This window comes from Strix uralensis, chromosome 1, assembly GCF_047716275.1.
Source record: "Strix uralensis isolate ZFMK-TIS-50842 chromosome 1, bStrUra1, whole genome shotgun sequence".
Taxonomy (NCBI): Eukaryota; Metazoa; Chordata; class Aves; order Strigiformes; family Strigidae; genus Strix; species Strix uralensis.
This window is the reverse complement of record NC_133972.1, coordinates 43133480-43277658: the sequence shown is the minus strand read 5'-3', so window position 1 is coordinate 43277658 and position 144179 is coordinate 43133480. Positions and strand designations below refer to the sequence as shown.

Sequence of the window (144179 nt, the reverse complement as noted above, 5' to 3'; positions counted from 1 at the left end):
TTGTCTCCATCAGAGAGATCTGCCCCCTGAAGGGCTTTGCAAAAGTGCTGGCAAGGAGGAGGAAAGGAGCAGGAAGGTCCCACCTAAAAGGTCTACACATCGGCTAGTAGCTGAAATACATATCCCACAGTTTGCATGACAAACCAGTGCCAGCCACATGAAGTCCAGTTTAGGCATGAGCCGCAGTATCCGTGGGGACTGCAAGCTCAGGGTACACAAAGTGTGTCTTCTTCAGGGATGTGTCAGCAGACCAGAGCGTGGGACAGGTAGGTCAGATCCCATCACTGGTAAGAGTAAGATGACTTGTCTTTTCTGTGTTACTTCCAAAGGCACTTTGGGCCCACGGGGGTTCACCTCTTACTGAGCCACATCCCTCTGGAACACATGGTGCTGTAGTCGAGGAGACGAGCGGTGCTGTCAGTCTGCTAATGTGCATCTCTAGACCCTTAGCTCCACTCAACTCCTCAAGCAAAAATTGGCTTGACTCAGTGATGTGTTACAGAAGCAGTGAAGGCACACCAGCCATGGGATCTGTTTGCATCCTGAGCCCCCAAGGCATTGTTCTCCTAGATGTGTCACCCGCTCAGCAGAGCTGAGACTTTCAATCTCCCAAAGAACATCACAGCATTTCTTAGTCCTGCACTCCACAGCTTGTTTTTAAAAGACATTTCACTTAAAGGAAGATGGCCTAATACAGATAGATATTGCAAAGCACTTTTCTACTATTCACCCAGCCTGTAGCACAGCTGATTTTGGTTTGTGTTTTTATAGCTCAGAGAAAAAGGCAAGTTTGTCTACAAACCTCCTTGGAGATAAAGGATGTGTATTTAAATAAAAGCTGGGGGGCAGGGGGCATGGGCAGGGAGCAAGATTAACAAGTTGTCCTTGACCCCAAGTTTTGGAAAGGCCCCATTCCTTTGAAGATGATATATGCTACCAGAGGGGATCCCGAATTAATTTGCTTAGGTACCATCACAAGTAGTGACATGCCTGTGCAAGGCTGTAGGCTTCTGGGAGAACAGGTATGGCTCCACCCCCTCCCTCACCTCACATCCATCCAAAAAGCATCCAGACTTTTGCTCTCATGATACCCACCTCATAACTGCACACTCCCAACCTATACTCCAACCAGTCGTCGTCTTCTTCTTTCCCCAAAACTGGGACCTACAAGCCCTCACTCACCTGATAAACACCGTAGCAGCGTTTTTTCCCTTGACTTCCCTGGTCCAGCCAAATCCTGAGGTGGAAGCCCTGGCTGGGTTCCCACAGGCACTGACACAGTGGCATGTTTGGTGACACCCAGATGCAACTGGGCATCAAATACCATTCAACAGGGACACAGATATTGAGTAGCACCTTCTGACATACAGTAAAGTACGGGCTCACTCAATTTACATGGTCAGCTGTAGAGTGACACTCAAGAGAGATGGGAAGCCCATCTCATCCCTAAATGATGATGTTGAAGCCCCCAGATCCCCTTGCTTTTTTCCTGCAGGGGAGAAGAAAGTCCACTTTCCCACTCAAAATTCCAAGATGAGGTTATTTCATCAGTAGTTGGGAGATCTGCCACAAAAATTGACCAAAACAAAAGCAACCACGTAGGAAGCCTTGCTAAGTGAGTGGTAGATGAAACCCTCTAGGCCTGCATGCTCTGGAGAGTGCAAAGAAGACCCCATGCAGTCAGAAATGAAGAAACTCTGAACCCTCCTGGTCATTCCTCAGCTTACCTTCACAGCATCCTTCTGAGAGTGGGAAATGCCTGTACTGGAGGGGGCAGAGATGCTTAAGTGCTTCCTCCTGCTCACTAAGGAAGTTTTCATTGTAGTGAGGGGTCAATCTCAAGTTTTCTATCTTCTTAGAAATCTGAAGATGGCTCAAAGGATGTGCTGGGAGTGGCATTTAACTGTGCCTCACAATATGACATAAAATATGTTATTTCAGAAAACAGAGCTGTCATCACTGTACATGTACACATATCCCCATTCTTACTGGCCTTTCAGTTGTTAAAGCATCTTTTCCATGAATAAATTATCTACTGCAAAGAGCAGGCTGTCACACCAGGTTTCTTCCTACACCACACTGGAGCATGGTGGCAGGGATGGGGAACAGGCTGTATGACATGATGACAGACACAGCTGAGAACTATGCGAGTCTAGATAGGGAGTTTGAGGGTACACATGCCCCACGATGGTCATATCCTTGACCTCAGTATGATTCCTAACCCTGCCGATACTGATACTTTTTCTGTAGAGGAGGCAAGAAGGATTTTCCAGGGTGGAGAACCACAGACAGCAAAAGCTCCTGATTGCTAAGAAAACAAAAATCTCAGCAAGAGAGTTATTAACAGAGATATAACAGCCTGTCATACAGGAGAGCATGGCAGGGGTGTCACAACAGCTGTCTCACCTTAACCTGGGAGGCTGTCGCTCTTGTTTTGAAAGTAACCGATGACACCTGATTTATGGACCTCTCTGCTACGCAGTGAGAGTGTTGCCAAGGGACAGCAACCCTCTGATGGACGCCTCTGCCATCTCCTACACCAGCTTCTGCATGAAAAATTCATAGCGACTTAGGGTCCATAAAGCTAAAAATTTCCAGACACCTGCTCTGTGCAGAGTCACTGTGCAGTGCAGGGCTACCAGCAGTGAAAATTTTTATAACTCAGTGAATTTTAAGGCAGTGAATTTTTACAATTCACAAGAGATATCATAGCTCTTTCGTGAGACCTAAGCATTTGCAGTTTGGATTCCCATGGTGCCAACTCAACCCAAGCAAATCCTGTGCTGTGCAGGCATGAGCGGGACCAGCCCAGGGCACCAGCAAACCTCACCAGAGTCACACATGGGCAGAAGTCAGCACTTCAGAACATATTCTTGAAATATAAAGAATTCTGATGTCCACAGATAGCAACCTGTTTATCCACAGCACATGCTTTCTTGCCAAGCCGATTTCAGCTTGAGGAAACTATCAAACCTTCCTGCCCTGCCCTCCCAGGCTGCCAAAGGAGTTCCAGTTAGTGTCAATTTGGATAACAACTCTATTTGCATTTTTAAGCTATTATTAGCAAGTTGTCAGTCACCCAGTAATTTGTATCAGTTTGGTATAATGAGTATTTAAATATTTAAAAAGGGAACATTCCTTTCTACCATACCACCCTCTTCCTTTTTTTGCTAAAATAATGGTTTTAATCAGAAGTAATTTGTATTAATATACATTTTGCCCCAGGTGTTAAGAGCAGTCCTCAAGAGCAGTGGTGAGAGATGTTAAGTAATACAGTTTATTAATATAGACAACTACCTCTATCCTCAATAGTAGCAGAAATGGAGGCTTGCTTTTGCAACCAAATCATTCTGACTCTCCTCTTGGCCTCTGCCAGATGATTATGGTGTAGGAATTGAGGTCAGTTTCAATAATTTTATGTACCTGGAATTATAATTCTCTAAAGAACTATTTTAGACCCAATTACTCTATCTTCTCCTTAGTGAAAATTCTTCAATTAAGCATCCTGTACCACAAAAAACAAAAACAGAAACAAGGCAGAAGACCTCTCTCTGGAGTGAGCCTGGAGCAGGTGAAATGTTGTGTTTATCAAATCAGACAGCCAGCGATACATTGCCATTATACCACCGATGGTCACGGGGGGATGTTGTTTCCTGATGGGGTCAGAGTCCAGATGCTCTTGTATATGCAGTCTGCTGCTGTTCAACATCACACAGAAACAACTGGATTGACTATTTACACAAATAGGAAAGATTTCCAAATTTATATGACATACTGCATTTTATAATGCATGTATATATATATATATATTTAAATTCTTTTGAGAGAAAAAGCAGAGGTACGGCCCTAAGCCTTTCTGATGTGCATTTGTAAAACTTCCTAGTATGATTTATAGTGTTCTCTGTATGGCTATCTGAAATCCTGCGATCCACATGCTCGTCATGACAAAAATAGGAAAAAAAACCCTAACAACTTGAGTTAAAATTAACATTCCTCATTCCCTAGCCCTGTATTATCTTCCATCTTCCCTAGAATTAGCATTGTATACCTGTTCTAACTCACATTTCTAATTTTTAATATCATAAATGGCTTTTAATTATATTTGAATTAAATATTGAATGCCTTCAATACTAATGTATTCAACTCTTAGCTGCATTCTCACCTGCAGCACCAGCATGAGAAGCTCTGCACAGTATCTTGTGAGCAAGATAATTTAACAACATTTTTCTTTTCTGCTTGGCTTTACCCCTATTCTAATCTAGTATTTATTACATTCTCTTCCACGAAGCTCACGCACAAATCCCACTGACAAGCACAGGGAGAGCAGGATGGAGAGCAGTCTTCCCCAGGGGTAAAGAGCTCGCATGCATGGACACGCTAACAGCGGGTGCCATCTGCCGGCTAGGAAAAAAAAAAATTAAAAAAATCATCCCTTGAAGCAACCTCTCGATTCGAATTCCAACTTTGACATACTCTTTTTGGCCTGCTGGAGGAAACGTGCTTGCCCCTTGGCTTCCTCAGACACAGCGCAAGGGGCAAAGCTGAGAGGCTGCAGAGCCGAGCCAGCCCCGACCCGCTGGCGTGGGACAAACACGAACATTGCGTGGGCTCTTGGCTACTGTCGACACCTTCTGTTGTAGCTCATACACATTTGAAAGATCCAAACCTGAACATATGACGCAGAACTCTTCCTCTTATTGGAAGAGGTTCCAGGCAACTAAAAGATTGAAAGTGGCACTACAGAGAGGGGTGGGTGAAATACCACGAACAGATCTTGGAAAGCAGGGGTGCACAAACCCTCTTTATCTATTACCTCCCTGAGCAACTACCCCTTGCAAGATACTACAGCAGCATAAACCACCTCTGCTTCGTCCTCCTCAGTACCTTCTCTCCTTCCTCAAGCTTTGTAAATAGAAATAAACTTACTAATTTAAATTATTAAGTTTAAATTAAATATTTTTGCACTACCTGTACCCAGAGGCAGTCTCGTTCAAAACTAAGACTTTCCTAATCGCAGTCTTCATGTCAACTACAATGTCTATGTAGATACGTAAGTATATCTCATATGTAAAGAAAAAACAATAGGCCCTGAAATTCCAAAATGAGGAACCACGACAGGCATGGTGCAGGTGATTTACGTGCTTTGGCTATCCCTAGGAAAGTCACTGAGGAACACACAGCTTACCTCTCTACAGAAATAAAGAGCATCTCCCACACTCCAGCCCCACTCTCCCTTGGGGAGACTGTTCAACAGCCAGCTCAAACACAGGCTTACCTTGTATTAAATCCTCCTTAGACAACTTCTCTCTCTCTTATCTAATGGCAATGAGACATTAGGTCTGTGTCAGAACAAAAAGCTAAGTCCATGCCTCCAGAGTCTCAGTGCAATTTTTGGATATTTTACTTTGAACCAGAGTTTACCATATTTTGCCTCAGTTCTGAGTGGAGAAACTCAACAACCTTGAGTAATATTAACTCTGAATCTGAATAAAATTATAACACTCATCAAGGAATTAGCTTTCACAACAAAGCAAACACTGGTTCCTGCAACTTCGTTTTCCAGAAGCTTTTTTTTATTCTTGGTGAAGACTGTTAAATATGCATAACCTTGTAGATGTTTATCAAGTGACATTCCCACACCAAAGGTCTTTCACAAAGAGACTCTTCATATTAAGTAAAATAAGCTGCTTTTACACTTGACTGATTTTAAACACAGTTTCAAATATTTTACATTTCAAACCATCCCACATAGAACTCTCTGCCCAGTGGACCAAAGGTCCCCAAAGCCCTGTCAAGTGTTTCCTGGCTCTTACATGCTGGTTTGTACTGGAGAGCTTCTCTAGAGAGCCACTGTCAGGGACACTTGGATGTGGACACAGTCAGTGAAGCTCCACACAAGCCAATTAACTGGAGGTTAAAAATAGCAGATAGGCTTTATTTAAAAGATGAATGGCGTGGGGTCACTGTGCAACCTTAAGCAACTGGTAGGTCCCATACACTGCAGCGCCCTCTTTGGAAGATACACTATTTCTCCTTCCTCAAAAGAGGGAGAGAGTGCAGTAAAAACATTATTTAATAATTTAATCATTCCAAAGCAAAAAAGTCAAATAAAAAAACCCCAACAACCCACACTATTTTATCCACTTGGGGAGAACCTCTAGGGTTCTTGCCCAGCCCTAAGCAGTCCTGCAAGCCAAGGAGTTACCCATCTCCTCCCTCCCAGGTGGACACTGATTTTAATTCCCCATCCCCACCTGTGACACACTACTCAAATCAACTTACTCAAGCTGTCACAAGAGTCCAGCTTAATTTTCTCCAAAAGAAATGGAGAAAGAAAGCAATCACAGCAGTAAGATAGATAAAAAGTAAAACTGGACAAGACAGCACTGTGCACTGGACCTGCATCCCATTCCCTCCTGTGACAAACTACAAACAAGTCTGCAGCTAGCAGATGATCCAGAGTAGCTGTTGTCTTAAGGAAAGAAAAGTACAGTGTCACAGAAACCAAAAAGGCTGTAGAATTCAAGTCTATACATGGAGAAGGAATGAACAGGTTTTCACTCCTGAGACTCCTAGCATTTAACAAGAATAAGGCAGCAAATACTGTGTTTTTCCTCTACACATGAGTAAAAAGGTAAAATAATTAGGATCACTAGCCTAGGATCTTGCCTTACTACGGAAATACCCAACGTATTAAGAATTTAAAAAGTTAAAGTGGATTTCCTTGAATACTCAACAATGTTGCAGCAGAAAGTGCATTTGAGTAACTACCACAAATTGTGTTGAACCTATTTTTACTTCGGGCAAATGCTATTTTCTTATCAGCTCAGCCTTGAGAAGTTTACAGTGAATAGTAAATCTTATCTTTACACATCAGTACCTAATCAGCATACTCTATATTTCTCTCCAAAGTCAAAATATGCTTTACTGCTTCAAAGAAATCCAAAAAGACAAGCATACGGCCTTTAGCTAAATAAGGCTGCAGGAACATATTACCTTACTCATCATATATTTATAAATAACTAGTATGTGCAAGTTTATGTCACAATATGGCTACTACTGGCCACAGCTGGACAATTCATGGGGTTCATAATACCACCTAGAGGTCTCAGTAAGGTTTCTGGAACAGATCAAACACAGGATGAAGGGGGAGTAATAAACAGACAATCAGTCATTTTATGAAGATTTTAAATAGGAATTGCTTATATTTTATCTTTTAAATAACAATGAGCTTTGGTCTCCTAGTCAAGAGGGACAATAAACAACTCCTGTCTTCATAAAGAGCATAATGCTGATCAAGTCAATCTGCAGCACACACCTATGTTTCTTGACCACCCTTATGTTTAAGTTACCTTTAAAAAAGCAGCCCCCACACCTAAGTAGTTAATAAAAAGTTGTCCTGGGTAAAAAAGTCATGTGTTTTTCAGTAGGGTATTAGAAGTTCTTGCGGTTTCTGAAGAAGTTTTTTCTTCCATTTTTCCAAGCAAGGTGTCTGATCCCCTTGTCTTCAGTGATGCTTTGTGTGACTAAAGTCTATGGTCAGCAGAGTTGGTTCACCACACAGTTGGTCACATGCAGTTGAGCAGCAACACGATCTACCTTTTCATCATACAGGTTGGAAAGACTCTTGCAATCAGGGAAAAATTTCTTAAAATCCTTACTTAAGCCATGCAACTTCCATCAGACTGATACAAGTCACCCAGTTAACACTCTATTTTCAAGACTAATAAATACATTTTAAAATTGAAGCCCTCAAATTAGAAACAAAGACATAACTCGGCTTCTCTTGTCTTTCTGCTCTTTGGTAACAGTCACAATATCTTTAGACTGCTGGTATATTTACAAGATTCAAACCAGCCAACTGGTGGCTTTACAGTAACGAATCAGATTCCCATTCATTTAGTTAAGTAACACCCAGCACCACCACTATTATAAACTCTAGGAAGCATCTCTGCATAGCTATGAATATCTAAATACCTTTTGAAAACTAGACCAAGGTTCTCAGGAATGCTTAGAAAGACATTCAGAATAGCAAAATGTACACAGACCATCCAAATCCCACAGCCTGGAACACAAATCTCTAAATCGGTAGGGTCAACTTCCCCTTTGCTCAGGGGGCCTGCAGCACTTTGCATCACTTAGCCTTATTCAAGTCCTCAAAACAGAGCTCACATTAAAATACATTAAATGACTGCAAGGCAAATGAATACAATCGAGGTCACATAAGGAACAGAGCTGCCAAATAAGGTAGCTCCTTGTCCATGAAGTATTTTCCCATGAATCACAAAGTTTTGGTACAGCAGGGTGAACTTTTAATAGTACACTAACCACAGAAAGCTCTTATTCCCAATTGCATTGTCAAAATGCATCTTAAAGACCATTTAAGCTTTAGGTTTGCATAATTTGTTTGTTTTTAAAGGACAGTGCATGCAAATTGCTTGCAGCACTTCTATTTGGGGAATTATTTCGACAGCCTATTCTTGGGTAGCCGACTTGTAATGTTTCAACGTGCGAGCAGAAGGATCAGTAGCTTTAACCCATCTTGGCATCCAGTAGTGGGGCAGCCAGTTGCTTTGTCCTGAGTAGTGCTTTTCAAAGATCTGGCGGTAGTAGTAACTTTCTTTTGTTTTAGGAGGATTGAAAGGATATTTCTCCGCTGCCTTTTCCAGCAGAAGGTCATCAACCTATAGACACAAGCAAGCCTCAAGTTAAGCTGCAAATACATTTAACATTTACAAATAAATTTGCTGAAAGTTAAAGACATACAAGGATTCACCAACCACTGAATGCCCATAGGTTTAAAAAAAACCCCAGTCTATTCTAGAAGCAGAGGTTTCTGACAGGTGAAATTTGGGCATAGGTTCCCTTGATCTTTATGAATACATAAGTGTATTTCCAGTGCTGTTAATATTTCTCTCTGCATTATGTGTGAAGCCTATTTTTCTCTGGGTTACAATCACCTTTGTTAGTAAGCTCAAAAAAACTTCTTTCCTATCATTCTCTTTGCTGTGAATCAACCGGAACAACTTAAAGCAGTCTTTTTGCCATGTAAGTGGCTTCCTGTTTGGCTTGGGTTGTTTTTGGTTTTTTGTTTGTTTTTTTTTTTTTTTCCCCCAACTCAGAGAGCTGTTGACTCTGCTTGTATAATCAAGCTCTTAGCCACAAAAGCTCTGAGATGCAGAGGCAAAGACTCCTGCAGTTGCTAAGTTGGCTAAGGAGGGGAGGATGAATAGTTGCACCAGTTGAGGCAATTTCTAAAGGATCTTCCACTGCCAACATGCTGTCTAACTCCTCACAGCCATTAAATAAATTTGCTGCTAACTACACAAATACAGGCTCAGTAAAGGCAGCACAACACTGTTGCCTGACCCAACTATTTTCTTGCCTGTAGATACAGAGAAAGAAAATGGGAAACAAGTAGTTGGTGGTAGGACAAGCACCCGTCCACAGGCTCGACTACACATATTTCTGTATAACAGAGCTCTGGTGTAAATTGGGTGTTATTCCTTCCTCTCAGTGATTAAACTACTTCTGTACACCAGAGATGATTATCCTTCATCCAAAGCCAAAATGCTGTAAGTCTTCATTGGTTAGCAATGCAAAAGAGGCTTTAAAAAGTAAAAGAGCATAGCTAGGCATGGCTGGGAAAAATGAATGACATAAACAAGAAAGGACATTATAAAGTCATTATGCTGTTACTCAGCTGCAAAGTAAGTTCACGCATGTGCCTTCAGCTAAAGCAGCTGCTTTGCGTGTAACCTAGAAATTGTGTTTGCCGACACACAATCTAATTTGCAATCCAGATACTGAAATGATGTTCATTTCCCTACACAGTCATTTCTGTCAGGCTCTAGCATTTCTTTGTATCTAGGATTTCAAATGCCTTTAAACAAACTCAGATAGCTAGAAGGCTGTTGATTAAAGTTTATCTTGCTCCTCCACCATGAAGCTCAACTTACTGTCATACCCAGATTTATTCTCCCAACTAAGCATGTGAGCTGCCTCCCCTTGGCAGCCACATCTAATACACCTAAATGTGAAAGACAAACAAACAAACAAATAAATAGGTATTGCACCTGCTGATCAATATAGTCCTGAAGAATAGAAAACCAGGATTTCTTTACTGATGCTATACCATCACTGAAAGCTTCTTTGGGTCTCCAGAGTATTTCTTTGGGAAGCAAGTTGGAATCTTCAAAGGACTGTCTTAAAAGGTATTTTTCAATTCCATTCTGTTTGCAGAAAAACAATGCCATGAGTCTCAGGAACTACAGTACAAAGATCTGGCTTTACACACTTAAGAAATCATTTTGTTTCAGAAGGTCTGGTCAGAAAAGGGTTCCCAGCAGTCCAACAATCCAGCAAAATATTTAAGAGCATGCTTAACTTTGGGTAGAGAACTTCACCACTAAATTGAGCAATTTTGTTATGCTTAGATCATGTATCAGTGAATCTGTAAGCTTACACTTGGTTCCAACCCTAGTTTTACATACCTTTGGGATTCGCAGTTCTGCTGGTAGAGATAAATAATAAGAAGTAAACCGATGATCCAAAAATGGCACTCTCAATTCAAGACTAAACAGGGGAAATAAATAGAAAAGATATTGAATTAATCCAACAAGTCATCTACTTACAAATTCCGTAACAGTTAAGCTGTCCCTGTCTTTCACATAAACACAAGGTTTTCTGCTTTTACTTAGAAGAAATAAAAGCAGAATATTCACCTGCATATTCATGACTATCTGCATTTAATTCATCAATTCGGGAAGTTAAGGATATGGTCTGCACAGATTAAATAAAGATTTTGATGATGTACGATGCCATCTGCTGGACAGCTTCTATTACAATGAATTTAAAGACCACAGTCCTGCAAGATTTGCAACAGCCTTGGCTCCACGTAAGCAAAAACACATTGAAAAAAAATCTTGTTGCCCCCAGAGAAGCACCAAGTCACAGAACCAAGCATGAATTTCTGCTGTCATGTCCAAACCCCACATTTGTTTCTGTTTTCAAGAAACAACTAAACAAACAAGTCCAAGAAACAGCTTTCATCATTTCCTCTCTCCTCTTAATTCCTTTCCTTTTTCTCCACAAATCTGAACATCTTGAATTCAGTTTTCTAGCAGTGTCACAAAGCTGACCCCAGCTTCTCTTCAACAAATGGCAACTCTCCAAAGAGGAGCAGTCAGTCTTGAATATGTGGCCAACTTTTCAGCACAGAACAAATTACAAGGCAAATGGCAGGCCTCCTGCACCCTGTCCATCTTTTGTATCGGAAAGAGAAACATAAGAAAGTTATAAAAAACTGGGCAAGTCATTTTGTGGCAGGATCAATATACAACGCAAGTTTCCCAATAGGTAAGTTGTTTGCTTTGCCAAAGGTACCATCTTTTTCTCATCTATAGCCAGCCTCCCAACAATATTCTCCTTTTAATTAATGTGTTTCTTCAGTAAAATAATTCTATTTTCTGCAGTGTACAATTTGGTGATTCTTTAAGGTATCAGTCACACAGATTGTATCCTAACATCTCTTTATTACAGTCAGCTGACCCAATGCACATACTTTTCTCTTTCAGTATGTTTTTTTAAATTCTTCATACACATGCTGATTATCACATTCAAGATTCCTCTTTGTCTAAACCTCAAAAAAAACCCGAAGTCAAACACAACTTTGCCTTCCCTCCTTAACTCTGCATATTTATATTTCTAATTTGCTGCTTCTATAAAGACCAGTACAATCCCAGACAAAAGACATTTCCTGCATCAGTCAGCAACACAGTTGGCCCTATAGTCACAGAAGACCAGATTAAACTTTGCAGTGTGGTTTGCTATTGCTCAAATTCCTTCAGGCTAGAACTTCAATTTCATCTTGGCATACGAATCCCCAGCAGTCTTTTGCTTCAGAATCAAGAGCTACTCTAAGCAGATGCAATTAGATTCACAGTTTCATTCCTCCTCTTACTGTTCAGAAACAGCACTCAAATCCATTGTCTTTACTCATCCGCTAAAAATTTCTGTGGTAAAACATTGTCCATAACCATCGTAATAGCAAGTTTGCCTAGTAGTGTGTAGAACAGAAATGTGATGGATGATTACTCTGAAGCCTGCCCTGTAGACTGCTCGCCCTCATGCCATGCTTCCCCCCCATTCGGAGCACAGGAACCCTGAGTGCCTGTGCATACCTGGAACGTTAGCAATGCCTGTTCTGCCAAAGTAGGTGGTGTCTCAAGCTATGTTAAGGTACAGAGCTCAAGCAGAGTATGGAGTGAACCCCATACTACTACTCTGAAGACTGATGATCATCTTAAGAGTAGTTTAGACCCAGATAGTAAGAATGGGATTATCCTGCATCACAAGATTCTGAATCACTTAATAATTCAAACAGTAACAAGTCAACATTTAACTGTTGTCATTTCCTCAACAGCAACAGAACTTTTAAGATCTTCTTAGACTTTTAAATCACAAATCCTCAGCATCCAAGAGACTATGTTTTACCCATGTGCTGCAGTAGTTCTGTCTGCACGAAGTACATCAAACAGGTAGAGCTCCTTCAGAAGCCTCTCGCTCTCTTCTGCAGCTTCTTCGGGAGATGGCGCCTGTAACCAGACACATGCATGTAGCACACAGACATAATACAGGTGCACCGAGGGAACCATTACTTTCTGTCCTGTGTTTGAATTGTAGTGATCACTGAGTGATCTCAGAACTAGCAAAGACTACATACAAGAAAAAACAGTCTCAGGAATTCCTGAAGTTTAAAAAAAATGTTATTTTTTAGGTGATAATTAAACCCGTTGGATTTTATGCCACCTCGGGAGCAAGTCTCAACAAATACACAGCTGTGACAACTCTCAAACATCACACCTTGAAGTCTCAGAGATTTTCTGTTGAAGGGGAGAACAAGCAGTTCAAGGGCTTTTTGTACAGGGAACATATCTACCTTATGGAAATATATATATCCTTGTGTCAGCTCATCTGATCCTTCTCCTGAAAAAATTACCACACTGTCCGTTTTCTTCCGTATGTATTTAGAGACAAGATACATACCTTAAAAAAAAGTACAGTTATTAAAATACAGCTACGTATATGATGCTACATATAACTAGTACAGTTTTAATTTAGCATTTTAGAAGTTTCTTGCCTACACTACTTCCTTCTGTAGCAGACAACTGCAATATGTTAAAATAACATCTCATTGTTATTCAAAACCATCAACAGCCACACTAATTGCTGCAAATACATCTAGACTGTGTACTTACACTTAGCCCTCAATATATCAGAAAGATGTGTCTGCCTGATCCTGGGAATGCTGAATGATTCCCATGGGAATACATAGGAGTTGTTCTGACTCAGTTTGAAATTAAGCCCATGATTAATTCCAGCACAGTCCTGAACAGACCTTCTAGCTTTTTGTTTCACTCTCTGCCACCACGGGTTGAACTGGATGAAGACCTTTTTTCAATTGGCTTTTTTTTTTTTAAAGAATTATTTGTTAATCAGAATTATGCCTTTCCCTCAAGGCATCTTTCCAAACAATATGCTTTTATAACAAAAGTATTAGAGATCTAATGAAAAGGATCTAGCCCATTATTTCTGATTGCTGCTTAGTATGAGAAAGAAAGATGTCAGATGAAAAGTTGGCTTTAATTTTTTAAAGAAACACTTTAAATATTTCACATTGCAAAGTCCTATCTTCATGTACAAAACGCCACGCAGGGACTGGGTTTTCAAAACTGTGTTGCCTATTTGGCTTACTAACTTTACAATGTTTTAGGCTGACATAAGATTAACTGGGTTAAATGTTGTAGATGGCATTACACAGAAGGTCACATTGGATTAGGGTTTTTCATTCTTATCAGGTTGGCAACCTTTTGTAAGAAGCTGCTGGTGACTGACTTCATTTCTCAGAATCAAACATACATTATAAGAAGTCTACTTGACTTGAGTGCACGTTACTAGAGGGTGACAAGAAATACTTCACTGTAGTATGAAAATTATGCAAGGAAAGGGTAACCATAATTGTTTTGCTATCATAACATTCAGTACCTAGGATAACCTGCAAAATTTTCCCCCTTCCTCCAAGGCTCATACTTATCAGAGCAAAAAAGCTAGACCTGTAGGTCTTAACATTTCTTCTTCATGTAACTTCTGTTTTTCATCCCAAAGCTTCAGAAACAGCTCTTGACAACTGTTTTGTACAGTCGGGGACTTTGAAACTAATAACTGTTTTTGCCTCAGCGTGGTATCACAGACAACACTGGGGAACAGAACCGGGAAGTCCCAGTTCCCACATTTTGTGACAGCTAAAGGATCTAGTAGATGACTACATGATTTTGCATAAAATGTTATTTGGGCAATATAAACCGAAGATTGCTATTAAAAAAAATCTTACCAATTGAAGCTCTTATTGTTGTTATATCATAGGTTTCTAAGGAGAAGATAACCTCCTCTATGGCCTGAATTCCCTCTTCAGAATTAAATATTACTTCATGATGTTCACTGCCTATATGTGCTGCCACCTGTTTGTAAAGAGTCACAATAACGTATTGCTTTTCAATTAAAACACTTTTTAAACATACATTGCGTTTAAAACACACACACACAGACACACTGAGTGAAAGCACCAGCTCCCTTCTGCCACAGTGAGAATTATATGAATATGACATTAGGCCAAGAAAAGATGGTACTGTAGCAGCCCCTCTGACTTGCAGTGGTACATTCACCAGAGGGGAAAAAGCATAGCGGAATCTCTAAAGGCTCCAAATACTCCAGATATTTGCCCCGACATGAAAAAGCAGCTCAAAAGCCATGACAGCCTGGATACCTAAAGGTACCCAGATGCCAAAGAGTTAGTACAAGGCTATTAATTCAGTAAACTGACAACTAACTTACAATATTTAACATTTATACAAATACCATGGCATAGGAACCATAGCATGGAGATTTACCCTAGAACCCAAAGGCAGAACTGAGACAACTCCCAAGCACCATCCTTTCCATAGCGATGCAATGGGAGTCTGTCATGAAAGTCTTCCAAATGCAAGAGAAAGCTGGTAAGGCTCAATTATCTCTTTCATAAGATTTAACTAAGCACCAAACGTTGTACTAAATTATTTACTGCAAACTGATTTACATCATAGCAATACATGAATATTCAGTGTTACTATTAATACCATACCATGAAGTTAGCACCATTAATATACCCTGTTTAACATTCAGCAGCTCAGAACAAACTGAAAGCAATACTTAACTATACCTTTCTGGCAGCCAGTAAGTCGGGACTGTTTTCCATTCCAATTGCAAAGGTTTGTAATGGATAATTGATGTTGATTTCTTTCATCAGTTTCAGAAGAACAGCTGCAACCAAGCTGGAATCTAAGCCCCCTGCCAACAAACCGAATTATTCAGTTAGGTGTTTGACTTGTTTTTTTCTTTCCCCTTAAGGACACTGAATCTAGATAATGGAGTCTCATGAGCGGGCTTAATTTTTAAGCCATGTGAATGCAAGGTACTTCTTGTACAAGTGCACAATTACCTCTGCTTAACAAGAGAATTGGGCAACTTTAGTGGAACATCTTCAGTAACAGTTGTTAGTACGTTTGGTGTCAGAAGCATTAGTGGAAATCCTTCCTTAAGATACACAAAGTATTATTGTACTACTACAGAACATGCCCCTTCTCAACTCTGCTATAATGGGATTTATGCTCCATTTCAAAACTGCTCTCTATCCTTTTCTTACCTACACATTTGATACTTTTTGACAGAGATATGTAAAATTTTTTTGCTTTGTTTGAATTAAAAAAAATTAAGTAAAAGAACAGGACATTTAGTGTAAGGATTCCACTTTCCCAATCATTTTTCAAAAGTGTTTCACACATTTTGAGCAGAATTAATTTTTGAAACATCACTTCAAAGTGGAAAGGTTCACTAGTGACATTCTTTTTTTTTCCTCCTCCTCTTTCTCGGAGGATGACAGTGGAAGGATTTGAACAGTTTGGAAAACAAACAAAAAATAAAACCAAGAGATGCACAAGCTGCCTAGATGTTCTCTAAGGCTCCACCTTCTTATTCTCATGAGCTAGTTCTGCTAGTCCTTGACTAGTTCTACTTGCTGCTCCCCTTTGAAGTACTGAGCAAAACACAGTACCTGTTCTCCCACACTTCCCTGCAGTTCTGACAAGCATGAGGCAAAATCCTCTGTTTCCTACAGTCTGCACGTGGTTTTCCAGCCAAGTGCATTAGCATCCGTTCCCACCCTGATCTCCTTTGTGGGTATGCTACCTTGTAAAATAAAAAAACCTCCTTCTGTAGAAACTACACGCAGAGTCTGAGAAAAGGTGAGCACAGAAATCAAACTGAGTGCTCAATGCGGAAATGAGGGAAATCAAAATCTGAGTGAATCAAGATCACTGTGAAGTTGCAGAACTCCATCCGTGATTGAAAACAAAAGCACTTCTCCAACCGTGATGCTCCAAGCATACTCAAAATTGTGAAGCATTGAGATACTCCAGTGTTATACCAGCATGAGCGCTTAGTTTTGCTAATACATTCTGCATGCACATCCGAGGAGCTGCTTACTGCCTTCTAATTTGATAGCTGAAATTTGAGGTTTGAACAGGCTTTTTACTGAGGCTGGGATCTTCCAATTCTGTGTATCTCCCTGTTTCATTTACCTCCCTCCTACTTTTTATGATGCCACAGTAACGAAATGGTTCAACAGTATCTCCTACTCAGTTCTCTCTCATTCAAACGCACATTTAATAGGGTTCATGATAAATGACTGTAATTACCAATGTTCAGTGAATGCATGAACAGCACATCAGAACTCTACCCACAAGTACAAAGTGCTACAGAAACACAGTAAATAAGATGCCAGTCCCATGGCTACAAAGCCTCACCTCTGTGAAGTACCTTTGTAACACTGAACCGCCAGATCACAACACTGATCAGCTACGTCAGCGAACAACTTCCTGTACCACAAACAACTACCTCATCTGAAAAAAGAGTGTAGCAAATCATTTTGGTCCAGACGGTCCCCTGTAATTTGGTAAATCAAAGGCAGTCTAGGATGGAGGCTAAAGCAAAGAAGGTGACAAGTAAGAACTTCACTTCCTCCTGCTATCTGAAACATGCCAAGGCTTTTTTTCTATGCTCAATCTGTGCAAAGTCAATGTAATAATTACATTTTCTTTTTAGACACCAAGCCTAAGCATAATTAAGAATATATTGGGTGATTTTTCAATCAGAATATTTCTTTCCTCTTAGTTAAAAATGGTGAGTGTCCCCACAAGCCAACATCCTGGTCCAGAGTAAACTTTAAAAACCTAAGACTTTCAAGATAATTGTAAACTGGAAAACTTTATCACAAACTAACACGTTTTCTGTTGTCTGTTGTAAAAAGCAAATTAAGATGCAGATCACTTCAGGTACATCACAGAACAGGCAGTATGCTTTCCTCTAAGTAGTAGAGGATGGGTGAGAGAGAAGATACAGAATCACTATGATTCTTGCTACTTACCTGACAGAAGACAACCAATCCTCCTGTGAGCCATCAAGCGTTTTCTAACAGCATTTTCAAACAGAATACGGATGTTGCTTTTCACTGTTTCAAGATCAAAGCCTGTCCAGAAAAGAGGAGGAAAAAAAAACCAACCCAGGAAGAGTTACTTAGACTTTGCTGGATTATGCTGTTAGGAAACTAAGATATTTGTCTGAATGTCCTTTGATAACGAGGGCATGCAAGTTCATCTTTGTACATAACTGCCTACAAGAACAATTCTTAAGTCCCTACACTATAAAGGTTCTTCCAGTTTGGTTTTTTTTTTTAAATGGTACTTTTTAAAACCAATCAATGTAAATTTTATATTCAAAGATTGTAATTTTTTCACTTTTTAATCGGAAGAAGTAGCAAATGCTTTGCTGTACTACCTGAAGGCAGAGTTTCCACCGTATCACATGCAACATGGAGTGGTTCATCTTTATAACTATGAAATTTTACTAATTCCACTGATGCAACTTTGCCAGAGGGCTTTAAATCCAACACTTCATAATGACCTGGGAGAAACGGTTCCACTTTCGGACATAAGGATGTTGAATGCTTTAAGTTGATAAGTCCTACAGAATAAATGGGGGGGAAAAAAAAAAAAGTCAGAGTTTTTGACCCAGGAAGTATACCTCACTTAACAGCCTCTGTACTAAAACTAGATACAAATATTTTCTCCAGATCCTAAATTTGGTATAAAAAGTATCATTTTGAGTTGGAGTCTGGTCTGTCTAGAGCATGATTCTGCTTCCTGCACGTTGTACACACAGATATGAGCCATCTCAAACTGAGGCAGATAGCAGAGAAAGGAAGCCAGCAAGTTTTACTAATTGGTAAGTAGCAATTTATCCCTGTGAGCATTATGAAGAGCACTTTTCTAACTGACTACATGATGTCCAGGTCAAGGTGTAATATGCTTATGAAAATTGAGATTACAATTAGTAACTGATTTTGTGTTTAAAATTAAGTGTAGTCAAGCTAATAAGGGGTTTGCAATAAAACTACATCACTGAAGTGATTGCTTAATTGACATCTAGTGATTTTGTAACTCAGTTCCAGACTGATCTACACCACTGCAAATGAATGCCAAGAATCAGACTTGAAGCCAAACCTCATTTCCACTCCTCTTGTGAAAGAGGATGTTTTGCACCTGCTGGTCGCCTGGATGCCCCCTAAGGAACTCCACAAGAGACAGTGAATTGCTTTTGGACAGGGACCAGTAATTCTCTGTGATGGTTATAGGACACAGTCCCTACAATATTCACTTCCCTTCTTCCTTCCCAAGAAGCAGGGATGGTACAGCTTGGTACTAGTACGTAGTACTAATAGAGGAGTCAACCTATATGGAGTCTGCTAATAAAACTGATATACAGTAAATGGGAGAGACACAAGTAATTGTGAAAATCAATTTTAGCCAAAGTGCATTTTAGGCAATAAAATCCCTTTTGGCACTGTTTGGATTTGTTTATGCAAGTGTCAAGACTAGAGATAATTACTTAACGAAAAAAAAATAAAAAGCAGCGGACGTGTCATCTCAGAGGAAAAAATTGTCATCAAATAAAATAAGCGTCACTAGATGCTTACCCAATGCTGCAGGAAATTTCAGTATGGTTTTAAAATTCTTGGCTTTTACAGATTAGCAACTCTTGTGGCACTATTTCACAGTTCACCATAGAACACTAGAAACAAATTCTAGTATCATTTATTGTAGCACAAATCTAGCCTAACTCTATAGACTTCATTTAACTTTGGGGTAACATAAAACATCTTGGGCTCAATACTGCTATGGCTCCAGAACAAAATGAATTATGAAATTAAATAACCACGGTGTTTTACAGATATTAAGGACAATTAAACACCTTAGGGGTTTACTCTCAGTAGTTTTTGTTTTAATGATGTGTAGTTCTTATACTACTAAATATAGTTAATTTATTACTGAACTTACAGTTCACTTTCTCTTCACACTTAGAAGAAAAGCCTGACAAAGAAGTTTGTCTCCAACAACAATACCTAAGATTATTTAGGCACTAAACACAACTGGTTTTACCTTTTGCCTCAGAACAGACACCTAAAAATCCATCATCAGTCAGCACCTTAAACAGTGGTCTGACTCCATAGGTATCTCTCGCCAGAAACACTTTTCTGTTTGCAGTGTCCAGAAGGATGAAAGCAAATACACCATCTAGCATGGATGCTGTTTGTTCTATTCCTCCTCTGTTGTAAAGATGAAGGATAACCTCACCATCCACTAGCGTTTGATATTCAAATCCAAACTGCTTCTGCAACTAAGGAAAAAAAAAAAAAAAGAAAAACATGAATAAGCACTTGCAAACATTGACTGCTTATTAATGAAAAAAACCACACCACCATTCATGTAATTGTTTAGTAAGAAAACTTTTTTTTTAAAAAAATCACAGTTCAAAAGTTATATAAGTATTTCCACCAAAGGAGAAAATTATACTTTTGGGTTCAAAATATTATCCAGAATCAGACATGTAGATTGACTCTGCAGTTTTACGCAATTCACATTATGGCAAGTTTTCAGGGATACTTCTCCATCTGAGGATGTCAAACTGCAGACCCACGACCCTGGTCTTCAGAAGCACTAGCCTTCCCATCTCCCACAGACAAATGGGAGAAGCAGGCAGCCACTGCTTCTAAAAAGCCAACTCAAAACAGTACCAGAAACAAAGACATCATTTATTGTAGTCTCAAATCACTCAGTGCCACTTTTTCATCAGATAATAGTGACATTTACATAAGCTCCCCCTGCCCCAAAACACATGGACACTGGTAACATCTCTGCAAAGTACTTCAGAAATAAACTGGTTTACTTCTGCAGTCACTGCAATTCCTCAGTGGTTTTTTTTTATACACAGAGAATTTCCTTCTGCTTGATCTTCCCCCATTCCTCAAACTAACCTTTTCACTCTGCCTGTGCAGATGGAGTGGGGGTGGAAGAAATTAGTTGTCAGACTAAATATTCTTCATGTTCTTGTGGTGCTACTCTTTCCAACTGTCTGGTAGATATTGAAAGAGCTTTAAAAGGGGGGTTTCGATAAAACACTAACAAGCCAAGAAACCTCACAACACCAATGCTTTAGCATTTTAACTTAAGTTCTTTGGTTTTAATTGTTATTTATGGAGCAAAGCCTTGGATCAAATGGAGTCAATATTAAAATAATTAACTCATTGCCCTAAACAAGATGCCTATTTCACCACTGATGCTTTTCTAGGTAGGTTTCAGCCACAAGCCTGAAAGAAAAATCTCTTCATAAAGAGGGTACATAATGTAATGAGAACAATCAAATTCCTGCAGATGGCAATGCAAGTTTTCCATAATTAAAGTCCCCTCCGGATTGTGTGTGTAGCATGATTGAGAGTAATTCTTACTGCTTTCAACAGCAGAAAAACCACAATGCAAAACACAGCAAGTATTACAGACTGTTGGTACAATACGTTTCACATATACTTTGCTCTGCAGTACATTTCACCTTTCAAACAACCAGATACTTGGAGATTGGAGGGGGGGGAAATCTCTTGCCTATTTAGTCAAATTCCCAATGACTTTACTGATGTCACTGACATCAGTGACAGCAGCCTGACTTTGACTTCAAAAATGTGATGTCAGAAGTACTAAGACATCTCAGATTATTCATATCTTTTTGATACTATCACGCTCAGTTTATGATTCATTTTAAGCATTCAGTTTCAGCATGATTCAGAAAGTCACAACTGTAAGCTGCTTTATATGCCAAATTTGGATGATCTGAATCACCTCCCTTTACAAGTAACATAGACAGCATGGACATCTCAGCACAGGGACCGAGGCACACAGATGATGTTCAGCAGCATTATCACACCCATCAGTGACATTCAGACACTTTAGCAACAGAGTTGCTGCTTGTTTTGTGCCCAAGAGACTTAGGCAGCTCTCACCAACCCGACAAAGCCTTCAACTGCAGATACCTAAGGACTTTGCTGGCATACTGTAAACATCTCCCTAGTGCTTGTTGCTTTTACATAAATACATAAGCATGAATGCTATATATTAATGTATTATAAGTGACATAGCCCATCTAGATTGATATGTGGAAATAAAAACGCAATACCTAACAGCTTGGAGAATGACCCAAAATAACTGAAGAGCAAGACAGCCTAAGAGCACTTTCATTATAAAGAGAAGGGGAGAACGAGGCTCGAAATTTCCCTCCCCAAAAGGTTAGGAAGAATGCATCTTTATTTTAAATTGATCAAACCTAAAGATACAAATACTTATTGCTCTTCTCGTCAATTAAAAAGTGATTTTTCAGTATTAAAGACTAAGTATGTTACTAAGCCACCACAGATTCACAGCTCAGCGAGATAATTTACTTCCTTTTAAATACTAGTCATCTGATAACTTTTTAAATTTTTTCTATGTTCTAGTCCACCATGTTTTAACTTTCTGAATATCCACTAGTTTTGAAATTAAAAAAAAAAAAAAAAGGAAGATGCTGTATGACCCAACACCTACCTGTTTGAAATTGTAGATTTCTCCATTGTAACACAGCCACAGATACGGGAATTTCTTCACCCGGATAGGCTGCATACCATATAACTGATCAACAACCGCAAGGCGGTGGAAGCCAAAACAGCAGTTGGTGAATCCATTGACATTCTCAAAACGAAATGCATCAGGACCTCTGTGTGCTATCTTCATGGCACTTAAACACTGGACAGAAAGGCACTCATCACTCCCAAACAGGGCCCAGATACCACACATTGTGAGGCTGTTGATCTGCCTGAAAGTGGAGAAGCTGTTCAATAAAGACATGAACATTATAAACAAGAACTGACACCCAGAAAACACAGATAACAAACATAGGCTATTAAATGCTTAACTGTCAAGAGGACTGATCAAGAGAATAGCTGACTTTACTAACAAGAGGTAAAACCCAGTTTGCCCAGAATATGATAAGCAACCTTTGGCCAGCAAGAAGTTAGGCTTCAGTTTACCTTTAGGTACACCAAGGTTGTCTATGATTTTTATATAGAGCATAAAAAGAAAAAATAATTACTGGGCACTGGATATGATCTGCTGAAGTTGCATCATCTCAGCAGAAACGTTAACAGTCCTTTCAGTATATAAAGGGGGCTTGTAAGAAAGACAGGGAGAGGCTTTTTACCAAGGCTTGTAGTGACAGGACAAGGGGCAACGATTTCAAACTGAATGAGGGAAGGTTTAGACTGGACTTGCCCAGCACCACGGGTGGCCCAGATGAGAAAGGTGTGGAGGGTGCACTTGGTGCGGTGCCGTGCTCCCCTTGGCACGCCTTTGGCAGCCCCTGTGTCCCTGGGGCGGTTGAACATGGCTCTCTAATGGCAGAGGTGGGATGAGGCTGGAGACCTACAGGTCAAGTGATGGCGCTGGGGACCTCAGCCTCAGCCCCAGGCCGCCGTTAGGGGGCTCAGGGAGCCACCAAGCCCACCGCTCCGGGGACAGCGGGGCTGCCAGCTGCCCGCCGAGGGGAGCACGGCCCGGCGCCGAGGGCGCTCCCGCCACGCCCCTCTCAGCCGGCCGAGCGATGGCGCTGGGGAGCGCAGCCTCAGCACATGGCGCTGGGCTCTCCCACCCGCTGCGGCGGCTTCCGGGCGCCCCCCGCTCTCCGCCGCTCTTCTAACAGCCGGCCGCAGGCACCCGGGCCGGGGCACGTTCCCTCCGCGCACGCCCGCTGCCCCCCAGCCCCTCCGCAGGGCCGCCCCTCCCTCCGGCGGCTGCCGCGCACCCCGGGCCCGCTGGCCCCTCACTCACAAGCCGGGGCAAGGCGCGGAGGGGCCGCACGGCGGTGGGGCGGGGGCGTCGGCGAAAGGCCGGGTACTGCGGCCGCCCCCAAAGGCCGCCCGGCGTGGCCACGCTCGGCCCGCGACCCAGCCCGGCGCGGCCCATAAGCCAGTGGCTTACCCGGTGCCGGCGCAGGGTAAGCCGCCGTCCTCGCCGCGGCGGGGGATGAAGAAGGCGGCTCCCGCCGGTGCTGGCCCCGCCCCCGCCCCCTGCGGCTGTTGAAACCCGCCGCGAAGTTTCATCATGCGCTGCCCCGCCCCGCCCCACCCTGCCGGCCGGGCCCTGTCCGCGCACGCTGAGCTGGCCCGGCCCGGCCCGGCCCGGCCCCGGCCCGGGGAGCCCCACGGCCGGGCAGGAGCCCCCCTGGCAGGCCGAGCAGTGTGGGGTGTGCCGGCCCGCCGGGCCGCTGTGCAGGGAGGCATGCACCGCCAGGCGCTGCCGGGCTCCCTCGGCTTCTGAGGGCACCTCCCAGCCATCGGAAATCCTGTCCCTGCAAAGCTGCCCTGAGTTACACCTTGGGTTGCATAAAGCAAAAAGAGCTCAGGCACCTGTATGTGGCTGCCTTAAAACTGCTTTATTTGGTTTGGGAGAGAGAGCGCTTGCAAAGCTTACACCTTTGGAAGCATTTACTGAGGATTTAGGATTTTGCTGTGCAAAACTCGGTCTTGATGCTATGGGTAAAAAGGGATTTTGATGCCTATCTGAACTCCATTGTTGGACAGTTTTGCCTTTTTGCCTTCGAGAGTGCTAAAGTAAATGAAATTCAACTCAAGACTCGGGTGTGAAGTGCTAAATATAAACCTTAATTGTCCACACATAGAGCCATCAGTAGTAATGAGCACGCAGTGTACTTCCATAGCTGGCTTTAGTGAACTTCGTGTAAAAACTCCAGTGCTGTGTGTAAAGTTCTTCAGGTTATGCAGACCATCACCAGTAAGTGTGGCCTGTATGTAGAATTTTAAAAGGACTTTTAAGAAGCCGTTAAAAGCATATTTTTAGGCTTTAGAAAGAAAAATGTGTCGAAGCATCCTATGCATGAGAAGTAGACTCCAGCACTCATCAGGAATCGATGTGGGAGGTTTCTGTTCATGGCTTCACCTGAACACAGGAGTGGCCTTGGCAGAGGCCAGGCTTTGGGCAGCCCGCAGAGGCCGTGTGTCCAGTCCCCAGAGCTGTGCACTGCTTGGAAGAGCAGAATGGGAGTGTGTGCAACGGCACACCGAGTCACCGCTCACAGAAGAGTAGTGGTGGTGCTGGGGAATGCCAGTGGTTTTTTGCAGAGGTCTAAAGGTCACAAACTCTGCATTTTGAAAAACTACAAGAATCACAGAATCATTCAGGTTGGAAAAGACCCTTGGGATCATCGAGTCCAAGTAACAAACATTGTATTAACATAGGTTGTTTTGTTTTGTTGGGTTTTTTTTGTCAGAGACTTTTGTAAACAGCTTTTCTTTGCATCTTTACTTCTTTTCTCCACACAGAGAAAAGATTTTTGGATGAGTCTGCTTAGGCTGAAGTTGTCTGCACATTTTCATTTTATGAGCAATTCCTGGTTCATAACTAGATCTCACACAGTGCTTTACGATAGTAAGTTACAAACCATTTGGTAAAGTGAGTATGTTTTCAAGGAGGAACTGAAGCAGGGAGGGTGAGAAGCAACTTGCAGAAAGTGGCCTGGGCAAGCACAGCCAGGAAGAGCAAAACCTCCTAAGTCCTCATTAATGAGGACTCATCCTTAGAGCACATTGGGTAACAGCCACATATTTATCCTCCACTTTACTACCACTTTTAAAAACTGGGAATAACTGCTGCATTTTACAATGTCTTACATGTTTAATGCCCTATTTTAATGGAGCTGATGGTGTTACATATGGGACTAATGGCAGAAATACAACACACAATCTATTTTTAAACATTGGCGATGTTACTGTTTGGTAGTTACAATAGTGCAGGTAATAACTGATATGTCCCTGTCCTTTTCTAGCCTTTACTATTGCCATGTAGCCTGTTACAGTCCCTTTACATTGTCGTTCTTCAATATCCAATCTTTCAGCATATCTGCAGACAGCACTAGATGTAATTACACCTCAGTCTCACAGCTCTGTTCTGAGTCACATCTTCCCTCTTGGTTTTCTCCTTCCTGCAGACATTACCATGTGTAATTGTTTCTCCAAATCATTTTCTTCTCCACTATACTTCTTTAAAGCTGGTATTTCCCTCCATTTTTGCTGAGAAGAATTTAAGATGATGCTATCTGGGTGGAGAGAACAGATTTGAATGTAACTATCAGGTGCCATAAGTAGCTAAGAGACTGTTTACTTTGGTGTATCATCTGTTTAGTACCTGAGAGTAACCATCTGGCCACAGGCTAAAACTATTTAAGAATGGCTGAAAAACACAGTAAGAAAGTTTCTGATTAATTAATTAAGAAGTACATGAATTAGTTTTGTTTCTAACCAGCTGTAATGAAAGGCTGAAAGGTTTTTCTGAAGGCAAGGGGTAGATGAGTATAACGTAGAATGAACTGTTGCAGCTCCATGACTGTTACACTGAGCTGGCCACTGTCAGCTCAACTCTCAGTTGAGCATTGCTCGTAACTGAAGTCTCTGCTCCTCATTTTTTCCCACTACAGATTAATACCATTTCTGCATCCATCAGATGTGGTGCCACCAGCATGCCTGGATGACCGGAAACGTGTGACTTCTGTGAGATCCATGAAATCCATTTGGAGAGTAGGCAGAACTGAGGGGAAAGTGGAGAAGTCAGAGGCTGTGATTAAGAGAGACATACAGTGGAGGTCTTTTGCTTTCACAGCAATGACTAACAAGTTAAGAACCTATAGTAGCTGTGGGTTTTACAGGGAGTAGCCTCCTGAAGGTATCCCTTGTGATTTCTGGCTTTTTGAATGAGAGAACGCATTTCAGCTGGTTTTGTGATGGTGGCTTTCCCAGATCTCTGTTCCCATCCTTTCCTCTCACCGGAGCTGTTCAAGAAAAGATCTGACGTAGAAAACAGTGGCCAGACTCAAATATTAGAGAAAGACTTTCCTTTTTCTGTTGGCATCATATGCATGTACTCTGCAGTTTCTCAGACAGATGCTGAACACCCTTTGTTGACAGTGAAGATTGCCAGGAGTGGATTCATAGGACAGGTTGTTACGATGGGCAGGAATGTAAAAAGTCAGAAATTCTGTTGATGCGCCTCAGCTCAGCCTTACACCAGCCCTTTGCACAGCAATTGCTAGTGAGTAGCTCTGGAACACAGGCATTCTGCACCCCACCAGACCATCTACATAGTCATGGACTCTTAAAGATACTTCACCAACAATTCAAGGGATAAGTGCTGAAACACTTTCTATTTTTGAAACATGAGAGATTTTGGCTGTGGGAAGGAGAGGAATGTATCTTGTCTACACTCTCATGACTCCCTTTGCATCCAGTACCCATTTTTAGCTTGGGCCAACTACTCTCCATCTGGCCTGGAACACATCCTGAATTCCAGTAGTAATACTTTGTTTTTTTTTTTCTTTTCCAATCCTAATTGTGTAGTAATAGAATCACGGGAATAGGCAATTTCAAGTTTCCAAATGCCTCAAACTAGCCTTTTCTCATCTCCCAGTGACTGAATGTTCATAATGTAAGCTGGGCACAGATCACCAAGAATCCTATATTTTCCAGCTTGAATTTTTTCCGTGATGTATTTGCTACTCAACACTTTGCCACACATCACCACAGGCCCAGCTGAACGGGATATGCTACTGTGGATTTGTTTCTGTTTGTCAGCATCTACAAATTACTTTGGTGTTGAAGTCTGTGTACTATATGAGTTTACATCTTCTGGTCCTGAATACACACTAGTAAGAATCTAATGCCATTCTTGGGGCAGCGAGTTAGTGTATGGCTTCATTTTTGCCAGGAAAGAGTGATTTTAGACAGACATTGCTCTATTATCCAGCATTGTAGAGGTAGCAGAAACAGCAAATGCTCTTTCTGTCAGCAACCTAGTATATTTTCGAGGACAAGGACTGAGCTTGAAAGCCAAAGGTCCTCATGGAGCCACACAGAAACATCCATGTACCATGGTGTCATTGGCAGCCCATTATAGACTAGGAGAGATCAGTGGTGGGCAGGACTCAGAGGAAGGTGGAGATCAGTTCCTCCTCCCCAGTTGCATGGGTTGACATATGTGGCTATTTTTACAAATATAAAGGCATGTTGGATACATGTACATTCACCAGGCAATAGCTGTAGTGTGAGGTGTTCTGGTAACACATCTGACATCTGAAATGTATGGTTATATGTCAGGGACACATGTAGGCAGAGACCAGAGGCCTTTTCCTATTTTGGTTTTCCTTCCCCAGGAGAACAGTAACTCAATGTGCTGTTGAAGTTTGCACGCTTGCACTCAAGAGCTCAGGCAGAACTATACTTTAATCCCCATATCTGACTGGGGAAAAAAAAGTGAAAAGAGAAACTGTCAAATTCAAAAGCTCTTTGGAGATCTGTAGCTTGAAGCAAGGTAGGCTCCCATTTGTATCATGTAGTCCGCCTTTTACCCAGCGGGACTGCACCACATGCCACCGAGCTTTGAGGTTGCAACTTTTAAAGAACTTATCGACCTAGCAGAGCTGTTTGTTCCTATAATTTTGAATATATTTATTTTTCTTTTTTCCCTCTCTGTTCTTTTCCTTTGGAAGACATTTAAAGGACATGCAGACTACTTGTCTCTCCTCCAGACAAAATCCTCTCTCTCATGGTATAAAAAGTAGTTCTCTCCCACTGGGAGTTCCCATTGCTATAGTCTCTCTTATTTAATCCTTTTCTTTCTGCTTAATTATGTTAAGCTTCAAAACAAATAAGACTTGCTCTGACCTCAGAGTTAGAGGTCACAGCACTGAGGTGTTAAAAGAAAATCTTTTCTAGAGCCCAGGCATTCAGAACTTCAGTAAAGTACTAGGAAGGCATGTCTAGTGCAGAAGCAAGGGAGAACACAAAGTAAGGTGATTTGTTATTGCCTGCACAAAAGACTAAGCATTTTGCACTGTTGCTGCATCCTTTTTTTAAGATCCCAGCTCTTCCATTATCCCCCATGTTTCTTAGTGCAGACAAGAAAGGGTTGTTGAAAGAGCTGTTGGCCATACAGTGCACACTGCAGGCACAGCATATGGCATACCAATGGCTCTATTGTCAGTAGGCCCAAGACCACAGAGGAATGAAACATTGCTGACTTTAACTGAATAGTGGTCTTGGCTAATGAGAAGGAATCCAGTGTAATTTATTCTCTCGTCCCGGGGAGGGGGGTTAGGGGTGGGTAACAAACCACAAAACCAAAGAACTATAACATGTTTTTTTAACCACTTGCAGAATAAGAAAGAAAAAATTAGTTGTCAGATATTGATTGTATAACATAAAGCGGAATAATTCTCTAGAGTTTTTAGAGCTATAATGGTAGAACTAATTTAAATTCTGGTTCTTTTTCATGCAGTAATAAAGATTAGGTGTCAGCTGAATTAGCATTTAAACTAACCGTTGTAGTCAATATAGCAGGATTAACTGCAAATTACAATCTTCAGTTCACTTTTTCATTGTAATTTGCCCATTGTGAGATTTTTCCCAGGCCAATAGATATTTTGTTTAATACAAACAAAATCCTTTTCATCTAGAATGCAGCCAAATTCCACTGCAAGAAACATGGTTAGCTGGGTATAAAGCTGTAACAGCTAAATCCATGCTTGAACATATATAACAGAGACTTAAAATACCCTGGAATGTATTTTTCAGCTGGAATAACTGGTCATAATTCTAATAAAGTTATTTTGACACACATCAGTTGTGTTGCTTTAGTCTTTTAAAGCACTGTATTTAATTTTGTGTTTGTGTCATCAAGAGTGTTCAGTAAAATGTGCTTAAATGCACATATATGCTCTCCTAAATACAATTCAGAACAATAGAGGAAGAAAAATAACAATTACTGAACACTTCAAGAGGATTTTTTTTTTTTTTTTAAAGAAGATGGTCTTTGGTTTATAAAACCCAGAAACGATTCTAAAACATGTGACTGCAGCTGCTCTTTCCCATCACTAGGTCGAGCTATTACCTCAAAATGAGAAAGTGTCATCCTGCTAGTATTGTTACCAGAAATAGAGGTGTAGAACAAATACAACAAAGGTCTGCAACGAAATAACTAGACTGGCAAATATAACACTTTGCAGTGTGAAAAATAAACAACTGCACTATCACATACACCAACTATTTTCTGTACAAGAAAAAAATGTAATACTCAAAGTAATTTTTTCCCATTTTCTCACAGAAGTACACACTAAAATAGAATTCACTTCACAGTATATATTGGCATCTCACTAATTTTGTTAAATCGAGCAATACTGAGCCCTTCAAATGATCACCTTCTTTCTTCATTATAGCTACTTATTCTGCTTTTTCCTAGGAATTAATTCTGAATTCTGTACAGAGGTAAACTTCTGTTGTTTTTACTGCTACCGTATAAACAGAAAAATGGAATGTCTCTCCTCCCTATTCTTCTCTAGCTAGAAACTCTAACAACAGACTTCATAAAAATAGCTTTATCTCTTTACGTATAAAGAGAAGAAATAGAATTCTTCCTGATTAGAAAAAGAGAAGAAAAACAAAAAGAGAAGAAAAATAATTCTAAAGGAACTCAAAATGCAGTATCAATTCAAAAGGGTTAAAAGAATTAAACAATTAATGATTGCAAAGTGGAAGAAGAGTTAGCTCTGCATTCTAATTTTTACTGAACAATACCTCATCTCTTATCACAGATGCCAGATAATGTTGGTATTTTTACTATTCTAACAGGATAATTTCCAATATTAATTCCAACATTTTTATTAAGCTTTTTTTTGTTGTTTTTTTTCCAAAGAAACACGAGCCAACTAAAATCTTCTATCAACTCTCACAGAAATACAATTATACAAAAATGACACTTTATAGCAGCATTACTCTGAATCTCATTTCAGCTGACAACTATGCCCTGAACCTCTTTGCTTTTGCCAGGAAGAGGTACAAGACAGGCAAAAAAAAGAATGTGTCTACAAGTGTTGGCTACACCTCAAGCTGTTCTGGAATGCATCTCTTTTATTAGAGACTTTTTTATTAGAGAATTTATTATTTTATTATTATTGTAGGATTTGACAGAGAAAATATTTGCACTTGCACTGGCTAACTTTTAAGTTGCATCCATATGTAAAATAAACAGAAATATACGTATCAATAGAGAAATATATCAGTAACAAGAACAAAGAGAAATGTATTTTTCTTAAGTGCTTAAAGTAGGTTTTGTGAGGCCATTTCTGTAAATAAATCAGGGCCAGAAAGTAAATTCAAGTATGGGAGGCTGATTAATTATTAGCACACTCATCGGTGTGATTTATGTCCATGCCAAGTAGCATTCCTTGAGAAAATCTCTGGGCAAGGTTTAGAGAGTAACACTTGCCAAGAGCTATTTCTAAAGAGCAATATGGACAAGACTGAAGTTTCAGTCCATCCACAGTGCAGCCCTCCAAGGGAGTCCCCAGCAGACTTCCTAACCTGTCAGTGCTCCTGCATGCCCTCCCACCACATCCCACAGCGCTGAAAATGAGTGTCATTTTCTCAGTTTAATTATGGGAAAATCTCATTCTGGTGGGCTGCAACACAGCCCTCAACTTACTTTGAACTGAAAAATTGTAAAATAATTATGTCAAAGAATGGTCCCTGGCACTTTTTCATCCATAGAAATACAGATGTAGTCCAGAGCATTCTGAAGTAGACTTTGGGGCAGGTCTGTAAGCCGGATAGAAACATTGTGGGAAGTGCTCTTCTTGCAGAATTTCCAGAATGATAGTTTATTACAGTTTGTCTGATATTTCCAATCAAAATGCAAAGACATTTAATATTTAATGTTGATAATGAACAAACCCTCTTTATTTCAAATTGGTTTAAAGTGTTCTTTAAAATATTACATTTTTAGCAAGATCCAGTGATTAATTTCTTATTCCACCACTCAAAATGTATCACTAAAGTTTTTGGCACACACTGAATACTAATCTATAAGTTGACAATGGCTTGTTTTAAGTCAAGTATTTGTTGCAAGCAGATCTGGTTAACACAAATAGCAGTGTAGAGATTGTACATTGTTTAAATGCAGACAGTACTTCTAACTTCACAGATCAGTAATGTGTATCATTACATGGCAATTCTACTATTGTTTGTGCAAGAAATATAGTGAGTAAAGATCCGTATTAGAACCGGATGTCAGATTTTCAACCAACTGGTGTTCTTATGGGTAAAAGGAAGGTGGGGTGATACATTTCAGCACAGAGAACCTTCTTTATTATGTTATAATCTGCTTTATCTGATGCAGTAATCAAACAGATTACAGTAAATAAGGTAAATCAGTTTTACAGCTCCAATATGATTCTGACTGTTCTAGGACACCACAGCACCAAACTAGTGCGTCCTGTCCCAAGTCAAGTGGGCAACGGTGCAGTAGGAAATTGAAACTCCGTTCACTTTCCTAAAGGCATTTGTTCTGCTCTAGGAATTAGGGTAGGCATGGATAATACTCGTACTTGATCTGGTCCAGTGTGCCTGCAACTACCATTTGTGGGTTCACAAGTTGACACAGAACAGGTGATATGTTCTTCAGAGAAGAACGGCCTCACTGAATCTGAACGGTCAAGTTAGTAGGATTTTTTATAAATAATATTAAACAAATAAGGCATTACATTTAATCTGGTTGCCTGTTTGACCAAATGGGGGTGAACAGAGAACATAAAAGTAGCATTCAGTCAAATTATATGGAAATTACTCATTAATATATATTTTCATGGTCTTGCTGATGACCCGTAAAAGCAATGGCATAAACAGAGTCAAGATAAGACCATTTATAATGGAAAAAAATATTAAGAGAGCAGAATAGTTATGAATGGAAGCATGTAGAATTTGGTCTGGTAAAGCTGGTTCCTTGTCAGCCATGAGCATGTAGAAAGCTGCTTACAGAAGAAAATCACAGTTTCACTGCAGATATTTATTAGATATCCAATTAAATATTTAAATGTTATGTATGTAGTCAGTGACTTGCTAAATCACACAGCCTCACAACAGCCATAGCATTTTGCCTTCCACCCTAACTTTGTGTCAGCTTTCTTGTTTAGAAAGCTGTTGTCTCAGACTCCTGTGCGTGGAAATGAAGAGAGTTGAGTAGTAGCTGATCTGTGAGTGGGCTTTTATGGTAGGTACATACTTGGGAGTGCTATCCAGAGGGCTTAGGGGTGAAAATGCCCAGTTAAGCAGCTCATGAAGACCTACCTAGTGATGAATAAAGGGATTAAGGGCCTGCTACCCCACTTCTGCCCTGCACATTTTGGAAGCACGCAGGAAACAGTCTTTATGTTGAATATGGCCAGCCCTCCTAGGTAGGGAAAGTTCTCATTCTTTTGTATATACTGACATGAAGACCAAAGTGATTTATTCCCTTTTAAATTAAACTACTAAAGATTTAATTTCCTTCTCATTTGTTTCCAGCTACACATGCCAAAAGGTAAGTGATGTGAATCTCATTGCCATGTTACCATGATACCAGTGTGTCCCCCATGAGTGCTGGGCCTTCTCAGTAGCAGAGGAGAGTCTTCTGTAGAAGTAGCACATAGAAAGGGACTGTGGTCAAGCAGATCTGCACACCCTGCAAGCAAGGAAGAGCACCAGACCTGCTCCCCCATTCCAACTCAGCAAGAGATGGCTTTTCCCTCTACATAGCTACCCAGAGGCAGTTTGTTATGCAAACAGCAGTGCTGCACAGCAGGTGTGGAAGTGTGTTTGCTACCACTGCACGTGCAGGGCAGCCCCTTGGAGGGGCACATTCCCTTACCCTGAACTGCCAGAGATTGCTCATCTATCCCCGAGTTAAAAAAACCCAACTGCATGTATGTGTGGTATGTAAATGTCTCCATAAAATGATACACAGCCATTACAATGTGGCCAAACAAGTCACATTCGTTAAAGCAAACTTTGTGTAAATCAGTATTAGTAGGCAAGCTGTGATTGACTTTTGTTAAATTACAGTACATTCCACCTTTTCTGTCTTTGAAATTTTCCTTTCAAACTAGCCTAACAAAGAGTGAAATGGCTCAATGAACATGTTGGTATGAAAAAGTGTAGCACTTCATGCATACACATACACATATGGAATATACGTGGGCCACAGTCCTTGGCAGTAGAAGTCCCATGATGCAAGACCAGGCTTTAGAGTTTTCCAAGTGAAATGAAGTCTTACATTCAACTCAATCATACTGCATTATCTGTAATGTGAGACATTTTGAAAATCTCACTTAATCTATTTCAGAATTTTAAGGCATGCCCTAGACATGGGTGGACACAACTCCTATCAAAATTTGGTGAGGCATAAAAAAAGGGAAATGAGAAGACAGACACCTCTATTTCTTCAGCACCCTTTGCAATTTCCATTATCTTTGTTATTGTTTATAGTCTAATTTCTTAATGCCACACACCCAAACTTCCCCCTGCAAGCGTACTCACCTCACTTCTGCCCTTTCTTCTATGATGAAACTAGTTCAAGGAGATACCATTCACCAAGTTGCTTGTAATTTTTATATTAAGGGGGGCAGCAAACTGTGGGATGGGGCAGGAATGAGAAACTATGACCTGAAGCCATATGCGACCTGGGAGCTTCTTAAACCAGTACAAAAGCCAGCATCTCCTGAATGACCAATCATCCAGACAAAAAGAACTAAAGGACGAAAGTTTTGGAGAGAGGGGAGGCAGAAAGCAAACACACAGATCTATAGTCACGAAGAGGCAAAGCTATGGTTTGGACTGAACCCCTGGACAGGCTGGAGGAAGGACTGAGAACTATGGGGAGGGAGGAGATACGGTGAGATGTCAAGAGCAGTGTGTGCAGTGACCTCCATTTACAGAAACACTAGTGGCCCTCAGCATGGCCCAGTTCTTGTCTGCACATACCTGCACCCAAGTCCTTTTTAAAAAAACCCCAGACAACAAAACCTCTACCTGTTAAGTGCAGAGCTCCTTTAACTACCCGCTATTTGCAAAATTATATCCTTCGGTTACACTGTAATGTGAACCCCCTTTTAAATCTATAATCCATCTTCATATTTAATAGCTTTTTCCTTAGAAAAGATATCGAGAGAAACGTCACGGATGTTAAAAAGGTAGGCAGCATTAGCACGGGGAGATAAGGCACGATTTCAGAGGGTTCGGTTACCTAGCAACGGCCCTTGCAGTTGCCTAATGGCATTTTGGAAGTGCAGAGGCTCCAGACCACAGAAGTGAAGGGAATGAGGTGCTGGAAAGCCACGGAGCTCCGCAGCCGGGCCTGAGCACACGACACAGCCGCTGCCAGGCACGACCAGAGCAAGGTAACGCGATAAAAGGGTGGGAAGGACCACCCCGCGGGGCATTTCTTCCCTAACGTGTCTGAAGAGGCAGGGGAGGCACCACGGCCAAAACACTTCGCCACCTAGACCTTGAAGCGGTCAAGAGGCGGTGAAGCTCATCGCCCTCCCGTCTCTCCCTTGCCCTCACATGCTCTCCCCTTTCCGCCCTCTGCCATTTTTTTCACCCCCACACCTCACAGCCCTGACCAGGCGGCCAAGAGAGCCGGCCGCCGCCCTCACGCTGCAGCTCCGGCCCGCAGCACCCGCCTTCACCCACCGCCGCCGCGCCGGCGGCCTCCCCACGCGGAACCCGCGGCCTCTACTCGCGGCCTGGCCCAACGCCGTGGCCCCGCTCCCGCCGGACAAGCGTGGGGCGGGGCGGTGTGGGGGAACAGGGCGGGATCCCACCCCCACGCGCGATTCCCGCGCAGCAGGGCAGCGCGGTCAGTGCTCCGGCCGTGTGCGCGCGCTAGTGGGACAGCGCGAGCGAGCTGCCACGCGGCGCTGCTTGCGGGGCGGGCAAGGGTTAAATGCGCGGGCCGCGACCGGCCACGCCCTCGGCGCTCGCCGCCCAATGAGCAGGCGGCGGGGCGGGGCTGGGGGCGGGGCTGGGGGCGGGGACGGCCCCGCCCCTAGCCCCGGCGGTGCGCAGCGCGGGACGGCGGGATGGTGCCGGCGGCAGCGCGGGGCGGCGGGTCTGGCGGCGGCCTCCCCTGCGCGCGGCCAACGGCTGCTTGCGGGCCGCGCGGCTGAGCGCGCGCCGGCCGATGAGGTGAGGGGGCGGGCGGGCCGCGGCGGCGAGCGGCGCTGAGGGTCGGCGGCGGCGGCGGGCCCCGGGCCGGCCCGGCCCGTCGCTGTGGGGAGCCGGCCGGCCCGCCGGCGGGCAGGCCTCTGAAGGCAGCGGCCCGTCTGAGGAGGCGATGTGAAGGAAGGTGCCTCCCTGTGGTGACCGGGTGGGAGGAGGCGGCTGAGGCGGTGCGTGTCACCCCGGCGGCGGCGAGAAGGGCCTGCAGGAGCCGCGGTTGCGGGGACAGCAGGTGCCTGGTTCCCCGCCTGGGGAGGAGAGGCTCTGAAGGAGGGGTCTCCTTGGAAGACAGCGAGTCCTTCGGAGCCCCAACGGAGGGAGCAAGGTGCCTTGTGGAGGGCGGGATTGCTCGCTGCTCCCCACCCCTCCGCCTCTGCTCCTGGGAACGGGGACTTCCTGGACTGACGTCGCAGTTGCCTTTAGTAAGACCTAGGCTGGCAAAGGTCTAGAAAGCCATGCTTTGGACATGGGAACTTGTTGCTAAATGAGGGTGTCAGCTTTTGGAATGAGGAAGGAGATTACAGACATCTTTTTTCCCTCTCACCTGTGCTGTGAATTGTTACATATCTTGTTTCAATGCTGTTATTGGCCACCTGTACCAAAATACCTTATTTTTGTTGTCTGTATTTTTGTATAGAACAACCAAGCATTTTTGATGGAAAAAGTTCCTCTCCAAATAAATGCTTACAACATTAGATATTTTCTAAAAAACTAAAATATTTTTGAAAGTGAAAAATACAGTCTGTGCTTAGTTGATAGGGAACTGCAGCAGTTCACAGTAATCCTCAATGCAGGCAGCATTAGCAAATGTACAACTGTTTTGCATATAGCTTCATTTTAGAAGCATATGGAATATGTACATATAAAGCTTCTAGAAATAACAGGATTTAGCAGAAGACCTTTCCTGGTCATTGCACAGCTAACTACATTTCCTACATCTTGACTTTAATTATTCTGATGTGTTGCTTGACTTGTTAAGGACATGGTAGCAGAGATCAATTTCACTGCTAAGTATGCAGCTCTCAAAGGACATTTACATTCCGTTTTATGCTGGAGTCTCAGAGCTTCCCCCTCACTTCGTAAATAAGGGATACAAGGAAGGGTCAGCTGTGTAGTCTAGCAGTATTTCTTATAGTTAATTTATCAAATCTTAAAGTGATTTTGGAATGGTACTAGGAAAAAATACAGAAAAATACCTAGAGTTATGTCCTGCATGCTGTAAGTTTCCAAATCCCAGATCTGGGGTTTTTTTGTTGAATATGTTTCTTCTTGAAACAAGTTCAAAAAGTTACATGGTCAGAGTTTGCTTAACAGTATTAATTTTAAAGGTGGTTGGTTGCCTTTTTTTTTTTGAGGGGTAGGGATGGGGCAATTTCCAGTATCATATATTCCTAGTGCATAGGGATTCCCTACATTTGCTTTGGTTTAGGAGAGTGACCTTGACCCTCACTGGAACAGCTAGCAGATCGAGAACAGTATTTTAGATTAATGTGTTAAAAAACTCATTGCCAGGATCGCAGCAGCGGGGTGGGGGTGGGACCCCATTAATCTCATCGGAGGAAGCAGCCCCTGGTTCTGTCACTGCAAAGCCATCAGCCCCATTGCCCAGGTGTGACATGCATCAAGATAAGTCAACAGTAAGGCTCTCGAACAGATTACAGGATTGAGGCAGGTAACTGCCAACAGAATATGGGACCTATTATGAGATACAGGAGGAGAGCATCTTGTGACTGTACAAATCTTATTATGGGGTGTTTAGGGGAGGGGCTAAAGGGAGGGAACAAGATGGTTTGAGGACAAGCAAGTATGAGAAAAATAGAAGGATAAGGGGATAAAGGGCCTGGTCAGTTGTAAACGAGCGTCTGGTCAGTATGTCTGGCCACACCTGGGGCCAGATTACCTGCAGCCTGTTCTCTTATTAAGCTTCATTTCTAACTGTATTCCTGGGGGGGCTCTGTGCTATATTCATGAGGTCTTAAATGCCAGCAACCAGAGTGGTACCATAAGTTATAGGACTTCTGTTCCTGGTGTGCAAGAAACTGGAGTGAGTGCAGGTCTGAATGCCAGCAGCCAGAGTGGAGACTGTAAGTCATAGAGGCTTGTGTGTCTGGAGTGCCAGCAACAGCGGAGAGTGGAGTGGACGCGTATTGTTTTGGCAAGTATGCCAGCGCGTGCTTGCTAGTGCATATCATGCAGGGCTAGCCAGGATGAGAGCCGTGGGAGCCAGGTTTTGAGGCAGTGTCCCACACTTCCCACTGGTGAGCATGGGACAGGTAGTAGGGAGATCAGAGGGTCTTCAGTCTGGCAATATGAGAGTCCAGCAGGTCTAGGCCAGCTACTGGGGGGACTGTAAGATCTGTGGGTTGTTTTGGCTCATCTGCATGTATGTCTCTTAGCAAGGCAGCTGGAGATGAAAGGATCCAAGGACCAGTTACTGAGTAGACTGAATGTCTAAGGCCACATACTGGGGGATCATGGTACGCCTGGGGGGAGTTGTGTGGGTGTACCTAGGTGAGGAGGTCTGCACCCCCAACTGGAGTGGGGCTCTGGTGAGGCTGAGGATTCAGAGTTGGTTCCTGGATAGATCAAGTGTCTGAGGCCAGTTACTGGAGGGATCCACATTGTATGTGTATGTATATTCCCCACTAATGGACTTTTGTCCTGGTCAGATAGGGAGAGAAGCAGTATAAGGGCCTGACCACGTTTGTGTTTGCATGAACACAGGTTTTAGCTGTGTTGATCTGTATGGTCAGCCATGCGTATATGCATGTTTGTATGTGCAGCTATGGGAATACATCCCCAGCCTTGTCACTGGCTGGACCTGGGGACAGGGAATTGCAGCAGCCTTGTCTCCATTCAGCTGCTAAGTTCAACAGCCCCTAACACTGGAAAATTACTTTTTCTGTAAGTTTGAAGATGCAGAAATCATTGACTCTCAAAACTTAGATTTGGAACCAGATCTTCAGTGACTGTTAAGTTGTGATAGAATTTTAAAGCATTTGTTGGTCTGGTTGATGTGAATAGGGCTACCTACATGAATAGATAGATATATTTGTTTAAGCTGCCGTGACAGAGCAGTGGAGCATAATTTAAATTTAAATTTAGGCTTTTGTTGTAAGTGGTTTTTTTTTAAAATAGTGTCTGTTTTTTAACTCAAGAGAAGTAAAAATAGAAATAAGAATAAAAATGGGGATCTTTTAGTGGTAGGTCACTTACCTTTTCCCTCTCTATATGTCATAGAATCACAGCATCACACAATGGTTTGGGTTAGAAGGGACCTATAAAGATCATCTAGTCCAACTCCCTGCCATGAGCAGGGGCATCTTTCACTAGATCAAGTTGGATGAAGCTCTGAACAATGTGATCTTGAACAACTAAATGTTTTGCATGTCTTGCCCCTGAATATTTCCCTGTATAGAAAAGAGTGTCAATAGAGTCTGAGTGGGGATGCTTAGCATAATAAGAACCGACCTTCCTTTTAGACATTTTCTGGTTCTAGTCTAATGCTATAGCATTCAGTTGTTTTTGCTGGCAAGTTAAAAGACTCTACTTAGATCAAATATCAAGATAATATAAAAAAATGAAGATTTCTGTCCTGTTTACTGATGGAGTTCATGAACATTTGGATACACACATGTATATAGTGATCCAGTCTGTTCATATAAAATACATAGAATGATGAGCAGATTATTTTACATTGAAAACTGTAACTGGAGGTATTTCATATCAAATATGAAATACAGCTTCAGCATCTGTCCTTACGTGCTTCTAGAAATCCTCTTCGCTTGTGGAATACTGCCAAATCAACTTCTGACTGCCAAATGTGATGAATGCACTTTTTTCTCTTTTAACATTTCCAATACACTTAAAGTTTTTTTTTCCTAAAGAATCTAATTTAACATAACTCCATAGTTTAATAAGCAGCCGTTATTTTCAAGTGATTTTCTCTTTTTCTGTCCAAGCAAGAATAATTTTAACAGCTGGTAGAGCAGATAACTGAAATTGTATGGCAAAGAGACACTACTACTGAAAAGTGGAACAATGGAAATTGTTTCTTCTAGAAAGTTCTGTAGCTATGCTGCTTGCATGCATGGATTTTTATTTTTTCCCCTTTTAATATGCTGACAGAAGGCATTGTTTTATTCTGGCCCTCTCCTTTTGTGTATTACAAATTTTGAGGGGACTTTGTGGTGATAGATGGGGAAAGTGAAAACAAAAAAATAGTAATTTTAGTACAGTGGATACTTTTCAGTGCATGTAGGCTTTTGCTTAAATGTTTTGGTTTTTTCTTTTTTTTTTCTTTGGAAGGCACCCGATCTAAGTGCTCATGTTTTTTTCCCAAGTTAGTGTCATATCAGACAATAGAAATAAAGCTGGAAACCAAGTAATTTTTTCAAGGCCGGGGTCACAAATGGTAATGCAGTTGATTTTATACTTTAAGATGTGATGTCTGAAGGCAATCATTAGTCTCCACTAAGATGTAGTACTGAGAGAAGACAATGTATGATTAAAAAAATTGTATAATGTGTTTTTTCATCTTAAAGAACTATAGCTCCTTGTCAACCACAGTTATAATTATGTGAATTTGATACAACTTTTAGGTTTCTTGATTTTTATTTTGTGCTTCAAGTTGTGTTTCCAGTTTTCTTTTTCTAGCAGTGTGGAAACGCACGCATATCACGTGTTAGAGCTGCTTCCCTTTCTAATGATCTAGACCTGCAAGTGTGCAGTAAATTTGATGATTTCTGAAAGTTCCAACGTAACAATATGTACCTGCTTTCTGTCCTTCCTGTTTGCCGTTCAGGAGAGCGCTCAGACAGACAGAAAGCTGGTATTTGGAGTGTGTTGCTGCGAAGTGATTCATGCACCTTGCTTGGGGACAGTCTTCTTCCAGTAGACTCTGCAGAACCGTTGAGAGAAGTGGGTGCGGCCTAAATGAGTTGTTTTGGTGGCTGCAGCTTTTTTCTGATCCATGGTTTTCATCAAAGCTTTGTACATTCCATTATTTTATTTTTTTGGCTCCCTAGGTAACTAAATTGGGTTCTGCCCATTGACGATCCTAATGGAGGGGAATATCATCAACTTGTTTGTATGGCTCTGGCTTGAATCCAGTATATATTTGACAGTCAGTGTTTTTGTAGTTTAGTCATGAATTATTAAAAAAATATCTGATCCCTTTGCAAAGATGAAAAAGCCTCAAGCCTCAACAGCCTGAAATTGTTTTGCAAGTCTTTAGTATATAAAAATTCTCACTTGTTTTGGATGTATAAAGCTCTCTTTATGCAGGCGTAGATGCTGATTTTGTTTGATTTTATAAAAATGGTCAGCCAAGGCTTTTATTTTTTGAGGAGCAAGGGTGTGGCTGAAGTGAAGGGTTTTTTATTACTGAAATACAAGGTTTTTGATGTGTAGAAGAGGCCTTGAGGCTGGTGCGTTTACTTCTCTTCCTCCAAATGCCTTTTAAAAATGGGTGTTTCTGTTTGAAAATTCAGATGTCTTACTCTTTCTTCTGAAAGTCTATCCTCAGTACTTTTGAAAAGTGGAGGGAAAACTGCCCTACTTTGAGAGTAGATTTGCTTTTATAACTCTTCAAAATCTGTTTGCATTTGACATCTATTAAAGAATTCCTCTAATATACTTACTCCTGGAGTTTAAGTACATCTCATGACCATATGGTATTTTGACCTGTAGATTGCCTTGATCATCATCTTTTAGCTTTAGTAAAAAACTTAGGTATTACATTTTAAAGTGCAGATTTCTTGGGACGAAGAGAATGAAGAAGTGAATATATATTACAATTTTATAATTAAGATACTACACTTCAAATGTATACATTCTTGCTTAAATATAATGAATGGTTTTTTGTACAGTCACTATTGTGATTTATGACTGTCCTTTATAATTTTAAGCTAGAGAATATATGATAGACCCTTGGCACTAAATTTATCAACGGTTATACAATTTTATATGAATATTTGCATTACTCTTGCACTTAAACGTCCATGCAAGCCCAGGGGAGCTGGATCTGAGCTAGAACTGAGCTCCCACTTCCAGAGATTTAGTCCTTGATTTCTTCCCATAGTTTTAGATTTTATTTCTGTGGCTTTAAGTGGCTTTAAGCTTAATGTATTTTTCATTTGGTTTTAACAGTGTATTACCTTCAGGAGATGGCCTCTTCTAAGTCTTTGATGAACCTTCTAACCTTCACTTTTGGATCAGCAATAGGATTTTTCGTATGCTATCTTCTGTTTAGCATTATACTAGAAGAGCAGGTTAAGATCCAGCCTCATATTCTTCACAATGATCCACATGGTCAACACTCAGCAGATACCGATAACAATCAGCTGCAAGGACAAATGAATTTCAATGCAGACTCTGGACAGCATAAAGGTATTTTGTTACACCAGACTAATTATATAATATGCTCCCTTTTTATGCATTGCAAAATGTTGCTTTCTTCACTGCCATGAATTTGTATGAATCCTTTTCTTTCACTTTCCCCATGTTCAGGTTACATCTAAATAACTTTGTTCTTGTGAGGTCTACTGAACAAGGTTTTCTTTGTTTACGTTTTTATTAAAAGTGGTGATCTTTTTCCTTAGAGCCCAACCATTTGTCCAGCTTCTGGATCCAGACTTGTTTGGAGCAGGAACTTCTCCAGTGGACTATTGACATCAGATGGTGGTTTTGCTAAGCAGATATATTTGCTAGCATTGTAGATGCGGCTAAATTGCTTTTTAGCTTTAAGAAGCTAATTTTGGACCACTTCTAACTTTTGATCTAGCCTCTTAGATAAAGCTAAAAAAAAAAAAATTCACTTTTTGACACGATTAGTAAAACTTGGAATTGGGCTGAGGGGGTCACTGTAGGCATTGTTTGCGAAGCTGATTACGCAGCAATCGAAACACAGATTGCTCTTCACAGTCAAAAGCAGAAATTTTGTTGCACTGATTTTTATTTTTTTTTTTTTTCCCCAAAGAAGGTAGATCCTTCTAATATTTCAGGCATACTTTTACATTTGACACATCTCATTAAATGAGTTAGTTCTAAATCCTAAATACAGATAATGTCTGAGTTGGGATAGTTTGGATGAGAAAAAATGCACTATAATGCATTTGCCAAAGAAGACGTTAATAAGTAATTTGCTATTTAAATGTATTTAAACTGCAAACTTTGTAAGACAAGTTTATGAGTGTTTCACATGTTAATTGTAGAACACTGTTACAAAGAAATTTGATCTGTCATTGCATGAAGTGTAAGCAGGAATATTTTAGGACCAGTTATGCAGATTTCACTTTCCATGAAATATTCTTTTACATGAGTTAAAATTGGTCTGTATATATCAAGTGAAAATGTTTCTTTGAGGGAAATAAATGCTTTGGTGGCTTGGAAAACATTACACACCGCAGATAATTGTGTCAATTTTGTAGGATTGTCTGCAAATAAAAACATTTTAGCACAACAATAATACTAGTTTCATAGTATCCTAACTTATTTAACCTGATTTTTTACAAAGAACATTTAACTTGATTTGGTGATAAATTCGTTCTTTCTGGCTTACATTCTGCTTTTTCCTTCAAAAATATGTTGCTGTTTTAGAAATATTTATTAGGTTTTGTTAGTTAACATGAATATATGTAAGAGAGCTTATTAGCTTTTTGACCTGTGTTGTAATCATTAAGTTGTGTTCATTGTGAATGGCAAAAATATTCAGCTTTTTAATTTTTATTAGTCCTATGACACCATAAAGAGGTTGCCTCCAAGTAGTTTTTATGTACAAATCCAGGTTTTCTAAAGCTACACTTCCCTGAACAGATACCCATTTTGACATGGCTCTTATGCTCTCCTTTATCCTGTGAAGTTGAAGTAGCTTTAAGCATTTTAGTTTCTTGGTTTGGGGAGTCTTCCTAAATGTAATATTAAGTTCATTAGCTGGTACATTTGGAGGCAAATGCCTCATCTCTCTCTGCATGTCTCTTCTGATGCAGATACAGAATGCCAGCGGGGAGGTTGCTCTTTGTCTGTTTTTCAATCAAGTCTAATATTGTTTTGGAACTTTCCTCTTTTTTTAGATGAGAATAAAAATATTGCAGAGGGACTGTATCAGAAGGTGAAAATACTGTGTTGGGTCATGACTGGACCTCAAAATCTAGAAAAGAAAGCCAAGCATGTTAAGGCCACTTGGGCCCAACGTTGTAATAAAATACTTTTTATGAGCTCTGAGGAAAATAAAGACTTCCCAACTGTGGGCCTAGAAACCAAAGAAGGCAGGGACCAACTGTACTGGAAGACTATTAAAGCTTTTCAATATGTATATGACCATTATTTTGACGATGCTGATTGGTTTATGAAAGCAGATGATGATACATATGTTATATTGGACAATTTGAGATGGCTTCTTTCAAAATACAGTCCTGAACAACCAATATATTTTGGAAGAAGGTTTAAGCCTTATGTGAAACAGGGCTACATGAGTGGAGGAGCAGGATATGTTCTGAGCAAAGAAGCTCTGAAGAGATTCGTTGCTGCATTTAAAATGAACAAATGCTCTCACAGTTCCTCTATTGAAGACCTAGCACTAGGAAAATGCATGGAGATCATTAATGTGGAAGCAGGAGATTCTAGGGACACAAGTGGTAGAGAAACCTTTCATCCCTTCGTTCCAGAACATCATTTAATCAGAGGATACCTACCAAAAACATTCTGGTACTGGAATTATAATTATTATCCTGCTGTAGAGGTAAGTCCTTAGGAACCTGATACCCATTTTGTGAAGTACCTCTTATGATGTGTATGAATGTGTATGATGTGTGAATTCGCAGTTTAATAGCAGCTCAGTATATTTTGGAAAAGAAGATTTTGTTGTGATATCCTGTGATACACCTCTGTGTAGATGTGTTAAATACATTAATCAACTAAAAGTTGCTGCTAAGAACTTAACGTTCCAGAAGAGCTAGCGAATCTTAAATTATTACTGCTATTTTGCTATGTTCTGTGGACAGCAAAAAATGATGAAACCTTTTTGACACATTTGTCTAGTGTCACCACTACCTTCCTTGCAAAGTTACTGTTATGTTTTGTTCCCTCATATCTCACACACAGTGTCCCTAGCTTCTCCAGCCACTCAACTACCAGTGTGCAATGTGAATTTAGACCGGCGTGGTTCATTCCAAGGCGTGTGTGCTTGCTGTACAGAGCCAGGTCAAACAATGGCTGAGTTAAGTTACAGCCTACTGAAGGGAAGGTGTCACTGATACACCTTTATCTTTTACCCAACAGCAAACTTCGCATAAAACCTGTAGAAATACAACTAGTTTTGAGACTTGCTCATGATTGTAGTTGGTTAACAGTGCCCAAGAGATTCCCACCTTACTGGAGGAGCTAACTGGTGGGTAATGGTATGCATGACTGTACTGCCTGCTGATCTTTTTCCCTTCAAATGGAAATGTGCTGCAATATACTTGTCTTACAACTGATAACTGTGCAGTGTTACCTGGCTTGAACACTGGTAGTTGCCCTGCCCTTATTTTTTTTTATTGAAGGTTGTTAAAATGTACGTTTAAGTGAGTTCCATTGGAAAGATTACAGAAGAATGAATGTTGCCTAGATGTGAAATAAAAGCATGACCCAAACAAGGAAATATGATTAGGTTTCTTTGTGTAGTTATACTGGACTCTTGTCTCCCTTCTACAGAAGTGGAGGAAAGCATGAGAGCTGGCAAAGCTATTTTTAAAAAATTCTGTTGTTGTAGCAACAAAAATAGCATTTACAATCTGAAACATTTGTTTTGACCTGGATTGGGAGCCCAGGGAGTCCTAAAGGTCCTCGGGTTAAATTAAGGTGAAATGACACCAAATGACTGGTTGAAATATTTTACTTGCAGTAGAAACAACTTAAACTTGGAAAAGGATTATAAGCAATGTGGTCTCTTATTGATAAATCTATAACAAAGAAAAGAAAGAAAAGAAAAGAAAAAAAAAAGAAAAAAGGAAGGGAGAGAAAGTGAGTTAAAGAATCCGGATCACCACCCCGAGTTTCAGTGTAGTCTCAGGTCTGGTAATCTTGGGTGGTGGGTGCACACCCAGAAATGTTTTCTGTTGCTGTTTTAAGTTGGTTTTATCATCTGATTTGCATACTAGATGAGGAGAGGGGTTTTCCACAAACTCTTTTGCATGAAAGATGAGGAAAAGGTGGAGCATGGGTTCTACACCATGTGTTGAGGGGGGATGGGGTGCATTAACCCTTCCATCCAATTGAGTCTGTGGTCATCATCTCTCCCTACCATCTTTACCTTTTCCTCAGTTTTTTTCTTGGGCAGTTATCCAGCCATTAGCTCCATCTGGTGCTGTGTGGTTTTCTCTTTTATCAATTATTTAGCTCTTCTTCAACAGTATAGTTGTAAATTAAGGTGTAGGCATTAACCCAAACATATGGTTTTATTCAGTCTATGTCTCCCCCCTTTGAGGCTTATCTAAGGAATTTGGCTATACAACTGCAAGGGAGCAGAGCCATGCGCCCTCACAGTCTGTGCTTCCCTAGGCAGATAATTCATTCCTTAGACTAACCACAAAGGCCACAATTTGTCCTTGAGGCTTTCTGTGTTAGTGAATCTTTGAGGCATTAACTCCTTCAGTTCCTCACAACATCCTGAGTGCAAGAATTTCAGATTGTCTTTGTGTTCCACATCTGAAATCTCTGGTTTAAAAAAAAAAAAAGGGGGGGGGGGGGGGAGCAGGGGGCTACTTGAAATTGAAGCAATTTGAAGGTATTCTGCACTGTAAACTTTGATGATCATATAATCTGTGATGTAGCTTCTTTTTTAGGATTATAATCTCAATTTTAAAGGTATTGTTTTTCAGCAAGGTTTGAGATCAGCGTAAGTGGCCAAAATCAAGGATAGGATGTGGGATTTTTTTACACAGTAAAGCTGGGGAAAAAAAAAAATCTAGTTCTTCAGTAGATACTTTTCATTGTAAAGCATCTGTTTTTATGCTTGTATTCAGTGGCTAGGGCATTTCTGTAGCTGAAAACAGCTATGATCCTGTATTTAGTGTGTCAGGATGCAGCAGCTTTAGCTATGATTGCAGTTTACGAGTGGCTGAGCTGTGGACAGTTACATCTGTAACTGATGCAGTGACGGTGGGGATCCATAATGGAAATCACATAGTTGGTCCTGTCCTACCATTTTTGTGTTTGGATAGAGCCTACTTCATCTGGTATCAAAACCAAGCTATATTGATCAACCTTAGTAAGTATTGAAAGAATAGCAATTATGTAACAATTGTTCTCTTCAATGTCTTTAAATCTTAGTTCCTGTTAGAGTTGGAATATTAGCAGGTCTGCAATCAAATCAGATGAAAAAAACCCCACAAAACTGTCTTCCAGAATAGTGTTCTCAAAGCTGAATTTGAGCTAGAAAATACAAGTTATAACAAATATGTTAATAATGATCTTTTAGCTCTTAAAAATGCTTAATAACTTCAATGAAATTAATAAACTTTAAAAAAAAAGGGTAGTTCTAAAATTATTTGTTAGAACTTTCTATATGTAGGAAGTTAGGTACTGACAATTTTGCCAAACTGTATAATGTGTGAACACACACAGAGGTGCCTGCGAACACACGTTTGGCTTATATACTCTGCATGGATGCTGTCAGGAGTAACAAGCATGTATTGTTTCATATAAAAGTGCAATGCATTTAGACCTGCTTGCTGCTGCTTGGTTTTCTTTAAACACCAACATAAAAAAAGAAGTATGGAAAAGCAAAAAATCCTCCAACATTAATGAGAGCAGCTAGTTTTTTCATTGGTTTGATTACAGAAGCAAAAGACTTTGTCCAACTTTATTTTGAAAGGATGCTTTGGCAGGTATGTCTCATATATTTTGCTTGCCTAACATTAAGTTTTGAAGTATATGTATGGCTGACGACAGTGAATTTCTTACCATGAAGTCAATATGTGTTTGAAATCTTCCTGGATCTTTAATCCAGGGCACACTTTGCAGTTCTTGCTGATTATTTTGACTTGTTTTGTATTTTAGGGTCCCGGATGCTGCTCCGATCTAGCAGTTTCATTCCACTACGTTGATTCTGTGACTATGTATCATTTGGAATATTTGATTTATCATCTCCGTCCATATGGGTATTTGTATCGGTACAATCCTGATTTGGCAAAGAATCCAGAAGAGCAGGGCAAAAATGAAGCACTGGAGGATAATCAAAAGCTAAAGCAAAAAATTTCTGAGAATTAATTGGACTTTGAAGAAAACAAAAGAAGCCAGTACAATGAATAAGAGTCTCCTCAAACTCCTGCATGAAGCTTGTGGACTAAAATTACTCGTGGTGATTCTTATTTCAAAAATGATGTTGGCAGTACTTTCTGTCACTGTCTGTGTACAATAGAGTCCGGTGCTGGCTGCGACTGTTTGGAATAGTGTGACCTTGCAGCCCTGCTCATGAAGATTGGGGGCCCTAAAGCTGTGAAATAGGAGGTTGTTCTGGTACACTAGTATCTGGAAGAATTTGTATAGAAACCATAATGGACGGGTGCAAAGATAATCATACAGTATTTCTGTTCCTTTTTCTGTTCTCCGTTTCCTTCTAGATGTTCTGTTAGGTCAGTTCTGATATTAGAAATTGGATGTCGCACAGTCAAATACTTCATGATGGCTTTCTCTAGTATTCTCAGTATCTTGAAGTTACTTTGTGTACCTTGCCCTATAAGGAAGAGGCATGAAAATAGAATCTCAAGTCTGCTTTGCCTTAATGACAGACTGGTTGTTATGAATAGGCAGAGATCACCCAAAAGATTCATCTGAATGGTTTCAGAAATGGAATTGACTGCTATGAATTATTTTAAAAATTTTTACGTCTCTGTTGCACAGAACAATATGAATTTGGATCACTACTGTTTTGCAGAGAAACCCAGAAATAGTTACTTAGTTAATAGTTTAAATAGTTTAAATTGCTGAGGTGATGCGAGCTGCTTACGTATTTGCCTGTGGCTTTTTTTTTGGTATAACTTGCCCTATTGGTTGAATTGATAGAAAAATTAGTCTCAGAATTTCTAAGCATAAGATAAGGTAGATGCTTTTTGAAATAAAGACTCTCTTCCATCACACCATCCATGTAAACAAGAAAGAATAGTATCTTAGCAAAGTTATCGTGGCATTATAATAACTTGGTTTCAGCCAGTATTATAATTAGTTTGTTTCCATTTCAGTTTCACATCACTACTCTCAGATTGTGGAGTTACCTTATTCATTAGAATTTTACAGATACAAACAAGTCCTATTTTAAAACTGCAGCAAAGCTGATTTGACTGCTTCCCTACCCATCTAGTTTATTCGGCTGAAGTACTTTATTTCACTTTTCTGAACGGTTTCCTTTTTCCTCCACTTTTAAAAATTTCTTCTGTATCTGCTTCTTGTTACCTTTTTCAGAACAAAGTGTTAAATGATCCTTACTTCACTCTTTTTGAAGCTAAAGTATATAGTTATTCAGGTGAGCCAGCCTGAATGCAGGAATCTTTCAAAGTGCATTAACTTTCTCCACTACTTTGAGTATCTCTGCCTCTTAACTGCAAACACTTTCTTGGTGTGAGACCAAACAGGTGTTTTAATTACTGAAAAATTTTCAAAGGCCAAGCCTATGTTTTATATGGTTAGTGTAAAACTTTATGTTTTTCTCTTTTTCAGACTGAGTGAATAGTAGTATGGGGGATGGGATTAAGCTTGACATGCAGTGTGTCTTTATTCCACACTTGAACAAAAGTTTCTTCATCTTTATCACTTTTCACCTTCATCATATTGATGAATTTGGACACAACGTAATTACCTCCAGCCATTGTTCTGGAAAGGGCACATACTGGTAGCAGACAGCCTTATTTACTACTGCTGTCCTTCAGGATGTTCCTGGAAGAGGATGTTACCATAAAGTACTGGATTTTTTTTTTTTTTTCCAAAGATAGTTCTTGTACAGATCGGGGTTCTTCTGTTGTGCAACAGTAAAGAATCATGACTTCCTTTCTTGCCATTGCTCTGCAGCATGATGGCAATTACAGAAATATTAGATACATCTTTGCCTGAATATAGGCTGGGTTCATATATCAAGTATTAGTTAAATGAATAGTTCCTGCAGGGTTAAATCTGTTGGTCTTTTATGAGCAAGACTGCCTCTGAAGTACTGAAAGGGACAGAAGCTTTATTTTATGTTAATTGACCGAAGTAGAAAATTATAACTTCATTTGTTTAAAAAAGGAAAAAGTCTCCAGTTTGCTCTAGTCAGAGGGATGCTTGTCCAGAGGAGAATGGATGAGAGGTGCTTCCTTCTGTGAGCTAAACGTTTATCCCACGTGCAGCACAACCCAGTAATATTGTGAAATCCATGTGGTATTGATAACTCCAGTGGCATTGTTCAAACATGCAATTAAAATTTTCTGTAATACTTCAGTTATGAAATTAAATCAAGATCCCAAGTTAATCTCTTTGTAAATTCAGCCCGTGTAGAAGATCTACTGAACTCCTGTACTGTTCCTTTATTACTGCTTTCTTCCTCATTTCATCTGTGGGGATTTAAAGATTTTTGTACCACAACAGGCAGAACTAATCTTGCATATTCTCTGCAGATTTGTGTCCTATGTTTGCCCTGTGCTGCACTGTGAAGTAACATTTCCTCCTCATATTCCTTACTGTCCTGACTGTCTTGTCTTTGGGTTTTCAGTTTCATTATGCATAAATCTCAGGTGGACAGGAGGAAGTGGGTAGTGAAATGTTTAAGCTCTGTACAGGTTGGTTGCTGAGGTGGCAAGTTCACCCAGCCACTGCTGAGCTCATGCTGAAGCCTTTTCTCAGCAGCAGTTCTGATTGTTGTCTGCTGCCCAACTGGGGCTTGTGGGTTTAGCAGAGTGGGGCAGGAATGTCCCTTTTCACAAAACGTGCAGGACCCCAGAGAATGGAGAAATAAAGGAACAGGTTCAATTTCTTGAGGGAATAAGGCTCAGAACATGCTACCTTGTGATAAATAGGTGGCCTGCCTGGAGAAGTAAGAAGAGCCTTTTCTTCAACCGTCCATTCTTGCTTTGTTTTAAAGTGTCCTTGTTCTTAGGCCTCTGAATCTCTTTTGCCTTTCTAACAGCACTGCAAAGAATTTTTTTCTTCCTTCCAGACAAGCTAGAAAAGTATCATTTTTTACATTCTGTGATTATAACAGAGGACTGTTGTTCTCTGTTTAATTGTATTGCCATAGCAGTGAGCTGATACCTCTGAAATAATTGGTTTGTATCTCGCTACCTTCAAAAGCTTCAGTAGTTCAAGGTCGGAATGTGAACAGTTAGTATAATTTTAATGTACAATATCACACTACTGTTAGTAGTTTGTTATTTCACTCTCAGGTCTTTGTGCTTTGAGAAAGTATTTACTGAGTCTGAGTATTTCTGGAGCCCAAAGAGGCTGCTGTATTTCAGGTGGATAGACCTTTCTGAAGCACAGCAACAGAGGCTTGTCTTAGGCTATATCGATTATTGTTCCGTGTCTTTGGGTTTTTTTGCTTCTAAAAGAGGTTTCTTAATTTTATAAAATCTAAAAGCTTCCATTAGCACTGTAGTGATTTAAATGACCCATCTAAAAATTTTGAACTAGTTGTCTTGAAATTACTAGGCAGCGGTTATTTGCACGTGGATGTGAGAATGTCACTTAGTGTAACAGAGTAACGTTTTAACCTTGTGTTGTGTTTTTTAGTTCAGAAAGAATGAGAACGCCAAGAAATTACCTTCAAATCCCTGCTCTTAATCAGAGATAGTATTAATCTTTGCAGAAAAAGACCAATTTTAATCTTTCACTCCCAGTTCATTTTTGCAGTCTATACCGGTCTCATTCAAGAGGTTAAATGCTGGTGATGTTAGCACTGTCTCTCATTTTGCAGATCTCTTTTCTCAGTACTTTCTGCCTTTAAGGCCACTTTCTTTGTTTTGCTTTGGTGGGGGTATATATTAAAAATGACTTTTTCTTCTCATCTTGCCATGTGTTCTATTACACTTCCAGAAGTATAAATTTTAGTGAGTAGCTGATAAACCTCTTACAAACAGTTTGCTATCTGAGCAGGGTGTTTTATCTTTGTATGACAGAAAAGTGCAGGTTATTTCTCCGATGTACCTGCTACTCATGTTGATGGTGCACGCACAGATGAAAATAGATCCCTCAATACAGGACCACTTGGAAAGGCAATTTTGTCCTTTTGCTGTCAAGGAAAGCTTCTGTGGAACTCCAAAAGTGTAATTTGCTTTGTTTTACCATATTGTATTTAAAATACTCCACAAATGTTATTAATGCTCTAAAAGAACTGAAGATTGCTGCTGGACAGTATGCTCCATTTAAAACCTGTGAATGTTTCACTTTGCAGTTATAGGTAGTTGTGTCCCTAATGGCAGATATAAGTTGGTGACTTGTCTGGGATGATCACCATAAGGATTTGTTTCTTAAATATCTTCTTTGAAGTGCCTTTGACCAATTTTTAGCATCAAAATTAAGTTGAGAATTGAATAAATAAAATAAGTTATCTCATACACAGTTCATGTCTGTCTTTATTTCCCCCTCCTGTACGCTAGTAGTGTAGCATTGCAGCACAATTTAGCCTAATAAGAACGTTCCTACTTTTTCTTGGGTGAGTACAGGGGAGTCAAAAAGCTTCTAATTTGCCATGTTTTCTGTTACTATATTTATGCTATTAACAAATAGCAAACTATCTTGAAAACAAAGATGGGGTTTTTTTAAGTGTAAAATTAATGGTGCTAGTACTGAGTCACATAAGCAGGCTGCTGTTTCTGCATTGTCCTCATTTTTCAGTGTCTCCACCTTGTTACAGAGTCCTGAGTGAACTGACTACAGCTGATACCGCTAAGATAAACTGTTCAAAATTAACCAGCTGTTTTTTTAAAGGGATTTATTCTTTCAGTGAACCTCTTCTGCAAAAAAAACCTGTTAAGCTTTAAATGTGCTTTCTAACTTAGCTTTCTGCTATTCATGCAGAAGAATATTCTGCAGTAAAGAATATTCCACTTGTGCAGATGGAAGGTGTCTTTATGTACGAAATGTTGGTTGTTGGACATGGCAGGCACAAGCACGGTACAGCTGTGTTCCATTACCATATGTACTTACTGTACCTTAAGACCCTGCTAGTACTATTAACCTGGGTTAATTAACTATTTCATTTCAAAGTGCAGGAAGTGTGTGACAACCAATTTAACTGTGCTCGAAAGCCAGAATATTTTAGCTAAGGAACAACGGCCAATTGAATAGACGATAAAAGCTCCTCTCTGAAGTGTTGGGCATAGGTTATGCTTTTATGTAATGCCACTATAACTTTCAAATGTCAGGATCAAACTAGAGCCAGCAAATTGGAGGGTGATGGGAGTACTGGAGCAGAAAATTACAGCTACTGCTCTGGAGATAAACTGTTTCATAAGTGTGGGTTTGCTTTGCTTGCTTTTTTTTTTTTTTAAATATGTAACAGACTCTGTGTATTTGATTACCAGAAGTTGTAGACACAAGTGAAATATCTTTAAATGAAGGTAGGCTCTCCTAACCTGCTCACTTAGAGAAAGCTTCATTGTCTCAGGAATTTCCCTAGAGTTCTCTGTGCACTAGTGTGAACTAAAAAGAAATGTAAATAAATATCTTACACCCAGGGACTGGTAAGTTTGTTCTAAGCTGCAGGGAAGATAAGCCTGTGTATTGCTCATTCCAGCTCTCGCTGCAAAATGTTTAGCAGTCTTTCCTCCTTTTTGACAATGTTTCACCTAAATGAGGCCCTTCTCTGGATTCCAGAAATGTGGTGGTGAGGGACTTACTCCTCATACAGTTGTCAGAGTAAGTGAGAAAACCAGAGTCCTGCAGTGAGCGTTTTCATTGTTCCACATGGAAAGTAATTTAACATAGACTTGGGAAAACAGCTGGATCATGGGATCTTACTTCTAGGTGTTAGGGTGGTATTTGGCATTTATAAAGGAAAAGGTTATTTAATTCAGAAATGTAGCCCAAGCTCTCAATTTTTTCATCTTTCTAATATATATTCCTGCAAGACTGCTTGAAATGCCATTAAAAATAAACTGTAGAGATGCTCTCAACACTGGTTAGTCAAACAAAACGTGGCAGGGAGACTACTGAGTACGCTTTCGTTAACACTGGAATTTGGATCTGAGCAGTGACCCACAGGCTTTCCTTTTAGCCCTTCTTTCCAGACTCCCTCAGCCCCTGTTCCGCTGTGTGTACACCCCTCTTTGGCGGTGAAACTACAGCCCCTTCTTTCCTTCCTCCCCCAACAATGGTTTTTCTGTCAGCTTTGTTTTATTCAGGGAGGTTGAAGCCTCAGGTGCTGGAGTCTCCACTGGTACTGACCAAAGCTTCATACCCTGGTGTCCTAGTTCTACTCAGGGCTTTTCGTGTTGGGCAGCTCTGGGGATGAGAAAGTGTCAATTCTTTTACATATTCAAGGTGTTGCCTTCTTTGGAGGTGTGATTCGTCTTTTAAACATTCCCATCTCCTTTTTTTGCCCCTTCTTTTTTCCTTTTCTGTCAATAGTTTCACCCTCTGCTCTGCAAAGTGCTTTTTGAGGAGTACGTGATACCAGATGGATTGCTGTCATTTTCATGCTCCCATGTGGCTGCAGCTCACTTCAGGTCTGTATGTGAAATGGTACGCTGCCTTCAGTAAAGTTACGTGTTTTAAAATCAGTGTAAATGAGCCACTAGCAAAGGAGGAGTTGGAATCATGTTTTATCATTTGATGCTGAAAATACTTCTCAGTTTGGTAGGATGAACAGGTGGACTGGCTCCAAACTCTAGCAGCCAGTTGTGCTAAAGAAGTACAATCTTTTCCTTAGAGAAGAGGGAATGTGAATTTTCCAACTGTCTGCTAAATGTTGCTACAGCCGCTATCTTATTTTTTTACTTTTGCACAAAGAGGTGAACAGTCTTTTGCAAAGCTGAGTGGCAATAGAATTTCAAATTTAGAACTGAATAGAGATGGGAGTTTCGTAAGAATGTTAAATAAAAAGTTGATGTGGGCAGCTTGCTTATTTCTTTTCATTCAAACTCTAAAATTTTACTTGAGTAGGTACGTAAGTTTGCAGTACTATTCTTCAGTTGTACAAAACCAAACTGTGGTGTGTGTGAACCCATCGCTTTGGCATCTTGAAGTCAAAAAGGTTGGTGTGCTTTGAATTTCTACCCCTGCTTTCAGCAACTCCTTGCCCTTTTCTGATTTCTTTCCCCTCCTAGGATAAAATCCCTGCAAGGCAAGGAGCTTTGTCAGTAACTTCAGTCACCTGAAGAACTGGGTCAGCCTCCTGCTGCTGCTGCTTCACCCTGAGTTTCCTTCCAGTGTTCCCCAGCAGCTCTGGATCCTGCATGGTCTCGGGTAGTCAAGGTCTCGACTCTTCCTCCTCTAAGAACCGATCAAAGAGACTTAGAAATTAATGTGCATTAGTACCCTGCACCTTTAAAACCTTGGACTATGATTTTTTTTTTTTTCTTTCACTGTCCCACATGAATTCTTAACTAGCATCACCTGAATGTTGTGCTGTCTTTCTGCTTCCAGCCCCTGGAGTTGGAGAGCATAACATTTAAGAAAAACATTAACTTGGGGCCCAATCCTGAGTACTTTGGTAGAAATCAAAACAAATAGGTATGTCTCTGTAATTATTACTTTTAAAATGTTGTCTTCAATCTCCTAGTTCTACTAAATTTGGGAGTATGGCAACATTGTTAAGTGTCTGTTCTCTGGTTCTCTCTATCTCAAGTGGAGGATGCGGCTGTACGCTGGAGCCCATACCCTTCCTAGATTTGTAGCCCAGGTGAGCACTCTGCAGGGATTAATCATAAATCGTATGAAAATGATGCCTGAGGGTCTGAAATTTTCCCCAGCACAGAAGAGTGCTTCACCAGCACCAGCCGTTCATTTACCACTGAAAACAGCAGGCTTCACATATTACACTGTAGATTCTGTGGAAATTGTAGCTGAACTACGATTAGTGTTTCAAGGACAGGTATGTCTAAAACCAATTTTCAAACACTGTTTAGAAAAGCAAACTCTCCTGTTCAGAAGCTGGCAGTGCTTCAATGTGAACAACGAAGTCTTTGTTCCTATTTATCAATGTTACCCCATTTTTTAGCAGAGAATAGGCGGTGTCTGTTTACCCAGATTAGAACATAATTTGTCAGTCTAATCAACAGCATCCTGCTTTTAAAGTATTCCCTGTCAGCTGTCTTGGGCTTTATGAGCTTTTCCTTTGTCAGCTCCAGAGCTGCATTTCATGCATCTTGTTCAGACTCATTCAACTAAATATTTCTCAAAATGCATTGACTATGTTTTCCTTTTAGGTAAGCTTCATGATCTCTAAATGCAGAAGTTGTCTTATCAAATGTAGATCTGAGTGTTCACAAATTCACACCAGTCCTGGTGGGAGAAGTCTCAGGCATCAGCTGTATCTTGCTTTAAAACCATCATTACAAAAGTAGTATTTGGGTCTTATTAGTCACTGTATAACTACTAATACTTTCTCCAGGAGAATGAGTTAGATTCACAGAGCCTTTATTATTTCATATAATGCTATCATAACTGCAAAAAAATATCCCACTGTAAATGCAGTTATGCCAGTCTATGCTTTGGCCAGCTCCTCCTTCAAGGAGTTTTCAGCAATACCAACTGAAAACCAGTACTGTACGCGTGTGTGGTGGCTCTCTGCTTTGATCTGTTTCTTGCCAAACTGATCAGTCCTGCAGCAAAGAGTTTCAGTATTGCTGAATGGGTTTTTTAGGAGTCAGAGTTGTGGATTTCGTGTATTTTTTCAGCAAAGCTTTTTAAAAGATCCATATGTACTGGTGGCAAGCTGCCACCCTGAATGCTCAGTCCTTGTGAGCCTCAAAGAAGTGGAGGGAGCATGAGTTACTCTTACGTAGAGCATCTAGGAATTTTACTCCTGACATCACTGTAAAATGAGGAAACTGTCTACAAATGTTTAACAGCATGAAAAAAATGAAAGCATGTTGGAAAAAAGGACACATTTGCTGTGTCCTATTAGCCAAATATATTTGTGAGCTAGACGTGGGCCCAGGAGAGAGAGAAAACTCCAAAAATGTTAGGCGGTCCGATGGCTTTTGCAGTTATACAAAGCTGATTACATACATTCAGCTGGACCACCTAGTCTTTTGACTTCTAAACATATAATTATGTATTGTAGAAGCAGCATCTAGGATGTGTAATGAAAGAAAATGCTGGTATGAGGAATGTGAATGTTCCTTGCTAATATATCAAGCAGTAGTAGTAGAGAGATTCTAACATGGCTGAAGAGAGGACAAACCCTTTTGATTTTATACCTCTGTATTATGCTACTGCCTGGCTTGCTGAACTCCAACATCTGTTTCAGCTGGAGCATCTCATCAAGGAAACATCTTCACGATGGGTTTTCAGTGTACAGCTGCAACACTTTGTACTTCTGCTGCTGGGCAGCACCTTCTCTATTTAATGCCTGCCCAGACCTTTCCCACCTGACTGCCCTCAGGAGCCTCGGGCTGTTCACCATGGTCAGGTTTGAGGATGAGGCTCACTTTTCTAGGATATTTGCCTGGATGCAGGAGTGTAGAAGCTTGAGTCACCCAATCTGACCTTTAGCTGACTCTCCTTTGAGCAGGAATCCTGGATGGACTAGATGACTTTTGTGGTCTTTTCCTACCTGAATTATCCTACAATCCTAAATCAGCTTTGCGGGGAGATGTTTTGGCACCTGCATGTTTTTCCTTCAGCTCCTCTGGGTCCTGTTGGTCCCTGCTGCTGCTTTGCAGTCAGCTCCCATCCACAACCCAGAGAGCCCCTGCCTGACCGCCCACAGGGCTGTGTCATGCCCATCTCATCCTTCACAGAATCACAGAATCATCTAGGTTGGAAAAGACCTTGAAGATCATCCAGTCCAACCATTAACCTAACATTGACAGTTCCCAACTACACCATATCCCTCAGCGCTATGTTGGCTCTACTCTGAAACACCTCCAGGGGTGGGGACTCCACCACCTCCCTGGGCAGCCCATTCCAATGCCTAACAACCTGTTCTGTAAAGAAGTACTTCCTAATATCCAGTCTAAACCTTCCCTGGCACAACTTGAGGCCATTACTTCTTGTCCTATCGCTTGTTACTTGGTTAAAGAGACTCATCCCCAGCTCTCTGCAACCTCCTTTCAGGTAGTTGTAGAGGGCGATGAGGTCTCCCCTCAGCCTCCTCTTCTCCAGACTAAACAACCCCAGTTCCCTCAGCCGCTCCTCGTACGACATGTGCTCCAGACCCTTCACCAGCTTCGTTGCCCTTCTCTGGACACGCTCGAGTAATTCAATGTCCTTTTTGTAGTGAGGGGCCCAAAACTGAACACAGTAATCGAGGTGCGGCCTCACCAGTGCCAAGTACAGGGGTAAGATCCCTTCCCTGTCCCTGCTGGTCACGCTATTTCTGATACAAGCCAGGATGCCATTGGCCTTCTTGGCCACCTGGGCACACTGCTGGCTCGTGTTCAGGCAGCTGTCAATCAACACCCCCAGGTCCCTCTCTGACTGGCAGCTCTCCAGCCACTCCTCCCCAAGCCTGTAGCGCTGCTGGGGGTTGTTGTGGCCCAAGTGCAGCACCCGGCATTTGGCCTTATTGAAACTCCTACAGTTGGCCGCAGCCCATCCCTCCAGCCTGTCCAGATCCCTCTGCAGAGCTTCCCTACCCTCGAGCAGATCAACACTCCCACCCAACTTGGTGTCACCTGCAAACTTACTGAGGGTGCACTCGATCCCCTCGTCCAGATCATCAATAAAGATGTCAAACAGGAGTGGCCCCAAACCCGAGCCCTGGGGGACACCACTCGTGACCGGCCGCCAACTGGATTTAACTCCGTTCACCACAACTCTTTGGGCCCGGCCATCCAGCCAGTTTTTTACCCAGCAAAGCGTGTGCCCATCCAAGCCTCGAGCAGCCAGTTTTGCCAGGAGAATGCTGTGGGAAACGGTGTCAAAGGCCTTATTGAAGTCAAGGTAAACTTCATGCGTTTTCAGTTTCTCCCTTTCCTTCCAGAGAAACAGCGGTATTGTGGAACTGCTCATCCTTCTGAATAGTACTACACAAAACATCTCTTTTATTTCTCATTTTATAGAAGAGTAGTTACACTATTCTCTTTTGTCTTAATACTAACATAAGCTGTTTCCATCACATGGGGAAGGGACTGTTCTGCTGCATTGTATAAGCGACTAACTATAGGTTGAGTTTGCCCTCCTTCCAATGTTGTGTCCTGGTTAATGCACACTGGGTGTTATGGGTGTAAACGTTCCCCATCTCTCTGTTCCTGTACAAGAGTGTGCCTATTGCTTGCTGAACTTGGAGATCCCATTTCCTTGGTATGCAGAGCTAGAAGGTTAATTCTGGCACAGTTCCTTTCTCTGTTACAAAAGCTTCTAATCTCTGACAGCCAGCAGGTAGCTGCTATTAAAAATGCCATGAAAAATAATTATAGGCAATGTGAGAACAGGATCCAAAATGTTTTCTCCCACATGGAAGTAATAAAGGGGGGCCTGTGCTGCTTGCAGCACCTGTGCCTAACTTAAGCCTGGTGCTTAAGAATTACTTGTTGTAATTCTTAAAAAGCAAATACATAATGAACAGGAAACAAATGCAACAAGGCAGGAAACACTTTCCCTTGATGTTCAGTTCAGCATTATTCTGATATTTAGCATTTTACTGCTGTTTCACAAATACATCTGTTCCTTGTTAGAAGAGGACGCAGACTGGTTAAAGAAAGTGCAGTTAAAGAAACACAGCCAGTATCCAAAAACTTTACACCAAGACCCACAGAAGGAAATGTCCAAACAAATGCTTGCCACCCTGTGATACCCAGCGGGCAAGTAGAGTGCCTGAGGACAGGTGGAGGTGGAGACCAAGGTGTGCTACTGGTATGTCATGAGTGTGAAAGGTCAACATACATCCGAGAGTGAGAATGATCCTGATACGATGGTTGGAATGAGTTTTATATCACAAATAACTTCTAGATCTGATGTCAGTGCTGCTGTCTCCCATTGCAGCGGTTTGATTAATAGATGCTGCTCTTTTGAAAGCTGGAATGGGCTCTCATTACAGAACAGGATGCTACGGAAAGCAGTGCAAGATACATAAAATTAAAAATATTTCCCTGTGCAAAGTATACCAATTAAAAAAAAAAAAAAAGGAATTTAGTGAATTAGTGTTCTCAAAATGAAGCCTTGTTCTCAGGGCCCTATCATGAGAAAGCTTTACAGAGAAGGGGTGTGATGGGGCATTGCTAGTTTGAGTTTACTGGAGGGTAAGAAGGTAGTTCAGCTTGTACCCCAGGTTGTATCCAGGAGGGCTCATGCTGGGCGCATTGAGGCACAATCTAAGAGACCAAAATCTTTACTCCTGTCTGAGTCGCTGCACCTCCCTGCACAGCAGCTCATGAGCTCTGGAGCCCTTAACCTCAAATCACCGGGATGAGTAATCTAGCTCAGAGTAAAGGCTGCTGCTGCATAATAGCTTCATTGCCAGCATGACACGTTCTCTGCCTGGCTTTGTGCTGTAGATAAAGCTTGGGGCCCTGGACTCTGATTTACTACCTCTGCTATTACACTGAGCAGTGACTTCCCTGGGTGCTTGGGTTTCCAGAAAGCACTCCTAGGCTTGACATTTATTGCTAGATGTACATTTGCTATTCAGCAGCCTTGCAGTGGTTATAGATGAGGTGGGGTGCTGCAAGGGGATGTGATTCCGGGGTTATGTTACTCTTTGGCTTTCATACTGCGGTACAGTGCATAAGGGCCCCTTTACAGCTGTGTTCCTGCTTCAGCGTAAATACCTTGGAAGACTTGTCCCTGCAGTGCTCAATATCTGGTTTGCTGAACATCCTGCTCACACAATGTCCAGTTTAAACATCAGTCCTAAGACAATTTATAAATTTGTCAAACAGACTGAGGAGCATGAAGTAGCTACGGTGGCCAGTAGAAAATGTAATTTAGTGAGATGAATTAAGAGGTGATTTTAAAAGTCCTCAAACACCTACTGCTGCTGAGCTGAGTTTTGGAAGTTGTTACTTCAATATAATTTGTAAACACCTGTTGACGTCTTGCTGTTTGTTTTATAGAAGCATTTTGTTGTTTTCCTCCTGGTGGCACTGTAGGATAAAGCTGTGGTCGGTGGGGCCCTGTACTGCAGCTGCATCATTTAAGATGCAGGGATTTCTTCTCGCTGACATGGCAAGTTCTGTTATGCTTGACTTGAGGACCAGTCTTACTCCATGTTAACCTAAATTACTGATCTGGACTTTAACTTATTTAAGGGAACTTTTGTTGGGTGAATTTCTCCTCTTAAAAAGGAAAGTTCAACCAGCTTATGAATTCTAAACAAATCCAACACATCATGGAACGTGTCAAAAAATCTCAAAAAAAACCTGACATATGACTACTGAATTCTCAAGGATCCTGCTCAAAGGATGGTTTTCACTCACACAAGTTCGCCTGTATGGTCTAGAATATCCAGCGAGTACTGTGACTTTTGGTTGACTATATTGTACAGTTTATCGAGAACGGAAGTCGAAGATTTCTATTTGCAAACATGATATTCCCTTCAGGCAGAGTGCAGTTCTGCCTCCAGCACTGCCCTTGTCAGTATGCTTTCTGCTTATTACAGCAACTTGTGTGTTTTGGCAGCCTGTGCCTCATGTAACTTATGATCTGCACAGTTATGCGGCGTGCAGCCTGATGGAGTCCCAGTCGTAGTTCTCTGAGGGTCATTGCAATGAAAATAGTAATTTTCAAACCAGGATTTTATCTGTGAATCTCATTATGCTTGAATTAATTGGAAAATACAGCCTTTCTGGTCAGCAGAAATATATTTTACCTATTAATGTACAGTGTAGTTAAAACTGATAGAAGCTATCCTTTGAGAAAACATGATGCACTAGGGAGTTGCCCTGAATGAAATAAGGAGTAGCTGAAATTGCCAATTATGTCATGATGGTAATTCAGAAGAACTACTAGCTATTTGCTTTCCATGGAAAAATTGCTACTAGCTGTCCCCAGCCTCCCTTCCCTGCCCCGCTCTCCACACCCATGCCTGCATGCTCAGCGAGCCCAGGACACCCCTGGGCCAGTGGGCAGCAACCAGGCCACAAAACCCCTGAAATCCTTCTCCAAATTGATGCCTTCCACGTGCTGACCCTCCCTCCCCTGAGCTCCTCTTCTCCAGGATATACCCAGGCACGTCCTGGGCCTGGAGGCTTTTTTGTATTGCTGCTCCTTTATTTACTGCTCTGGAAGGTTTTTTAAAGTGTCCTGAAAGCTTTAAGCTGCTGAGAGAGGAGCACCAGCCCAAACACTTTCAGCAGCACCTGGGATTAGCTGAGTTTGCAGCAGTTTTAAAGCTAATCCAAAACTCTTTTTGGGGGTTTACTCACATGTCAAGCCTTGTGGTTGCCAGATTTATTCTTGTCAAAACTCTTTATCTACTGTTAGTTTTACAATAAGAAATGGTTTTCTTTGTGTGCCAAGGTCAACCAGGTCGGATGTTGGAGATCCCTTTTGCCATGCTAATAAAATGCAAAAAATCTCTCTCCCTGTCCGCACTTAGGGAGGTTACAGCTGCTGAAAACAGAGACTGTGCAACAAGGAAGAGAGGCCACATGTTCTTCCTTTTTTCTTAGAAATTGCTCTAAAATAGGTCTTATGTACTGTTAGAAAGCCAAAATAGAAAGTCTTTATGGGTCATGTTTTAGAGCTTTATCCATTTGGTTGAATTTCTAAATACTCCTGCTTAGAAAAAAAAAGTCAAAAAAGTAGAATTTAGCTCAAAATCTAGGTTTTGTTTATCCCTGAAGCTTAGACCTGATTCTGTCCCTACTAAAAGATGCGATAATATTCCTGGAAGACACTTATATTTAAAGCTGTCTCAAGTAAAAATCTAGTAACTAAATATATATTTCTTTGTCTAGCTACCAAGTATGATAGCTGAGATGTCTGCTTACATTTGCCTGTGCAATTTCAAACCCTTGATCTACTGCAGCTTCAGCAGCAGCTGGAATTGCTCTGCAACTGGGAAGGTAAAAAGTAAGTCAGAGGAGACTGAAATGATATTAAAGGATGATTGATAAAAAACGTTGGTAGGAGTAACAGTAGATAATGGGGATGTCGAAGATCTCTGTGCTGGACCTATAGTATCAGGAGACCTTTGCAGGTAGAGCTGGGGTGTCCCAGCCCCACACCTGCCCATGAAGACTTTGGCACTTTCACAGAGGGGTGGAGGAAGAGGAGTTATTTGTTTTGTTTTGAATAAAAGATCTTTTTTAAAAATTCATCAAGTTACATGTGAGAACTTGCTTTAAACTGTGTGCTGTGAGCTGGATGCCTTTGCAAGCTTCGAGAAGGGTGTGCTGTATGTACAGATAGTGCCAAAAGAGCTAAGGTGGCAGCTAAGCAAGAAAAGTGCAGGAATGCTGCAATAAACCTATACTGTCCATAAAATTTTTCTTTAAAAAAGTGGATGCTGTCTCAGCCATGCTATCAGTAAATTATTTTTATTTCTCTTCCTCCCCAAGGAATGTCTGACAGCAACTTCCAAATAAGGAAACATGGTAATTGTTTTTCCAAGGATGTTTGAAACTGCAGTGCAAGAAATGTTGCGTATCTTCAGTCAATTTAGGGTAACAGAGAGGAAATTTGAAGATGTAGAAGAAATGGAGGAGTACAGACAGCAGGACAGCCAATGAACAGACAGTGTTATTAACCAGTCTGAATGGGCCCTAGGGACAGAAGCGACTGAACTGGGTTAAGGCAAAAGATGAATTCAATCTGATAATTGTTAGCAAGGGACTAAGAAGCATTACTCAAAGAGAAAAGCTGCTGCTGTTCTATGATGAGCAGATGAGGTATTATTTTCATGTTAATTTTCTGACTCTTTTTCTGAATTGTTAGAAAAATAATTCACCTTACTATTGGTTCTACAGAAAAGAAAAGCCTCTGTTATTCTCCCATTATTCTCATCGTTTTTAGCTTTTATGGTTTATAGCATTTGGCCTGGTCTAGCAGAAGATTTAAAGATTTCATGATTAAACTATTCTTACTTTTAAAATTTGCCTGTGATGTAAATAAAGTGTTTGTTTGTTTGCCAGTGGAAACTGTAATGCTTTCAGTTAGTAATGATGTTTTATGATTTTATAGAATTTGAGAATAAAGCAGTGGACATTTGGCAAGAGGTGCCCTCTCCTGGTTTATTGATCCATGACACCCTTGAGGATGCAGAGCTGGGTGAGGAGACACCGGAGTCAATGCTGCTAGTCAGTGCTGACAGATTTAGAAGAGTTGTCCTTTCAGCCGGGATTTATGTGCTTTTTCATGGTTTACTAAATATATCAGAGCATACCTTCAAAGTTGGCAGTCTGGGGATTCACAGAAAGACCTGAATAGAAAAGGATGCTTATTTCAGGATAATCTCATTTGAACAGCATACAACTTTTAAAAAACCCTTATAGCCTTCACTTTTGCCTCTCTGCTATAAAAGATTTAGTCAAATCTACATGGAAGTGGAAAAGAAAGCAGTGACCTGCTGGATCACACTGGTTTAATTGCATTAAGAAGATTCCTTGTATGCATGTTATAGAGTAACTGCTGCTTTTCTTTAGCATTGTTACGTAGCAAATGATGTCACTATTTTGTACTTATTAAAGCTTGTCAACTTTACCAGAAACGTTTGCAGTAAACACTATACAAGATATTATTGCAAACCCATAACTTGTATCTGCATGCTTATTCCCAAATTCATTACCTCCAGTATTTCTTACACAAGAATTACCTCAGTTTCCAGATCTGGACCAGAACACAACATCTAACTTTAGAACAGATTTGAAAGATCCTGCAACTTCCTTGCAATTCCAGTGGGCTTTGCTGCCGTGGCTTTCCAGGAGCAGCTAAACCTCAAATATTCCTGACAAGTGTGAAATGATGTGGATCCTGGAACCTGTTACACTCAGAGGTTTTTCTACAGCTATCCATCAGGTAATCTACAGTTGAGTTTGTGCTAATTTTTCACCTTTTCTGGATGAAAAGATCTTTTCTCTCTGTCTTCATCTGGATATGTATCTCTGTCCCTAGATCTATGTACCTATCTCTCTCTCTCTAGTTACCTGTATCTATCTGTGTCTTCAGTTTAAATAATTTCCTGCCTTTATCAGTGCAAGGAATCATTCCTGCCGAAGTGCAGGATGTCACGTGTACTGTTACTGACTCCAGGCTGCTGTGGGGTGAAGGTCCTTTTGGGATGGGGGAGATGCTGGTGGGTTTTTTTCTTCAGATAATTTTTTCTTCTTTTGAGGATCATATTTTGCTAATCTTTGTCTTAAAAATGTCTGTACTGCCTCTTTGTTTTAATATTTCTCACATTGCCCTTGTCATCTAACTGAAATAAATTCTGAATACTTGATTTGAGACCTAGCCTAGAAAAAAAGTTTCTCAATACACCTTGCAAGTTTGACAGTATGTTAACACTGTATTTTAGTGTGTTTTAAGTTTTTAATCTACTGTTTCCAGCCAATTTGAAAGCATCATTGTGTCTATCCCACTTGCTCTTCTTTTTCCCTAAAATTGTGTTTATTCCTCTCTTGTTTTGGACATCTGTTGACTATTAAAAGTCTCCAGCACGACTGATATTCTTGGTATGATGGCATTGGCTTTACTACTGAAAGTAGTTTGATTCTTTCCATGATCTTTTTGCACCATTAGTAGGCAGTTTGTTTGCTTGAAACCTTTTATTTGACCTTTTATTTTATTTACTGCTTATGTCCCAACTTTATATGTGGCTGATTTTATTACAAGAGTCCATCTATATTATTTATTGTATACTTTGAAGCAATTTGTGGTTCTGATGCAAAAAACCCTAACAGACTTATTAAAAGTTGTTTCAAATTTTACTTTCTCTTTATTTTTCTGTGAAATAAAACTAATTATTGATTTCAACAGCTTGACTTCTGTTCTACACCAAGTCCCTTCATTTTCAGGATATCACAGGACACATAGTACAAGGTAATGTCCTCGAGTTCTACTGTTCCATGTCACACAGAAGTTAATTGTGCCCTCTTTTTTTTTTTTTTTTTTTTGAGTGATCACCATGTTAGTTCTGAGTATAATAAGAGCAGGATGTTTTTTTTGGGGCCTGCTGTCAGTTTTTTCTTTTCTAATTTGAAACTCACTAACAAGGCCAGAATTTTGGAAAAAAATAGTTAAAAACTTTTAAACTCTACTTCAAGCACATCTTTCCATAGAATTATGAGTTTCAATAAGGCCAAATGCCGGGTGCTGCACTTGGACCACAACAACCCCCAGCACGCTATAGGCTTGGGGAGGAGTGGCTGGAGAGCTGCCAGTCATAGAGGGACCTGGGGGTGTTGATTGACAGCCGCCTGAACATGAGCCAGCAGTGTGCCCAGGTGGCCAAGATGGCCAATGGCATCCTGGCTTGTATCAGAAATAGCGTGGCCAGCAGGGACAGGGAAGGGATCTTACCCCTGTACTTGGCACTGGTGAGGCCGCACCTCGATTACTGTGTTCAGTTTTGGGCCCCTCACTACAAAAAGGACATTGAATTACTCGAGCGTGTCCAGAGAAGGGCAACGAAGCTGGTGAAGGGTCTGGAGCACATGTCGTACGAGGAGCGGCTGAGGGAACTGGGGTTGTTTAGTCTGGAGAAGAGGAGGCTGAGGGAAGACCTCATCGCCCTCTACAACTACCTGAAAGGAGGTTGCAGAGAGCTGGGGATGAGTCTCTTTAACCAAGTAACAAGCGATAGGACAAGAGGGAATGGCCTCAAGTTGCACCAGGGAAGGTTTAGACTGGATATTAGGAAGCATTTCTTTACAGAACGGGTTGTTAGGCATTGGAATGGGCTGCCCAGGGAGGTGGTGGAGTCCCCACCCCTGGAGGTGTTTCAGAGTAGAGCCAACATAGCGCTGAGGGATATGGTGTAGTTGGGAACTGTCAATGTTAGGTTAATGGTTGGACTGGATGATCTTCAAGGTCTTTTCCAACCTAGATGATTCTGTGATTCTGTAATTAGGTTTGCATCCTATCTGCTGCAAACAAATTCATTTTGCATGGTACATGCTATCATTTGGTTACATGGGGGGGGGGAAATTGTGCAAGCAGTTGTTTAAACATATCAAGAATTGTCCATACTCCTTGGCTCGATACTAGTTTTTTGTTTGCAAAGAAATAACAATGCATGACTCATCAGGTATTGCTTTCCATTTTAATCACATGCTCATCATTTTAAGTTTTAATAATACATTCATATAGGATTATGGTTAAAAGTAGAAAGGATATAAGTAAACATTTATATACATCTTTCAGTGCTTTTCCCATTTTTAATTTAATAGCATATATTAGAGTGAAATAACTTTTTTTTTAACACAGAGGCCCTGAGAAATTAAAATGTACTAACTAGCCTAAAGGACATGTATCCTGTTTTTAATGTAATTCTGAATGAAAGTCCTACCTTTATAACTGAAAAGATTATACTGATGTTAATCCAAATGTGCTCTAACAGGGGAACCACCCCCCCAAATTACTTATAGGTATGGTATTTACATTCCAAAGAGGTACTCTGATTAATGGAAATCTTAATTTATGTCTCTAAATGCTGTTTTAAGAGTGCTAATTTCAGGAACCACTTACTCTTGTTTAAAACTAGAGCATATTTTATTCTTCCACACAACTAAGAGACCTCTGTCATTAAATGCTAAGTGTAAATGCTTTTGACATATTAATCCTAAAAACAGAATCTCATCATTGCCACAGGCAGTAGTAAGAAAATATAAATTTGGAGGGAAAAGGTATGTTCCCATGTGTGTGTATGTGTGATTTTAAGTTATTGGTATGATGTTGCAGATAACATACGTTATACACGAATCTAGTTAATGTGGATATCATAGTGGGGAAAGCAGTAGAGCATGGTAGTAATATATTCATGTTAACACATTATTTTGGATTCTTCTCAGGCAGTTCTTCCTCAATACACATGAACTTCCAGCTTTAAAAACTCCAAACAGCAGGCATTTCTAGAAGAAATAAGGAATTGTTTCATTTTCCTGAAATGTTTAGAAAAACACATGCTACAGCTCCATAGAATTTTCTTGTACTGAAAGATGAAATTGAGTACTTAAGACAATTTATTGGGGATGAGCTATAGGACTTTTGTAAATGAAGTCATGCGTTACTGATAAGCAACCTCTTTGAAGTCCATGCCTCACTCACTAAGCATGTGGACCTAAAGCAGTTAGTACCATCTGCTTGGATTTCCAAAACATAAGGGCCCTCCCCAAAGGAAAGTTACACTGGTTTGAGAGGGACAGTCTTCTAATTTGTAAGTGGTGAAAAGAATAAAACAAAGGAAAGGGGATAAATGGTCAGTGAAGTCACTGGAGGATGTATGCTGTGGTCTGTCCTACTCAATGTAGTTGTAAGTGATCTAGAGAAGGGAGTAAAAAGCGAGGTGACAAAGTTGGTGACAATACTGTGTTACTCTGAAGTAGTAAAGAAAAGGGGTGACTGCAAGAAACTGCAGAAGGACCTTGTGATTGACTGTGTAGGCTGTGAGTAGAAAAGGAAAACTGAGTTTTGATAAATGTGAAATGATACGCAAGGGGAAAAATAATCGTAAATTCACATATAATTGGATGGGTTTTCAGCTCATCCTATAGATGAAGCCTTAGAATTATGATCTATGAAAATATCGCCTCCAATCTCAGTAATGGTCAAAAATTCAAATACAATGTTAGAAACTGTAAGATAAGGAATAGAGAACAAAGTAGAAAACTTCACTGTGTCACTGTATAAATCCATGACTACCGAGTGCACTTCTGGTCCCGCCATCTCAAAAAGGTTCAGACAAACATATCATGGTTGATCAAAGGTATAAAAGATGATATAATATGTATATATAGTATGGGAGACATTTAAATGAACTAAATCTTTTTAGCCTGGAAAAGAGGTGATTGAATGAGGACCTGATGAAGGCAACTTACTTATTCATCAGTCAATGCAGGTTTCTCGACATTCTTTTTCTGTTTCAAATCTATTGTTGGTACCACTACAACCTCCGTACCAGAACTGGCCACAGGAATTGCCATTCTTGTCATAATACCATTTCACCACGTAGTCCCGACAATCCCCTGGTTTCATAGGTTCCAAGCACCGTGGATCTGAAAGTATATCGTTAAAAGTTAGCTTGGATTCTGGGGATAAGTTGCATTATCTTAGAAATGCCTCCTTCATAAGACCACCCCCCCTTTTTTTTTCTTTCTTGTAGTGCCTGTGGAAGTATATGTGCCTCTCTAAAATTTGTAGCCAAATTCCATTTCTATTAATGAGTTATCTGAATGGGCCTAAACCAAATACAGGATCAATTTGAAATGAGACTGCTTAAATCCTGATGTAAGAACCAAGCTACTATTTAAATACCTAAGCAAGGGTTGTTTGTCATCTAGGTTTGACAATCTGTCTCTCACTGTGTGTGATGTCTGTAGACAGAGCACCCAGAAAAATAAAGATGATAAAATCTAGTAACTGTATTGGGGAGGGAGTGTGGTTTGCTTGTTGGGGTTTTTTTGGTGCAGATTTGCTATTCAATGTCTGAGGACTTACCTTTTCGGGTTGTTGCTACTTGTGTTTGCAACACAGTTAGATGGTGATCTTCAGTAGCAGTTACATTGAACAAAGGGTTGACAACTGGACTCTGAGGTCTGATTTCAGATATGTCATAAAGCGGGGGAAATTTTGATTCTCTGTGAGCAGAGGTGGTCACAGTAGGATCCTGAGCAGATGGTAGCAGCTCAGTGTATCTGGTCCGTGATGGACTAAGCTGTAAAAGGAGTCAAAAATCTTATAACTTAAAATTCTGTCTGGGCTCAGATGCCAAGAGAAAAAAATGGAGAGGATTATGTAGGAAACTTTTGCTAAGTAACATATGAAAAAATACCATTAACAGCTAGTGGGTTCAGACCTCCTTCTAGTGATTACTCAGTACATGACCATAATTTTCTGACACTGAAAGCTGAATGAAAAGGCAAGGTAATGCCTTTGATCTAGTCACTAAGCTGAATTCATTCAATTGAAGCAAAATTTCAGTCACCACTTAGTCTGTAATATAAATAAAAAATGGTAGGAACTGTGGGGTAAATCAGTGCTTCTTAACATCTAGTACAGTCACTGGGAATGATCTGACATCTTCAATCTGTCAAGAAATGGAAAATGGCAGGCAAGAGGAACATGGTGCTTGTTATTGATAGAAAAACACATGCTCCTCCAAAGATCATTTTAGATGTGAAATCCCTTGAGTACAGCAAAAATTTCCAAAACTTGTGTTGTGGGAACCACATCCCATTAATAAGATGTGTCCTTGCCTGTATCATGCCAAGTGACAAAGCACCCATTTTTCTCTTTCAAGTAACAGCCAGTTGCTAATCATTAGAATTTTAGAGTTTACCTTGATAGAAATGTTAAGAAACCAACCTTGCTCTTCAAATTAAGACTATTATACAAAAGTTTGCTTCTCTAGTGTTTCAGTATATTCAGGAAGATTTGCAAGGGTCTTAGTATAGTATAGTACAAATGTCTGTGTTAATGCCACACACCCATTATTACCTACTGAGAACAGGAAGGAATTTGACATTATTCAGTATCTGCCCATTTACATGCCACTACTGACATGCTCAGTCAGTTTAAGAAAACTCTTCAGAGTCATTGGGACTCTGAAAATTGAAGTCTAGGTGACATGTAAATGTGTGGACAATTAATCCAGTCCTTTGCATATTGCATTTCTTCTCCAGATTTACAAAAAGGCTGTGTTTATTTCCGATAGTAATTCAACAATTTTGAAAATTTAACTCTAACCATGGCCAGCCAGAACCAAGTGTGTGAGCATCTAATCACTTAGAACTAATTCTATCTTTGATCCTTATCACATGCTTTATAAAGTCAGCAACTATAAATCCAGGTTTACATTTATTTTTCTTAATGATACAGAATGTCAAAATTGACCCTCAGCGTCACACAGATCTGTCTGGAGGTATTACAAACCCCAAACCTCAATCAATCACACTTTTTATTCAAAGAAATTAAGCTGAATTTTGAAAGTGAACTATTTAATTATGAATTATATTACATAAACAATAATCCAAAGGATTAATATTAGCTAACCCATTGACTCCTCCGCAGTAAATCAGTAATATTTAATTAGCTCAAATCTGTATTCAATTCACTCAATATTTAAATACCAGTATCATGGTCCCCACTATATCCATTCCATGCAGCTACAGAGGTTTATACATCAAATATTTCAACAGTGTATTCAACAGGTTATAGGGGCAAGCAACACTCAATTTTCGTCATTGTCTGTTTTTAGGCAAAGCAATAAAAACACCTTGGAGAGTTAGTGCTGATATACTGTAAAGGTGACAAATATTCTACTCTGATACTAAGACAGTGGCTAAAAAATACCAAAGACCTAAGAAGGGAACTAAGGTGATACACACCCACAGAAAATATTTATCTACTGCATTAAAACTCCACTTGTCCTGTCTATCTGTGCAGCAGCACTGTGCTGGAGGGCAGATCCCCAGTGCAGGGCAGGAGGAATTTAAAGCTGGAGGAAGAAGAGTAACAGGAGTGAGGAGTCCTAGAAGTACAGCCCAACGTGGAAAACAAAACAATGCTGAAGGCTCAGTAACACCTGGAAAGTGCGTGACCATGACAAGAAGCATTGTGCTAACAATCAGCTTGCACATAAATAAATGCCTTATACACTATGTATCTATCTGCCTCAATAGAGACAGATCTGTAAGATTTCTAACTCGCTTCTAAGATGAATAAGAACTACAAAAAAAGAGGGCTGTTGGCATTTATTGCAACTAAGAAACAGTATTGCCCTCTTTCTTCTGTAATCTTTTGTTCTCAACAAATAAGTTCACTCTAGCTGTAAAGGTTTTGTTCAAATCTTTTTTTGTCTAGCCAAATGATACATTATTTGCATATTAAAACACTGGTAAATGGTGAAATAAAGAGTATTTGAGTTCAAATAAAGACACACATCTTTTAAAAACATTTGATAGCTGTTACTTCTTTACTTACTGGGTAACCGGTTCCTTCTGTAGGGAGCACATAAATCTCTGAAGTAGTCATTTTAGGTAACTGGCTATTAGTATCTTCACTAGCAATTTCAGATTCTGGACTTGGATATGGAGATAAAACATCTTTTCTGGTGTAGACTTCAGACACATTCTCGCAGATTTTTGTGATCAGTTTATTTTCAAGAGCTGAAAAGATTAACAAAATGATGAAATATATTAAGGGTAATCAAGAAAAGTCGTAATGATTCACCACAAGCTTTCAGTGCGATATTAATCCTAAATCTTTAATGACAGTGACTGGTGAAAGACCATCTTCTAAAGTTATGTCAAAATGCAAATGAGAAGTAATAAAGTAAGGCACTCTCTGAACTATTTGATTTTAAGGCCCTTCTGTTCCTTTAAGAAGAAACAGATAAAAATACCAAGTCCTTTTTTTAAACAGAAGTCATAGCTCAACAGTGAAGAGAAAAAAGAGTGAAGGCAAGAAAGTTTTTACGTGTAAGAAGGAAAAATTAAAACTGGGTGACACATTCTACTTATTTGCACAAAAAAAAAAATAATCAGTGACTGGGAATACTTTTATGTTGAATTCTGGAGCCTGAGCCAGAGTCCTAAATTTAATCCCAGCTGGGACCAGAACCTTAGCCTGGACTCCCTTCTCACTGTTAACATCTTATAGCCAGACTTAACTCCATCTATAGGCTCAGCATAGCAAAATAAGTTTATACGTAGGAAAAATATACTTTATAGGGCTAGTCTGTGGTTAGTCTAGATCAATTTTTTTTTTTTTTTCCATTTTCCATTAATAGGTTTCCTCTGGATTTTCTCCTGATTCCAGGTGTGGCCACAGGATTTTCTCAAGCCACAGTTTGAAATATACAATGTACTATCAGACTCTGTTCCCTTGTGTGTTGCTCCACCACTTCTCCTCTAGAATCAGGATGAAAGTGTAGGTTTCCCTATGGTTTTCAGGAAAAAAACCCCAAAAGAGTGCTTGTAAGAGATGGTGGAGGGACTCCAAGACTGACAAGAGCCATATGAAATAGAGAGAGGAAGAGACAGAGATGTTGCATCAAGGTGGAAGGAAATCTGCACCTCTCTGGAATGGTTTCAAGCACAAAAGGACTGTGAGGGAAGGCTGAGGCAAGGTCTCATGAAAGAGGAGTGCCCCAAAGAAGGCCTTGGCTCAGAAAACTGATGTTCATTGTGTTTTATTGTTTCTGCAAGAAGTAAAAATTTGGTAAAGGTTTCATTTGGCCAAAGAAGAAGAGAAACAGAAGTGCTGCATCCAAAAGAGAAACATAAGTTGCCATTCAGCAGGCTGCCTTGCCTTGCTCTGGGAAAGGTCAGACTCTCCTATATGCTTATTTCAAGTTTCCTCTTACTGAAATAGTTTCTTTTACCTGAAAGTGTCATGAAGTCATCTATCTGGTAGACATGTTCTTCATCAGGGTCTGTTGCAATGAGCTCCATTTCTCTCAGAAAATCATCATAATGAGGATCAGTCATTTGAACAATCCCAATGACAAATATCTCAATATTCGTAGCATGGGCCTCTCTTACTACAGTATTCAGTTGTACTTTATCACGTGTGTCCGCTTGTCCATCTGTTATTACAACAGCCACTTTTCTTACTGCTGGGCGTGCTGCCTGAAATAACTGAATGGCTTTTTGGATAGCAGAAGCTGTGTACGTGCCTTCTCCGAAGTAGGGCATTTTATCAATAGCTGATTTCAGGTGTTCTTTGGTTGTGTATTGCTTCAGAGAAGAAACCAACTCCACTTTATGGCTGAAGTTGATAATGCCAATGCGGGTTCTAACGTGGTTGGCTGATACCTTGTCAATGACTGTTTTCATAAAAGTTTTGATAATATTAAAGTTATCTGGTCCAACACTTTCTGAACTGTCAATGACAAATACTAGTTCCAGTGGTGTTACTCTGCATCTGATACCACAACCTAGAAGAATAACCATTTCAGACATTTTATGAGAAACCACCTTCATAAAAATGAATTGAACTCATATATCAGATTTACAGTCAGTTAAAGCTCAATTAACAAACTAATTTGTAGTTACTGATACTGATAAACAGAAATAGAGCTGGACCAAATTACTTCCAGTATAGCTCTGGCAACACAGTGAGCATTGTTTTCACATCGTTGGTATCCTTACACACAAACACACAGAAGACAAATCCATTCAGTCAAAATAAATTAAGTGTTTTATTAGAACTACTTTTTTCCCATACTGGAATGCTTACCACATATTTCATTGATGAGTCTGATAACTTCCTCTCTCTGAAAAAGAGTATTAATTAATTTTTTGTGTGTTCTAATTTTAAGAATGCTGAAATCTATTTATTTACAAAAATACAGGCAATGTAATGCCCCATAAACAACCTTGTGTAACATCAGATAACCTTTAAATATTTTCCCCAAATAAACTCCTGTCTTTTAAATTAATTCATGTATGTACTTACCGAAAGACCAGGTTCACCTTTTCTTCCCCAAATTCCCTGAAAACATGTAGAGGGAGATAATTAACAAAAGCTAAATGTGTCCAATTTCTATTGTGTAAAATTAAGTAATATGAAAAATGTGTTTTACCTTTGGTCCTGGAGGTCCTGGGTCTCCAATCTCTCCTTTGGCACCTTTGCTCCCTGGATCACCTTTATCTCCATAGTCTCCCTAATTTAAAACCACCGTATTAAATGGTCAGTAACTCCAGTTTTGTTGATAGTCAGAGCTGGAGTTATGGTTCAATGAGCTTTTACAATAAATTTTCTGATTTTTTTGTGTGTGTCTGGTTTATCTTGTATGTAGTATGAAGAGAACATCTGAAAGTTGGTTCTCAGAGAAAGCAAGATGGGCAGTAAAAACATCTCTAAGAAATTTCTATTAAAAATTACCTTAATTCAGGAGTGAGGGGTAAAAACATCTTTATGCAAATGTCGAGAATATATAATTTTGTACTCTTCTCTGATTTTCTTGAACTCTAAAGCAATGTTTATACTGGACCTATGTTAATTCAGACCTACAGAGAGATATAACTGCCTCAGATCAGACAATGTACTGAAACTCAGACCAGCTTTGTATAGAACACACATGAAAAACTGGGAACTTGCAAAGAACAGAAAAGGCATGCTTAGACTGTTACATCCATTCAAAAATACATAGTTTCACATGTAGAAGCAATTCTGCACTTTTTTCCTCAAGTGACTAGAACTGATTTCCAAAAAGAGAAAAGGTTCAATGTTATGCTATTTCAAGAGACAGGTTTCACATAATGCGGGTATGAAACATACTATCAAAAGATTCAGGTTCTAAATTAGACATGTCTTCAAGAAGGCAGGACAGATTGTGCAGGACAGATTTTTACTTCTTTCTGGAAGTTACTGACAACCTTACATTTACTTGAAACTTTAAAGCTTAGAAATTTATCTAGATTACTGTCCACTTTGATATTATTCCTCATTATTACCCAGCCAATGGAACCACATAGCTACCTCCTGTGTTACAGCGTTCGCTGTGGTGATTGCTATCAATTTTAAGGAATCTTTTTCACTCTTTCAGTCTGATTCTGATCTTATTCAAACTGGTATAAACCTAAAAATTGTACATAGCTCCTCACACAGCATTAAGAAAACCAGTCTCCACTAAGTAAGCTCTTGGAAGACAGTTTCTATTCTATTTCAGAAAATCATAATATCTAGCAAAGGGTATTACTTTCCGTTACCTGTCTGTTAATTGAATCTAAACTCATCAAAGTTAATGTCAGAATAAGGGAGAGAAAATATGATCTACTGACTGCGGTGGTGCTGCTACTCTCTTACACATAAATATACTAAAACCTGATCTCTTTGGTATTTGGCACTTATATGAAATTCCAGCTGAACTAAACCATTCCTTTTCATGTATGACAAGTCTGCTATATTAATAGCAAACAGAAAAATTGTGAGTATTTGGAGAGATTTACATTGGGTCATGAAGATTAGTCAGGATACAAGATGAATAGGGAGAACAGTGAAAATATTGCAATTATTATTATAGTATGTAGCATTTGGCATCTGAGAGAAAATAGAATTAGGAGGCAGAAATTTGAATCTGTGTGAAAGAGCTTGATATTCACTGTTGCATAAAAGCTCCAAGCTGCAGTAGCTTGAATACCACAGAATCTGAGAAAGTGCTATATAATGTGAGCTGGGTAGACCATAGTGCTACCATGAACATCATTAGTGCAGGCAACAAATGGCTGGGGCTCTGAACGGGTACTGTCTGCCTCAGGTGACTACAGAGGGGATTGAACTCTTATTTGGGTAACTTCTTACAGTTAGGGAGCCTGATCTCTCTGCTCTCCCATGAAGACTGTCATGGCTTTTTTTCTCAGGCTTTCCAGACAGAGCCTTCACAATAAATTTAATATTTCAGCTATGTTGTAATTATTGCAGGGGGACTGCCCAGCTGGCCCAGGCATATGCTGGGAATCAAAGGCAGTGTACTGTGTAATGCATTTACCTCAATGCTCATTCCGCCTGGGCACACAGTTCTTGCTTGTGTATGCACATGTTTGGTCTGCCCATCCACACTGACCATGAACCTCGGTTTTCTTGGGCTAGGCTGCTCCCATCAGAAGCTGCACATTTGAAAATCACTAATAAATAGCCAAAGTATTTAAATTCTCTTTGCACAAAATTTGTTAGATGGGAATAGGTATGTGTAGGAAATTCTTACAATTTTTATGTCAACAGGGAAGTTGTTCAGTAAGGAAATATTCAAGCTTGGGCTTCAATCATTGTAAAAAAAAAAATAGAGTCAAATAAAACAAAGCCCTTAAAAGACATCAGTCAAAAAGCAATTCTTTTTTTTGTCAAAGCCTGGCAAATAAAAGGTTGTTTTGTAATACCTGAAAAATATCTAAGGTAACTGAATACATAATTTGACTAAATAGTATTCTCCTGCTAACAGGTATGACCTCATTCTGGATCCTCCTTCAGAGCCTGGTCCTTACTGACAGTTAGGATTTTCAGACTCCAAAGATGACAGTAAGTAGTAGGCACTTACCTTGCTAGCTACATAAGGTAATGTCTTTGCCTTCTATTAATCTTCAAAGACCTGTCACACCAAATAACCAATAAAAGAAGAAAAGGTTACCTTTTTTTCCTTACCACAAACCTAGGATTTACCTTTGGTCCAGGAAGGCCAATTCCTATTGATCCCTTTAGTCCAGGAGAACCTTGATATCCTTTTTCTCCCTGAACAGAATACAGAAAGTAAGTTTAACTGAAAATTAAAGCAAAATCTATGCTGTATCTATTCACTTCATAACATTCTGCATCACAGAGCAAGCCAGATATTTGTATTATGTGATGAAGCACCTAATTTTAAAGACAGAAGTTGTCTGAAGCTGGAGAAATAAGCAATTGGGTATGATTCAGAACACACATGAGGCCTTTATAAAGTATATAATGAAGAACTTATTCCTGATTCTTGAACCAGGTAAAAGACAAAAGTAACCTCACTGAGGCTTGGACAGTTATTAATCCAGTCTACAAGCAGGAAAACAAGGTCCAACACAAAGGTTCTCTATAAATACACACCCAGACTCTCTGCTGGGTTGACTTAGTTTTTCTGATCTTAAGTAAATAAAAAGACATCTCTGCTTTTCACAGTGTGGAGAGCAGAACTTCTGCTGATACTTCAAAAGACAGTATCAGTTCAGCTAAAAAGTTCAAATTTTTTTATAATGATTGTTACATATGCCCTGCTGCATGCACGGACTTGAAAAGCATGTTCATGCTAGCAGTATGGGCATACAACATGTTATAAAATATGTACAGAAAATCCTTCACAGCATCTGGCTTCCAGAAACTTTCCTGCTTTATTTAATAGGGTAACACAAATATTTTTTTCAGATTTACTGTTGTAGACATTTTAAACACAGCTAGAGATGATTCTGTTCCCTGGTACATAAATGCTTCTCCATAGTTCACATTACATACATAATTCACGTAACAGCAGTGCCCAGTGCAGATACCAAAACCATCTCCAGAGAATGTCAATGAGATTGGGAGCAGTCATCACCTCTACCAAACCTAGCCTATGAGATGCAAGTACAACGATAGTTAATTTTTCAGTCAAGAGCTCTCAGACTGTCCGGCTAAAGCATCTTTTATTAATACTTGTACAGCTGCTCACAAATGGGCCTAAAGGGGTTATATTGCTCATAATGGGCAGAGAAATACAAAAATGTTTCCAAATTTATCAAGACTCCAGCTTTCACCAAAGGCATGCTAATGCAGAAGGACTGACCACTGGCCATTTCTGCTGTGCTGGGTAGTGGCTTATGGATTTCTGCAAGTGGAGAAGCAGCTGTGGAGTACACAGCCAAGTCAACATTCTCTTCTCTTCAACATGAGATGCAGCTCCTAGAAGAGGCAGTATACTACAAGTCGTGGTCCATGGCTGCCTTTCCCTGTCCAAATTCCAGATTTGACTGAGAATCTGCTGAGATGGGAGCTTCTGCTTGCCCACGTGTGTGTTGTGGTCTTGCCCTGTGCTAGGCAAAGGCACCCACTGCACTTCACTGTTCACATCTCCACTGCCTTTACAGCCCTGCCCTGTGGGAGCCTCTTGGTCCGCTAGTCCTAACTCAGGGAGCTAAAATGCTCTGCTTGTCATTGGGATTACCTATCACTGACCTGCTAACCAGCTGCCTCTTGCCTCTGTAAGCAGAACTTCTCCCACTCCCCCCTCCCCAATTTCTTACAGCAGCAAAAATTCAGACACTGTTATGTAGACTCAGGAGACTGGAAAAGAAACTGTGCTGCACCAAATTACATAGCTGATTCACTAGGGGAAAAAAAAAAAACAGTTCCCGCAAATAGAAATATTCCTAAAGCAATGGGATGCACAAGGCAATTTATTTTGTGCTGTTGTAGGAATACACAGTGACTATTTAATCTAATTTACTTTAAGACACTTTTTAGCAGGATTGTGTTTCCTGGGTCCTTCAAGTAGGTTAGTAATGCAAATGGCTTTTAAACACAGTGAAACAGCGTGCCAGCTTGATTCGATGCTTACTGCCCAGCACTGGGACTGGCTATCCTTCCTGACTAGGGTCATCACACAGCTTCCTGATTAACACCTTTGCACATCTGCAGAGCACATACATATGAACCAGAATTAGGATACGCTGTGTATTCCAGTGGCCCTTCACTAATAATAAATGTCAGATCCGACAAAACTATAGATTTATTGTGGCCATTTGTTACAGCCCATTTGACATTGTTAGGATGGTGTTCAGGCAATGAAAACTGAATAAGACCTACTGTTCTAAAAAAATTCATACCTGTACAGCTGACATTTCTCACTGGCACACATGGGAGTTTTATTCTTTAAAATGTCAACTGCAGAACCAAATGCTGTTTCCTCTATTCATGCAATCAATCAGCATAAGAAGCACTTATCATAGATACCATAACCGAACATTTAGTAAAACCCAAGAAGTATGCTGTATTGACTTAAAAATATTTATTGCTTTGCCAGTTCAGTCCACTTACATAATTAAATTCAAACTTGACCATCAGTCTTATCATAAAAACCAAAGTGGTATGCATGTAAAAATGCAGACCCTTGGATCCCTGACCCTAATATCCTGCTAGATTACTGATCAATAAGCAGACTTATGTGTAAAAATGTCATTCTATGAATTGAGTGCAGATCTGAGAATGTCTAGACTGTGGTTTTGAAAGGAAACCAAGCATAAAAAAAGAAGACCTGTGAATGTAGCTATCAACATAAAGTTACTCAAAAACCATCTCATTTTTGACATTCCATTCTTACCATACGCAGACTGAGCTATATGTACATATAAAAAAAAATACTTGGAGTGATATTGATAGTTCAAATGCAGAAATATAGTAGCTTTAAGCTGATGAAGTGTGGCCAAAAGGAATGAAGCTTGACATGGCTGTGAAGAGATAGAAGGACAGAAGAGACAAACAGAAGCTCAACAAGCACCAGCATATGGAGGAAACAGGTATTATGGGATTGCCAAAGTCATTCAGAAATAAGTTGTTCCAAAGAATTATATAAAAATAATCTTATTTTAAAAAAAGCAGTTGTTAAGGGAAGAAAATTTAAATGACAAGACTGTATCTACACAACTTGTGGAATGCTGCAGAAACACCACCAGCTGAGTAAGATCCACCGCATCATTAGTTTTGGTTTCAAACCCAAAGACAAAGACCCTCCATAAACAGAGCACATGTTACTTTCCTACATGCCTAAATTCCACATCCTTATATTACAAACATGCCTTTGTCTGACAGTGTGTGTCAGTGGACCATGTTCTTCCACTGGAAAACTTCCATGATGAAACTGAGTTCTCTACACTTCTAAAATATGCTTTGGATACTTATTCACAGCACTGCCAACATAGCATCCAAAACTCTGTGTGTAGCTATGTAGAGATAGACAGACAGATAGATAGATAGGTAGACAGATAGATAGATAGACAGACAGACAGATAGATAGATGTATATGTACACACTGAGCATATTTTGATTAACCTTCATTTTTTCTCAGGAACAGAAAAAATATTACATAATCTGTTTATTTTTTTCATGTATCATCAGATGAACATGGTTGTTGAAACATTTCTGTTCAGAACAGCAATTGCACTTTTATAAATAACCTCACATACCCATAGAATTAACAGAGATATTTCCTAAGTATTAGATTCTGGAAACACATCAGAAATGTCTATTAAAGCCAGGCAGGAAATAGTTTTCCTATACCATAAAGCCATACAGAGATGGCAGAAATTTTTCTATTTTCCACAAGAATAGAACAAAGAGCCTTCAGAGATTCATCAAATGAAGAAGAGAAAAGAAAATAAGAAGTTCCTTATGCTCTCACATTAAAATACGTAATAGCTTTGTGGTTCCTGATAACAGTTAATATAGAAGAAAACTGCAAACAGTTCAGAACTAAAGCTCTAGATAGTCGTGACTTTAATCGTGTATCTAACCTCTGCCTAGGAAACTCCCGAGATGAGATAAATCAGAATCTGTTAAAGAGAGTTATACAATAAGGAGAAAAGAAAGAACACAGTGAAGTATGTTTTTATGCTATGAAACACCTCACAGTGAAAAAAGGAGGGCTCTCTGCAGTATAAAAAGGGAAATTATTGAACATGAATATAAAAATAGAAGACATTGAAGCTGGAATCAGAGCAAGTACTGAACAAAACAAATTTGGAATCGGTGCTTTTCTGGTAAAGCTTGTATGAAGTAATTTCATGCTGGACCAAAGAAAGGTTCTCCTCTGAAACATTTTGCCAACAAGGTACATTTTTTTTTATTTGCTTCAGCATGTCACTATTTTCCAGTGAAAACCTATTTTGTCAGTGAACTCCCTGGTGGCTTTAGTGTCTCCAGCCAACCACAGTATAGAGAGGCATCTTTCCTAACCCAACTAAAACAGTGCCCCTCTTACTGAATCACTGGTGGTTTGATAACCTAGACTTGGAGAGCTGAGCACAATCCTCCCGATCTAGGGAAATATTCAATCATATGCTCAACTTTAAGCACACCGATTTAAGAGAAATAGGGGAAACTTGAGTTGTTCTCCACTAGTCTACAGTTTTAATAATCTTCTTCCACACATTTATGACAAGGCAATTTATTAACTTTGAATGATCAGAATATATTACCATGTTTGTGTTTCTCCTTATAAGGAGAGAAGGTGTGGTTACGGCTGAAACTGCGTGAGTAAAAACCTGATGAAGAGTATGTGGGAGACTGGCTAATTTCTTTTATATTCCTGTATGTGTTGTTTAATTTATTTTGACATGGTAGGTCTCTGTTACTGTCTTGTACAAGGGTATCCAGAGAAAACCCTGGATGTTTTCTTCTGAACATCCTTTAAATCTAAGTAAATCAGTAAGATGTGGCAGAGATGAGACTTTTTCCCCAGGTTAAATATATTTCTAATGACAATAATAATAGAAGAGCAATCAGGTGCCACCAATACCAAAACCTCAACAGCTAAAGTAAATATTACATACCTTATGAACAAGAAACTTAAATATACAATGAATATTTGCAGGAATTCACTGACTCAGTGGCAAAGAGCAAACCAGACAATGAATCTCCTTAAGAGACAGTTTTGAGAAGAAACTGGACAGATATCACATTAAACTGGATTACCTTGCTTCCTTGTATGCTGTCGCCAGGGGGGCCAGGTGGACCAGGCCAGCCTTTCTGTCCCATAATACCCTATAACAGTCAGTAGGGCAAAAAAAGATTTAGGAGGTAAATCCTGTTCCTGGTAACACTAAGGAAGTCATCTCAAAGTCACTGCAAGCAAAAAGTAAAACCATGTCAAAGACTCTAGTTCTGATTCTTCTTTGGTTTATGGTTTCTCACTGTGGGCCTTAGTAATTATCCTTGGCAAATTCCCTGGAAAGCAAAGGAACAATTAAGCTGAAAATAATTAAAGAATCAAATTTGCCCATGACAGTGTGATATTTTCCCCATTTTTTTCCTGCATAGAAACCAACAAAAACCATCTTTATACAACAGCTCTGTCCAATCACTCCACACAAGGGAGGCACAACAGTAGAGGCACAAAGGAACAGAGCAATAAAACCCAGTGTGAGTAAATCTGCCAGGCATGTTAGCTAGTGCTTGTACACCATGTATATATGCTGACCCCCTGTGGTGCCATAGTCTCTGGGAGCACCAGTCATTCAGAAAATCCTAAGTGGGAGAGGAAGAGAGAAAAGCCAAAGCAGCACCTGCTGATCTGTGTCGATACAGTCAAAGCCAGGTAAAGCCCTTGTGCTTTGGAGACAGGCTAATCTAACAATTCAAAGTGACAAAGTGAAGCCTATCCCTTTTTTACATCAAAATTAAATGTTTGTTTTTCTTTTTTTTTTAGTTGAAAAAAGCTTTTGAAGTCTGACCAAGCTTCATAAAAGTTTCTGTAGAGTTCAGGTTGGATTTTTGATTACTGTCATAATAAATAATCACTGTGCTCCAATATAGTAAATAGAATTCATTCAGTGGTATGTAAATTACCTACATTTTGCATATGTTGAATATTTAGGCGGAAGTACATCAGAACTTGATCATCATTAAATAGAAATATATAGCTCTAAATATGTAACTTCTAGATATTAGTGATGTTTGAAAAGTCATCATTCTCATCTGTATAGACAAAAAATTTGCCACAAAATTTGACAGAATCTCATGTGAAAAACACTGTTAATCTATATATTTATAAGCAGGGATTCACACAAAATGTTGTGCTACGTAGTTTATCTGAAGAACTAGATGCCACAAGCAGGTCCTCATCCTTGGAAACATTGTTTCCCAACAGAAAACACATTTTTCATTCTCAAAGGCTTTGTAAAAGCAGCACATAGTGTCACACATTTGTAGGATTTTGACACTCACTCCAAACTTACTTTTTTTAAACAGACTGTATCTGTATGATTTACCAAGGTACTGGGATTGCTTCAGCTTTCAGAAAGCAAGACTAAGTCAGACATATCTCCTGAGAAAATATTCATGCTCTGTCACTCATTGCATTTCTTTAACAGGTTAGTAATAGTAATGTTTCTCCATTCAGATACTAGTTTATTCAAAATGGCAGTGGAGACTTCTGTTAATCTCTGTTAAGGAAATCACAGAAAAAAAAATACAAAGCCGTATCTATTTTTAACTTAAAGTGGAGAAATGTACACAATGTTTCTCCTCATTGCCTTTGTAAAAATAATTGATGGATACACCTATAATAAAAAAATCCAGGCATGCATTGAATTTCATTTCTTAGCAGTATGTCTTTTTTGAATCATAAATCACTTCAGTGGAGGGAGGAAAAAAATTGTCCAGATGTTGCATGCTGGCTGCTTATAGAATTAACATTTTGGTTTCATGTTTCGTTCCTAATGGTTTTACTAATGAAATTAATTGGATTCAATTTCATTGAGCAAAAATTGCAAATATAAAATTAACATTTAACATATTTGCCACCACAAAAGAATCTCTTGGAAACAGAATAGATACAAACAGAAGAAATGCATCATTTAACTAATTTATCAGCCTGATAGTTCTGTTCAATTTCCAGCTGTAATCTCATCAAGTTTAGCTACAAATGCAATTCTCATCCAGTTAGTATTCCTTCCTAATCTGGTTGGTAAAAGTGTATGGTTAGTGCACATGTTTTTATGCTTGATTTCTCCTGCAGTTGCACCAATGTAAATCAAGAACTGATACTTTGGTGTCTGAGAGATCAGAGTCTGGCAGCCTGCATCACAAAAGAGCACAAAAACTTCAGCATGGCATCATACCAACCTTGGGACCAACCATTCCTCTTCCTTTTGGCCCTGGGAGCCCAGGATAGCCTCTCATTCCACGGTCTCCCTGAAAATAGGCACAGAAATGTCAGTAAGTTATCACCTATTAACTGTTACATCTTTCATCCACTTACAAAGCAGTCACTCAAACTACTGAGCTTAAAAACCAAAACGTTTCATACATAAACAGATGCTTTATAGATAGATATTAAAAAAAAATAATTCAGGCATCTACATTATTTAAGCTCTAGGTGATGAACATTATTCCCCAAGCAAAGGTCCACATGATCAAAATCACCAACAGATTTAGGACTCTAATTCGCAAACTTATCAGCTACAGTAGGAAAGGAAAAGCAAACTCATTTGGAAACAACACTGTTTTTTCCATCATCTTCTGCAGGGGCTTATCAGGATGGACAGGAAGCTTACTAGTGGGACACAACAGTGATCAAGCCCTTTACTGATACTGTGCTTGTTCTGAAACTAGGGACATTTAATTCTCCAGAACTGTCAAACTGTGTTTATGAAAACTAAATGAATTTTAATAACATTGATATAGAACAAAAAGAACAGCCCTTTCTTTGTTTTCTTAAAAAGCCTTAATGCATATATGTTTAGCTTGATTTCTTAAGGAAATGAGGCTCTGTTTGTGTTTCTGCTTGTCTGTGTTAGTCCTCCTTTTTCTCCCAATATATTTTGAACTCATCAGTTGATTTCAGCCAAATCTATCAGAAATGTAGAGGCCTTGAGCATATTAATTTTTGACAGTTTTGGTGATAATTGGAGGCTGGGTAAAGGAGAGAGATTCAATTTATGCTTTTAGTGAGGAAAAAAACCCAGAGGGGGCTCATCCCTTAACCATCAGGTAGACAGAAGTCAGCAGCTGGCTGGCCAGAGGGGATGTGGGCAATGCTGAGCGTGATGCTGCCTCTTGTGCTGCAGACAAGCCCAGTGAAGGAGATGGGGGTCAGGGGACATTACTGGTAAGGGGAAGGCATGGGAACATAAGAGGCAGTTTTGTTTTCCTCATAATTGTCCAAATGAGGGAATAGGCACACATTCGGCACATGATCACTAGAAAACTCCCATCAGTTTGAAAAGAAAAAAGAAATCTGTAACTGATAAATTAAAGATACAGAAAATCCTGAATCAGGTTAAGCAAACATCCCTAAACCTATGCCTGTGCAGGCAAGTGCAAAAGAAAGAAATGTTCTGATATGCTATTGATCATCCAATATATTAACAACACAGACAAGAAGAAAATGTATGTCTTGACAAAATAAAAAGAATCATTATAAAAACTCTTAATTGTACTTGTTTTTGCAATCAGAAACGCTGTAGAAATGGCTGTGCCTGCAGAGGGAGCATTCTAACTAGGAGAAAGGTGCAAGTATGAATCACACAAATCATAGATGACGCTTGAGTTGTGCTAGGTGAAAAGAAACAACATATCAAACTGATTAAAAAGGAAGGAAACAAAAATACAGAATCTTTCACTGACTTCCTTTACTTTCTGGAAGGAATGTGTGCAGTCATTATAACAACTGCTTTTAGGAGAAATGCCCAAGGTTCAATATCTAGCAAGAGATCATTCCAATCTGTGTTTTTTATATATGGCTGTGCTACTCTCATGCTAAGTCCCAACATATGTGCTATTTATGTAAATATATTAGGGCTTAAACTATACTCAGGTTTGATGGATTTGGAGAGGTGGGAACTCTGAATCTAAAGGCTGAGGCTTAGACTGAGTTTATAAAGCTTTCCTTCTTGATGTAACATTTGGCTTCTGAATTTATTTTCAACTCCTCTTTCTTCCAAAGCACTGGAGACTGGCCAATTTGAGTCAGGACGCAGGCATGGTACATGCTTTAAACTGGTGTATCAAGCTCATTGGGTTAAACTGATTACCATGTTCAGTCAGGAGGAAATTTCTCCTTTAGATTTGATCAGAGATGGGAGTTTGTTGTTCTCATCTAGTCTGGTTTGGAAAAGGGAACTAAAGAGAGAGCTACTCTTTTTAGTAATGTTCTTCTTCAGATGTCCTGAGGCTTTTATATCCCACCTTCCCTGCTAATGCAAAGAGCCAAGATACTGGCAATGCCCTTGAACTTTCTGTCAATTCCCCCCCCCCCCCCCCCCCCCCCCCCCCAATTCTAGCTATAAACTCTTAAAGATTACAGTCTTAAGTACTTAAAGAATGTATCGCTTAAGTCTGGTACATGGTGCTGGGAAATGCCCCTCTGCAGTGAGATGAATGGTACAATATTCTTGATCCTGTAAAACATGCCCGGTTTCTCAATTCCCCCCTGCAATGAGTTTTCTTACAATTAGCTTGAGATTGTCATATTACTAGGAAATGCTGAGAGTCTAGGCAAGTGTAGCCATGTATTATCAAAAGAATAATTATTGGTCCTCAATGTCCCCACAAATCAAAATATAACCTTAAGCTGTTTGTAGGAGAACTCTTCATGAGCAGAAGTTGCACAGAACAGTCCAAGCCTCCCTCTGAAACCTGCCAGAGTTGCCAGAGCTAAGAAGTGGATATATAGATAAGACTTTGCATTATAAGTTTTTTTTTTTAAGGAGATTCTGGGCTGCTGTGGCCTGTGAAAGCCTGTAAGCTGCTGTGATGGAAGCTGAATGGGAGGTTACCAAAGAAGTAAATGATTCCTTATGGTCCAGTATCCAATATACCTACAACCTGCTCTTAGACCAGCCCTGACCAAAAAGAGCGTAAAGGTGACTTGAAGTCATCTGTCTCTTCCTCCCATGGGTAACACATTCTTACACAGGGTCGTTGCAGGTGAAGGATCGAATTTTAGCCTCACATGCTTAGTTAATACCAGATGTCTCAGTGAAAAGCTCTTTTGTAGAGCTTTATAGTAATCCTCAAACTTTCTGTATTTCTTGGCTTAGAGAAAAAGACTTTTACTTTGCTTTATAAGTTGCAAAGTGGAGCAGTTCTTTTTTCTAAGGTGTGACACTAAACTGTCCTCCAGGGAATTCATTTCAAGAAGGATTAGTACTGTTCTTTGATGAGGTCTAATTTATTTCCTGTATTGTGCTTGTAGACAAGCTTGTCACCATCAGCAAAACAGTGAACTAGAAAAACACCACTGAAACAAGAACTAAAGAGCTGAGTCAAGACAGTGTAAAGTATGGGATTCTGATGTCTATTCCATACCATGTGTTCAAGAAAATTCATTAAATGACCTAATGGTCATGTGAAAAAGAAATCTTGCCTTCCAAATATACACACCTCATTTACTGTGAAGCATGTATATTTGATACTGAAATATACAACAGACACTGCAATACTCTCTTCAGTGAGACCTAGCGGATATAACAGTATTTGTAAGAAGAACACATTAAAAAAAAGACATTGCATCTCTACTTTCCACATTTTAGTTCAAATAGAGAGGGTCCAAGCTGCAAAAGTTATTTATATTGCAACTGGATCCAATCCAAATGTTCATGCACTAGGGACTACGCTAGGGGTTTTAATAATCCTGCTATCCAGTTACTGAGAATGAAGCTTGCTTTATTTCTAGTGCTGGGCTCTTGCTCTTGAATGTCTGTAACCCACCTCCTAGTTGGCAACAGTGCTTTTAAATCAATTTTTTATTATATTCTGACATTATGTGCTTCTGTTTTAATGCTACAGAAAACAGGGTGCTGCCAGGATTGAATGCATCCCACATGTTCCAATTTTGTTTTCATGTGAATTTGACCTCTGATACATAAAATTCCTATCTAGCAGTGTGCACATATGTGAGCCATTTCTGAAAGTGGGGAGAACAGACCTCTGATTCAGCTGAGTGGAACATTCCTATATAATGATACTCAAAGGAATCTCAACTACTGTGTAAATTTATAAGTCTCTTTTATCAAAGAAGTGTTCTTTTTTATATGCAGAAATTGTTGCTGTTCTTCTTATATTCATTTTTTTATGTGGAAGGGATGAGAGGTAGCCAGTGCACTTACATTTTATTTAAAAAAACAGAAGATTGTCCATTTTATCAACTAAGTTCTGTGGAAATTCTTGCAATTCAAGTGAATTGTTTTTCCTTGTGGCACCTTTGCTACCAGAAGTTATGTAGAGACTAAGGATTAAAACATTTGTATAAGCAAACAGGAGAAAAAAATCAGGGAGAGAGAAGAGCTGTTTATATACTTAGTTTCTTATTTTTTTCCAGTGTACTCTACACCATGTCTAGTGTGCACTCAATCACAGATGTTATAGATGTTATCTATTCAGATATAATGGATGTTATCTATTCAGATAATGCATGCTTTGGTGCAGCAGTCACACACTGCAAAAGTTACGGTTGCTCACCATTTATAGAAGGAATATGCATTTTCCTCCACAGGATTAATGCACCAATCTAGGTGCATCATAAAGAAGAAACATATCTATTTTAAAGTAAAAAATACAAATTAAATTTTTATCAGATGTTTTTAATTCTTGGGGTTTTTTTTAAATTTTCTGACAGAGACTGTTAGATAAGCACTACACTGAGCAGCCAGATTTGATAGACAATACTGCACTGTGGCACAATCAAATATGTAGATCCACACAAAACTTTTCATACAAAATTTGATGTGAGCACAATTTGCCCTAATTGTGTTATGTTACTTGCAAAGATATCTACTCCAGGGTTCTTTGTAATACAATTCCTCCTAGAACAAGATGCCACTTCTCCATAACCCATGGATATGGTGCATTCTGAACCCACAACTGGTTATTGCGAGTAGAAACCTCTGCTTGATAGGCAGCTTCTAACTCTATGTGTCCATCAACAAATAGCGCTACAGGCCCAATAGCAGTGAATTTTCAGCCTGATATTTACAACTGTATGCAATGTGAGGAGACCTGCCTGGTCTGTTCCTGTGGACTGATCACCCAGTGCGGGTAGAAGTGCATCAAGAGCACTTCCAGATTAGATCATCTAGTTTAGCTTCATCTGAAGGAAATCCATTGCCTGGGTTGTGGGACTGCTCAGACCTCTTTTTGGTCCAGAACCCAAAGCACAGTAAATGGATCCACTGGGAGATTCAGTTCAACACCACATTTCTGATCCAGCCTAAAACACCCGTGCAGATCACCTGAGAAGACTCTTAGTTTGTGCATGTGACTACCTGAACTCAGCACACGCTGAGGTCTTGCTCCTTAGGCTGTATCACACCCAGCTCCCACAGCCACAGGAGGCTCTGTTCTATTAACCTTAAAACACAGCTTCCTTTGCATCCATGTTTTTCAAAAATTTGGTTCTTAGAATCAAGCTACCTAATTCTGACAATTTTTGTGACAATGGAGATGACTTAATGGAAATGAGGAAGATAATTTTAATTTACCTGACACCCCTATCAGACCTGAAATTGTCAGAAAACAAATGAGAATAGTGATAACAATTTATCAGTTTGCCTTTGCCTAATCTTTTGCTGGCTTATTTATAGATAATGGATTAGGATGAGTTTCTGTTACTAGATATTCCATTTTACTATTTCCTGTCGTAATTAAATGCTATTAAATTATAAGACCCTCACCTCTTGGTCACAGCTATTTCACTTTTGCTCAGTCAAATTCAGGTTGAAGTAATGGGCCTATTGCCAAATTCATTATTAATTGGTAACATTCAACTAACACAGCACAGGTCATATTCCTCCACAAAAAGATACTACCAATAAACCTCCTTTGCTAGTACCATGGATATACTTCAGCCCACAGATCTGGAGTGATGGTAATACTTCTTATGCTGTTCATGGGTGGAGAAGAGACTGACAAGGAAGATTTGATGTCTTTGTAAAGGAATATGAACAACTCACATCAACTGGCAATGATTTATATTACTTAGAGATGAAAGTGAAAACTGTTAAGTAGTATAATAGCTAATCTATGATTTAATTAAATATATATGTTATTATACCACAAGACTTACAGTGGTTTAAGAATAACTGCGATAAAAAGGCTAGATCCCATGTTCTCCCCTGCAAGAACTGGATATATTTTCTTTTACTTTACTGCTTTTACCTCCTCCCCTCTAATGCATTTTATGATACCATATTTTACTTCCACCATTCATGATCTGGGTTGAAACTTTCCTAATAATCATGCAGCCAAAGAATTGCTTATCGCAGCAATTACATAAATTCATGATTATAAGTACAAAAGGAACTTGTGATCCACTTTTTGATCTCTCATATAAGCCAGGCACTATGATTTTCCTAAGTGCATTTCTGTATACCTGATACTTTTCAGAAATACAACCACAAACGTTGACTATAAAAACTGAAGTTGTGAGAAATTTTACTGCAATTATTCTAGTGGTTTCCTTTCACTTAAAAAAACTAATAAAATCCTTTATTTCCATTTTGGATTTAACTCAAATTTATTTATATTAAACCCCTATATTCCCAGCGAAATTCTGATTTATATTTCTGAGGTTTGTAATCTTTCAACCATGGCATCACAGTGGGAGATCATCTTATTTGATCACCTGACATGACCTGCCCATTCCTTTTCTTTGGGAAACACTGCTTTCCAGTATATGTATTTAAGAAGCAAGGGGGAATTCCAGACATAACGATTCCCCCAGACATTCTGTAGTCATGTTTCATTTTTATCAATATCTGCCTTAATAATTTCATACAAGATTCTAGGGTTTTAATGAAATGTTCTTCTGTAGTACCAAGACAAATGTCTTATAAGATTATATTTATCAAGTCTGATATCTCTATTTGGAAAAGATAAAATCTCGTATAAAAAATCTAATTAGTTTAACCATATGTATTTTCTGTAAGTCTATATTGAATAACATAATTGAAATGACTTTTAGTTCTTTGGTAGTTTGTGTCAGGGGCCAGACCTTGCATTACTTTATGTGAAATGTCTTGCATTGATAAGAGGTAATTCAGAATAGGAGCACAAAGCCAGGTTTCCCAGATCCCATTGTCAGGCTACTCTGTGGTCATTCTAAGGTCAGGTCATTTTAAGGATGAATGTCTTTCAGTTTTTACTTTATTGTGGATATGCTTTTAAGAGGTTATTGTAGTTGTTTATTTTAAATGGGAATTCCCATGTTCTGGGAACTGAAGTTGAAAGTTCCTTCTGTTTGGGAAAAAGCTTGTTTGGACAATATTTATTTTGCTTTCTCTTGCAACAGGCTGCCTGTTTCCTATTTCACATATGTAACAAGGCAATCATTAATAAAACCACTCTGTGGGATATTTTAAAGCAATTTCTTGTATGATTTTAGTCTTAAGGCTCTTTTATCCAACTTTTTATGACACAGTAGTTACAATGTGACTTTTTAGGTGAATTACATTCTACTTAGAACTTTATAACACTTTGTCTATTCTGTGTTTTATGAAAAAAATTTGGAAGTGTTTCAGTTTTGTATTCCTAATCCCTTTAACAGTTTTGGTTTTGTTTTTGTTTCTTTTTTTTTTGCGAAATTTTGCCTCTAAACTAATATTAATTTTAGGTGAAGGTTTATAGTCTTCTCTTAGGAATTAATTTCTAGAAACTTTAAAAACATCTCACTAGTTCCATGTCACCAACATTTCCCCTGACTCCTTTGGGGCCTTGTTCCTTGCACTTTTGAAGGAGAAAGGAAGCGCATAATTATTAGGCAATTAGGCAGTCTGCCTGTGTTGGATTCTGACTTCCACATGGAAACTCCAGCACCTAGAAACATCTTGGGTCTTTGGATGTACAGAAAACCTGCAGATTTGCATTAGATCTGGGGATTAAAGAAAGAACTGGTTTGTGTCTATCACAGCAGAGAAGTCTATTGCAAGCTTTTCTTCTAACTGAAATGGAAAGTGAGAGATAAGATCGCAGCATTTTGTCATATATATGCCATTCTAATCTAATGCATTTTTTCTAGTCAGATGCATGTACTACCATTGTACAAGTACCTTTTGTCCAGCATCTCCCACGCCTTTTGGGCCTGCTGGTCCTGGGGGGCCTGCTGGTCCTGGAGGTCCCTGGTACAGCAGAGGAATAAAGCATGTCAATAGTTGTCCTAAAGGAAGAGTACTTGTATTCTTCAACAAAGAAGAGAATTTCAGCAATAGTTACTATTCTCTTTGGTTTTGCTGTATTTTGTCAAATTCTTCACATTTCCAATGTGTACTGAGCAACAGTCATCCTCAGTTCCAGGTGGACACCTGAAAAGACTACCAGAGTGGTGAAAAGAGTAGAGCATTGGAGTTGTTCTCAGCTCAGAGAAACCAGTAAGAAAGCAGACATTGCTTCATGATTCATACACTGTAGACAACACACACCTGGGGTACCAGAAATAACCAGAAATTTGGGGGTTGGGTACCCTAACATACTTTGGTATATTTTTGTTTGATAGTCTGCTTTCCTGAACTCCCTGCTCAGTCTGTCACAGCCACTTCAGCTGCCCTTCATACTGCAGGAGGCATCCCCAGCCTCCCTTTCAGCATTCATAGGGCTGATGTCTTTGCCCCATCATGCTACAGACACTTAGCTACACAAATCTTGTCCATGTCTGCCAGCAGTTTACAAAGTTGGTCTTTCCAGACCATGGGGCATGGAAAGGTGGCCTGAGAAGGGGAAAGATGCATGCTACAGCACAACAGAACCTTCACACATTTCAAGGACATGTACTCATGTGATAGGGAGAAACACAACCAGCTTTTACTGAAGCCTGAGACTGAGCTGCAGAGAAGCCTGACTCTTATAGCAGTTGCAGATGGGAATCCTAGAATAGACATGATTTCAGGAATACTACTGCAGCACAAAGTTCTTTTTTTTTATTGTCTAGTCACTACTAGAAATGCAGGAAGTGCATACATGTAAGCTTGTCATCCTGTGACTGGGCAGACTACAACCAGCATTTATGTAGTTTTATTATTCAGTGATTACCAAACCAGGCTTCTCTTGAATTCTTTGATTAATCAGAAATGAAAAGTTTTCAGCTTCTCATTGACGTCTTTGATTCTGTGTCTACCAATACTTCTTTTTCATATAGTTTAAACAGACAACTTGTAAAGCTTAAAACTTCAGTCCCTATGAGGCATTTTAAGGCCTACTAAAAGTTCGTCAGTCATCTATTTGCATCACTGCCTTCTTGATGACTGCCTTTGAATTTGCTTTTCATTTTTATTTTGAATGACAGGAGGGTTTTTTCATTTGTTTGCATGTCCTCTGTTTGATGCATCTGGGTCTGTTACTGGCACTCCTTGGCCCTCCAAGGAGTCTTGAGCTGATCTAGTGTCCCTGTGTGCTGTAAAATGTGTCAGGTACATGGCATTACACCAAGAAATCTGAGTGAATGCCCTCTGAACTAATTCTGATCCCAAAGGATCTTCCCAGAATCAGTTTGAATGATAGGAAATTGGAGCTGAGCCGTGACTTATTTGAAAGCACTTGGGTCCCACCTCAGTGTATTTGGGAATGCCTTTGTGGTTGTAGTTTAAAATAAAGCTGGATTACAGACATAAAGAAAATAGTGCTAATGGAAGTTTGACATGTGGTAGTTGAAGGATGGCAACAGTATTTTCACTTTCTAATGAAAGGTTGGTCAAACATGTCTGTGTGGCTTTGGATGTCTGAAATTTAGGATGATATGCCCTTGTAATGGAATGTGCCCAGCTGGAATACTCAGGCATTAACCCCCTCTGGAGATAACCATCAGAAAAGAAAAGGGGGAGGAGATTTTAAAAAAAGAGGATTTAAACCCCCAGTATGAAAAGCAGCTGAAAAACCAAGGAATTGAAGCCTGCAAGATTTGGCCAAGCAGATGTTATTAGCGATCCTGAACAAAGAACAGTAAAGAAAACAGAGGGAGGGAAGGAGGGAAAGAAAAGAATTCAAAGCAGTGATTATATTAAATATGTATAAGCAGTCATGAAGATTTTTATGGAATTACATGGTATCTCTTTCATGATGCTGAAATGAGAACAGTTTATATCTGGTTCCAACGGCCTGTAGAACTGGCACTGTATCTAGGACAGGAAAGGACTTCAAAATATGTATGAAATATTAAACTAGCTGAAGGATGAAAGAGAATATTCATTGTGCTTATTTAACTAAATATTAAGTTATCACACAGTAATTTTTTTTTTTTTTTAAACAGAAAGTACAGAATTAAAATTGTACTTACAGCTTCACCTTTGCGGCCATCGCCTTTTGGTCCACGGGGTCCAGGTGGTCCAGGTAGTCCCTGGTCACCCTAAATACAAAATAGTAAGTCAGACATTGTGCCAGTGATGTAAGAAATATTAACAAAAATGTAAGGAAACTATTTAATATCCTTTTGGAAATATAGAATAGCAGCTTTGTTTGCAAATCTCAGAAATTTTTGTGCTTTTTTTATTGTTGCTTCAGTTGATCAAATTAAGTTTTCAGAAGAATAGGAGTTCTCATTATGAAGTTATTAATTTCTAGATTTGTAGTTGCAGAGAGAAATCTTCAGAACATTGACTTTATCTTCAGCCAATACAAAGTTAAATTTATTTTAAAAAAGTTAAACTTTTATGACTTCAGTGCTAAGTCCTGACATTTGAAAAATGATTTTAGCAATACTGGAACGTAATATGCCAGACTTAAATTATCACATGCTGCACATTTTGCGTTTCCAGGTAATCACATTGGTTCTTTCTTACAGTAAAGCAAAACTGCATTCTACAAGGGAAAGAAGTAAAAGAAAGAAATAGAACTGGTTATAAGAAATATATAATTTCTCTAAGTTTAGCCTAAAATGCTCTGTATCAGGAGATAATCACTCCTTCTGTTGATGATTCAACTGACTCCCACTAAAGACTTGTGCATTTGCAAAAACTCAATGCTTCCTTTCACAACCAGAAGAGAAGCAAAGAGCAATCTTTTCCTCTTCCCTCATTCCAGTGATCTTTTTCCTGATATTTAATGAGAAAATTAACCAAGCTTGCAATAGACTGTTCTTCACAGAACCAAGAAAGAAAACATATTACTTTGAGGTATCTCTCAAGATACGCTGGCAGTCTGTACTGTGGATGTTCACATGACAGCAGTGCCAACTGGACATCCTTATTGTTACTTGTAGGTCGCACATCCACACCACTCCTAAGCATGGTTCTCCCTGTATATAGCCATACATGGAGAAGTGTACACCCTTCGCTCAGTCCCACAGAACAAAGAAATGTAAATGGACTCTCCTGTAGAGTGTTGGAGGGTCAGTTGTTAATATACATAAAGATAATATATCCTGAAGAATAATTACATACAAATAGCAGAAATTTCCCTGTCTATATGAGTAAAAATAAATAGCTAGAAAAAAACCAACCTACAAATGACTGAAAATTGTTGTTTCATCAGTGCATGGTGCCTGGAAATTTCTGCAATAACATAATGCTTCAAGAAACTGAGAATGGAGTCCTGATAGCTCAGATCTCAGCAGCTGGTCTATGCAAGTACAGTGTCCATGACTGGAGAACAAACCAACTTATATTCTAGTTAGATATCCAACAAAAACAGACTTCAGGTCCAAATTTCCCATCCCATGAACATCTCTACCACAGAAACAAGCAATCAGCTCTTTTTAACTAATTTAGCCCTGTCAAGGAAAAATAAAAGAGCTGTTTTGGGCCTCCTAAAGATATACATCACAGGTTTAGTTTGTAAGTAAATGAAGAAAGACAAGGTAGACTCAATGTTCTGGTTAAGATGAAACCCTGAAACCACTTCAAGATGGAATTTCAGACAGGGATGCAAGCATGACTTATGCTTAAATAAAATTGTGTGAATCTCTCATATTCTCCAGTCCAGAGGGATAGTTTCGCTGGAAGACTTTAAACACAACCTGACCAACATCAGCCCTGGAAGATGTTTCTTCATGTTTCCTAACTTTCAAATGATGGAATTCTGATCCAGTTCTGTGAAAATTTAACCAACGAGTGTGCTTCTAGTTCATAAATAGCTTTATAATGGAAAGCCAATTTTACCTCTGCCTCATTCTTAATATCCATACTTCTTAAATTATGGATAAAATAAGAAATGTTTTAGAAATGTATTTTTCTTTAACAAGAAAGGAAACCATGGATCATGAGTTCATCTCTATTTTCACTTCTAATTTCACTACAGTAAAAACCAGCCAAACAGATGTTTTCATTTAATTTTAGCAGACCATTGTAAACACCAAATACATGTTAACACATTCTCTTCTGTAAGAATTGGGATTTTTGTCAAGTGGCTGGTTTTGCCATTAGTAACATAGCTATAAATCTACTTAAGTCAAATCTATGGCCAAATCTGCTGTAAGAAATAGTTCTCTAGGCCAGGTTATGTAATTTTTTTAATAGCTGCATCAAAAATATACAAGAGATGGCCCAGGAGCTATTCTGCGATTACTGCTTCCCACAGTTTTGTGGGGTCTGGAAAAGATGGTCACAGTGACTCACTCTAAGCCAGTGCACTGGCAACAAGGCAAGTCCCATTTATGTCACAGATGGCATGCTGAATTAATTAATCTACTTTGCCAACTTTTCCAGGGCAGGTTTTAAAGTAATTTTCTGAAGGAGTAATATAGAGATAGCTGCTTCTACACTCTTTCAAACAAAGCAAACCAATCAACCAACCAACCACCCAACCAAAAAACCAAGATAAACAGAATATAAACATAAATCTTGTGTCCATGGTCATTGTTACAAAAAAAAAAAACCACACCTGCTATAATCAAAACCTAAATAAGTAAGTATAAGACTGGAAAATTAAGTCATGTTCATCACTTCTTTTTATAAGAAAAACAGAGTGAAGTAGCATTCTAGATTACAGACAAAGTAAATAAATTTAGAGTTTTTGAAAATTAAAAAATACAAGCTACTGAATGCATGTGGATCAATGTGCAGCATCCTCTGGTAAGTGTACTGGTAGAAGTTTGTCAAGCCAGAAGTAAAGTATTATTGGTATTCCTAAGATGTTATCACACAAAAGTTATTGCATTAAGTTGCTTTATTTTGAAGTACATTGTGTTAGGTAACATAAACTGGTTGGTCTCTGAATTTGAGTCTATCAGCTCTATTCCCAAGAACTGAAACAGTGGAATCAAGTGGAACATTTTATGGGCAAACATGGTAAATGTGAAAAAAAGAAGAGGTTTACTAAGAAGGTTCCTGATTTCAGTCTGGAAAGGAGATCACAAGAATGGTACCCTTCCCAAACACTGAAGGAAGTCTTTCTGAATTATTCCCTTATCACAAGTGGCAGAAGGTTTATAGAAAGTTTCAACCCAGATCATGACTGATAGAAGTACAACATGATATCATAAAATGCATTAGAAGGGAGGAGGTGAAAGCTGCAAAGTAAAAGGAAATATAACCAGTTTTTGCAGTAGAGGACTTGGGATCTGTTCTAAGGACTGTTCTTTTCAGTTTGTTCTTAAATGTAGAAAGGTGAGTGGCACTGTTTTCTAACGATGCTATATTATTCTGATTAGTTAAATGAAAGGCAATTCCAAGGAGTTGAGGAAAAACCCTACTCAAGGGTTTGAGTAATTTGGTCATAAAATATCAGACAAAATTCCATGCTAACTGTAATGCATTATGTAAGGAGAAAAAGCAGTCAAAACTTTATGTACCTAACTGTCATCCTGAAATACTATTACCACTTAAGAAACAGGGAAGATAGAATCATTCTTTGAAAAGGTCTCTGGTCTTTCACTTATGTGTTGATCTTGCCACTTAAACACTAAAAGGCTCAAACAATGAGCAAGCAATCCTGCTACAGACTAATGTACTCCATTCTTCGTGCTGAAGTTAAAAATGTAAAGGATATAACCAAGTAAATTCTATTCTGTAACCTATATGCAAATAAGTACTTCTAAAACATCTATTTTTTGAATTCTTTATTTTAGGTCTTTCTTACGTTTTGGAATGTGCAATGTTGGTAATACTGAAACACCACTGTTAAAATAACTAATACCTCTCAGTTTATACTCAGTAAAGAGCATATTGTCCATACAGAAGTATAAAAGACCACATGAGATAATAGATGGTGGAGATGAATTTGAAGAGCTGCCTTCCTAATGAAGACTTCCTGAGGGAAGTTTGCAGGGTGAGGTGCCCTGGACTAGTTATTCAATCCATTTCTTGTTTCTTCTTCAAAAAGATAGTAAGTTTATTTTTAAAAATAGACTTAACATGGAATGATGGAAATGTTGAAGAACTGGTCAGTTACTTTCTTGAAAAAGTTGTTCAAGTGGTTTCAACATTTTCATGAGTTTTGCATATGTTTCATGTTTCGTTATTTTCCATCTTTGTGTATAAACTCCTACCATTGGTCCCATTATTGAATTTCCAGGAAGTCCATTATCTCCCGGTGACCCCTTGGGTCCTGGATCCCCCTATCAAAAAAGAAACAAATCCAAAACCATATCCATTATTCTCAGTTTTAATTTCCAAAGTTTTACAGAAAAGAACAAGTATTCAATTCTTTCTGGCGGTGACAATTATTGAGCTAGGTAATATGAAATCAGTATTTCTAGAGGAAGGTTTTACTACCTTGATTCTGACCTCTCTTATACTTTTGCTTCTCTGCAACTTTGTCAAAGAGTTTGTTCTGCCTTGATGAATAACTTGATGGCTTTAGTTTTCAACTGAAGGTTGAGTATCATAATTCAGTTTCAGTGGCCAGATTCATCTGTGGCTTCTGCCTGCTTTTGCCCACACGAGCAAGGCTGCATAACCTTATTTCTGCCAGAGCACACAAAGTACAGCAAAGAAATTCTAAGATAAGTGCTGACACAGAGTATGTTTAGAAAGGCTACAGATGCAATGGCACAGCACTTCAAAATTGGAGGCTCCACAGTCTGAAGACCCAAGGAGAAACCCGAGTTTTTCCTCAAGTATTACCCAGTATAACTGTTTGGTAATCTTAGCTCTGTCAGTGGCTTTCCTGGAAAGCAATCAGGTTTAGAATTGAAGTTCCTCATGTTATCCCTTGACAGAGCAAAATTTGGCTCCTTCTAGTGTTTATTCTATGGCAACAGATGTTTTACTTTATATTAAGGATCTTAAAAGGAAATTCAATTTTCAGTGAAACTTTTGCAATTTTTAACACCAGTGAGAAGGACAGGCAGTATTTCAGGAAACATTCACTAGGGAATGCAGATCAAATGTTCTATCAAAACCACCAAGCAGCTGTAATCATGAGAAAGGAATATGAGAAAAGCCAGCTATCTAATGTTACTGTCTCCATATTAGTAACAGCATAATGGTTGTCAAGGGAAATAAAACTCTAGCCCCCAAATGTGAGTGTGGCTTATAATAAATAAATTTCCAGAGGACACAACCATGACTGTCCAGGAGTTAAGACCTCTAGCAATCACCCACTACTACATCAAATACTTAGAGATGTACTAAAAAGACCTCAGACCATGATAACTCCCAGCTTTGAAAAACATTCAGATTCCCTGCATTAGAAATTGATAATGTCTGGCTTCACTACTGCAGATACCAGGATGTTTCAAGATCACAGTTACTAGTAATCATTGTACTTTCCAAAGTGGAGAGAGAAAATGGACTTGTGTAGCCTGCTACATTATTGAGCAATTGTCAGAAACATAGCAGATATTTGTTTAAACAAAGAAATTATTATGGAGCTAAAAAAACAAAGTTAAACCAAAGTTCTGTATATTTTCTAAAATATAATAGAAATTGTCTTCTCACATCAGCCACTGCACATAAAAGCCCTCATCTAAAATTTAGCAAAGAGTTTGGAAAAACTCCTATAGATTTCAGTAGAATTTGGATGGTAGCAAATCTGCTATGAAAGTGATATGAACTGTACTGAAGAGAATAAAATCAGAGTGAAAAAGGCAATAAAATCTACAAAGTTATTCTTTTTCAGCATGAATTTTATCAATAAACAATCTTGAATCACTTACTGGTTTATTCAAAAATGTCACAGTAACCAGGAAAATGTGAAGAAGGGAGACCAGTGTATTGAAACCTGTCTTCGTACAAGTAGTGCCTTATAGCATGCCACTTGTATTTCCCTAACAATATTATTACAGTTTTAAACCAACGTAAGAAATATGAGCACCCCACAATCCTCTCCTTTCTTTCTTTCTTCTCTGTAGATGCATTTTTACTCCAGGTATGTCCTGAGTTTCTTGTGTTCTCTTCTTCCTTTCTCCTCCATGCACAAACAAGTCCAAACCACATCCTAGCCCTCTGTGACATCCTGTTGCCAGGCTGAAGAGTACCTTGTATGTACAATATCTACATGTGCTTGTGTGTGTGGGCACGTATATTTTTAATGAAGAAGAAAAATGGGGATGAAATTACTTCAGAGCAACAGGATGTACATTACTAATTTCTCTACCCTAAAAACTATCACCAAAGCTGAAAAGCATAAATTGAAGTTAACTGATTAATCAGTTAACTGATACTATGAAAACAGCACCTATTTTATTCTTAAAATAAAAACGGGGTGGTAGTGAATTTTCAAATGTTTTTAAACCTTCAAAGTTAGCTTTACTGTTGCCGAATCCACTTATTTTACTCAGCAAGACAAGTCCCACTCATTTCACATACATTTTCCCCATATAGAAAATGAGGTCGATAGAGTTCTAGCTATCTCATATATGACAACTTAAAGTAGTATCTACAGGCCAGCTGTTCACTTGGAAGTGATATATAAACATTCATCTCCAAAAAATCATCTAGTTCAGCATATAACTCCCTAGAAATATACATAGACACATTTCTGCAGGTATTTACTGCCACATTCAGGAAACCTTTAGTCTAAGAAAAAAAATGCATAGCAAATTTGAAAAAAACCCAAAAGACTTGAAAGTGATTCATTTCACAGGAGGAGCCAAAACACAACAGAAATATAATGGATTTTTTTAAAAACAAATTTAACCATTTTAACAAATGGTTTCAGGAGGCAATAACATGTACTAAGTTCAGCATCCTGTTAAAGCGCCCCTAAACTCTTTGTTAATTTTTAGTACTTTTCAGTCCTTATTTCTAAAATGCAGTCATCTTTATTACTACAACAAGGAATTTTAACTTCTTTAAGTTATATTCTTTTAATTTTGACAGAAACTTGTACTACAAATTTTCCAATCGCTGGTCTCCAGCAAACACATATCAGATAATCACCTTTGGTCCAGCAGGTCCTTGAATAGATGATCCAGCGACACCAGGTGGTCCTCTCTCTCCGGGTTCACCCTGTTACAAAATGGTATCATTCAGATTCAAACAGACAGTTTCATTTTCTGCGCAAGTAGCAAAAAGTTTTTTCAGCACTTTATATTATAAAAATATCTACAGTATAGATCTATCTAAAAAATAGACAATGTGGGAAAAAATAGACAATGTGGGAAAAAATAGACAATGTGGGAAAAAATAGACAATGTGGGAAAAAATAGACAATGTGGGAAAAAATAGACAATGTGGGAAAAAATAGACAATGTGGGAAAAAAACATAAATCCATTTATTGTTCTTGTGAAAGTTGGTCCAAGTTTCACGTTTTAAATATCTATTGGTTGAACCATGTATTAGATATTTTAACTTTAATTAATTTTTTGTGTTTGGCTAACAAAGCCAGTGGAATAATAAGAACACTAGTATTATTTCAATTTCCTTACCATTCAAAGTGACACATATTCACAAAATACTATAAAAGAAAGGTAATGTTTCAAAGTAAAAATGTGCTAAATGCTCATGGTTAGAATCACTTGGGCAACTTTACTGTCTCAGTGCTCCTGCATAACTACAAGGTCTGTATTTATATGTTTAGCTATTCTTTTTATCCTTGGGACTTTTGTGTCATTCAGAGCAGAGGATGGAAATATTTCTGCTTTTCCTTTGTTCTGTTAAGTCTCCAAGCATCAGATGCTTGAAAAATTTGTACATTACATAAATTCCATAGATTCTTTTATAAAATACAAACTGAATAATTACCCTGGAGGAACAAGCTTACTTTTGGTCCAGCTAGGCCTTGCTCTCCTTTATAACCAATCGGTCCTTGGGATCCTTTTTCTCCGGGGTCACCCTGATGAAAACAAACCTTTTTTTTCAATCACAGCAAAGATTTATTCACAAATGGGAGATTATACACAAATTACCAAAACCACAACAATAATGATGCCGATAATTAGAGAAGTATCTAGATGCTCCACTTCAGCTGAAATTCTACTCAGTTCTAGAATCTCCCCCAAATGTCCTAAATTTAACCAGGTGGGAGATAAAAGCTGTCTGTCTACTAATACATCTTCCCAGGCTTTTAATTTCGTATTTAGATATCTAACTAGTCACCTGATTTCTCCTAGCTCCTTCTCTCTCCCTGTCAGCATACTGAGATAATTTGCCTCCTCCTAACTTTAATAAAAACTCCATACTGAATTTTTAGGAAATCTCTACTGTCCATTTAACTTTAGGGTCTATGTTTATAGTCTGATTTTGCTGTACTTGTTCAGGCTAAGAAACACATCGCTCTCTCTTAAATCCTTTTAAATCATCAGTTAAAATATAGTTGCTTCCTAAGATATAATGAACGAAAAAATAGGCCAAAATCTGAACTCTTATAAAATAGGTCCTTCTAAAGTTTGTAGTATTTCTTCAGTGTCCACATGAAGCCATACCTTCTGGCCTAGATCTCCTTTGCCAGGGGGTCCTTCTGGGCCTCTTGGACCTTGATCTCCCTTTTCCCCCTAACAGAGATTAAATGGTTAATTAATGGTTAAATTAATGGTTAAATGGTTAATTAATTTTCATGTAACTAATTTTATTGCATAGACTTATGAGAAACAATGCTTGCATAAAGACTTTCCCAAAAACATCAGTAAATATCCCTTCGGGGATTTCTTCTGGGGAAAAAAGTATTCAGTCTTCTTAAACCCCTTCCACCCTCCTGCTATCACATTGCTTATTTTCACAGATATTTGTAATAGTGCCATTTGCAATTGAATCAATCTTTTGTAGGAGGAATTGCATGCATATACTTATATGAGGAAGAGAAATTCTTACAGAGTTATCAGAAAAGGTCTTGGTTGACCAATTCTAAGAAAAACAATTTTTAAGAAGCAGTAATTTTAGGCAACTCTGCAGCCAGTCCAGGCTGCAAGTATTTGCCAGACACATTACTTCAAATAATTCACAAATAATCTGCATAAAACATTCTATTAAGGAACATTATCTACAACATATTTATGCATAATGTAAGTCAGATTAGTATATCAGAATGCTTGTAAGTAATTCAGAAAGTGAAAAGTAGATTAAAATGAAGTTTAAAAATCCATTTCTGATTTGATCTGTTGATGGAAGTGGCATTGCAGACCCTGCTGCCAATAGGCATCAGTTTGGATCCCACTTCTGTGAGACAGCTTCACACCTGCAAATAACTGCCGCAACATCACCGTGCTACTCACTGAAGGAATCAAGCTGTTCTTTGCACTGTCCTGGATACCCAAGATAGCTGCTCAGTAGTAATATTTTCACTTATAAAGAATTACCACAGTGAAAGTGACAGCACCAAGTTGATCATCAGAATAAAGGCAATATGTAAGAGAAAAAAAACCCAGCATTCCCAAATACAGAAGCCACCTGTAACTTTAAGCCAACATTTACTCTTAATTCTGATGTTTCACTTCTGATACTCTGGGATCTTCATTTCTGAGCAATTATATAGTGGGTGATTTCAAGTTTTTAAAAAATAATTAAGCACCAAAAAAATGCCACATATTTTTCCACAGTGGAAGGCTCACTGCCTCAGGCTGTAGCTCATATTTGCACTGCCCTTGTAGATGAAAAAAATGTGAAGCTACATTCTTAATAGATGTTTATTACAGCTATTCAGATATTTTTCTGATTAAAGAACTGCAGTCAAAAAATGCTGATTTGTTTACTCTGAATCACATTCAGTTCATCAATTCTACATGTTGGCCAGCTGCTACCCTCATTTAAGAGCTGCTCATTAGCAGAGTTTGGAGGCGCCTGGATTATCAGCAGCAATCCAATAATCAGCCAAAGCACTGAGTTTTGCTCACTCAGCAGCTCATTCTATTTATAAAGAGTAAAATTAAAAGCCTCCATTTAACTTACTCTGACTATTTGGGGCACTTTGCACCCCTCTAAATTCCCTTCCTTTGAATTTATGCTTCTTTTTCCTAATGTGGCAGAGTTTCTCTTAAAATCTCAGAATTTCCCTTGGAAACAAGCAGCCCTGGTTTCAGCTGTTTGTGACGGTTTCTGTACCAGGCTGACAGGTTTCAGCCACAGCTCACCACCCTGCTAGATGCCCTAAGTCACATCAGTTTGACCATGACTTCTTGGTGTCAGAAAAATCTGAACAGGCTGTAAGGAACAGGCTACACAAGCTATCCTAGAAGATCATGAAATTTTACAGTAGTCAATAAACCACAAAAAGCAGGGCAGCTAAATCAGTTGCAGATTCAGATGGAATTCAGTTTGTTGGAAACAAAGCTCAGCCAGTCTAGTCCCTTTTCCCTGGCAGAAGTATTGGCACATGCCCTCCTCCAGGATGAACTCCTTGCCATTGCATACCTGCAAATGATGGTTTGTTGTTCTTTCATCTACACCTTTCACATGTGGTAAAATATATTTCCTTACCTTTTTTCCTGACTTCCCAGGATCTCCCTGCACCCCTTTTTCTCCTGGGAATCCTGATGGACCTTTATCTCCCTTATAGAAGAATAAATAATTATATCTGCATATTTCAATAAGTTCTTTATTCTGTAAAATGGATCCAACAGTGTGTTAAAATATTAATTAATGATATGCAATATTTTTGCTCAAAGGTTGTTATTCCCAGTAAGTTAAATATTCTGTAGAGCCAGTATTGTTTTCTACTCATACAATCTAAAATAAGTATTTTAAATTTCTTTCCAAGCTCCCCACCTACTTCTTAAATCTTGGTTTTGGATTAAATAAATTTACATTTATTCTGTGAGTAAAAACATGATTGAATGCTGTTTGTTACTCTGTGCACAAGAAAAATATGATACAAATGCAATTTACTTGGGAATTCAAACATCTGGGACTTAGGGAATGGTCAGCCAAAAATGCCTGAAGAGAGCTGTTGACTGGAGACTAACACCTTGCTGGTTGTACAAACTGGTCTAGGCATTAATTTTAAGACTTGCCACAAAGAGTTGAAACTATCCATAGAAACTAGTTCTGCCAAGCACTTCTTCCATGATCCTTGGAAAAACCACCAAAACCAAGAGGTCTCTGTCATCTTACACAAGATTTTGGGACCCTACTTAAATCAATAAGGACATGGTATATAGTCTTCAAAATGGCAGCTGAGTTCAAAGCTTTAAGTGTTTAACAGCTCTTCTAACATGTAGGCAGTATGACCACTGCTGTCACACAGACTGCTTTTTTTTCAAATTGTTGCAGAGGAACACAGATAGTAACGTTTCTAAAAGGCCTTGGAAATACCTCAGTAGCTTAGAAAAGATGGGGGAAAACTCTGTTCCAGTTCCAGTTCCAGTAATGATTTTAAAGGGGGGGGGGGGGGGGGGGGGCGGGCGGAGCTTTAGTGCAGCATTTTGAGTTTAAAAGCTAAAACCTTGAAGTTAAGCAAATATCTGTCACTGAAATTCCTTCTTATTTTGATCATAGTCAATTTATACCAAAAAATCTTCTACTTAGTTTATCATTAACTAGTGAAAGAATTAGAAGACCCTGTAAGGAGCAGTTAAAAATAAAAATAGGCTCACTTTAAGTCCTGGGAAGCCAGTTCCTGGAAGTCCTGGTTCTCCTTTTTGTCCACGTTCACCTGGTTGACCCTAGTAACAAAAAGTCTTTTGTTTAACAGAGGAACATGGTTTAGCCTCATTCACTACTCGCACTATTTCACTAACTGCTTTACACATAGAAATGGACTTGATGATCCTTACAGGTCCCTTCCAACCTGAGATATTCTATGATTCTAGGTGGTTGAGTTTTCAGCCAAGCAGTTTTCAACTGGAAATTTCTGTTCTTTAAAAACCCCCGTAACTAGTAGGACTGCATATATTTTATTTAACCTTGTAGTGAGCAGAAAGTCTAAGTGAATCATTCCAATGTTCTCCTTTTTGTTTTAATATTTTTTTTTTTTTTACTGTATACCACTATATCAAAACCTCTTTGGTCATTGAATGAAAAGTGAGTCCAAATAAAGAAAAATCAGAACTTCTGCTTAAGAGAAAGTTTTACTCTCATGATTCTTCCTTCCTAAACAGTTCTAAACCAGTTAAAGAAATAGGAATTTCATTTTTCAATTTTGATTTTTAAAATACTTTTTCACAGTAGGAAAATTTTCCTCATACATAACATGTTTCACAGCTACCTGTTTTTCCCTACATTAATATTAAACATTGCTGCTCTACCTGCTACTTACATGCCAAAGAAATGCCCAGAAGAAAATGACTGTATTTCTCCCTGCTTTTGCTACAGTGACTAATGTCTTCCTTTTGTAAACCAAGGTGATTACAAAGCACACTTCTTTACAGTTCATCAGTTCATTCCACTTGCTCTCCTTAGTATTTCAGCAATTCCCTTTTTCTCCTCTTATGGTGCTCGCCTGACACTGTTATCGCTAGAGGCTTGGGCTTTGACAGCAGTAATTGTTTACCTCACTTTCCTGTTCTCTTTCTACTTTCCCTTGTTCTGTGGTGCAGTGTCAGCTACTAAGTACACTTAAGCTCCTTTTTCTCTCCTAGTGTTTCTATCTTTGGTTTTGGTTCTTTCTCATGATGAACATGGAAGGTCGAAGGACAGACTGAAGGCATGGTGGGACGATCCTTAAGTCCCAGAACCATTGCTGGCTTACAGCTGTTTGGTATAATGCTTTACTTGAACACAATGTGTAAGTGGCACCAAACTCATTTGATGTAAACATGTCTGAAAGATACTTTGTTTATAAGTTTGTGTTTAGAACCCAAAATCCACATTTGCAAAGGTTAAGGGCTGATGCTAAGCAGAAGCCATATGCTCCATTTGGGGAACACCTTGATAACATGGATGGTTTTCCCTCAAAGAGTGAAAAATGAATTGTTATCTCCAATGAAGAGCTGCATCTTCATCTCATCAAACACACTCTTGAAAAGCCTGCCAAAGACACGTTGCTTGTTGTTTCTTGCTGGTGCTATTTTTAAAAAACAATGTCTGAATCATTACCTTTGGACCTGGCAGACCAAAACCTTGAGATCCTTTTGCCCCAGGGATTCCTTGTGGACCCTGTATACCCTACAGGGCAAAATATATGAGTTAGTGCATTACACTCTTCCACATCTGAAAATCACCGTGTGTCCATCTTTCAGTTAATAATGATTTGATCTTATCTTTAAAACTATTTGCTTGCCTGTCCTAAGGCTTAGTTCTGACATCTTTATTTTATTTTTCCTTTGTCACTATCCTGTGGATTTTACTTGGATGTATCCAAACGTAATGACAATTACTGTTTAGGGAGAAAACAAATGGGAAGTGTCTCAGTATCTGCATCTAAGCCCTGATTCACTGGGATAGTATGGTGGAAGCATTAACTCTTCTTTCCAAAAAACCAAAACCTGAAAGATCTTTTGGGATGTTTCAGTTTTTCTGTATCCAACTGCTAAAGGCTGTGTTCAAGCTTCAAAGGGCTTGAAATTCAGAAGTGGTGGATTCTTACCTTCTAAAACTCTTATCTATAATATGTTATCATCCAAGCAATGCATCTGACTTATCTCCTATGCAAATTATCATGCAGATTAGACCAAATTTCTGTTTGTTTGATCACTCAAATCAGTTGGAATCACTTATATTTACAAGTTTTGCCTAAAGGCTAGTTTGATACTTTTAAAATGAAAAATCACTGTGAGATTTTTAATGTCTTCACATCAAAATTAGAGCTCTGATAAAGTATAAAATGAAAACTACATGTAAATGCTCATTACATGTCCAAAATATAGACTTACCTGGCTTCCCGGATTGCCTATTCCTGGTGGTCCTGCTGGGCCCTGTGGTCCTACTTGGCCTTGTTCACCCTATACAGAAAGTAATTTCCAAGACCTAAATTGCAACAATCCATGCTAGCTGATTAACATAGTTAAACTTAACACAGAGCAAGAGGCCTCAAGCTGTATTATCTTGAAGCTTGCCACTTCTATTTGAGTTAAATGTGTTTTGAATACCTGAAAGTCTGTCTATGGCAACCGATCTAATAAAAATAATATCCCTTTCTACCTAAAACTCTATCTCATTTATAACATTAGATGATCACAGCTGTAATTTTGTTATTAGAAGGATCCATATCTTATCTTTATATACTGAGATTAATTTTAAAGATTTTATTGTACAGAAATACACACAGTTTCTTGCACAACACTCAGAAGAAAAACTTGCAAGTGTAAACTGAACAGCTAGAGAGCATTTTTGAAAAATCTTTGTCATGTGGTATTGCAATGGTATTGTACAGCACTTGGGGAGGGAATAGAGGAATTATGGCAGAGGGAATCATGGGAATAGAGGAATATAGGGAGGTCATGTGGGTATTGGAAGTGGCACAGACCCATGAAAGTGTCAAGGATGTGTGACACCAGTCCCTAGGAAAAAAAAAATAATTAGTTTCACTTATGCCAGAAACACTCATTTATTGAAACGGTTCCAAATGCTTACTGTCCTGGCCATTGCTGCATTTTTCCTCTACAGACATGGGAATAAGATGACTCATTCCTATGCAGATAACCAATTGTCCTCTAACTAAGACCTTATGCAAGATGGTCTGGCAGGTGCTCAGCAAGCATATCTCTCACAGACAGGCCAAATCAGACCACACACACCACCCAGGTTGCTCTGAAGACTTTGGAGGGCCATTTGACCGGACAGTGAGATGAATAAGTTCAAGTTAAACTTCTCACATCTGAGAAGCACTCCCTGCTGACTAAGCTGTCAACAACTTTAGTTGGGAGTGCTGTCCTCTCCTCTCACTGAAGCTGAGTGTGGGACAATGAGGACAGCAGGAGTCATGAGGACAGGAAGGAAAACAACGGGCATTAGGAGGAGGGCTATGGCACTAAATCATGAGAAGGAAGATCTGGAGTCACTGCCTCTGCTCTATAGGACATCTGAGCATGTTGCATCAGCCACTCTATGGAGACGCACAAGGTACAGGCTAGAATCTCATCAGGCCAAGGGAATTAAAATTGTTCTGGACCCCTCTTTAGGGGACTGAGCACCAAAAAGCTAACAAATTTCAAAAGCCAGAGTGTTCCTTTGTCTGTTCCAGGTCCATTAGATTAGATGACTCAAACGGGTTTCTACATTTTTAAAAATATTTAAATAAAATTTAAAATATTCTAAATATAATATTTCTGAAATAAATTTAGGAGGAAAAAAGTCCATTTCTTCCCTGATACTCCCAGCTGCATAGCATACAGTTCTTAGTGCTCTCAGTCAATATTAACAGGCTCAGCTACTTGTATAGATGATTGCAGCCTATCACTGAATCACAGAATTGTCTAGGTTGGAAAAGACCTTGAAGATCATCCAGTCCAACCATTAACCTAACATTGACAGTTCCCAACTACACCATATCCCTAAGCACTACATTGACTCTACTCTTAAACACCTCCAGGGATGGGGACTCCACCACCTCCCTGGGCAGCCCATTCCAACGCCTAACAACCCATCCTGTAAAGAAATGCTTCCTAATATCCAGTCTAAACCTTCCCTGGTGCAACCTGAGGCCATTCCCTCTTGTCCTATTGCTTATTACTTGGTTAAAGAGACTCATCCCCAGCTCTCTGCAACCTCTTTTCAGGTAGTTGTAGAGGGCAATGAGGTCTCCCCTCAGCCTCCTCTTCTCCAGACTAAACAACCCCAGTTCCCTCAGCCGCTCCTCGTACGACATGTGCTCCAGACCCTTCACCAGCTTCGTTGCCCTTCTTTGGACACGCTTGAGTAATTCAATGTCCTTTTTGTAGTGAGGGGCCCAAAACTAATCGAGGTGCGGCCTCACCAGTGCCGAGTACAGGGGTAAGATCACTTCCCTGTCCCTGCTGGCCACACTATTGCTGATGCAAGCCAGGAAGTGACTATGAAGTCACATGGAGTGGTGTAGCAGAGTTCCTCAGATTCCAGGTAAAAATATCTTTGTATTGTTGTGATATTGTGTGACTAATTCATCATTAATTTTACTATAAATATAATTAACTATAGATATGATTACAAAAATACTCTGTGCCTCACCTTGTCACCTTTGATTTGTTGACCTGGCAGTCCAGGAGGACCAGCTACGCCTTCAGAGCCTTTTTCACCCTAGAAATATGTGACAGTTTTGTAACTGTATTTGGGAATATATAAAGAACACCATCCTAGACAAACTGATCACCACAATGTGGATAATGAGTTAAAAAATATTCCTTCACAAACAAACAAGAAAAATAGTTAATGGAATTATCAGTGTTAGAGAAAAGCGATTCAGTTACGATTCACATGCTTCATCTGCACTTATTGTGTTGTTGAACATGAGACTTCAAAAGGAGAACATGAAATACTAGGAAGAAGGAAGATACATTTTGAAAATGTGATAGTATGTTCATGAGTCAGAGAGCAGTTCAGAACTGGGTGCAAGGACACAACTAACATCTTTTCCATGAAAGGAAGAAAAATCTTCTTTGCTTAGTAGTTCGACTCTAGAGAATCTTGAAGCCACTAAAGAAGAGGGATACATTTTGATGGGAATCCCAGTTGTGATTAAATCATAAATATTTGCTTGTTTGTACTTATTTTTAAAAAAAGGAATGTTCACATATATTAACCTAGCAAGTGCCCTTAATGAGCTAACTGTCCACAGAGACTCATACAACCCATCCTGTAGTTTCCCAAAGTGGGAAGACAGAATGAAAACAGTTCCCAAATGTTTTCTTCCAATACAGAACATAAATAGCTAAGTAGCATTACAAAAGACAATTTATCTCATTAATGCTACCAAAATAAGGTATCTTATTAAACACATAAGTAAGGGAATGAAGTTACTACTGTTAGAGGAACTGTCCAACATTTTTGTAATTATCTTGATAGAGTTTCTGAACTCGGAGGGATATTCCAAGATCACAGTGATTCAGAAGACCAAAGTCCATCAGCTGACATTTTATACCAGTGGAATGATCAGTGATCTTAAGTAACTTAGACATTACTGCAAATTTGGCCCAAATTGTTAAAAAAAATAATTTCCATAAAAGTACCTTTTGGCCCTGAATGCCCTCTCCTGGTAGACCTCGCTCACCTTGCAGACCATCAGGGCCAGGTGGTCCCTATAAGAAAAGAAAAATATATTCAGGCCATATCAGCAATTCAATTTTTTATTGACATTTTGTCTAACTTGCTAGTACAGGTTCTTGCAACTCGTATGACATTGGTAAGTAAAAATGCTTCCGTAACAGCTGGCTGAGCCCAGGCAATTAAAATGAAGTGTAACAACCCTTAACTGTAGGATTTAGATTAAAATAAGCTAATGCTGAAATGATGTGAATTACATAATTAATGTCTAAAGATTGTACCCTTAAAACTCAAACAAATCTGTAGATTAATTTATAATAAATACATTTACCACTGTGAAATTTATTCCCTATAATTTCATGATTTTCATAATGAAAATCATTAATTTGAACATAGGGGTTTTTCATACAAAATGGCAGGTTAAACATACAAATTTAGAGAATGTTGATCTTGTTTTAAACAAGTACAGAACTAATTATTTTTGTAATACTTTCTGTTCTTCCACAAAATTCAGCTATCTTTCATTATTTAAAGCTAATAAAGAGGTTTTAAGGATGATCTTGATTAAGCAAACGGTTTCTGCATTTTTTGTGAGAAAAATAATCTTTGACAACCACAAAGTGACTTTCAAAAATACTGTTAGGATGAATCTAACACTCATCTACATTTGTGCTTTCTTAATTAACAATCTCTTTGACATTTTTAATGAAATACACAAGAAAACCGTACATTTCATACATTTCAGGAAGAAAAAGTCAGCCACTGAGCACTAACTCAACGTTACAAAAAGCTTGCTAAAGTTCTGTCATTCAGAAGATAAAGATACAAGCATATAATTAGGGTCTTTGATGCAATCCAAATTACACGCAGGAGTGAGGAATGTCTCAGCTCTTGGATTTTCATCTTCTTAAAATTTGGTTTTAGACAATTTTTAAAGATTATCCTCAACTCAAAGAAGTAGGGGTACAGCTATCTATATACAACTCCATGTCTTTCTGAAAACTGGACACTGAAATCCTTCTCACAAGGACCAAACAATTTTTTATTTCCCTGAAACTTGTTGGCCATGGCTTTTTCTCCTACTTGGGCGAGCCACATGCAATAACTGTTGCAATACTGGGCTGGTGTAGCCGAACACACTTCTGCTGCTCCAGACTAGGTACAAGGTGGTTTATGGAATCAGTAGCCAATATAGCTGATGTCAATTAATTACACTCACTAAGACTTGTTTTATTATATTTCCACTTCCAGTGCATACGTCACTGACTTACAGGTAATCCTGGCTCACCAATTCCAGGAGGTCCTGGGGGTCCAATTTTACCTTCTTGACCTTGAGCACCCTTGTGAAAAAGAATATTAGAAAGTTCAGTCCTAATTCAACCCTATGCTTTTGAAAGGCATAACATTTACATATAAACAACTTAATGATGTCACCAGAAAGGTCTGAAATCAAATGTGTAACATATTCTGATGTAAAAAAAGCATAAATAACAATTTAGAAACATTTCAAAGTACCTTTTGATTAACACATGGAGCACTAGATCACATTCCAGCCCTCATGCCAACAGCAAAGGGGTGTTATCACTTTGCATAGGGATAACTGCTTAAAAGTGTAGAACCTGAGAGATGACAGGGATGAAGGAGCAAAGTCAGGTTAAATTTGGTTGCAGTACAACCCAATGAAGCAGGAATGCTCAGGTGTGAGGGATCTTCACCACAGCCTCTATCTAGGCCCTCGAATTGAATTGAAGCCTGCTTCAGCGGAATATGGGACTGCATGGGAACTCCAGGAACTGCATAGTTTCTGTATCCTCTATTTATATGGTGTCATAATCTTCACAATTCCTCCTGTTTACTGAGGAATATGTGCTTCAAGAATAAGAGCACAGAGGATTTTTATCTCTCCCCAGAGTAGTACAGAGACTGGGAGTGACATTCCTTCTCCAGAAACTGTTTTCCCTTCAGGAATGACCCAGTGTTGTTCTTTTTACATGTGAAATTACTAGTTTCTGAGCTATATAAACTCCCTTTGTGTGCCAGGGTCTGCCCCACTGCACAGAAAATATGCAGGAGTTCAATAAATGTACAAATTAGAGCAGTAAAAGCAAAAAAAAGTGCAGGTATTTTAGACAATGGCACTTGGCTCCAGAAAATAGGGAAAATAATGGCATAAAGCAACACCAAAGACTTAGCAGCCAGCATAACTAGGACGAGATATAGTTCTGCCCAATTTATATTTCTTGTTTGAGTCTGAGCTGTAGCTCTCTGACAAAACTCTCATAAACTAAGTAGCAATGTTTCCTATGTAGATGCTTTTGCAGTTTCCCAAAAGGAGATGTGGCTGGCCAGCACAGGCAGACATGACTTTTCCAAATTAAGAACACTGGATTCCACTTTCTAGTCTTTTGCAATAAAATAAGATGGAGGCATTAAATGTTGCATAAGAGAGAGAATTTTATAACCTATAAGAATATCTGTTCCCTAGTGAAGAAATAACAGGGCAAATCTGTCACTTGACTGTGTATCACAGTGACTGAGATGTATTTCTATGCCTTGAAGTATGGTTTACTCATTAGTGCAAGCATGTGCTGGTGCCTGAAAATGATCTCACATATTTAACCCCCATTTAAATGGCATTATTTCTGACTTCTATTATATTGATGGGATCATAATAAAAACTTGAGCTGCTGGAAAGGCGGGTCTGTTATCTCCATCTTTTGCAATTAAAAAAACCCTGTCAATATTGTATCAGTTTTACATTTAGATGATAAGAGTTTGAGTTTGATAAAACAGCAGGTGAGAACTTTTATCAAAAAAATGAATGCCCACAGTTAGCACTTTAACAGACATATTACTGAGAATTACCTTGGGTCCTGGCTGTCCAACACCAGGGAGTCCTGGAGGACCATAGGGACCTAAAGGGCCTTGCTCTCCCTAAAGGAAAAAAAAATGGAAAGAAACTATTTATGCAAATGGAACCTTAACCAAATTCTGCCAGTGTCTTTCCACAGCATCATTTAGGGCTATAGAAATAAGTTTTTAAAGTAAAAGCTAAGGAAAACAAAACACAACCTGTCTTACAGAAAAATGTCTTAAAGATTAGGAGCAGGGTCAATATCCTGGCCATACAAGTTGCAGGTATAGATAATAATGTTATAAAGCCTTTCTTTCATACACATCACGAAAGATAAAATACATATTTATTCCTTGTCATATCGTTGGTCTTGACTTTATCCACTAATTTGGTGCTTCCTTAGCTTCTTTCTTGCTAGAAAGATGGGCATTTGGAAATTAAACAGTGTTTATGCTTTAAACATTGCACTCGAGTTTCTTCCCATAGCAACAACTGTGTGTCATGACTGTTCTTACTGCTGTCTTTGCAGCTCCTAACCTTTTGTGTTTAGTATGTTTCTAACAAAGCCAATGTAGTCACACAATTATTAACAAAGCTTTTTATCAAAATATGCTTATTTTCTGGGGGGGGGGGGGTGGTATTCGTATTTGGAGGCGTTGGAATTTTGTATATATGAAGAAATTTTATATGCTGAGTTCTGAAACCTTTCAATGAGATTTTTGCACTTGAGAGGTCAACGGAAGTGTACAAAATTACTTCAAAGCCAGATATTTCTCCAGAAATCTGCCAGTTTGTAATCTGCCAAAGAATGAAGCTAAAATGCAGGAATGGGAATATACAGTGAAAGTAAATAAGAAGATTATTCTTGAAGCTTAATTTCTAATAACTATGCACTTGGAGTGCTACTACTGCAGCTTTAAACCTAGAATAAAGTAGAACTTGATGCCCAGTCTTAAATTCATTCCACTGCAGGACAATATGAAAATTTGAAGAGCAACTATGAAATTTAATGCTTACTCAAAATACAAGATTTTATAGCACACCTTCATAATCTAATAGATTAATACAGCATCAATAGGAGATAAGTCTTAAAAGGCAGAGAAAAATCAGGGAAAGCTGGTATAACTCAGCAGAATAGCACACGGATCTCCACATAGCACACTGATAGGGTATTAGCAACATTGACATTGCTTTAATGTGGATTCTGTGTATGTAGCTGTCGCCAAAATACAGAATATAGCAAAGAAGTTTACTGTATTCCTAGGCAGACCTTATTTTTTGTGTTTCCTAATAATATTTTCATGAAGCCTTTGGACCAGAGTCACAACTCAGTTGATGTGTATCCAGATTATTGTAAATGATGCAACTTTTATTGATATAAAACCAATTAGAAATTGACCCTTTTTGCATATAGCTGTTTTTCCTCCTGTGTTTGTTTTGAAACTGATCAAACAACAACAAAAATCCCTCAAATGGCCCATCTTCTAGACTTCCAGTTCCTCCATGGAATTAATCTGACATTGAACAAACTGTCCTTTTAAGGTCAGCTGATCAAAAATAATTTTTATTAAGTGTTTCCCATCAGCAGGAAATTTAGGGAAGGCCAAGAACAATACAACCAAAGCCCATACTTGTCTCCTCTTTAGTTCTCTTTAAAAACTCTCTGGTTTAAGTACTGTTGTCCTTTAAGCCAACAGTTAGCTGAATTTCAGGGCTTTGTGGGCTGATTCTGTTTAGACAAGTAGGGGAAACATGTAAGGAAATGTTTCATACTATTTCTTTAGAAAATATTATATACTAAAATCAATGTATTCAGAAAGGTTTTAATGTCCTAGAAGCCTCCATTTCATTTCCAATAGTAGTAATTTAGGCTACTGAATTTTATTCATGCCAACAGGTCACAAGCATCTAAGTATCAATGGAAGTTGAGCTTCTAATTGTGCATCAGTATGTAGAAGTGCACTGTCAGAATAGTATCAGCAAAACCACAGTGTTGTAGTTACACACACCCAGCCCCATGGTATGCTCTGCTTCCAGGGCAAAATCATCCCTATGGGAGCTATACAAGTAAAACTTGTATTAAGGTTTCAGTAGAAAGTTTTGCAAGAAAATTTCCATGCATAGACATTCCCTCAAGGACAATGATACTTCTGACACTTTTACCCGCAGTTGTGCTTCTTGCAAAGCTTGTCAAGATGCACAAAGCATGGCTTTTGGAAGAACGTTAAGCCAACACCAGCCCGGTGCCCAAGAAGCTTTGCCTTTCAGTCTACAGGCTCCCTTATCTCATCACCAACTCTTATTTCAGTAGGTCTCCACATGACAAGCAACATTAACAGATACAGCTCCATGCAGCTTCAGGGCCTCGAGACAGTCTAGTTAGGGATGGACATCTCCTCTTCAAGGAAGTGATGCCTCAGTGAGAAAGAAATAGACAGGCTGCTGTAAGTCCAGGCAGTATGCTAAATTTTAGCTGTTCAAATCCACAGTCCACATTTCTTTCATGGAGAAGGCAGCCTGGGATCTCTGATGTGCCATAATATATTAGCATGCCCCACAGAATGAATGCAAAAGATACGCAAAGTTGAAAATATATTAAAAAAAAATCTATCAGATTAAAATAATAATAATAATTCAGCTGCATGCAGCACCACTATGTGTAAGTAGGCTACTCTGGGCACAGCAAACGCCACTAAGCATGTTGGCTCCATTTGTCAAAACTAAACCTCTGAAATGGTGTAGGAACTTGTTCCATTCTGAAAAATGACATTTGATAAATACAGGCTCATCTCTCAGCTGAAACAATAAACCAAACCCCTTTGTTGTGTTTGGAAAGTGTCTTCCAAATTTTTTGTCCTGTCGTCCAAACGGACATTGTGTTTCATATCTATTTCTGACAGCCCCTGACAGAACTTCCCAAGGACAGTAACTCTCAGGGATGCTTCCCACCACGAATCATTTGCTCCTTCGCAAGTTCACCCACATGATAGAGCTATGCTAATATATGTGCTGCCTTGAATGCACATGGGAGTCCTACTGAAGTGACTGTTTTTCCAAAAGCTCTTTTTTAACCATGATAAAAACATCACGGTTTTCTTTCCAATGACTGGTATCATGTAATCTGCCTTGCAGCAGCTGTACTAGTAGGTACTGGTGTAGGCAGCATAAACAGCCTTTATGATAAAAAGTATGTAGGGTTGTATGAAAACATCATTCTGTTGAATGCTTTCTCACTGATAGCTGAAGATGCCTGAATATTAATGGAGAAAGAAACACCACCTTCTACTAGACAACATGCAAAACTTGGAAATTTAAACTATTCAATCTATTTTAAAGACTGTATATTTCAAACTTCATATGGCTGTTAGTAAGCCTGGCCTTTATCTTCTATGGTCTTGGTGCTACAGGTAATATGGAATTTATTAAAACCATGAAGTGCTGGCAATAATAGCATTATCTCTACAAGTAGAAGGAAAAGACTTCTTTTCAAAGTAGCTTCTTTGTAATTATTTTCTTTGTCTAACACTCTGCTCAAATTCTTTTTTCTCTCCCTATTGGGATTTTCCTTCAGGAGGCATCTAGTATCAGGCAGAGCAATGGGAAGGAAAATTACACTTGATCTGATCTTAATATTTTTACAAACTGTACCGTTTTAAGCTTGTAACATATTTAACAGTCTACCCCTCCCCCAAAATTGTTATGTTATGAGGAGTACCAGTTAGTGCCAATATAAATAGTTTATTTACTTTTAAGAAAGCACATACATACTATAATGAACATACTCTGTATTTCAGTCTATAATGCAATAATGATAAACTATAGTAAAAAGTAACCTTTCAAATATAATTATTTTATCTTTAAAATAAACATTGGCAACAACAATGCAAGATATTATTGATATTTTGTATTTCTAAGTTAGTTGAGGTACCTAGTAACTACATTTCTTTATCGGGAAATTGGATTTTTCAGTCTCCTGGGAAAGATGTAACTTGCCACATAAGTAAGGAAAGAATTTGTAAGTAAGTCATCAGAGAATAAGCAGCATCCCTTAGCAGTTCATTCTGGGACACATTTTCAGGGAAATATGCAATGATGGATTTTCAGGATTATCGGAAGATGTTTTTATGGGAACAACTGCTTTGAATACCCACATTCAAACTTAACTGTTTCCTTAAAATTTTGAATACATGTCTGTTCACACAACTTTAGACTCTAGTTCAGAAACTTACTATGCATATAAAATTTTCCAGGGAGGCTCTTACTATAGCAGTGGCTTTAGAGAATGTGTTGCTTTCAGTCTTTCCATGGATATATCACGGTTTCCAGAAATGTGTACTTGATTTCTAGTAGCTGGTCTAGGAGTTTAAACAAGCAAAGCCAGTGTCACTTGTGAAATGATTACCATACCTACTCCTTGTTCATCACTTCTTTATGAGTGGAACACAGGTCATGCCCACTTTCTGATTTTATGCCCTAATTTTATAATCTGTAACCATATCATTCTGTTTGTAAATTATCAACTGAAATTTGTGAATAGTCATATTATGTCCCTCACTAATAAACACATTTACAAAATTACCTTGAATACAAACACTCTTATGGAACCTTACTGGTGCTATTGTTTAGAATTTGTTGCGGGTTTTTAAAAAATAAGTATTAGTTAAGCATTTTTTAATAAATTAATGAAAACAGACAGAATAATGCCTACTATTTTGAATAAATTAATAGAGATATGCATGTTGAAAATTCACTTTTTATCTAACACCAAGAATACTAGGAAAAAGTCGATCTGCACATTTTGCATTGTTGACCCCAATGAGGTACTTTAGCTTTGCAAAAATGTAAGCAAAAGAACCTTAGGGCTGAGAAGTTTGCTAGACAGAAATAAAGGGCATTATATTAATTCTTAGAACTCTGTTTTCTAGAAAAATCATGGTGATTCCTTTTCCTTTCTAGAGAGGAAACCAAGATGCATGGAGTCCTTCTGTGTAAGAATACTTGTATTTTTCCTGTTTTTTATTGCTATTGAAGGGCAAAGCCATCTTCTAATGAGAACATAACCACATAATGTATGTTGTAACAAATAAATCCAACAACAGTAAATGCAGTAGCCACTTAGGATGCTATTTTACTGCATTGACCAATGCAGTTAAGAGATATGTAGAACCTAAGTATGAAAATGACAGAAAACAGGTTACTAGGAATGTTGGAAGAGAGACGCGATTCTCACTGGATAATGTTCCTGGACACTACTGCTTATGATAGAATATATTATATTTACAGAGCAAGTAAAACTTTTTGTTTCTATTAATAGAGAATACTGACTTTATATCCTGTGTCCCCTTTTGAAAGCCTATGGCTTCCTGCAATAATTTCAGTGTAAACTTTCAGAAGCAAACCAAGAAAAAGCAACCACAACTGATTTAATCCCCAAACCACCTATTAACCATCCATCTAGACAATTCCTGGCTATCTAGGCAGGAATATGAGATACTACTGGAGCAGAAACAAGAGTGGCATGGCTTTTCTCTGCCAGCTTTCTGCTTCTGGTACTTATAGTCTTTCTCTAAGTGAGATAGTGTCTTCTGGGTTTTTGGAAATGGTTGCATCACCAGCAAAACTGAATTGTGGGTCATATCTGCATTCTTAGTGAGACAAGGAACACAAAATCTGAGTTCCTTGCTTCTATAAGCTGCAGTTTGTCAAGAGTTGAGTGTCTTTACCTTAGACCCAGGGTTATAAATTGATGTTCTGCAAATTCAGTTAATTAATTGTGTGTGATAACTTAAAGTAACTACAAAATTTTTTTCTATGGAGTTTTTGAAATTTTCTTTACAAGTTTTATGAATGAGGTATATGGTACACTTTGATTCAAGTTTTTGGTTTATGTTACAATGCAGATAATATGTGGTGGCTAGTGAAGCTGAAGAATGCCTTAAAGTAAAGCAAATGTCTAAGAAAATATAAAGCACAGCTGTGAACAGTATTTAATATCTTTCTATTGAAACATTTCCAATAGGCAATAGAAAGTCAGTAAAACAGAATAATCTTGGTCCTTTGCTCAGGACATGCTTAGGGAACAGGACCAAGATGACTGCTTCAGAAGACAGGAGATACACAGTGAAAATAGCCAGTTCCCAACTCCCGTGTTTGAGTGAAATGTCCTGTTACTCTAATGTTTTCTTCTTAAAGTTATTACGTTTTATACTGTGTTGTAGGTTTACTGTTAACATGAACGTTCAGCATTTGGTTAAATGGAAATATATTCAGTCAGGTAATGAATAATAATATAAGATGAGTTAACATGTATTTGTATTTTTATAGAAGTGGAGTTCAAATTTGTCATTTTAAATGCCTCAGCCTCTATATGGAGAGGGTTTGTATATACGGTAATAAAACTATTTGCAGAACTTTGCAGAAATACAAATAGAGAAAACTTTTTTTAAAGTTTGCTTAATAGCAAAAACTGGTTTTAGTTAATGCCACACTGAGCTGCATTCTGTGCAGGATATAGGTTGTTCAACATATTCATACATAACTTGAAAAGAGGGTGAAAGTAAAGTGACAAAGTTTGCTTGTGTATTAAAGAGATTACTAAAGATAAGGACTGATTGCAAAGTGCATCAGAAAGACTTTAAGCAGTTAAGGATGTGATTCAGTGCCATGTGATCACTCCTAAACTTAGGTGTCTACAAGGAAAGAGGTTGGCTGAGTTCCTGTTGTAGTCACTGGAAAGCTGGTCAATGCAGGCAGTGGGACTTTGAGAGAGATTCCACTCATTACTGGCAATATGATAAGGCAATATCACAAAAAGGGATTGAAGCAGAGTATTGTGCAGCCAGTAAGACTTCATGCTGATAGATTAGCCAGCAGATTAAGAGAGAATAAGAAAATGCATATGAACAACAGAAGAAGTAAGGTATGAAAAGTTCTTTTAAGTAATTTCTTGGACAATGTTTCTGGACTCCATGCTACTGTGCTTCAGACAAATCAAACTGAATGAGCTGAAGCTGCAATTCCACCAACCTTCTCCTGCTGGTGGCTGCCAGAGCCAGCAGCATCCAGAGAGCACACAGATGACACTGTCCCTGGCTGTGTCTGCCGCCTGGCACTGCAAAGCGAGAGAGCGGGTACAGCACTGCCTTACAAACGTGTGGGATGCACTGAGCTGGCCAGATATACGAGTGAACTGTAGACTTCACAGTGAGACCCAAAACATCTGTAGTCTGAGCTTGATCTGGGGTTTATATTTTGAGGAATTGAATCTCCTCTTTCAAATCTCAACATGGCACACTAACAATGAATAAAAGTGTTCAGCAGCCATGTTCTGTGTAATGTCACATTGATACTAATGCCACGCAACTGCCTTTAGCTCTGCTAAACTGGGGTGAAGTCACTGGTTCGGCTCAAAAAGCAGAAAGTATTAGCATGGAAAGGCCACGGGTATAAGGAACTGCACTAAGAATAGACTTATTTATTTTATCCAAGGCAGTTATTTATAACTGCCACTTTTCAGAGATATTGTATTATGTGTCATGAAAACTAATTTTAAAAGAGCAATTGAATAATCCTTCTGTAAGGACAAAAGATATTGGAAAGTCTGAACCAAAAAAGGCCTTGACCTTTACTATCTGAATGGGTGTTTATGAAGCTGTAAACAACCACTGATTATCTGTACTGATCATTAGAAAATTTTTCACTCATCTCAAATAAGTTCCAAAATGCCAAAGGTTAGCTTTGGCTCTAGGTATGGACAAGAGATAAACTCTATACATACATATGTTTCTGCTATACTCTTTAAGTCTAATTACCTAAGTGTATTAATTAAACTTGTCTGGCAATATTTTTATGATGATAGATGTCTGAGCCTGGAAAAATCTCGACTATAGACTTTAAACAGCAGTTTGCAGAGTTGGAAGCTGAGGAGAGAGGGAACTTTCTTATTCATTCTGAAAATCTGCAGCTAAAGTATAACAAGAGACCATAAATATTATATCCAGGTAGATGAATTCTAGAGAGAGCTGCATGTATTTTACAGACATGAAAGTGTGTGAAGAGACTGACAGGAGGACAAACAACATTCAACAAATATGGTTTAGTGTATAATAAAAGTATCTGGTAGTACTATCTTGGAGTCATCAGTGTGAAATGGCAGATAAAAAAATTGCTGTCATTTGCTGCACTGAGGTTAGAGATGCATGACTTTTCCACCACATGTATGAATAGCTTCTTTCAGACCCACCATCCTCTTTCTTTCCCCACTTCTGAAATATTTTGTAGCAGCTTTCCTAATGTATTTTGTTGAGAAGATGAAGAAATAAGAAGTATGAAAAAGCATTTGTGAGGAAGAGGAAAATCATGATGGATGCCAGTATTCCACACTTTTTACCATAAACATTTCTCATATCTAAATTTATTTCTGTGAATCTTCAAATGAAATTGTTGCCTAAGAAACAAAACATTAGTGTTTAAATACTGCATCTTTGGCAAACTGCTTTATGTGAATTTAGTTGCCTTGTATAACTCAGATATAGCATTTTATTAATGAGGCTATCAATAATCCTGTGGTAGAAAGTCTTTGTCATTAGACCCTACATTTTCAAACTGATACATGAAAGATCTTCCTGTACCGAACAATGATGTTAATAGCTGTCCCATGGGTGAGACAACTGTATTCATGTAAAGCAATTTCCCAAATGTTTGCAAATCAGAAGACTGCCTAAATTAATCAGATACTTTATTCAACTTTATCCAATAGTTTATCCAACTGATTTTGCTTGACAAGCTGTAGTCATTAACTCTAAATGTTTTATTTTAAATACAACTAAGGCATTAATTGTCATCAAATCTTACACCTCCACCAATTTCAAAGTTATCTTGAGTTTTGACAGTATACAAGCAATTAAAAATTACTTTAAATACTCGATCTAAAGATTTTATAACCACCATCTAGAATTACTTAAAATCTTTAAACACAAGGCATTTTAGTAGAAAATATTTCAGAACAAACTTCTCAAGTGATGGCAGAAGCCAAGACACATATTCAGGTGATTTAAATTCCAACCTAAGTGCTGTGGCTCTAGGCAGGTCCTTGGTAGCACCCTATTGTGGCCCTACAAAATGCTCTCGGAGGCCCAGATGGAGAACTGGCTGTATGTGCCGATGATACAAAGCCTTCATAACGTGACACCACTATGGTGCACCACGCAAGTGGTGTACATTATTGCTGTGCAAAGGATACCACTAACAAAAAACCACTGAGGAAAAAGGATAGTAGAGTATAAAGATTTTACACAGGGTTTCTGAATCCTCTCTCCCTATACAAATAACATCTGCACATATACAACTACATCTTACCTTGTTTCCTTGAATGCCTTTCGGGCCTGGCTCACCTGGAGGCCCACTGATACCCTACACAAAAGGCAAAGTATAGAATGAGTTGCCTTTGAAGATGCATGTAAAGTTTTTTTTAATTTGACCTGAACAAGGTACAGTAAAATGTAGCACAATGCTAAACTCTAAAGGAAATTTTTCTGCGTCATATCCTGCAAAGTGACCACTACATTGAATATTGTTAATATTCAATAACTGATGCTGCAGAAAGGATATCTCACTACTGAGATTGCATATGTTTTATCTGAAATTTTCCATTCCTTTCTCCTCCTGCTCCTGACTTTGGAATATTTTCATATTCTCTCTTCTGCTCAAGCAAATAAACTAAGCTGTCACAGTCTATTTAGCTCTGTTTGTAAGAAATCACTTCCCCTAAATCTCTCTCTGATGATGAGCTGAGATGAATTTTAATTTCCTGACGTTAATACAACCAATGTGTCCCCTCACACAAGGAAATAATTAATGGCTCTTTGGAGGAGACAGAGCAGGTAAGGTACTCTGTCTGGAGTGATGACATTGAGGAGGTCCCTTCAGTGGCTAGTACAATAGCTAGAAAAAAGTAGGTCTGATAATTATGAAGAACCCTACAGTTCACTGACTTTTGAGTTAGTGAACATCCCACTGCCATCTCCTGGGCTGCCCAGTTGGGTCAGACTGGTCAACATTCTTGCAACTACCACTAACAGAGCTGATAATCAAAATGAGGTTTTTTTGACTGGAGAAAAAAAATCATGACCTATCAAAAGAATAACACCACAAAATTACAGTTTATTGTAGAAAAAATGCTGGGTCACTTTTGGATAACTTCATGTGTATAAAAAGATGCAAAATGAACCAAATCTAAATGTATCTGTTTAATCGCTGACACGAAAATGTGCTCAGACTGTGTTCATTCCCTTTATTAAATATGATAAACTACAGGAAACACATGACTATCCAAAAAGAAACAAAACCCCTTTCAGCTACCATCATTAATAGCTATAGTAAATCCTCCAAAATATTGTATTTTGGCTCATAAAACAGATATGAAAATTTTGGAATATCTGTGATTTTGTATCTTCCATGGATTTCCAATCAGAAAAAAAATATTCATTATGCTCTCCTTTCCTTTTTCAGCTTTTGCACAAAGCATGCAAAAATGCAATCACACAACTAACAGTTATACGACCACAAATCAAATATTGGGGCGAAAACAGTGAATGAAATTAATACAGTTAGTGTTCCAAATTATGCTCAAATCATAACTTTACAAACTAGGAAATAACTGTCTCGTAAGAGTACGGTGATGTCCCAAGTGCTGTATTGTGCCCAAACTCACAGTTAAATGGCCTTACTCCTTGGTTTATGCATTTTAATTGAGTACTATTTACTAAAAGGAATCTTGCAGGTTTTTTTGTTTCAAAAGAAACAAACTCTACTTTATTCTCTACAAAATACAAAGAAACAAAATATTTCTTTAAAATCTCTTAGTACTTGAAAAGCATTTCCAAAAGAGACTTTGAAAAGTCATATTTTTATAAGCTATTTTTCCTGAGGAAAAAATTATGATCATGATGTGAGATGGACGAATGTCCCAGCACTAAACTGGCAATGTGCTCAAGGCAGGGTGTGCTAATAGAAATACATAATATAATCTGCTAATAGAAATACATAAGATAAATCATTCTCAAGCTCATTGCATGCTATCTTCCTTTTAGTCATTAAGAGGGTTGTAGTTCCCATGGTAATTTCTCTTAGAGAAGAACTCTACAGTTGGAGACCACAAGTGGGCCATACACCTGTGAGTAGCTTTAAGAAACAGCAGCAGCAGCCAAGATTTTTTTATTTGAAAAGAGAAAGATTTGCCAGACTCCACTGTCTTGGTGCCTCATGCACCAAACGTTGCTCTCCACAGAGTTGACAGGTTGTATGTAGAAGAAACTTACAGAATATAATGTTTTTTCTTTTTATTAGGTGGCTTTTAGTTCCCTTACCTGAGATCCCCGAGGTCCCCTAGGGCCAAAAGGACCTTCCAAACCCTGAGGAAAAATAAGATGCAATTATCAGATTAATAGGAAATTGCAATTATCTGCTTTAAAGTATTGAAAACTGCAGAGTACATGGAATGACTCCTATCTCTGTTCAACCATTTTCTAGGGAGTTTATTCTCTCTCCAGAGTACTTCTGTTCTCATTCTGTATTCAGTAATTGCCAGTTACATTCCATCCTCAATATTTGGGTGGATGGCTACTTAACATCTTAGCTATTTGATTAAATAGTTTTTATTTGCTACAGGTCTTTAAATTAAATTTCTAGAAGTATATTTGATACAGAATTCTTAAAAAAATGCTGCAGTGCCTATACCAGAATAATTTCAGGTAACTTTGTCTCACTAGCTCAAACTGCTGATCACTAGCATGGCAGAATCACACTAATAGTTCACAAAAACTATTAAAAAATGCATCCAGAAAAAGTAAAATTATGTATTTTTTTAATCCATTAGCTGTCATTTGTCCATTTAATGAGTTCTTACCAGTTACCGCCACTGTAGGTTAGTCACAAATATATATAATATTTCTAATATATTAGAATTAATGATATATTTGTTCTAATATTATATAGAAAGTGGCAGGGGAAAAATGGAACTTTTTCATATCAGACAACACTACTGTCAATTATGCTTCAACACCCATCACTGCAGTTAAAGATCCACCTCAGAACACTGAATTTACATTTAGCCATGTATGTTCTGTTTCTGATTATTTTGTCCACCATGGACTACTTAAAAAACAACAACCAAAACACAACAATAATTTTGTCCTATCTTCTGCATTTGTAAATGTGAAGCTGGGAATTCTGGAAGTGCCTAATATTCATTTGTTCACTAAATTCTTGAAATACGTAATCCATTATAATCTCTGATCCTCTGCAGATGTCAAACTTTTTTTTCATCACTGTCCTCAACAGAAATGAAACAAGCAAATTTCTCACAGCCCTGGCATATTTTTTTCTACATCCAGATTTCTTGGCTGCTTTGATTATGTTCTTTGCCAGCTTCCGAACAGCTTCCTTTTATCTTAGTGGACATTTCACATAACATCGTGCTCTTTCTCACATATTGCCTGGACAAAGAAGTTATGAACTTTCTTTAGTCCTCTGAGAGATGCAACTCTTCCTCCTCTTTTACTGATATTTCAGCCCTTTATGACTCACTTGCTGCCATTTTGAACCCCAGCATCTCATAGGACATACTCAGCCTTTGGATTTTTATTACAGTATAATGCCCTTTTTACTTTGCAACAAATAATGCTGCTTTGAATATTTCCTAATTCCTACCTGAAATTCATCATTAAATAACAGGTTCCAGGAAACATAAACTTTTCAAGTTGGTCTTTGATAAAGGTAAGCATAATATGGATGTTAAAACTGAAGACATGTGCTTTAATAGAATGAACGATTGCAATCTAATTGGTAGTACTTAACAACTCTAACTATAAACCAGTGGTTTGTAGTACTTATAAAAACCTGCTTACATGAACTCAAGATACATGATTATCTCACTCAGGAGTACATTATCCTTTCATCTTTCAGAGAGTAAAAACCAGGTAAAAATCTATACTGACTTCTATCACTTCTGCACTTCAGGTTAAAAGAAGAGGAGGACTAGACAGAAGTGTGAATGCGTATCAGCACAGGTGGGCTGCTAGACCTGAAAGTTGTTCATGTTGTATAAGAACCTGATTCTATTGTAATATAACTTTATACACTTCAATTAAAATTAACGTTTTAAGGAAAAAAATCTGGTTAACCCCGTAACACATCCTTTGTAAGCAGGGCTTGATATTGGTCAGGACAGCATTTGTTTTATGTAAGTGACTACATTTTTTCTGCAAAATGGAAAAAAAGAATATGGTGAACTGTGCGTTCAGTTTCTATGAATCATATTTCTACTATGAATGTATCTCTGCTACCAAGGAATTATAATGTGTTCCAAATTTACAATAATCTTTACAAGTTATGCTTATTAATATGTTACATGATTTTCTAGCACCTTCATCAATGTGAAACCATTCAAATAAAAAGTATACTTACTCTTTCCCCTTTTATTCCTGGGGATCCACATTCTCCTCTTTCGCCCTTTATAAGAAATCAAAAGGTTGACAGCTAATCAAGATGTTCTGATTACACTACATGCATTACAGACTGTTCAAGCAGTTAGTGCAAGAGGTTGAGTAGATTCTGAGGAACAAAGAGTGGCATCATTAGATATGGTCTGTAGAAGATATGGTCTGCTCTACTCAGGTTAGATACTTTTCCTCTCTGAGAACGTCTATAAAATTTCCAACCTACATCGTAAGAGGATAATACATTTAATATCTAATAAGTTTTGTTGTATTTTTCCACCACACTGTGCTGCCTCCAGAGATCCTCTCCATATTCTGATTTCATTACTGTGATGTGTGAGATTTTCCTGAATAACAATTGTGAAATTGTACAAATGGAATGAGAATTACTAATGTGTTCCACTGATAATTTAACATATCAATAGACATATGAAAAGCAGACATATAAATCTACTTTCCCCATTTCCATGAAATGTTTCCATAAAATTGACTGAAACATTTTTCTAATGAATACAAAGATTCAGAGAGGCACTGCTTTTATTAACAATCCTTGCAGGGAATAAGTGTCCAAACCAAGCAAAACCAAAATGGGATTATCTCTGTTTCTGTTCTGGCTATGATGGTCCACTTTGCAATTTAAATTCCAGCTCTAGAATCTTGTAAATCATTGAGTGTATAATTTTTTTAGCTTCTTGGAGAGCCTATCTTGAGATTTTTTTTGATCAAGCATTAGCCCTTGCAAGTTATAATTAGCTTAAAAGTAAACTTCCTTGTAGTAAGTTTTTTAAAGACTAATAATTGTCATATCTATTTGTGTTTGTGGTAAACAATTTCACATTCTTTCTATTTAACCTCTTATTCAACCCTCAACTTTCTTTTTCCTTCCAGCGGCTTTATTTCTGGTCTTTGACATTTTTCTTTTCATATTTAGATTACATTTTCTGATTGTATTTTTTTTTAATTCAACAAGCCAGTCTGCAAGCATTTACATAAATGATGAATTTACTTCTAGGGATTGCATTAGGAACTCTCATGACAAAAAGACAAGACAGGCTCTTTCCATTCTTTCACATACACTGTCAGCAAGTCCCAATCTATTTTCAGGCTATTTCTATTCTATAAAAATCTTACCTTGTCTCCCTTGTAGCCAGGAGCTCCCTATTCAAAAATGTAAAAAAAAAAAAAAAAAAAAAAAAAAGGAAAAAATCATGAAAGAGAAAGAAAAGGCATAACCTACTGCTAATATAAGTAGGGAAAAAAAACCCAGTAGAGTTATGTTTCAGAAGTTTAACTATTCACAACAATAAAATATCTCTCTGGAATAATTCAACATATAATTCTCCGCAAATTTAGATGTGTATTTTTTCCTTATAACATTAGCTGTAAATATGCTACTCAGTTTGCCAGCCTCTTAGCAGATATACACTACCATTTAAATGGGACTTTTAAACTTAATCGATCTTATGCATGGAGTAGTGTTGATCTTTCTACTATAAATCAACAAGAATACAAGCTGAGAAATATCAGATGTCAGAAGCCACCGGAGGACTATCTAGATGTTTTCAGTGATGACATCTTCAATTCTATCTTTGGGATAAGTCTAATGCAAGTCAATACAAAATCACATAGCTTCAAAAGTTCCTTTTGTCAGTAGCATCACATATCTATACTTAAGCACATGGTTAGACTGCTTCTCTCAGTATAGATGCTTCTCTAAACCAGAACTTACTTTAGGTGCTCTAAATAATTGAATAAGGTAGATGTGTGAAAAATGGAAAACACATTTTCAGTTCAGTGGAACTAAAACATGAATGAGGATCTGGAAGATAATCTGAAAAGGCTAAATATGTGTTAGCACTGCAGTAGTCACATACCTCTTCACCTTTTTCTCCATGATCTCCTTTTTGAGCATCGCCCTATTGGAAGCAAAGGAATACAACTAAAGTATGTATTGCTCTTTTATTTATCACTATTACACTAAAACCAAGAGCACTGTTTAAGGAACAGAAGTTGCTTTTCCTATTTACAAACATCCACAATTCTTCCTCCCACGATCAAGGACACACAATTCCTGAACATTAACATAAAAAATTCAACCAATGTTATTAGATTACTGAAATCTTAGTCATCAGAGCAAGTCACTCTACTCAAGAGATTTGTGTACTTCTAGAAAGCTCTGTGGAACTTAGCCTTCAGCTAGATTCAGAGACCTCTGCTGTCAGAGAAAACCTGGAATGATAGGCAGTGTTAACTTGGTAGCAGTTTAGTTTCCAATTTTTCTCTCTCACTTCTGAAGCAGTTAACTATAAACCTCTCATAGCAAAAGTCCATCCTTTAAATCATATTTTAACATACTTTTCCTTTGCTATCTTCACTTCTATGATTTGAATAAAACTAGATAGAAATTTGCTTTATTTTTTTAAATTCACTTTACCTTGTTTCCTTTAGGTCCTGGCTCACCTTTTTCCCCTCTGTTACCAGCACTGCCCTGAAACAAAGCAGGGAACATGTCATTACCATTGTGAGGATAAAACTCTCCAGTTTCTCTAAGACTGTGTGTTGGGGGCAGGCCAAAATCTTTTTGGAATAAGCTTAGGTAGAAATCCACACTGATTCAGGTATGGCATGCGTGACACTACTTTCACTTAGCTAAAAAAAATATCTGGTATTATAAGGTGTCTGTGATGTTTTTATCGATATTCAATGATAAATACATTTTCTACAGAGCATTTGAAAATCTAACCAGGAAGGTGTCACAAAAAACATACATAGTTCCTCCTCCCCATTTTTCAGAGATACCCACCACTATCTGATCTTTGCTTAAAAAGCCCTATGCACAGAACAGCTTAGTGTCAATATGCAGCAGCCTCAAAATAAAAAAAATTACTACACCATTATTCCTGTTTGGAGGATCATGAAGGTGGGGACTAGAAAGCTTGGTATATATATAAAAAATACATATATAATAGGTTACATATAACAATTTTGGATAAAATAACTTAAAATTCTTGGATCTTAAATTTTAAACTGGAAATAAGGGTTCTAGTTCCAGATACATATTATCCAGAGTCCAGGGACTGGATGATAGGCCCTGCTGTGATAACCTGCTACACACTGGTTGGCCAGTTGCTTAGTGTCTAGGGAGAAAGGCAAAAACCTCATATGTACCTTGGTTGTCTCTGGGAGAGCTAGTAAAGATACAAAAGAGATCAGAGAGAACACACTCTGTCTGAACTCCCACTTCTCTCTCTTTACCAGAGCCAAGAATCATTTATGTGTTGAAGTGTCACAAGAGAAAAGAGAATGTTGGAGGCAGTTTTAGACTTTTCTTCATATATGCCATCACCCTCAATCTTTTGAACCTTTCTCTCTTACACAAACAGAAGCTGCTAGTGGAAGTAAACCTTTGTCTAATGAACCTTTCTTTCCCTGTTGCAAGATTCAAGAACAACTTTTTGGTTTGGGCTTCAAAATCATGTACCTATTTATCCACAGTGTTTTATTACCCAATAATATATTTCTAAGATAGTATGTGATTATGAATAGATTTTTTCTTATAACAGTGATATGCTGTAATACATCACTTCTTTCTGCAGTACATGCACAGCTAATGTCTTGCTTTTTACAGACATAATAACCAATTAAAATACTGTGCATGATTAAAATTCAAATTCTTGAGGCTTTTCAAATGAATACATACTTACAGAATCACCTTTGTCTCCTTTTACTCCCTTTTCACACCCACAGTTCTTCTGCATACACTGAAAGTTTAATAGAAACATTAAGGAGAACATTTCTCAAATGTATTATTTCAATTTCAATTTCAAATTTCAAATGTATACAATTTTTAAAGCAAAAACTCTGGTTTTGCCTAGCCACAGACTAGAGAACATAAAAGTGGAATAACAGGAAATAAATTATTTTCTAATATATACATTTCTTATTCAATCAACATTACACTTCTGTATAGCCCACTCAAAATCAGTTTCTTGATTTATTTATAACAAAAACAAATAAATCTGTTACTACTGTAACTACAAACATTTAAGGTAGAATTTACATAGTATATAGTACTGTGAAATCTTACATAATTTTTGGACAATTTTGACATTGCTGTTGTTTTCTAATGACACCACTAATGAACTTGCACGTGTTGTACTAGTCCTATGTCACTCTGGTAGGAAGAGTTCTTTATGTCTTACTGTTCATACTACTCACTAACAAACAGAAGTTGTAGATTTCTCAGGAGAAGGGATGGAAGAAATGCATAAAAGTTAAAATAAAAGCAACCATGATCGGAAGCTTTACTCAGGGAAGGAAGATTGATTAGTCCTGGAGTATTGTTGCATTACAGAAGAAGCAGACATCAGGAGACCTAGTATCAATAAGAGTAATGAAAACACACAAAACTCAAAAAACCTACCTGCTTCTGAAGCAAGGCTTCCTGAAAAGAAAAGGAAAATATTACTTTCATATAGATTTAATTTAACAGAGTACTAATTTAACCATTTTTCTTCTCTAGTTCACAGAATTTCCAAGGTGAATGGTAAAGAATGTGAATACCTTCATCCTTCATCCCTTCCTCACAGTAGTAAGAATCAATCTGTGGAACTACTCGTATAAAAAAGGGTTCTCTGGTAGGAATAGGGGGTCGCTTCATGTGACCCATAATGATCAGAAAACAAATGACAATATCAAGGAACAATGCTAACAAGGGGAATATGAAAAGACTTCCTAATGAAAGGCCTTACTATGGAAGGTCTTAATAACATAATATATAGGGGAAGGACTCAGTGATTTTATCAGCCTTATACATGAGAACAAGTTACCTTCTAAAGTATTATCATATGCTCAGAGACACACCCCATATACTGGAAAATACCCTGTCCCTCCATCAGTGATCAGTGCAGCTAAGCTACTACTGTCCAGGCACACAAATCCCCAGACAGCAGCTGGCAGGAAGAAGTTCCCTCTGTCCTGACTTCTCATGTAGCAGACATGTACCACAAAAACATTCCTCATGACAGCACCATTCTGTGAGATCTCAGGGAAGAAATTTCTTTTGTAAATACATACCTTCACAGGTACAAAATATAGACTTGTAACAACATAAACTATTTCAGAAATGCCTTTCACTTACCATATCTGTGAGATTTCTAGACACGTGCTTAGTTGCACAACATAATCATTTATTTTTAGACATATCAACTAGCAAGTTTCCATTTCTGATTTTAAATTTTCAAAATTATTTTTTTACGACCTCTAAAAGACTACAAAAATATTACATAAATTCTGCATGGACTACTCCCTAATTAAAGCTATTGTATTTTCTAATAATTATTTTCCTCCAAATTGTCTTAATTTATTATTTGCAATGTCTTCTCTTACTTAAAAATATTTTCTAGGATTTTAAACCCCAAATGCTTCCTAGACTGCCCCAACACTTTGCACATTATTGCTCAGAAGCGAGAAATGTCAAGTCCAGCTGACATACCCCTCACAGCAACACTTTTGTCTACTTTAAACTAAGAAATTAGTTTAGTATTCCCTACCTTTCCTTATGTGTGCCTTATGCTGTGCTAGAAGGGCAGAGAGCTAAGTGCCCTTAATTAATAACTACAGTGGTAGATTTACAGTACTTTGGAAACCTGATCTCACTCGAGTCAATTAAAAGAATTGTATTGGCATCAGCAGACTTTCTTGAAGTTAATTCTTAAGACCATAGTTACTGGCCTTCTCTGCTATCAATGCTGGAGCCCAGGTCTTGCAGATGTCCCACATGATCATTACAACCTTCCTGAACTTTCAAGCCTGAGGCCAGCTCCAGCCCTGGTTCACCTGCAAACCTCTGCACTGCCTTCAGGACTTACCTATCAAAGTTAAATGAAATCTGCCACGGATAGGTGGATGACAAAATTAACATCAGAATTACTTACCAGTTCCAATGCTACATCAGCTATCAGGTTCTGATCATCCAGGCATAAGACATGTTTAGAGGATGAATCACCAGATATCATGCGCAATTTTTCTTCTTGGACATTTTTCTTAGAAAGGCCAATGGTAAAAAAATGTATTCCAAGACTCCTAGCTGCTGTGGCTATACCCTGGACATTAGGGCTGTTTGGGTGATCCACACCATCAGTCATCAAAAAAGCCACTTTTGAACTTCTCTTACGACCTTCAGTTTTAAACAGCTGAGTGGCATTGGAAATTGCATAATAGGAGTAGGTGCCGTGGCCAATAAAGCCCAGAGACTTGGTTTTGTCTTTAAAATTCTGTACATTTTTCCAGGCTGTAAAGGGATGATCAATGCTGACTGTGCTGCTGAACTGCATACTTGCTAGTTTGACATTATACTTCTGGGACTTAACTGGCTTCATCTGGAAAATGCTGTCAGTTAAGTTTTGAACAAAATTCTTCTGTATATCAAACAACTGATTTTTGGCACTTTCTGAACTGTCCAAGATAAAGACTATATCAACAAGACACATACCACCTGTAATGGGACAAGAAAGTTAAATCTGTGAATGATGGGCACACCTGCACAACATATTTCAGATAATTCTCTGCAACAATTCCAGTCCTCAAATAATTTCCCCAAGGATTATTCTGCCTTCCCAGTAAAAATTCTAAGGATAAATTTCACTGTAAATGCCAAGAAATTCTACTAAAGTCAAGTAACTAAATCATTATTTATTTATTAAACTATTTAATACATTTATTATTTATTATTTATTACATATTATTATTATTTATAAGTTATTTTAGTTCATACCAGTATTATTAAATACAGTCTCCAGACATAAACTTTCAAATTACAGTCTTGATGGGATTGTTTTAGCATTTTAGTTGATTTTGTAATATGTGCAATTTCAAATTAAAAATTAGGCTTCTTGTCATTTATCTTAAAAGAGATATGCGTGTCAATGAAAATCAATCAAACTGGAGTCCATGATAAAGTAAATGTCACCACAGTATTCTCCAGGACTGATAATCAAAATAAATCACATTTTTAAAATGCATGTATAAGTTGTCAATTATTAGCTAATTATCCTGAAATATGCAGAGACATACAATATGGTCAATCAGAAATTTTAAGAAAATGGGTTTACCTTCATCTTTTTGCACAAGAGAATAAGAATTCTTTCCTTTCTTTCTGTTTTGCCCATATACTATCTGGTTTGTTGTCACAGACAGAAGTAAAAAGCAAAAGAAAAAGTGTTTTTTCCGCATAGTGACTTTGATCCCAAATTAGACAACTCTTCCTTGCTGTTAAAAGTAGAAAACCACCTGTGAATATTTAATTAGTAGATGCAAATAAACAAATACAGATACTTTACATACAGAATAAACATTTGTGGGAAGCCCAATTCTAGAGACAACATATGAAAAACAGTTATAAAAAGTCACTGGGTAGGTGATTTCAGCATTGCAGCCAGTACAATCCCAGCTTAGCTCATATGTATATTGGAACCTGTTTTATTAGAGAAGAAATATGGATAGAGCAAACACAGCAATCCCTTTTCATTCTTAAAAAAAGCCAGTGCTATCTTTAGCTTTCATCTGAACATCTAACAAAGAAGGGTAAAATAAATTGTTACTAATGCATATTGCTATTAACATACTTCGCTATTAAGCTAATTATATCAAATTAGCAGAAATATTAGAAACATAGAATATACTTTGTTTCTAGAAATCCCTAATTTTTAAGAATAAACAAAGGTCTGGGTGTTTTGGGATGCAGATATATTACCTAGGTCTGCAACATCAGTATGAACAACTTATTCTTCTAAAAAACAACAGCTTAGTAATGAAATTCAATACATGAATGTATTATTAATGTTACATGGCTGTAACAGAATGTGTGCAATATTTCTATAAAGACAATATTCTAATGACAATATACACTAATAAAATATATATTACATTTAAGTCAGCAATTCAACATGTTTCCAGAGAAAACTAAACTCCATTAAAACCGATTTACAAAAAATGCCTGTAATTTACAATAATTCATTTTAAGTATTATTAATAACAAAGATAATATACTAAATTTAAATATCCTTCCCAAATCCTCTTTCAACGTCATCAAGCAGTTACCTATATAGAAACCATCAGTGCAGTCCTCTAACAATAGAAAGGAAATTCTCTTCCCTTCGAAGGCATTCAGAAAGCAAATTGTGGATTGAATAAGCTGTCAGTGTAGAAGATATGTCCAGTAGATCATACTGGAAAATACATTTTGTTTACAAAAATGAAGCAATCTATAAATAAATAGCCTATCCACTTGTAGATGGCTCTACCTTGCATCTAGCTCCTTTATGGTCCATTACTGCTGTTTAGCCGGCCAAAGTTTAAATGAAGATAGTCAGGCACTTCGCCAGGGCTGAGTGGGAGACCAAGCCATTTTATTAAAGGGACAGCGTCAGCCTGGGATCATGAGTGTCTTCCCATTTTAAATAACTGAACTTTTACATTAAAAAACTCACCTCTAGACAATCTGCATCTTTATCCATCACTTTGCTAGCCACACCTCTTCAGCTTGTCCATGTTAAAGTTGCAGCGCTGACGAGATCAGAGATGTGAGATGAGTACATTATCTTTTGTGGGCTAGAACTGAATTCTGACCCAAGGATTTGTGAGTCCGCCAGGACCATGAGCATGTCTCAAAGGTGGTAATTGCATTAGTAATTACAAGAATAAAAGGCAGCTTTAAAAAAAAATAATAATCCTGAGCTGTTTTTCTCAGAAATTCTGCTCTTTAAATCCTCTGAATGGTCAGACACAGACAGAATATCTAAAAAGGAGCTGTCATTTAAGTAGCTCTCAGTATGCTGCATGCAAATTACATTTGCTCTATCTAATGGCAGGCTGCAGAGTAAAATTGTAATGCTACAGTGTTAAGTAAAAAATCAGGGTGAGAGAAAAATATGTCAATGGTAAGTATCAAGGAACCATAACAAGCATTGAGGGAGTTTTGTGCAGATGCCCAACAAAAGGTCAATGCCCAGCCTCCGGACAGGCGCTGCCTAAGAGGCAAGACATCCCTTGGCACCTTGGTGGCAGGACAGAGCGGAGAGGTCTTTTGTGTGGTGCTGCAGAAGGGAGGCCTCAGGCTTCATCACTGGGATACATCAAGTCCCTAACTGCAATGTGATCAAGCAGAGAAATGTGTCAGTTGTAGATTGAAAAATTCAAGTGATATATAAATAATTTGGGCATTTCAAAAACATGATAAAAAGTTGCTTTTGAGTGAAGCAGATTTTTTGGCAGAGGTCCAATCTTTCATCAAAAATTTAGTATTAAAAATTTATAAACAGTTGTTCATTAACCATCCAAATATACTGAATAGCTTAAAAAAAATTCTGCCTAAATACTCTATAAGTTGCACTCTTTAACTTTTCTCAAGACATATTTTCTAGACTTGAGGTGACCTTGGTAGCTTATGTCTCAGGTATTATTTTTAAACATATACAGAAAAAACAAACTCAGTATCTAATTCTATAGGACAGTAATGTTGTCTATTCTTTGCTTTTTTGTGTTTACAAACCCAAAGACTGTGTTTGCTCTTTTTGTTGCAACCTGATGGAAGTTTCATGGTAAAAATAATACCTCTCATTACCCAGAAGACACTTTCAGCATAGCAAGTAGTGGGCAAAGCTTAGGAATAGTTGTTTTACCAAAAAAATATGAACGTTGAGGCTTTGCATTCTCTGTAAGTAATTTATGCTTTTCCAGTTTTGTAGGAAAAGCACATCTGAAAGATGAAAAGGCAGAGAATATAGAAGTTCCAAACTTTGATTTTGATATTGCAGATTTAATCAGGTTATTTCATAGAAACAGAGTGAATACTATGTTTATCAATTGCCATTGGTACGTCTTCCCTGAAGGCATTCAACTTTCAAAAAGTGTTAAAGCACATCTGTTTATTCTGCTTCAAGCATAGTTCTTTCACAGCGTGGCCCTTAGAAAGCTATTAGAGCATAACATGGTAGAGTGCAAATACTTACTCTCGGAGAATTCCTGGTCTCCTTATCAAGAAATGTCATTAACAAGGCTGATGATTTGCTATGATTTGTGGGGACAAATTCCCATGCAGGTCACAGGAGACAAGACCACAGACAATCAATATGATTGGAAGCCAAGCTCAAACGTTTTATTAGCAAGCAAGCCCTTATATATTCCTGTGCCTTCTAAAAATAGCAGCAAGCCTTTATATATTGCTGTGCATTCTAAATAGAGCTCCCCTCACTACTTTCCACAAACATTGCTGCACGTAGCCAGTAGATAAGTTTCTGCTTTTGCAGTTCCAAAAGGTCCCTTCTTTATTAGTTTCTTCCTTAACAAGCACATTCTTTTCTTCTGGCCTTCCTGTAACTATTTCTTCCTTCTAGATGTCGTTAATCTTCTGACCCAAGTGCTGGTTGTACTTTTCCCTTGTCAGATTTTTTATGCATAAAATGGAGAAACAGAAAGAAAAAAAGAGCTAACTACAATTCAAAAGCTTAATGTTGCTTCATATGATAAATTAAAAATGCAAAATGGAAAATACTAAAGCCATTTAGTGATTCCCAAAGCTTAAGGCAACAAGAAGGGCTTCCATAAACACACAAGTAGCAAAGACCAGCCTTCTGTCATTATAAATTCACTGAACTACATCTACAGCAGTCTATCTACTACACCTATATAAACCCAAATCTGTTAAAATTAATGGGGGATATCTTCCCTATGGCAGACTAGACAGGGTGGGGAAAACTTTTTTCCTTCCTGCATAATCCTGAGAGCCTCCTTCCTGATGTAAGTGAATTGCATGAAGTCAGCCTTTGAGTTCTTTGGCTACTTCCTACCCGATTTAAAACTGAGATACTAAATTTGTGCACCTTTAATAAGAAACAGGAGCCATGTAGTTAATTGGTGGCATCTACCACCACCAACCCCTGACACACACACACATGGCAAAGAGAGGTCAGCCCTTACTTGAGTTTCCTCCACTGTCTGCTCAGTCCAGATGAACTCATGAACTTGTCAATCAGAGTCCAAGGCTGCAAACCAGACACTTAATTTGCCAACTCCTATCAGAACAGAGGGAAAAGACATGGGTAGCTGGTAGGGGTGGCGGGAGCAGTAAGGACAGGAAAGGGGAATGAAGACAAGGAACTTAAGTAATACGGGAAGGGAGCAAAAGTACTGCAAAAGAGCACTCCGAGCACTGGAGGAATACCTGGGTGCACTGCAATAAACAGAACTATTAGGAAATCTGAGGTTACTGTTGTGTGACTGGATGTAGGGGATGTAGGACTCAAAGAAATCCAGTGTTAGCTTCATTGTTTAACAACTTGCTGTACTACAAGGCACATTTCACAAATCTGGATACAAACATTCTTCCTGAAGGAAGTTAAAACTGTTATGAGCAGGGAGGAAAAGAAGCAATCCACTCAGGAGAATGACGTTCTAAAATTCAGATTACCTTCAAATTTTGCAGTATGAAAAAATACAAGGAAAAAACAATGGATTACTTAAACTTCACTAATCAAATCCTCGTTTTTTTTTATTTTTGGTACAGCTACGGACCCTAATAGCAATGTATTTGAATGTCTTATAGGCAAGGTTTTCTCCTAAACTTTCAACAGTTATTGCAATATTTCATCTTCCTGGCCACAGACACTGAAGCAAGTGGAGTTTGACAAAGCATTGTCACAATTTAAACACCAATTTCTGTTTAGTAAATGTAAATAACAGCAATGGAATATACTATCTAGGAGCTCTTAGGTAAGCAGAGTACCTTTCCTGCTGATATCATTAAAATTTTGGTGAAGAGGAAAGAATAGGAGGAAAAGAATAGGGCATCACTAAAAAAATCTCTGCCTTCATTCAGGCTAGTAGAAGCACCCTTCATCTAGCCTGGGAGCAAGGTCTCCTCTATTGCTAGAGCATACACTTTCTGAGGTACTCACTTTCTGCTTCTCCAATGGTAGATCCCCTTTTTAAAAGACATTCAGCTAGAAATTACATCTTGGCAAATGCCCATAATTTATTCATGTGTGCTGTGAGCCACAAATATGACAGCATATCTAACTTTAACTCATTTAAAGGGGAATCAACACATACTAAGTAACTCAGTGGGGTCTTAGCTTTTCCCAAAGATGGAGATGACCCTAGTCTGGTTGCATGGGAGAGTTGTACATCTGCCATATGATTGTACATACTACCATGCCTACACAGAATCGCCAGTCTGTCCATGTTCTGTTAAGATGAAATGTGCTGGAGGAACATGCTGCTACCAGAAAAAAATCATATATGCACTACTGGTCACACTCCTTCTTCATGCAACCAAGGAAGGATTAGCTGTCCCAGCAGTTGCAGCCTGCTCCTGAAAGGCCTCCTTCTTAGAAATCTCTACATTATCTCCTGTCAGATGACGGATGAGCATGTGTCTCTTCAATTGAAGTTAATTGTCTTCATTAAATAAATGTTGCTTTCATTATACAAAATAAGACTAAAAACTTCCAGTGGATTACTGTCTTTTACACTAAATAACTACCAATGCTATATAACAATGATAATTACTGGCAGCATCCAGCATCTGTTGGATCAGATACGATGGTGACGATTAAGCATTTCATTAGTAACAAATCAGTCACACGAATCACTCATACTGTTTACATACTTATTCTTACCCTTATGCAAGCTTAGATCAAGACTTGTAAACCACCTATCCATCCAGAAACAGATTGTCAGCTATAGAAGAATGCTTTTTTCCAGCAGTCATCAAGATTTGTCTGCAGTATGTGCCAAAACAGAATTGAGTGAATGGATTTCCTGCTGCGTTCAAAGATTTCTCACTTTTTTTGGACTTGCAAATACAACTCTCATCTGGCAGAAATCAGGAAATGCTAACATTTATGATTTTTAGACATAACAATTTGACTGGTCAAATACACATATAACCTGGTAGAGCTCACAAACATCCAGCATTCAAATAGCAATGGGGTCAAGTTTGGTTGCATTTCTCTGGCTAGAAAATCTGTAGATCTGTTACATGTTGTGTGCAATTAGTCTCTGGAAACAGCCTAAGCTCTTCACTACTTACTGTGCTTTGGAAGAACAATAAGGATCTTGACAGTTCTGCTACAGGATTGTAGATTTACAATTCAGAGCTTTATTTTTTCAGTAGTCTTGCCAGTATATAGTTTCATAGCTTTATAATCACGTAGAAATCAAATCTGATGTAAGTAATGCCTCCAGATTTACAGCATTGCTTTTAAGACTATTAAAACTTCTTGCTAAGCTGTTTAGCACAGCAGTGTTTCAATGGCTGCTCTGAACCACATGCTCTGAACCAGATGCTCAGTACATCTAGCTCCCAGGACTACCAAATCCGTCTAAAGGCATTCATTACATGACTATGCTAAAACTCTGGTCTGCAATACAAAGTTTTATCTGTAAAATTTATCTTATGTTGCTACTGAATTTCAAGTTAAAAAGCCTTTGGTTCATGCATTCATGCTAAGTCACCTCTTCCATTGGAAAAAATCATGTAACAGCTTTCTTTCCTGGTACAATATCTATCCTCCTTGAACACCTCCTGGTGTTCTCCTTACTGCAACTCAAAAATGGTAAAGAAGAAACAGAGAGAACTGACAAACATAAGAGAGGGTTTCTGTATGAAGACAGACAAAGTAAATTATGATTCTGTAGCTTGGAAAGCCACACTGAATGCAAATGTGATACAGAACTAGAAAAGTACAGAAGAAGGTGATTATTCTATAGTACATGAATGTAGTATGTCAAAGGACTTACACTGTGGATCAGTTTGGTCGATGATATTAACCAAAATTGTCTGCCCTAAATCTACTTTTTTTTGTCCCCAGTATGCTCTTCACTCAATAAGAATGACACTAGATACTATAAAGAATGGTAGATTTTCTTCTGGCTAGGAGACATAGCTAATGGATGCAATTTGAAGTAAATATTTCAAACAGTTTTTAAAAAACATTGTTCTTAATATTAGATATGTCTTAATTCAGTGCCACTGTTATTCATACACTATGTAAGTAAAGCCATGATAATATGCCTTTTTAAAATCAGATTGCAATCAGTGTAACAAAAGGATCATTTAGTTGCTGAATTCAATTTATGTAAACTATAAAGATATTTATGCTATCTAAATCCTGCCCTCTGGTGTATCTACATGATAATGCATAATGATAGTATTTCATACTGGGTGACTTCTTCAGCATTTAATCAGGACACAGCTAATAAATGAAGCTACTGTCTGGACAAAACATTTGTCCCCTTGTAATAGAAGGTGGAAGATAAAGACTAAGATATTAAAAGACTGAGATACAATGCTTCAAGGAGGGAGGATATCTCCTGGAAGAACTGGTTTTACTCCTTAATTCCTATCTGATCCTGAGAAACTAACTACTCATTTCACACATTTCTTTTAGATACCCAGATTGGGAACACCAGTACCTGGACACATGGATCTTCTGAGCACTACAAAGTCAATGAAAGCTAAAATTGGTCAGTAAATGTATCAGCAAGGTAATATGATCTGCTGAAGTATGTACAGTTCTGGGTGTCAGAGAATTCAAATGACAGTCTTGTTGTGTCACTTAGGAAGACATGTAATACTGGCTTTAGAAATGTTCCTAGTAAATGATTACTTACAATTGTAAGAAAACAGAGCAAGGACTAAAACAGTAACCGTTCCGAAACAGACTTACTTTACTTTCTGGCAGTCTGGTTCCTGAAATTCCACAATCCCCTTTTGGACCAGGCTCACCTTGTTGTCCCAAAAAACCAAACCAAAACAAAAAACCAAAACCAAACCCTAAAAATCTGAATTTGGAATCATTTTTGTAAAATGTTTGACTTCGCTGACAGCTTAAAGCAAAGATGACCACAGTTTTTATGTGCGGCGATCACATCATTTGTTGTGTGGCCACTTTGTGGCTACAAAAAATTACCAGTTTGAAAAAGTGCTTTGGTCAGGCTCAGCAATAAGGAACCTCGTTGGAATATAGCATATTTCATCTTCAAATCCTTTAAATAACCCTTTGTAAAGCCTCTACACTTCCATTTATGTTTGGAAGCGCCTGGTGACCAAGATATAGTTCGAGAGGAGTTCTCCCTATAACAGTTAGCTACTGGTAGTGATCCAAACTGAACAGTTACTTTTTATCTCATGAGTTTCCCGAGAAGCAAGAGCTCTAAATGTATAAAAAGGCTTGTCCTCAGTCACGTATATCCCTTGTCCTATCCTTTTAAGATCATGCTTTTTTTTCACAGGTTATCTTTGGACCTTGAACACCCAAACCTTGGGATCCCTTTGGTCCAGGTATTCCTTTAGGACCCTGGATATCCTAAAAAGGTAGGAGATTAATTTCAAAATTTTCATAGATTAGTTTTCCAATTAATAAAATGAAGTAATTACCTTCTTAAGGAAGTAAATGTGCCTGTGGAAGTCTTGCTGTCTTTATTTCAATTCCCTTGCCTACATTTCTGTGCATCTCAGTGAATAAAAAGGAAGTCAACAACAACTGATACTAATGGAAGAAGTGAAGTTGAGAAGTTCTTTCACTCTTATCCAACCCTATGTAGTGGCAAAGGATGATCTGACATCTAAAATCAGTCACCTTCCTTACTCAAAAGGCTTGTTATTTTGAATGCCCAAGGTGAAAGACCTGGTAGGCCAACTGGACCTACTGGACCCTCAGAACCCTTTTCACCCTGAAAATATATGGTATTTGAACACAGTAATTTGCATTAGGATTTTATTACGAAATTGGACAAAATTAAGTGATAACCACCACATATACAAAGAATGAAAGTATGATCTCTATAGGCAAAAAAAAATTTCAGTAGAAATATTAAAACCTAGGGGAAATAGCCTTCCAATCTGTACCCACAACTTTTACAATCACAATGCAGACTCTGTATAATTTGGCATATTTTTAAAAGGACATACATTTTACATAGACTGAGAGAAGTTTGAACCCCAGCTTCAAACTCCAGATGTTATTTATACTTTCTCTTACCTAAAATCAGATAAACCAGTACTATTGGGTATGCATCATGGCATGGAGGACTACAACAGCACATCTGAAACAGTCTGCTTGGCTCCACTAAGCAATAATTTTTGCAAGTTTAAGTAATCATAATCCAAAACAGAAGTAATGTGAATGACAACAACATCAGACTAGATATTTTTTTCTTTTTCTGTAAAGGGAAGAGCAGCTTATATAACTTAATTAGTCTTATATAACTTAATTAGAAATTGCCATGTATTTAAAAAGTCAGTGTTTACATTGTGTTGCAACATGCAAAACTCTGTAGTCCTGAAAGGATTTGGCTAGTTTGGCTAGTCCCCTTGGTCAGACATGACACGAATACAATAAATCTCAGAGAGGGACATAAACTAAAAGAAAAAGCAGCCTTCCAG

The 144179-nt window shown here is 38.6% G+C and overlaps 3 protein-coding genes across 12 annotated transcripts; 1 reads left to right on the top strand and 2 right to left on the bottom strand.

Moving 5' to 3' along the window:
- Positions 1 to 5561: 5561 nt before the first annotated feature.
- Positions 5562 to 23544, bottom strand: ASNS (asparagine synthetase (glutamine-hydrolyzing)). Of its 2 annotated transcripts, none has more exons than XM_074863920.1 (12): positions 23487 to 23544; positions 22059 to 22341; positions 19590 to 19827; positions 17929 to 18114; positions 17519 to 17620; positions 15257 to 15384; positions 14393 to 14519; positions 12941 to 13047; positions 12496 to 12596; positions 10494 to 10575; positions 10077 to 10232; positions 5562 to 8684 (listed from the first exon to the last, which is right to left on the bottom strand). In XM_074863920.1, the coding sequence occupies exons 2-12, from the start codon at positions 22305 to 22307 to the stop codon at positions 8475 to 8477; spliced, it is 1686 nt and encodes a 561-aa protein (XP_074720021.1). In that variant the 5' UTR covers positions 22308 to 22341; positions 23487 to 23544; the 3' UTR covers positions 5562 to 8474. The 2 variants fall into 2 exon arrangements, with proteins under 2 accessions (XP_074720021.1, XP_074720030.1); XM_074863929.1 differs by having other exon boundaries at positions 22059 to 22326; positions 23487 to 23538.
- An 11913-nt stretch (positions 23545 to 35457) lies between these two features.
- Positions 35458 to 52161, top strand: C1GALT1 (core 1 synthase, glycoprotein-N-acetylgalactosamine 3-beta-galactosyltransferase 1). Of its 6 annotated transcripts, none has more exons than XM_074863866.1 (4): positions 35458 to 35569; positions 41753 to 41992; positions 43675 to 44342; positions 47642 to 52161. In XM_074863866.1, exons 2-4 carry the CDS (start codon positions 41770 to 41772, stop codon positions 47849 to 47851), a joined length of 1101 nt encoding a protein of 366 aa, XP_074719967.1. In that variant the 5' UTR covers positions 35458 to 35569; positions 41753 to 41769; the 3' UTR covers positions 47852 to 52161. The 6 variants fall into 6 exon arrangements, with proteins under 6 accessions (XP_074719967.1, XP_074719998.1, XP_074720007.1 ...); XM_074863897.1 differs by lacking the exon at positions 35458 to 35569 and adding an exon at positions 35668 to 35772; XM_074863906.1 differs by lacking the exon at positions 35458 to 35569 and adding an exon at positions 35747 to 35927.
- Positions 52162 to 66903: 14742 nt separating this feature from the next.
- COL28A1 (collagen type XXVIII alpha 1 chain) lies at positions 66904 to 136399 on the bottom strand. Of its 4 annotated transcripts, none has more exons than XM_074863838.1 (36): positions 136222 to 136399; positions 134845 to 135001; positions 133669 to 134228; positions 132156 to 132176; positions 131437 to 131493; positions 130167 to 130220; positions 129607 to 129648; positions 128864 to 128890; positions 127701 to 127745; positions 125603 to 125647; positions 123594 to 123647; positions 114248 to 114316; positions 112654 to 112722; positions 111349 to 111417; positions 110351 to 110419; positions 108079 to 108147; positions 107303 to 107371; positions 105862 to 105930; positions 104747 to 104818; positions 102760 to 102828; positions 102099 to 102170; positions 101275 to 101343; positions 98439 to 98507; positions 94293 to 94361; positions 92077 to 92145; positions 84155 to 84223; positions 82004 to 82072; positions 76976 to 77044; positions 74400 to 74480; positions 74273 to 74308; positions 74054 to 74090; positions 73197 to 73751; positions 71795 to 71979; positions 69311 to 69527; positions 68692 to 68868; positions 66904 to 67725 (listed from the first exon to the last, which is right to left on the bottom strand). In XM_074863838.1, exons 2-35 carry the CDS (start codon positions 134963 to 134965, stop codon positions 68699 to 68701), a joined length of 3486 nt encoding a protein of 1161 aa, XP_074719939.1. In that variant the 5' UTR covers positions 134966 to 135001; positions 136222 to 136399; the 3' UTR covers positions 66904 to 67725; positions 68692 to 68698. The 4 variants fall into 4 exon arrangements, with proteins under 4 accessions (XP_074719939.1, XP_074719923.1, XP_074719929.1 ...); XM_074863822.1 differs by lacking the exon at positions 136222 to 136399 and adding an exon at positions 136036 to 136136; XM_074863828.1 differs by lacking the exon at positions 136222 to 136399 and adding an exon at positions 135833 to 135956.
- Positions 136400 to 144179: the final 7780 nt, after the last annotated feature.

What these genes read in the sequence shown, in the direction of transcription:
- ASNS (XM_074863920.1), bottom strand. Translation starts at nt 22,307, where the DNA reads ATGTGTGGTATCTGGGCCCTGTTTGGGAGTGATGAGTGCCTTTCTGTC. An exon ending in TGTCTGTTCTGAGGCAAAAG is followed by an intron (nt 18,115 to 19,589) that starts GTAAAACCAGTT and finishes TTTATTCTGTAG; the next exon opens with GACTTATCAACTTAAAGCAT. An exon ending in AGGACTATATTGATCAGCAG is followed by an intron (nt 8,685 to 10,076) that starts GTGCAATACCTA and finishes TTGTGTCTATAG; the next exon opens with GTTGATGACCTTCTGCTGGA.
- COL28A1 (XM_074863838.1), bottom strand. Translation starts at nt 134,965, where the DNA reads ATGCGGAAAAAACACTTTTTCTTTTGCTTTTTACTTCTGTCTGTGACA. An exon ending in GAGGAATGGTTGGTCCCAAG is followed by an intron (nt 82,073 to 84,154) that starts GTTGGTATGATG and finishes TGACTGTTATAG; the next exon opens with GGTATTATGGGACAGAAAGG. An exon ending in ACTCATCAATGAAATATGTG is followed by an intron (nt 73,752 to 74,053) that starts GTAAGCATTCCA and finishes TTATTCTTCTAG; the next exon opens with GTTGTGGTATCAGATGCAGA.
- C1GALT1 (XM_074863859.1), top strand. Translation starts at nt 40,465, where the DNA reads ATGCACCTTGCTTGGGGACAGTCTTCTTCCAGTAGACTCTGCAGAACC. An exon ending in AGACTCTGGACAGCATAAAG is followed by an intron (nt 41,993 to 43,674) that starts GTATTTTGTTAC and finishes CTCTTTTTTTAG; the next exon opens with ATGAGAATAAAAATATTGCA. An exon ending in ATTATTATCCTGCTGTAGAG is followed by an intron (nt 44,343 to 47,641) that starts GTAAGTCCTTAG and finishes TTTGTATTTTAG; the next exon opens with GGTCCCGGATGCTGCTCCGA.